This window comes from Peromyscus californicus, unplaced genomic scaffold (genome assembly GCF_007827085.1).
Source record: "Peromyscus californicus insignis strain IS unplaced genomic scaffold, ASM782708v3 Scaffold_12__1_contigs__length_115047231, whole genome shotgun sequence".
Classification (NCBI taxonomy): Eukaryota; Metazoa; Chordata; class Mammalia; order Rodentia; family Cricetidae; genus Peromyscus; species Peromyscus californicus.
Genome location: NW_026294413.1, coordinates 48,632,112 through 48,776,290, shown reverse-complemented (window position 1 = coordinate 48,776,290; position 144,179 = coordinate 48,632,112). Strand labels below are relative to the sequence as shown.

Here is a 144,179-nt window from a genome sequence, read left to right as displayed (position 1 = left end):
TCCGGATTTTTCCTCTCACAATTTATTGAGGTCTCATCATCAATTTAGGTGTGGTACGGTAGCAATTTAAGATTGCCTGTGTTAGAACAGAGCAAAACAAAACCTAGACGATTCTCATAAGTAATAAGCAAGGCAACAGTTAGAAATCTGGTTTCTTAATCCTAATCTGTAGATTTTAAAATAAAAGTTTGGCTGGGCGGCAGTGGTGCATGCCTTTAATCCCAGCATTCAGGAGGCAGAGCCAGGTAGATCTCTCTGAGTCCGAGGCCAGCATGGTCTACAGAGCGAGATCCAGGACAGGCACCAAAACTACACAGAGAAACCCTGTCTTGAAAAACCAAAAACAACAACAACAAAACCCTAAAGTTTGGTGTGGAAAGTAGGCAGGATCGAGTTCAGTATCAGGAATGTCCCCAGCAGAATCACTGTGCTTTATCTGTCCTGCCAAATGAACCTTCTATGATAGGAACCAGAGGGCTGCAGTCTCCAAATATGACCCATTGTATGCATCTTTAAATAAGGATTCATTGAGTCATAAGTCCATTAATTTACATAGGAGTATCTCTGCTCCAACAGCAGAGTTCAGAAGTTGCAGCAGAACGTGCAGCCCCTAAGGTAGTTACTGTCTGGGCATCACTTGATCTTAGATAAAAGGCTGACAAAATGGCACTGGATGGCCTCTTATAGAAAGTGTACCAACTGTTGCTCTACAGAGGTACCTTTCTTAGATGAATTCATGTTAACTCCCCAGGGATGCCATGATAAAGTGTCACCCTAACTGGGTGCTTTAAAACAACAGAAATGCATTCCTTCATAATCACAGAAACCAGAAATCAAGCTGACATCAGAGCTGGCTGATCCCAAGAGCTTTGGAGCAGACTCTCCCATGCTCTCTCCTGGCTTCTGCAATAGCCAGCAAACCCTTGAATTCATTGGCTTGTAAAGCATCATCCTAATCTGTGTGTCCACTCACGTGTGTGTGTGTGTGTGTGTGTGTGTGTGTGTGTGTGTGTGTGTGGGTGTGGTGTGTGTAGGTGTGTGTGTGTGTGTGTGTGTGAGACTTCATGTGGCTACCTTCCCGTCTGTGTCTTCTCCCTTATGAGGACACAGGCCACATTAGACTCATTACAGCATAACCTTATCTTGTGACATCTACAGCAACTGTATTTCCAAATAAAGTCACAGCTGGAGATTATGGGATTCAGGACTTCCTCATATCTTTCTTGGAAAAGGGACATAAATGAGTCCCTTTCAAATCTAGAATTCACAATACTCCTGCTTTAGAATCCCAGCAGTGCCCTTTCTCTGTGGTCAGCTTTGGAAATGGGGACGTGCACTTCCCGTACAATGATGCTCCGTACAGTCCACTGCAGAGAAGTTAGAGCTAAGCTGTGGTTACATAGATTGTGGTGGGGTATATAATAGGAAGTGCAAGGTCAGGGAGGGGCCAGGAAAGAGCTCTAGCTCTTTAAAGCAAATGACGTCTAAGCTGAGCTCATCAGCAAGGACAGATGGAGGAAATTCTAGATAGAAGAACACCATGAAAACAGAAAGAAAACAAAACAAACCAAAACCAAAACCCCCCACAAAGGCTTGAAACCAGGCCTAGGCACTGTGGTTCAGTTTAAGGGACTTGCCAAGGTCACACAATTTTTAAGCTGCACAGGTAAGAGTCAGAGTCTGACTTCAGAGACCAGGTTCCTGTGCATTGCCCTTTAAACATAAGACCCAAAATTCTTTAAAACTTGCTCAGGCTGGGGACAGAGTCAGCAGTAGAACATGCCCAAATATGCAGGAAGTCCTGGGTTGATTGCTAGCATTGAAAAACAAAACAAAAACCAACTAACCTCTTTTCATAGAGAAGAGTTTAAAGAGTTGGGGAGTCGAGTGTGTCTGCCTTACAGGCAGATATGGACATGGTGGCCTGGGCTCTAATCTCCCTGCCAGGTAGGCAAAGACAGACAGATCCATGGAGCTCATTGGCTGGTCATTCTAGTCAACATAGTGAGTTCCAGAACAGTGAGAGACACTATACCGAAAACTAAAATAAATAATAAAATAATCTAAAATAATGTGGACAGAGTCTGCCAAACAACAGCTTAAGTTGTCCTCTGGTTTACACACAAACACACACACACACACACACACACACACACCATGAAATGAAAGAAAAAAAGTCCACAGAAGGCTAAGAATGGTTATGTTTTTGAGACAAGATTGTGTCAGTGGTTTTGGTTTGGGTTGGGATTTTTGTTGGTTTTTTTATACTCACAGGTTTTCATGCAATGTTCTCTGTGTGTTTTACATTGGAAACATTAATTTTACTTGTTTAATAATTAACGTGGAGAAAGTTATTGACAGGTGGACAGGGAGGAGGAATGGGCAGTGCTCTTAAGTTAATTTGGTCACTAAAATAAGAAGACGTTCTTTTGGAGAGCAGGAGGGAGAGGTGGGGGGCCCTGGGTGGGTGGGGAGACTCTGAGGAGCTACAGTAAGAGGGTATGGCAAGTGGGGGGGACAATGGAGCTGCCAGCTAAGAGTGTGGGCTCACTGGAAAAGAGACGCAGCTAGCAGAGGTTATGTAATCTATCAGAACTCCGGAGCTCTAGTGCAGCTGTGATGACTTCATTTGAAAAGCAGAGCACAAAACTCTGACAATTCTAATAGCCGCACACTATAAATAAAAACATCTGTATACAGAACAAGAAATTATACACCCGGGTATTATGCATGACAAGATATTATACATGTAGTTTTCTTCTTACATTTCTGCAGTTGAAATACAGTCCGCGGAGTGCTCGCTCCTAGCAATTCTTACTTCATTCTTGGACGTTTTCTGCCACGCTCTGTACCCCAAGAGAATATTCTTTGCATGGGTCTTAAAAGTGGCGGGAGGGGGCCTGGAAGAACAGCTCAGTTGGAAATGTGCCTGCCACCCAAACACGGGATCTGCGTGGGCATGCCCAGCACCCATGCTAAAATCCACCGATGCTAGGGTGGAGGCGGGTGACTCCCTGGCACTTGCTGACCAGCCAGCCCAGCCAAATCAGTGAGTTCACTGATGTTCAGTGAAAGACCCTGTCTCAAAAAATAAAGACACTCGGTGTTGACCTCTGACCTCTAGATACATGAACACATAGGCATATGCATGCGTACATTTAAAAGGTAAAAGTTGGGAAAGCCTTCAAGGGCATGTTTCACCGTCATCATGTGACTGGAGAGCAGGGCTGAGGCTTTTGTGGGAGCCGATTGAGCCAAGCTTTGTCTGCCCCTGTGGGCAGATGGGGCGACCGGTCTCTGCCCTGAATGCGGATCCTGTGCCTATGCTCCCACAGGGTCCTCCTCACCCACAGCTGCTCAGGAGCTGCATCTGTTCTCTCTTGCAGGTATGCCATCTCTATGGCCCGAAAAATCGGAGCAAGAGTATATGCCCTTCCGGAAGACCTGGTGGAAGTGAACCCCAAAATGGTCATGACAGTGTTTGCCTGCCTCATGGGGAAAGGAATGAAGAGGGTGTAAGGCCCAGAAGAGCAAGCCAGAAGGGTGACAGAGCCAGCCCTGAGGGTCAGCACAGGGTGCTCCCGGGATACAGAGGACCATTCAGGCCACTCCAAAGTCCTGAACCTTAGAGACATTATATGAGATTCCAGAAAGTGCATATGTGTTCGGCCAAGTAGCTTCTACTGTCCTTAGCAATAGGTGCTTCTCTCTTTTATTTTTTTTCTTCAGAAGATCCACTCTCCTACAGATTTTTTTATTGTTTGAAATTCTACCAGAAAAAGAAAAATTTAAAAAGAAGCTGTTTGCAGACGTCCTCCCTGCCCTCCCTGCTTCCACTGGTAGTCAAGGATAAAACTACAGTGTTCCTAACTCTTACTTGATCTTTCAAACCCGTTTTATCTAGCTGCTTTTTTCCCTGTTCAGAGTGAGGACCTGGAGGGGATCATCAAACCTGCCTTAATTAAAGCCCTTTTTCGGTCACAGCCTCCCCTTGCAGCCCCTCTCTCAGCCTGTGAGCTTGCTCCAGTCCCCCCAGAACCGCACCTGCTCTGTGGTCCCCTTTCTTGCCATCTTGGTCTCTAAAACCACTGGAGCACCTGACCAGCCAGTCAATCTCCGGCATCCCAAGAGTCCCTGGAAGCCCGCAAACCTGGGGGTTCAAGGAAAGTGTGATAAAGATGAAAACTACTAAGGGCAGGTATGGAGGGATCATGAAGCATCCACCCTTCTGGGTGCTGCATCTCCACACATTTATCCCTCCTTGTTAGATATCTGCTTGTTGTGGTGTTGGCAAAATGTCTGGGGACAATCGGAAGCAATCCTGCTCAGCTTCATTTGCTTTTAGACGTCAGCCTATTTGGTTGCTGCCAGGCCATATTACCAATTCTCACTTAGTTGGGACTACAAAAGCGTTTTGCTACCCTAAAGTTCCCGAGGGGGCCAATATGTGCCAATAATACATGTCCCTGCCTCACCCACATGCTTGCGCAGGCACATACACACACGTAGCTGGATGTCAAGAGTAGAATGCTTCCTAGGAACTGCCTGGATTCCAAAGCAAACAAACGACAGTATGGACTTGGATAGATCCACTAGATAAGCAATTTCCATGAAAACTTACCAAAAGCTAAAAAGCCACAGAGCATTATGAACCAAGGCTAAACTCCCTCTGTATTAGTGACAGACTTATTCCCAAGGTATCTTCTTAGGGATGGCAGGATGTAACGGGACTTCATCATCTTCCAAAGCAATGAAAATGCAGGACTGTGGCTTCAATCCTTGGCAGTGGGCTCAGGAAGCCAATAAACGACTCTTTCCAGCTCCCACCCCATATCCCTGCTGCATCTGAACGCAAGTGTTTGGCTGTGACCTTAGTCTGAACTTCATGTCGCCTCAGATGATGTTTCCCCATCTGCTTCCATGAAGGAAGGGTGTTATTGCCTTAATGGAAAAATGAAGATAAATCATGTTAACAATCGTTCCAAATAAAATGTTCCCAATTCTGGCTGTTTCTGGATATGTTAAAAGTTGCTTGTCCCTCACAAGCCCAGAGGGCTTGATGTCTGTGAGAAATGTTTAAGAGCTGAGGAAGGTATCCATACAAGAAATAGTCATTGTACTCAACTTACTGTCAAACACAGACAGAAAACTCTGGGTGTGTGCTAAGTGATATAAGGAGGAGACAAATTCCAACTGAAAACTGGGGTATACATTGCCATTAGTTACATGGAGGAAGTTGAAACAAGAATTATTCAAAACCCTTTGAACCTGATCATGAAGATCAGGCCTGGAGTTGGTGAAATGACTTCTGGGTTTGAGTCAGTAACATCTGGTGCCTCCTCTCCCTCTAGACTAGGTCTCACTTAGGCAGAGAGTGTGTGCTTACGGGGGAGTGTGAAGAGAGTCTACAGAAGCCAGCTCCTTCTAGGCTGGACTGCTGAGACAACAGAAATTTGCCATCTAAGTGGCATGGCTCTACCTTGAGCCAAAAAAAAAAAAAAAAAGCCACACTGCTATACCGTGGCTAGGAAACTGATCTTTTGCATCTGTGTGTACCTAGCCTTCCCAGTGGCTTATGTAAAAGTGGCTGTTTCCTAGACTGTATGTGTTTTCAGCTGTGTGAACACAGTATCTGTGTTCTACATACACAAAGAAGCTACTGATCCTATTGGTTGGGACCAGACTGCAGCTCTAGGTCTTCTACCTAAGCACACAGAGCAGGGACAGGATAGCAGGCAAGCTCTACCACGAAAGGAGAACCATCACAAGAGAGAGACAAGTACACAGTAGCCTAGGGGACATGAGAATTCTACATTTAGCTTTTTATGGTTACATTTCACTTGGGCAAACCACGTGTGGCATGAGGAATTTAAGTGCACCCAAGAATGTGCAGGAGACACCGGCCGCTCTCTTCCCTACCTGAACTCACCCGAAGATCTGTAGTAGACAGCGGCCACTCCCTCCCTACCCCACGCTAGAGCTGTGCTCTGAAGCTGTCTTGTATCAGTTCACTGGAGGCAACTGAATTTTGTCCACCTATTATTAAAACAGTGTAGGCTTGAAATTGGCACAGGGAGATATTTACAATACAGGAATTGTCAAGTTCTACCCTTAGAGTTTGTGATCCACAAAGAGCCATTGCATCCACCATCCACTGCCCCTGTCTGAAGCCCTCAATTTTCTGCTCAGTTATCAACTACTCTTACCACTTAAGTGTCACACATACATCCTAAAATGCTTTATTCTTTACCTCTCTCTTTTCCACTTAACACTATCTTGGAGATGGAGCCATATCTTTACATAGAGATCCAGCTCCATCTTTTCAATAGGTACCCTGCATTGTGTCAGTGTTGAAGCTGGATTTGACTTGTAGCTTATGGATGTTTACATTGTCTCAGTCTTTTTACCCTAGCAAATAAGACCAAAGTGAATAATAGTATACCCACTTCTTGAGCATAGACTCACTTCCAGCTGCCAGTCAGCGTGACATTTTAAGCCTGAGAGAAACTGTGTGATTTCTCATGTGTTATCAGAATGGCTCTGATCCTCAAAATGTAACTCATGTATTTGTCCAGAGTTTTTCTGTTGGGGTGTGTGTGTGTGTGTGTGTGTGTGTGTGTGTGTGTGTGTGTGTGTGTATGTGTGTGTGTGTGTGTGTGTGTGTGTGTAGCTGTGTAGTAGAGAAATGTAGCTGTATAGAGATGGGTAGCTGTGTAGAGATGTGTGGCTGTGTAGAAGAGAGTGGAGAGATGTAGCAGTGTAGAGAGATGTAGCTTTGTGGAGACGAGAGATTTTTCAGAGAAGATTTTTCAAGATGAAGTAAAAGAGAATGTTAGATTAGCCCTTGCTGCATTTGTGGATTTTTTTGCATACCCTGGGCTGCTGGAGGCTGGCCCTCCAGGCAGCAATAGTTGAGCCAATCCAAACTTCTCCATTTTACATCTAAAGAAAGATGTTAATACAGTAAAGAGATAATGCACACACATGAAAAGAAAGATGTTAATACAGTAAAGAGATAATGCACACACATGCATGTACACAAGGCTAAAATAAAGGGCAGACTTCAGTAAAGGTGTAGCAAAGCTATGAATGAAGTACTGTGGGAACTCAAAACTCGATTCTGAATGAAGAATCCACAAACCTTTATGTGGGAACTCAGGTCTGATGAATGAGAAGTAGGCAGGATCTGTGACTTACATGTGTTGGTGCTCCCTACAAAGCCATGCACATTCCCCAATTTTTAGTAAGAGCAAGGAAACTGTTTCAAATGTGATTTATACTAGTTACAAGTAATGTTTACTGACTGTGGGGAACACTGAACAGACAGATGTGATTACAAGGAAAGTTACGAAATGGACCTACCTGGAAAGGTCTCAGCATAGAGTGGACTGCTGTCTGCCTGGAAATTAGGACTCTGGAGCCTACATGACGCAAAGGTTGGATTAGGTGACTTGCAAAGTCCCAGCCAACCTATCGACTGTATCCACTTAGACATGCATATCACACACACACACACACACACACACACACACACACACACACACACGCTCATCAAGGCTGTCCCAGAGCTCACCATCAGCCTCTTACATAGACTGTGTGAACTCTTCGGTCACCTAGACCAGCCTATGCCACACCAATGCTTAGTGAATGATACACATACCCCTGTGCCTTCAGTGTCCCTGGGACAGTCCTTGGGGCCACCTCATTCCAGTCACTGTGTCTGCTGCCTCAAACTTTATCCTTCATCCACATCAGTGGAAGGCACACAGCCTTGGAGTAAAGGCCAGCAGCGTTCTCTTGTAAACCTGACACTGTTTTACCCAGTGAGGCTCTGCAGTTCCCAAATCCAGAAAGACAGCTGGATGATCAGAATGGGCAGTGCTGACTGGTCCTCTTGTGAAATCTTGAGAGTTTCCTGGTAAAATTCTGGTAATGGAAATCGCTGCCCTACCCTTCCTGGTAACAATGGCTCCCTTACTCAACATCCTTTCTCCCTATTTCTGAAAGACAGAGTTTGTGTTTTCTTATGCTTTAAGTCTACATAAATACATGTTTAGACTTTTTTCATTGATTTGTTTGGTGTGTGTGTGTGTGTGTGTGTGTGTGTGTGTGTGTGTGTGTGCGCGCGCGCGCATTCCGTGCCATGCTTGTGGAGATCAGAGGGCAACTTGAGGTGTTGGATTCTTTCCTTCCACTATGTGGACTGTGGCGACCGAATTCAGGTTGTCAAGCTTGGCAGCAAACATCCTTACCCCAGAGCCATCTTGCTGACCCTATGTCTATACATATTTAAAAACTTATGGCAATGGGAACCCCCAAACAACACAGCCTGTTGCCAGGACTAGAGGTTGCTTTCCACAAACTGATGACAAGGTCCTATTGCTGAAGACAGCATCCACACAATTCATTGAACATGAAGAGGTTGAACTGGTGCCTGCACAGAGCCTTCACCCCTATGTGCTAGCGTCTTTGGTGCAGAAAGGTACTCTGTATGCTGCCAAAGAAGAAGTGTAAACACCAACCCAGCTACAAACTCTCGGATCTACCATGGTGTCCTGCCTGCAAGATATGCTAGTGCAATGGTGACATGAAGCTTGTCACCGACCAATATATGACCTGACTAAAGGCCCACTCCACTCCAGGAGATGGAACCCATATCTGACAATGATTGAGTGACTAAAGAACCTGAAATTAGATAGCCCAGGGACCTAGGGTAAAACCAAGTGCTACGATTCTACTAAAAGAACATAGCAGTAAAACGGCTCCTAATGACCTTCTGCTACACTTGTAGATCAGTGCCTTGTGCAGCCGTCATCAGAGGGCCTTCTTCCTGCAGTAGATGGGGACAAATACAGAAGCCCCCAGACAGACAACATGCAGAGAGTGAGTGTGGGAAGTCTCCATCAAATGCCTCCCTTTGGGGATTAGGGAACCCTACAGAAGAGGGGGCTGAAAGAGTGTAAGAGGCAGAGGGGATGGAGGACACCAAGGAAACAAGGTCCGCTAAATCAACAGGATCAATGCACGTATGAGTTCACAGAGACTCAGGCAACGTGCAGGGGGCCTGCACAGGTCCTTTGGGTATATATTATGGTTTCCAGTTTAGTGTTTTTATGGGATTCTCTCATGTCTATATTTGTTTCTTGTGGCTTTTCTTGGGCTCTTTTCTTTCTGATTGTTTGTTTTGTCTTATTCTGGTGTATTAGTTTTTGTTTTATCTTATGATGTTGTATTTTATTTTGTTACTATCCCTTAGAGGCCTATGTGCTTTCCAATGAGAGACAGAAAGGGGTGTCTCCAGATGGGAGGGGGACGGGGAGGAGCTGAGAGGAGTAGAGGGGGGGGGAATCATAGTCAGGATAGATTATGTGAAAAAAATCCATTTTCAATAAAAGGGAAAAAAGAATTTAATGAAGCTTAGAAAAAGTCATGACAGCCACAAATCCTAGGCAATTTTGTTAATGCACACTCGCCGTCAACAATTCAGAGACAAGAAGGCAAGGTGATGGTAATTTTTACATTATCTGACATTTGAAAACTGAAGAATTCCATTTAAATAAGTAGCTTGGTTAATAGAGAACTATCACACATTATTTTGGAACAGGAGTCTCTAGAAAACTACAATGTGAGCAAATATTTCATTCTAAGGCTCTATGGAATCTGACATAAAATTGAATGACTCCATAGACAGCTACAACAAAGGCTCACTGTTATAAGTCTCAACTATTCAGTCCTTTCTGTTCCAATTGTGGTACCTGGACAAGGTTCACTTGGAACCTGTCTAGAATTTTGGGTCTTGGCCATCCACAGAATCTGCATTTTCAAAGATCCCCACTTGATTCATGCTTTGGTTTGAATGTTTCTCCAAAAGATTCACATGCTGCAAATGTAATCCTCAAGGTCATATGTCAAAGCTAACTGGAGGTGGGATCTTTGGGAAGTGTGGTGGTTTGAATAAAAATGGCCACCATGGGTTCATAGGGAGTGGCACTATTAGAAGGTGTAGCCTTGTTGGAGTAGGTGTGTTTTTGTCAGAGGAAGTGTGTCACTAGTGGGTGGGCTTTGAAGTCTCAAATGCTCAAGCCAGGTCTAGTGTGACATTCACTTCCTGATGCCTGCTGATCCAGATGTAGAATTCTCAGCTCCTTCTCCTGCACCATGCCTGCCAGCACACCACCATGCTTCCTGCTATGACCTCTGAACTGTAAGCAATCCCCAATTAAATGTTTTCCTTTATAAGAGTTGCCTTGGTCATGGTGTCTCTTATTATGTGGTGAGGGGACTTCTTTTTTGGGGGGGGGCGGGGATCCAGTCTATTTGGTGTTCTGTAAGCTTTTTGTATCTTCATAGGCATCTCCTCCTTTAGGTTGGGAAAGTTTTCCTCTATGATTTTGTTGAATATATTTTCTGTGCCTTTGAAATGGTATTCTTCTATCCCTGTTATTCTTAGGTTTGGTCTTTTCATGGTGTCCCAGATTTCCTGGACATTTTGTATTATGACTTTGTTGGCTTTAATGTTTTCTTTGACTTGTGAATCTATTTCCTCTATTGCATCTTCAATGCCAGAGATTCTCTCTTTCATCTCTTGCATTCTGTTGGTTATGCTTGCATCTGTAGTTCCTGTTCATTTACTCATTTTCATTTCCAGCCTTCCCTTAGTTTGTGTCTTCTTTATTGCCTCTATTTCAATTTTCAAGTTTTGAACTGTTTCCCTCACCTGTAGATCGGGGCTCACTGGCCGGCCAACCCAGCCTGCTTGGAAAAATCCCAAGCTCTAACAAGAGACCCCGTTTCCAATATAGGGGAAGGTGCCTGAGAGATGACACTGGAGGAGGTTGACTTCTGACCTCCATGTGCATTTACACACACACACACACACACACACACACACACACACACACACACACACACCAAACAAACAAACAAACAAAAAAAGACCAGTACGGCTGGGACTGGGAACTGCCTTATCTTGGGAAACAGGTAGATAAGGGAGAGAATCTCTTTGGAGAGATTCTCACACTTTAAAGTATGTAGGAACCACCGGGAGCTCGATGCCACAAACACCTCATATCCTACTTTTGAGACTCAGTTCCTTCACGGCTGATGAGGCCTGTAATTGACCCCCAAAAGATTCTACAGCTCGTGGTTCATGCACCACACTTGGAGAGGGCTTGGCTGACTCGGATCAACTGCCCAGCAGCCTGGCGGCTCATTGGAATCACCACAGGAACTTTAAAAAAGTTTGTGCCTATCATCATTGCCCCAACATTCAGATATAGTTGGTTTAAACATGAATATTGAAAAGATCCCTACGTGACTGAGTGTACAGGGACATTTGAGATCTGCTGTTTTATATCTGGAGTGTTGCTCCAAAGGGCGGGCCTGGCTGGAGCATCCCAGCAGGCGAGCAGAACATCAAAGTGAGTATGAATTCATGGAAATGTTCCAACATTAGCCTTGCTCTCTCCATGGCTTTAACCAGCCAGCCAATGAGCACTCTCCTGTGTGGGTGCCAGGCAACCCTCCTGGTGCTCCAGCTCTCAGTCTCCGTTTTTTGCTCACCACAACAAGGAATTGGAACCCAGGATTGAGCTGTCTGCTTTCAGCTTTTTAAATGTCGTTTAAAGTGTGTCTTCTTTCCTCCCCTTTAGAAGTAGAAGAGGCCAAATACCCCAAGACTTGGTGTAAATTATAACACAGATTCATTTTCTATGAATAAACATGAGAGAAAATGTGTGAAGCGTAAAAAGATCTATCAATTATGTTCTTCAAAGCCTCCCAAGATTATGCAGCTTTAATGTCTGAGTAATTTTGAAAGGAAACCTTGGAAATTGAGCTGCACCTGAACTCATATTTTTTTTTAAAAAAAAAAAACCATCAAATTAATTGGCTCTCGATACTTCCCTAACAAGGAGTCTGAAGTACATGTTTGAAATGAGCTGCCGAGGCCACCACCGTGGCCTTGGCCCTGGTTCTTCCTCTGCTTGAAGTCAGGAGGAACTCCAAGGCAGTAATCGGTGCAGAAGCATCTGCCTTAATAAAGACAGAGGTTTAGGAGGCTTCGAGACGTCCTTGTTAGGTGATTTTTGCCACCTAATGCTCCAAATTAGCTGGAGAACCAATCTATGGATGAGACTGATCCCACAGAGGGGCCATGATCCGATTCGCTGTATTGACCAGGCTATTTCTCTGCTGGTCATTTACCGCCTGAAATAGCACAGAAAGAGGGTCAGCTGTTCTGGGGTCATGATGGGCCAGGCAAGGTTCTGAGTGGAGCATACACTGGCCTATGCTCACGCTTTTTCACTTACCTCTTTAATATGAATGAGCTGTGCTGAGTGCCTGTTTTGTGGTCGCTTTCAAATGTCACCGTGTTTAGCCCTCACCACAGCTCTCTGATATAAGTAAGCTCTTACTAACCTTATGTTCTCAGAAGATGCACTTCTATGAGATCAAGAGATTGTGTGTGTGTGTGTGTGTGTGTGTGTGTGTGTGTGTATGTGTGTATGTGTGTGTATGCATAATCTATATATCAAAGTACTGAGTTCCAGAAGTAATCATTCCTACTCATTAGTAATAAGACAAACATCTGATTAAAAATAAGATAGAGGGGCCAGCAGGATGCCTCAGCAGGCCAAGTAAAGTACTTACTGCCAAGCCTGATGACCTGAATCTGATCCCTGAGACCAACATGGTGGAAACAGAGAAACAACTCCTGCAAGTTGTCCTTGCACACTAACCTCACATTTGAACAGTGGCGTCTGTACTACCCATACAAGATCCCAAACAAAATCAGACACATGATTGGAACCAACACTTCTCCCTGCCTATGCCTACATAATGACTATATACACACTGAATATATAATACATATACCCACTAAATACATATATACACTAAGTATGTAATATATCAGATATATGCTATTATTTTTCATTCTCACCACATATATCATTCTCCATATACGTATATGTGTATACACACACATGATTGATAGGAACAGAAAAATGTTTCCCAACATTACATCATGGAAATAAAAATTAAAACCAAACTGAGAAACACCACACACTTACTAGAATAGCTTTCCGGTACCAAGACTGAATGCAGCAAATAATGAGAAGAATATGAAGTGGTTAGGACTTTAACAACTACACATGCTTGTTCCCTACCAATGGCACTCATGCAAAAAGCCTTGTAGACAAATATCCATAGCAGTTATATTCATAATACCTCCAAACTGAGAGCATCCCTGATGTCTTTTCATGGAAAAATTGAATAAAGAGTGTTACAGTTGTAACTGAATGCCGACCAGCAGTAAGAAAGAATCAGTTACTAGGGCACAGAATGATGTGGAAGATTCTTTTACATAAACTAACAAATGAAGCCTGAGACAAAAGACAGCTCACAGCATGACCACTTACGTTCCAGAGCAGGTGAAGCTACACTACAGAGGTAGAGTTATAGCAGCGGCTGCTGTAGTAGGGGAAACTGACTGGGGTAGACAGGGTGACACTGCTGTACCTTGATGGGGGTGTGTGTGGTACTCTAGTGCAGACATTTTGTAAGGCAAATCCAGCTTCAGAGATCTGTGTGTTTTTCTGTACGTGCCACAATCAAAAGAATCTCAGAGGGCTGCTCACTGATACCTGGAGTGGTTTACAAACAGCTGCTGGTTTGCAGGCAATAAAAGAGCAAATAAATCAGTAAAGGTGTCACTTTGCCCTCGCCTGGTGCCTGCATTTCAAATGCCATTAGCACTATTTTGACATATGAAATCCAAAATCTGCTATAAGCCAAGACTTGGAGCAGACGTTCAAGAGTTACTTGCAGAGGACGGGTGGATGGATGTCTGAGTTCCGGGCCAGCCTGGTCTTACAGAATGAGTTCTAGAGCAGCCAGGGGTACACAGAAAAACCCCGTGTGTGTGGCATGGGGAAGCAACTTGGGCTGGTAGTGAGGAGTACAGAACATCAAAAAGTGAGCATAGAGAGAGAGAAACAGAAACTTCCTACGCAAAAGTCACTCTGCTCAAAATGAGCCTGCAAATCAGGACTCTATCCCTGAAAACACAGACGCTAATGAGGCCAGCAGCAAAATCAGCAGTAGGCACAGATTCGCTCTGAATGTAATTGACCTGGCAGAGCAGTGTAACCCTGACTTTAAAGAAATATTCTGAGTACTCTCGTGATCTGAGAGAGACTGGCTGAGAGCACAGGGCGGCGAGGCACTTGTCAAACATAGGCAAGGCCCCGGAGTTTATTCCCAGCACAGCAGAAAGACGGGGGAGAGGAGAGAGGAAGGCAGGGGGGAGGGGAGGACAGGAGGGAGACCTTAAGCAATCTTACTGTAAAAGACTGAGCAATAAAGTAGTTTGACACAATATTTTAAAATACTGATATAAAAACAAAATTGGTAAGCATATAAACTCCCGATGAAAGGTTTATAATTGCTGAGATCATTTTCCAGTGACTATGAGGCCACTGTTGGAATAGGAATCTGAAGATAGTGCAGAGAATGCACCCAGTATGGAACATACAGGGACAAAGGTCATGATTTTCTCAAACGTGAGGGGACAGATATAGGACATGAAGGAGTAACTGACAGACTCCAGTAGAAGTCCCAGCATAGGACTAGCAAAGACGTAACGGCCAAAGAAGGAAGAGTGGTTTTTCTAAAATTGAAGAGACACCTAAATCCTCAAATCAAAAGATAATAACAAACAAAACCGCATCTAGACCAGAGGGACAGGTCTGAGAAGCACCAAGAAGAAAGGACAGACAGCCTGCCCGGGAGCAACAATGATCCTGTCAGCAGAGTTCCAACACGGCAAGAGATGCTACCGGACAGGAATCCTCTGTCACACACGCTACGGGCAGCTAGACTAGTGTTCGGGACTAAGGGAAGAAGGAAGTTAAGGTCAGCGTTCTGGGTGGTTTTATGTCAACTTGACACAAGCTAGAGTCATCTGAGAGAAGGGAACCAACCTCAACTGAGAAAATGCCTCTGTGAGATCAGGCCGCAGGCAAGCCTGTAGCATTTTCTTCATTAGTGATGATGGGGGAGGGCCAGGGTGTTGTGGGTGATGCTATCCCTGGGCTGGTGGTCCTGGGTTCTGTAAGAAAGTAGACTGAGCAAGCCATGAGGAGCAAGCCAGTAAGCAGCGCTCCTCCATGGCCTCTGCATCAGCTCCTGCCTCCAGGTTCCTGCTCAGTTTGAATTCCTGTCTTGGCTTCCCTCAGTGTACTGTGATTCAGTATATAGAAGCTGAATAAACCTTTTCCTCTGCAGGTAACTTTTGGTCATGATGCTTCATTACAGCAATAGGAACCCTAACTAATACAGTCAGACACAAAGAACATAGAAGATCATGCCACTCTGTAGAGTTTTGCTAAAGAAATGTCCAGATTACTTCAACAGAAAGAGATGTAATTCAAAATATATTGATTTTCATACTTTCTCTAGGAAACATAGAATACAAAATGCATAGTATAAAATTTGTTACCTCTTGACTACTTCTTGTGCTAACAAAAGGAAAAACTTATGCACACATGCATATGTGCACCAGAACACACACACACACACACACACACACACACACACACACACACACACACACACACACATCCACATATATAAGCATTAAAAACCAGCAAAATGTATTTTCAGACACTATGGCACCATGTACAAGCTCTGCATGGCTTGGGCTAGATGGGGTCCCAGTGCTGGGAGAGCAAAGTGGACACGAACTCCCATACCCAACCAAGAAGCCATCTCCAATTGATAACTGCTCAAAAGTGAAAAAATAGGCCGGGCAGTGGTGGCGCACGCCTTTAATCCCAGCACTCGGGAGGCAGAGGCAGGTGGATCTCTGTGAGTTCGAGGCCAGCCTGGTCTCCAAAGTGAATTCCAGGAAAGGCGCAAAGCTACACAGAGAAACCCTGTCTCTAAAAAAAAACAACAAAAAAAAAAGTGAAAAAATAGTTTTCTCCAATGCAGTCTCACTGAATAATCAAACCACACTTAAGGGTAGGCCCTCTATCCAGCAGTAGATGGCCAACTCAAAACAAACTCAATGGTATTTTTGTATTTTTGTTTGTTTATTTTTGAAGACAGGGTTTCTCTGTGTAGCCCTGGCTGTCCTGGAACTCACTCTGTAGACCAGGCTGTCCTCAAACTCACAGAGATCAGCCTGCCTTTGCCTCCTAAGTGCTGGGGTTAAAGGTGTGTGCCACCACCACCGCCTGGCTGTTTGGGCATTTTTACTGTTACTGGTTTTTTTGCTTGTAAATTATGGTTTCCAGTTCTGTGTTTTTATGGGTTTTGTATGTTTATGTGTTTCTTGTGCTTTTTCTTTGTTTTGCTTTATTTTATTCTGGTTTGTTTGGATGTTTTCATTTGCCTGTTTTCTAAAGAGTGAGAGAGAAAGAAGGCATGGAGTTGGAAAGGTGGGGAGATGGGGAAGATCTGGGAAGAGACAAGGGAGGGGAAACCATGATCAGAATATGTTGTATGACACAAGTTTATTTTCAGTGAAAGAGAGTTATGGGCTACTTTCCCTCCTGCCCACTGTGTCTACTATTTATGTCCTCTTATTTGCACTCATCATTTAAGTTTATGCTCCTTTATTTTGGTGATGTGAAAACATAGCATGACCCTATTCAAAAGGTTTATTCAAACAAATGTCTCTCCTTCGCCATTGCTACTCTGGTATCTTTCCATACGTGCCTGTGGAGAGCAAGCCCATCAATTTATGACCTGTCCTTCCTGTATTTCTTCCCCACAAATGGGCAAATATGCATGTGTTTTCTTATTTCTCTTTTGCTTTACAAAAAAGAAAAAAGCAAATAAAAAACCATTTTCAGTAGAGGTCACCTTAAACCACTGACTTTCAGTTTCGGGGGTTTTAAATCTCAGAAGTCTTCTGAAATATCACATCATTTCTTTTTTCACCCTCAAGTGTTTGTTGTGGACTCTTTTGCAAATTTTCCTGCTCTCACCTCAGGAACATTTAAAGGTATTTACCAGGTGGAACATGGGGAGGGCTGTCAGGACTCTGTCCACTTACAGAGGTCAGATGTGGCCCGACAACAGACAGAATGTCAGATGGTACCACCTGCAGAATGACAGGTGGTGGCCTTGCTGGAGATGGTGGCTACTGTGAGGACTTTCTCTGAACAAACTGTAATTCAGAGCTGCCTAAACTCTTTACTGCTTGTACCAGTACCCATCACAGCCCCAGCCCCGATGGGCAGGCCTGCCGTTCAGTATGGTTAAGGAAAGATATTTTTAATGGAGACTCTAGAAGCCCCTACGCAGACTCTGCTACTGAGTATTTTAAAGCCACAGCTTTGAAGACACCCCCCCCCACACACACACACACACTACAGCTTCACCTAAGTTGAAAACACTGAAAAGGACAAGGTCAGGGAGGGTAGCTCTGTGCTTCACTGAGGTCTCCCCTTGACACGGCCCATGATCCCATCAACCTTCACAGTTGTGAATCTTCAGACCACTCCCTGCCACAGAACTTTCCAGGCCTTCTTCTCTGGGGTAATTAATCATTTTCCTAGGTGTGTCTTCCCTGCTATCCACAGGCTACACACAGCTCTAAGAGGCCAAGGATAGCTATGAACATGGCCCAATACAAAATCACAAATTTACTTAGAACATTATGAAACTTTTTGAGTTTGTTTTGTAACTCAATTGCGTGAACTTTGTATATGATGTCACAGTGTCAGGGTTGAGATTGTCTAAATTAAACACAATGGTGTTCATTATATCTTATTTTGAGGATTTAGTTATCAAACAACCTAAGTATATGTGTATGTTTCTTTTAGACTGGAAATGAAGCTAAGTCAACCGGGCTACAGAAACCAGAGGGAACCCACTGTTATACTTTAACCAGTGTGTAAAGAAGACTCTTATGCAATCTGTTATCTGGGACTTTCTCCCTTAAGGAATTTTGCTGCTCACCAAGTCACTGCTGGGATGAAGCTTTATGGCCTCGTTGTCCTGGTAGCCATCCTCCTCTGTGAGCAGCATGGCCTCGCCTTTCAGAGGTAACACCAGGGTCCTAGATGGGGCTAGCTCCTGCTCGCTTGTTTACCTCTCACAGAGCAGAAGCAGGTTCCTAGGCTGGAGAGAAAAGGGTTACTGTGTGCAGGCCAGTTCTTTTGGAGACTTAACATGATTTTTGGATGATAGGTTATCACTAGATTTGTTTTCATTTTCTGCTCTCATTTTTACCAGTATGATAAGTCTGTTTAGTGACTATAAAGATTAAATAAATAAATGGGGGGGGGAAATCTTGATGAATTAGTGGTACCTTCACATATCACATGATTTATTATATTCTTCCTGTCTTAACACATAGATGCATCAACTAAATACATGTATTATTTATTTTCATCTTGTACATAGAGCAGAGGAAGGAAGAGAGAGTAAAAATACGAAATAGATCTGGATTGTGCAGTTATTGAGCATAGACTATGAAAGGAGGTTGAGTTATAATGGACATATAGAGGATCTTAGCTATTTCTTCATTTGCTTAGTAGAGTGATTTCCTGAGGATATTTGACTGTAAACTGCTTAGAACACAAATGAATGCATGTTAGAGCATACACAATACATGAGTAACGGTTGCAGCATGCATGTCCTGTTATAACTAACAAGTCAATTGTAAGCTTTAAAATTTATATGTAATTTTGGAATTGTCTTACTTTTTCTTTGTTTTGCTTCTATAGCCCTTTTCTAATTGTCTTTGAGATAGGTCCTTGTCTCCCCTTACTGAATCACAGTGAGAAAAATTGAACATAGTATAGGTAGGGAAAATTCTACCCATAAAACCCTTTTCTGTGTCATCAAACCCATAGAATAATCAATCATTCCGGTAATATTGTGTGTCTGAAGCTGTGTTTATAATAGCTGGTTGATTCTGTTCTCTTCAGTGTGATTGTCAAGTACCAAGCAGTAAATTCCATTGTGAAAAAGTGGTTGTTAATGAATTGATACAAAGATAAGAATTGCTAGAATCAAAAAAAAAAATAAAATAAAAAAAAAAGCCGGGCGGTGGTGGCGCACGCCTTTAATCCCAGCACTCGGGAGGCAGAGCCAGGCGGATCTCTGTGAGTTCGAGGCCAGCCTGGGCTACCAAGTGAGTTCCAGGAAAAGGCGCAAAGCTACACAGAGAAACCCTGTCTCAAAAAACCCCCCCAAAAAAATAAAATAAAAAAAGAATTGCTAGAACAGTTGGTGGCTCATATGTCTATATTTTACGTATTATCAAATAAGTATGATTTTAAGATCTTTGTTGGTTCTAATGTTCCATAACCTAGTGATCATCTTTTGTTAAAAGAAAGGTGGGTTGAAGTAGCAAATCTGATAACACCATCTCCAAGTTGCTTATTGATTATGAGGAGAGAGGGAGGAAATCCATTGTTACTTAGGAGTGTGTTTGACTCATATACCAGGCAGTTAACCAACTAAGACTACATGGAAAATGTTTAGCACTTGTACATACCCGAAGGACCCACATGTGAGAGAGAGGGAAAGGAACAGCCACATGGGAGACAGAAGCATGTCTGAGCTCTGGACTCTCACCCTTGCACTAAAAATAATATGAGCCCCCCCCCCCACACCTCCCCGAAATGTTTCTGAGCTTTGCTTTTTTCAGGAGTAATCTATTACTACATCTGAAAGAGAAATCCAATCTCACTCAGAGCGACAGCCTTTGATAAGTCCTTATTTCTGGGGTTTAGAGTTTAGACCTTTCTGGAAAGCAGTAACCAGCTGGCATTTCCCTGAAGTCGTGCTTTGTTACTGTTTTCCTGCTGTGACCATTTTCCTAATAACGGTTTGTGTTCGAGCAATCTCTTCGCGGCTAATTTGTAGGTGCATTTTAATAACTCTCATCAGTGAAATGCCCTGGAACGGCGACAACAAAACAGCTTTTTTCAAGTCATAAATACCATATGCCAAAGAGGAAGACAGCTGAAGTCCACATTTCCATATTCAGTTGATTTGAAGAGGCCAGATACTAGAAATGGTAAAAATAAAATACTAGCAAGACTCTTGTAAACAAAGTCATTAACTGTATTGTGCAATGATTATCTAAGTGAAGCAAGTCAGCCCAGGCCATTGGAGAAAGGAGAATGAGAAACATGGATGGAAAGGAAGAGAAGGGTTTAGAGAGGAAGGCACGGGCGGCATCATAGACCACAGCACGTGTGATTTTTGTTGACATCATGCTCTGGCTGGGTCCCCGTACCAGTTACTCTCTTTCAGTTATTAGTTCCACTGATACATTATTTTCCTCTCGAGGTAAAGGACACCAGTGGCCCCCAAACACTGCAAAGCATATAACAACATCACCTCCTGGGACTGTCTATCCATCTATTTATCTATTCATCTACCCATCTATCATCTCTCTACCATCTATCTCTACCAACTATCAATGTGTCTATCTATGTATCTCTAATCTCTATCATTTGTCTTTATCCGCTATCTATCCATCCATCTATTTATCTATCATCTCCCTATTAACTATCTCCATTGGCTATCAGTGTGTCTATCTACCTATCTACCTATGTACCTAGGTATCTATCATCTATCATTCACCCTCTGTGCTTATATTTTTCATTCCAATTTTAGTGTAAGTTTTTTTCCCTCAAATATTTCTTGTGCAAATGCTGTAATTATGACTATAGAGATTCAACAAAACACACCTTTATTTTTCATCTTATATTGCCCCTGGGCATTCTGCATAGTAGGATTATTTTTCCTCACTGATGCACAGAAGGTCAGAAAAGAAATCTCATGGTTTTTCAGCCCATTCTGAAGTAATTGACAGACCTTGGGTTATATTAAAATGCAAAGTGTCTCCATGCAGAAGTTAGAATATCATCTCCAGTGAAGGCGCTGTTCAAACTTTTCAGTCTTTCTTGTTAAAAGAAAAACTTAAGGTTTATTCAATGAGTCTGAAAATTGGAGTGAAGAGCACCTTGCAAATTCCCCAGCTCTGGAAACGTGTTCAGAGGATACCTTCCTGTTAGATACAGAAAATGGACATGCAGAGCGGAAGAGTGCGCTTTACTGACTGCCTGGGTGCTATTTCAGTTGGTCTAACCAGGAAGCAGCCTGTGACTGGCTCAGCCTCAACTGCTATTTGAAGCTGGCTCATCCTCAGCCACTGAAACCGCAGAACCAAAACCAAACAAGACAACTCCTAAGTCAGACTTTTTGTTTGTTGGCCTGTGTGCTCAACCAATCTGCATTCTGGTAGCTAGCTCTCTTGTAAGATTCTGTGGCACTTTTTTGTGATTTATCTCACATAGTAGAATTGTATCTGTTTCTGGCCCAATTTCCAGGAAGTAGACTCTGAGATGGAGATTGACATGCAGGCAGTTTCCTGGAAAGGGATGTCATCAAGATCTGTGGAGGAATTAGGGAAGAGAGTTTGGGGTGGGCATGGGGGTGTTGAACTGTGATGCTGTCACCACAGATGTGCTGCTAAGATCAGCCACCACCACTCCTCCCTGTCCCCTGCCACACTGGTGCATTTTAAAACTTTCCCGTAAGGGCTGCTGAGAAGGACCTTTCAGGTCCCTCCCCCAATACACACACTATGATAGCTTTTACCTTAGGAGCAAGGAACCATGTGGGGACTATGCCAACTCCCAGTATGGTCATTGTGATTGCACAATGGGGCCTGGGGAAATCCTCACTAGATCTGTGGATCTAGTGCACCCACTTTGATTTGGGGTTAGTCTAGGGCTCCAGATGCGCAGAGTGAAATATCAGCATAGACCCCACGGCCAATAGCTGCAGACTCTCAGAGTGTTTTAGGATCTCCTTTGTGCAGTGCCCAGAGTAGCTGGAGTTAACTGCCACAGAACTCTTGTTTAAAGGAGTCAAGATCCCTTTAGACCAGTGGTTCCCAACCTTCCTTCCTAATGCTGAGACCCTTTAATACAGTTCCTCATGTTGCGGTGACCCCAATCATAAAATCATTTCATTGTTATCTCACAACTGTAATTTTGCTACTGCTATGAATCGTAATGTAAATATCCGATATGTGACCCCAGGGGGTCGCAACCCACAGGTTGAGAACTGCCGCTTTAGACATTTCTGATAGTGCCGGAGCTCTTTGGGGAGTATCTGAAACCTCCTTCTGGCGAGAAAGTTTGGTGTAACTAGAGACTCCAGTCTGGAAACTAGACAATGGATTATGACTTTCGGTTGTGGTCGCTTGTCTTCAGTCCCTCTCGTTGCTCATCTGTGACTTACTTCGATTGTAAAGATTGAGAAATAGTTTTATTGGCTATTCACCTGTCCTGGCCCTGGGAATGTTGCATTCTCTTCACCCCAGAGCTCCCTGAAGGTCATGTCTTTCTGGCTTCTATTCCAACTTTGCTGCTCATGAGGGCAACTGTGCCCAGCTTGTTACCGATATGTGAGCCGAGCCATCGGGAATCAACAATGGAGGGTCTCCTCAGCTCTGTTGCTATCAGGAAAATCCACTCTGTGGCAGAAGGTCCTACACTGGCTCTCTGAATCTACTGCACTTCCTTGTCTGGCTTCCAGGACAGTCAGAAGGGTTAAAGTCATAGCATAGCCTGGCAGTGCAAATGCTGGGCATGACAGCAAAGGAAAGAACAGTTCCCTGAAGGAAATCCACGCTCAGGGATTTGACATTCTAGTTAGGTCCTTGGAGAGGGTGCTAGGATGGTTTTAAGTCCTTGGAGAAAACAATGGCTTGCACTAACTAAACTAAAAATAGCAGAATTAAACCTGGGTAGGAGGCAACTATTCATAGACTGAGACATGTTAAGATAAATATACTGTGCCAGGGTGGCACTCTGTTTATTATAGTAATAAGGGACAAAGAGAGAGGCCCCACAGCGCTGGAGTCCACGGTGCCTTCTTTAGTCAAGGAATACTTTAATGTTTTGGTTTTTGTTTGTTTGGTTTTTTTCTAATTTGATAAAATAATAAGATTTCTTTTTTTACTTTTTTTTATAAAGAAAGAAGTTAGAGAGAAAAACACCAAAATTATGCCGCTGGGATAAAAATCTCTTTAGCGTATCAGTAGCCATTCTTTCGTGAATTTCTTATTCATTTATGTCTCTCTGTATAATTCTACATCAGTTGAATAGCCTAATTGTTTTTAAACTTTTAGACCTTTCTTCCTCTTTCTTTCTTTCTTTCTTCCTTCCTTTCTTTCTTTCTTTCTTCCTTCCTTCCTTCCTTCCTTCCCTCTTTCTTTGTTGTTGTTTTTTTTGTTTTGTTTTTGAGACAAGGTCTCTCTATGTAGCCCTGGCTGGCCAGTAACTCACAGAGATCTGCCTCCCTCTACCTCTCAAGTGTTGAGATTAAAGGCTTGAGCCACCACCCCCAGCTAGACCTTTCTTTTTAAAACAATTGTAATTAACTGTGCACTTTAATCCCAGCTCTTGGGAGGCAGAGGCAGGCAGATCTTTGTGAGTTTGAGGCCATCCTGGTCTACAGAGTGAGATCCAGAATAGCCAGAGCTACGTAGTGAGACCCTATCTCAAAAAAACAAAAACAAAACCAAGCGAACACTTGTAGTATGTACAAGGCCCTAGATTTGATGCCTGTGATGTAAAGCAATCCTGTTTGCCCTCTCTTCTTCTCAGACAGCTTGCAAGCTGGGGTTTACAACATGTTCCTTGTCTATTCAGAATTTTCTCCTGCTTTTCACATATACTAGTTTTCTTTTCCTTTTCTAATTATTTTTTTCAAAAATAGGACCATATTTCAGTCTGTATCATGTTGTTTCATTCCCTTATAATATATCAGAAAATCATCCCCCAAGTTAACTGTTATAAATCAAACTAATTCTTTATAACTGGAAAACGCCCCAGGATCTCTGCAAACACGTTTCCAGTCATTGACACTTTGAATAATGATTCAATACATTGCCTAAACATACGCCCTCAAGCAGTGGTTGAATGGATTATGCTAAACCTCTACCAGGGATTGACATCAAATTTCTCAGGCTATTCTTTTATGAACCACTTTTTTCCTCTTCTTAGTGATGTCCAGAATTCAGAATCATTTTATCAGTTCTCCAAACAAAAGCCTTCTCTACTCTATTGTCAATCCTGTCTCTCTCCTTACTGCTAGTTACTGTGAAATGAAGTCCAAATTTATTAATATACTTTCAAAAATCTTCTCTATGGAAGGACTTCCTGAATTTTTCCATCCTTGATGCCTTTTACCTGAGAAATTTTCATGTGACCCTGAGTATAAAGGTCTATAAAAAGGTATACAAAGCCAGCATCTACCAAAAAATAAGACATCAAGAAATTTGTTTTAAAACAATTCTTCAATATATATAGAATATTATTATTTCATAAATATGAAAAAATTTGCAAACTAATGAGATGGGGGTGTTTGTTTACTTTTACACAAATGAGTAAATGCTGCCGGAACATTTGATACTACAGGATACAGAACATTTTCGACTTTATGTTAATCAGTATTTTAATTTTATGTAGTCAATGTTGAGAATGTTGCTTCACATAAATACTTCTTACAAAAATGGGAGAAGTATGTTAGAACCATTTTAGAAATTGTTGGTAATTCTGTCCTAACCCCAAGCCAGAATTCATGTAATGGCTTTTTGTGGAACTCAAGTCAGTGACTCAAAGAGCAAGTTTTAAAATCAAATATCCTAACACAATACAATCCATAGGTAGCACTGCTGTGTGGATGCTGAGGGGAAGGAATAAAAGACGTATTAAAACGCTTTGTTTTCAGTCACTAATCTGCCGTGTTTTTAAAGAGCAGAAAACCACGCCCACACCACAGTTCATGAAAACAGAATCTGGGATCTGAGTTGAAGTGTTTCAGGCCAACCCTGAAGTCATGTCACACCACACAGGAGAGTGCTGCCACCACCACGCTGGATTCATCTGGTGTTTGATTTTAAATTAATTTTTGGTCTTCATGCATTCAGAAACCTTTTACTGTTGCCAAGTTTTAGGAGCTCCACACTCAAGTTCCACGGCCTCAAATTAAACCCATGGTCTAAGAGGTAGAGATTCAGGAGAAGATTAACATAAGGTCCTAAACTTGTTTCTGTATAGTTACTATTCTCCTCTTTCCCTGACCACCCATGTACTAAACTTGGAAGAACGAGCAGGTTGCCCTTTTCCCAGCAGAGCCCTGTGACCTCCTGTGTTCAGCCTCAGACAGTCTATCTTAGCCTGTCATGCTGTCTGTCTTAGTTAGGGTTGTTATTGCTGTGATGAAACACCATGACCAAAAGTAACCTGCAGAGGGAAGGGGTTATTTGGCTTATATATCCTAAGTCACAGTCCAGTGAGGGAAGTCAAGGCAGGAACTCAAACTGGGGAAGAAACCTGATGCAGAGGCCATGGAGGGGAGCTGCTCACTGGCTTGCTTCCCCTGGCTGGCTCAGCCTGCTGTCTTACAGAATCCAGGACCACAAGCCTAGGGTGACCCCCACCGGCTAAGCCCTCCACCATCAATCACTAATTAAGAAAATGCCCTATAGGCTTGCCTACAGTCCCATCTTAGGAAGGCATTTTCTCAGTTGAGGTTCCCTCCTCTCAGATGACCATAGCTCATGTCAAGGTGACATAAAACTATCTGGCACATGGGGCTAGAGAGATGGCTCAGAGGTTAAGAACACTGGCTGTTCTTCCAGAGGTCCTGAGTTCAATTCCCAGCACCCACATGGTGGCTCACAACCATCTGTAATGAGATATGGCTCCCTCTTCTGGCCTGCAGGGACACATGCAGGCAGAACACTCTATACATAATAAATAAATAAATCTTGAAAAAAAAAAAACTATCTGGCACAGCTTCTATGGAGCCTTTGCTGGTAACCCCTCCCCTCCCCAAAGCTATTATCACCTCTTCTGTACTTACACAGTTCTTGAATAAAAATCTTTTATTCAGCGTATTTTAGAGAGCTGGAGAATGGTTCAGAGTTTAAGAACACCTGTTACTCTTGCAGAGGACTGGAGTTGGGTTCCAGAACTCATAGCAGGGGCTGCTCACAGCCACCTCCAACTCCAGCTAAAGGGGATCTGGGACCCTCTTCTGACCTCTGTGGGTCCATATTTATACACATAGTATAACGTTGACACACACACAGAGTGAGAGAGAGACAGAGAGACAGAGTCAGAGAAACAAAAAATAAATCCTAAAAAATAAGTACTGGCAGGAAATTTGCAAAGGAAACACAGTGTAGTTGTTGCTCACCCCCCTCCCCCGCCCCCGCAGTCCCTCCTAACGCCATCATCTTACATCATCTCCCCACATTTGTCAAAACTGAGAAGCCAGCACTGGTTGGCCATTGCTCACCGAACTCCAGGGTTTTAAGAAACAATGGCGCGTTTTTCCATCAGCATCTTCCTCGTGTTCCGGGCTCCAGTTCAGGTTACTGCATTGCCTTTGGTGGCATTGCTGATGCCCGCTGTCTGCAGTACCCTTGCTTCATCCATTTTGCCCGGGTTGTTTTTAGTTATTCCACACAGAGGGTGTATCTGATGCTTATTTTTCCATCTCAACTGGAAGCAAAGTCGAACTTTTTTCAAAATTATTTTGTTATTGTTATTGCTATTCTGTTAGTGTTTTGCTGTTACCTCAGACTGGTCTTGAACTCATGTAACCCAGGCTTGCTGAGAACTTGCAATCCTGCTGTCTCAACCTTCTGGATACCAGGTTGCTGGCATGTACCACCACATCCAGCGTAAAGAATAATTTTTAATAAAACGAGAATTTTTTTTATTTAAAAAGTATGTATTTTTATATTTCAATGAAAATATTTGCCCCAAATTAAAAAAGGAACACCTCTCCTCTTGAAAATGCCCCTGACATAGCTTGATTTTAATTTAAATATCACAGTTCTTGCAATGTTACCCAGAGGTATAACTATAAACCTGATAACCCTATTGTAAGTAACATATTCCATACATACCTACAATTCCCCAACCCCTGCTTCCTTTTTCTCTTTATATAATTATCTCCTGCAGCAAAATTGGATGGTGAGCTGTAGAAATGAATCTGCTAAGAAATCCTCCCTCTCTGAGTAAATGGTTTACAAACATAAAGTCATTTGACACTGAGTCACACTAATGTGTTCCCCAGACTGTGCAAGCATCACTGGGAATTCCAAGTGTAGCGCTGCAGAATGAGTGCAAAGCTTCTTTTACACAAAGCAAAAGTGAGGAAACAGAGCCCATCACGTCAGTACTGAAACCAACCCACTCACCAAATTAAGAAAGTAAGACAGAAAACCCATGTGCTCAACCCATGAAAACACGTCAAGCCCACAGCCATCCATGATAAACACTCAGCAAAGAGAAAAGGCACCTACAATAAGGATTCTAATGGTGAAACCTTAAAAATTATAAATCACCATTCATCTCCCCTTCTACTCAGTATTTTATAGAGTGCCAGCCAACAGGATAACGTAAGAGACCCTTCCTCCACCAAAGGCTCTAGGAGCATTCAAATGAAAGAAGTGTAGACGTGTGTGTACATTTGTAATGACTGTTTGCAAAGAGAAAGATCTTCAAATAACTACATTAAAATGATCAAATTACTAAGATATCTTAATTCCCTTTCTAGTCACTGTCTATAAAACACAATGACAAAAGCAATTTAGAGGAGAAAGAGTTTATTGTTGTTCACAATTCCAGGTTACAGTCCATCATTGTGGCGAAGTTGAGGCGATAGGAACATGGAACAGCCGGTCACACCTCCCATGAAAAGCAGAGAGAATGAAGACATGTGGCACCCAGCAGCTCGCTCCTCTCTCTCTGTACAGTCCAGGATTCAAGTCAGGGAATGTTGCTGCCCACGGTAGATTGGGTCTTCCAATGACAATTAATGTAATCAAAACAATCCCTCTACATGCCAGCTTGACTACACAATTCCACTTGAGCCTCTCTTCCCAGATGATTCCAGATTGTGTCTGGTTGACAATTTAAACACCACACAATGAGAGTAGTAAGAAAACTGATATCCCCAAATCAACTTTATTTGTAAATCTCCACAACAAAGGACTATGATATGGAATATTCAATTACCGTTTAGAAAAGAAAAGTAATGCTGTTAGAACAAGCATGATTTTAAAATATGCAATAGATTAATGGATAAAACTTTTTCAAAAGACATGAAAGAAGGCCAAACTGGGAAATCTGTGGGTCTTGATAAGAAGACTCAGAATCGTGAGTACATCCATCCTCCTCAAATTATGAACCTATACATTCAATAAACTCATGGGTGTTGAATTTTAAATTATATGCCAAAAAGCAGATCTCCCCAAGAGGCTTTTCTAGAGGCAAAGGAGTGAGGAGGCAGAGGAGCTCGTTTTGTAAGATGCTGAGGGTTAGTTGGAAGATTTGAGTAGCCTGCATTTGATCCCCAGGACCAGTGTGAAAAAGCCAGGCATGGTGCTCTGTGCTTTTAGCCTCACATTGGAGAGACAGACAGAGAACAAAACTCCAGTAAATCACAACAGCCCAGAAAGAGCCACACTATATTGGTGAGAAGCACCCCAGATTATGCTACAACAGCTAATAATAAGTCCTGAAATAGCCTTGCCCAATGCAATAAAGCCTCAATTAGTAGTCCATTTGTCTGTTATGACAACCACAAAATGCTTTCAACTACAGGCTTCTACAACAGAAACATCTCACTGTGCTAGAAACAGGAAGCCCAAGCCAAAGGACAAGCAGAGTTTTCCAAAAATCATGTCTTTCCACCACGTGCACAGGGCGGGAGGGGATGGGTGTGGTCACTCGCAGGCTTCTGAGACACTAACCCTATTCAAGAAGGCTCTGCTTTTTGACCTCTTCACTTCCCAAATCCTTCACTTCTTAATGCCAATACTTTAGGGATTAGGATTTCAACATACAGATTTGAGAAGGACACAATCCTCCACACCATGACATTTTTTTGTGTCACCTATCAATAGAAAACATAGGCTCTCCCTTGTACCTTCCATTCTGGGGGGAGGGGAGGTGTAAACTGTTTCCATTATACAACTCGATGTCTTGACATTCTTTGCTCCAGCCTCAGGAGAAGAGCCCATGCACATCCCATACATCCCAACTGGCTGAAACCCCAGGCCTCGGCATAGCCATGCAAAGTCCTGGGGATGCAACTTTTCTGCAGCCCAGGAAGAAGACATGGTTTGAGGCACGTTTTCTCTGTCAGCTGGTATGGAAACTTAACCCGTATCAATATTGACATAGATGTCTATCGAAGGTTTTGGAGATGCTTAAATGATGAAATGATGTTTGTTGTGGTGTTGAAAACCAGGTGCAAACACCGAAATGTTGCAAGGTAAAAATTTGTTTTATGCCCAGGCCACACTTGCAGTCTCCTCAAGAGTAAGAGAATGAAGCAGCCCTGACTAAAAAGTAGGGGAGCCTTTTCATAGTCAAGCTCAAGCCTGAAGAACATAGCAAGTGATTACAAAAGTGGAAATTTTTGCAGTTAGTAATTTTGTTAGTCAGTTTTTGAAACATCTTATGGTCAACCAATTCTTGGAACATGCCATGAAACAATGTATGTATGTATGTATTTATGATATGTAAATCACAAGGTTATAGAAGAAGAACAAGTCAAAAAACAAAAACCAAAAAACCAAAAAAACAAACCCAAATTGACCATTAGCTTGGGACATGATTAGAGAAAAACAGCATAGGGAAAAACATAGAATAAATCAGATTCTAACATTATGCTTAACTAGGAAAAGGGAAAAAATGGAGTCAGCTGGCCCCTAACAATGTTAAGAGGGAAAGGAAAGGAGAGAGAGGGAGAGAGGGAGAATTCCTTTGCTACACTTCCTACCAATAACTTCCAATGGCTTGAAAGATGAAATAGGAAAGACAATGGGGTGGGGGACTGAAGGTATGGTTTAAGGGAACTGGCTGCTCTTCAGAACCTGGATTTGATTCCCAGCACCCACATGGCAGCTCACAACTGTCTGTGACTCCAGTTCTCAGGATCTGACACTCTCTTCTGGCCTCCATGGTCACTGCACACAAATGTAGGCAAAACACCCATACACATAAAATAAAAATTAAAAAGAAAGACCAAAGACATAGATGACTATTATTGTGTCCCAAGGTTTGGAAAGAGCTCTTATGCACACAAAGCTTTAAGAAAATGATGGATAAAAATACATCTTCTAGAGAAGTCAGGGATGTGGCTCAGCAGCAGAGCACATGCCTAACATATGTAAGTCCCTGGGTTCAACCCCAACAGTAGAAAGAACAAAAGAAAATTAAGTGGGGGCACTAATTGAAAACTGGTAGAAGACATTTGCGTGTGAGAATCTGTTAAGGATTACTACCCAGAAAAGAAACAAATGATACTAGTTAATTTATTATAAAGATACAAAGGAATGAGTAGAAAAAAATGAGCAAATAACCTGGATAAAAATAACACATAAGTATAAAATTGGAATACTAAATAATTGGAACATAAAAAAAATATATGTAGCTGATAGGCCAGAAATTTAAAGTGAGTTAGTCAGAGAATTAAAGTTAAGATCTCTGTGCTAGGTTGACTGGAGAAGTGGAATGGCAGATGGCGTCAAGTGTTGGGAAGAGGAGACCAAAGGAACCCTTTCCCACGGCAAACACAGATGAATGAAAAAAGTGAGGACTACTTTGACATCGCCCTGTAAGATGAAAGTGAGGCGTATCTCATGAATCAGCGAGTCCACTTGTGAGGAAATTCTTGTAACACGTGCACTATGACAATAACCTTGAAAATACAACTGTAAAGTGAGAATAACATTCAGAGGAGGGCATATAATATGGCCTTTTAAAAATTTAAATTTGTGGTATGTGCAAGGCAGGCACCCTACCACTGAGCCGCACTCCTTACTTTTTCTAAAATAAAAATCAAATAAATCCAAACAGTTCCTCAAGAATCCACACAGACAGCAACCCACAGCTGTGTGTAAGAAGCACTGCCATAAAGAAAGACAAGAGATGAAAAGCCAAGGTGAAAAAATGGGATGTGGGAATGTGAGAGAGGAGGAAAAGCCCACAGGGACCTCCAAGGACGTCAGGAAAGTCTCCCTGTGTCTTTCTCTTCCTGTGTGTGGGGGTGGATGGAGTTGTGGTGGTGTTTGAGACGGGATCTCACTATGGAGCTCGGGCTGGCCTGGAACTTGCTCTGGATTACAGGGTGTATCATCACATACATGTGGATATCATGTGTCCCTCCGCGCCTGGATTTTCACTTAACATAATCTCTGTTATCAAACACAACAGAATCTCATTCTTTTTTAAAATAATTAATTTAATTTTATTTTATGTGAAATGGTGTGAGGGTGTCAGATCTCCTGGAACTGGAGTTACAGACAGTTGTGAGTTGCCATATGGGCGCTGGGAATTGAACCTGGGTCCTCTGGGAAAGCAGCCAGTGCTCTTAACCACTGAACCATCTCTCCAGCCCCAGAATCTCATTCTTTTAAAAACTGTTTGCCTTTAGATTTTTTATCTATGTGTATGAATATTTTGCCTGTGTGTGTGTATATATGTACCATGTGCACACCTGGTGCTTAAGGAGGTCAGAAGTGGGCATTTTATCTTCCAGAACTGGAGTTATGGATGGTTGTGAGATTTGTGGGTTCTGGGAACTGAACCTGAGTCCTCTGCAAGAGCAACAGGTGTTCTTAACCACTGAGCCATCTCTCCAGCCCTTGGATCTCCTTTTTAAAAGACTTATTTATGTTATTTTACGTGTATGAATGTTTTGCCTGCCCTGTAAGCATGTGAACTGTGTTCTTCTGAAGAGGTCAGAAGAAGATGTCAGTTCCCCTAGAACCAGAGTGACAGGTGGTTGTGGGCTGCCATGTGTGTGCTGAGAATCGAACCCGGTTCCTCAGCACAGCAACAAATGCTCTTAACCATGGAGCCATCTCTCCAGCCCCAAGGATCTCATTCTTTTTAATGACTGGGTATTATTCCATTGTGTGTGTCTGTGTATTTATCACATTTTCTTTATCGACTTACCCACGGATGGACACTCAGATGGTTGCCACAGCAGTGAGGAGCATTGCAACAAAAAACCGAGAACCCACGTGTCTCTCTGACATGCTAATTTTATTTCCTTATGCCCGGCAGGACTGTCAGATCATATTCCAGCTCTGTCTTTAATCTTTTGAACAAACTCTGTGCTGCTTTCCATGATGGCTCTACTGATTCACACTCCCAGTGACAGCAAACTAGAGTTCTGCGTTCTCCATGTGCAAAAATAAAAGCAGATTTATTTGTTGGCTTTTTGTCCCACACAAGTCCTTGTACACCTGCACACGCAGGAGGGAGAGGAGAGAGGCCAGTGCTCTGTGGACCTGAGAGCTGTGGTTTTGTGGTTGTTTAGCGGTACAGACTATAAGAGATGCTGTTGACCTTTGACCCCAAGTCTGCCTACATCCTAACACGCTTTACGTGTTGTTTCTGTCTTACAATAATGACCTAGAAGCTCCTTCAGTAAACGTGCACCGTTTTCACATTGTTATTTAACTCAAACCCTGTTTTCCTCCCCAGTGGCCAGGTGTTATCTGCTCTTCCTAGAACCTCTAGGCAAGTTCAAGTTCTTCAGAATCTTACTACAACCTATGAGGTAACGTCCCCTAACTTACATTTACATTAGCTTTTTTTTTTTCCCCTGTGTGCGTTGTAAACTGTGTTCCCCCTCCAGTCCATCTGTAGGTATCTAGCCGTAGCTACCACATGACCTTTTGTTTCCAGAACCAAACCTTTACCCCTGGTATCACCTCAAAGCTGTGAGCAGGTCAGCACAAACAGCTACAGTATCAGACGGTTGACAGTGTTTTGTTTGTAGAACAGTGGTTCTTAGCCAAGGAGTAGGCGTATAAGCCACAGGAAACTTTTCTTAAAATGCCCGTTCCTGGATTCCATTTCCCCGTTCCTGGATTCCATTTCCCCGGGAAGTCCTAGGTGTGGAAGACTGGCAGGCAGCAGAGAATGAATGAACCTGCGTTTGTTAGAGGTAGAGGTCAGATCAGTTTGGAGGTACAAGTGTGGAGATATAAGGGAGTGCTTGCTAAGGCTAAAGAGGCCGGAGGGAGCTGGAGGTGGTGGAGGTGCCTTCACTCAGGTGGGGATGGAGGGTGGGAGTGGGTGAGGTTGGGGATGACTCTGTGGGAAGAAGGGTCATGGTTCTCAGACTCAAAGCAGTTCCCAAGTCAGGCAGAAGTAGCTGCAAGTGCTTTGCTTTAGCAAAACCCTTGGTTGCAAGAATCCTCTGGGAAGACGGGCTCTGCATGAACACATTCACAGTGTGCTGGTGGCATGAGTAGCAGCCCTGGGCAGCATGGCCTTGGCCTGAGGTTGTCACGTGGGTGGCCATTAGGAGTCCCCTGCGCCTCTGACAGGAGCAGAACTGAGTGAGACATGTTCAAAACCCTTTTGCAAGATAAAAATGAAACATCTCCACCAGAGAAAGGTGAAAAAAATCACAAAATTTATTTCACTTTATTCTTCTCATTTATTCTTTAATTTCATTGTTCAGTTAGCTTACAAAAAAAGCTGAGTTTTGCTGTGACATTTTCAAACATACATCACAATACTGCATTCTCATTTAAACCTTAGAATCTCATTGCTTATTCTGATGCCGGGTATATGATTTTAGGCAAATTAGCTCTGATCCTTAATTGGCTCATCTTTACAAAGAAAATAATAACATCTGCCCGGTTGATATCAAAATGGTATTCTAATGAGCGAAGGAAATGAGTCTGAAAGCACTTTGGAGAAGTGCCATAAAATGAGAAAAATGTAAATATTCAGAGGCATTAGATGAAAGAAAGAGACACTAACGTGATACTAATATCAAACACATGGGATCTTTACTAAGCAAAATCAATATGTAATCAAACTTCTTTCCTAGAGAGAATTTCATTTTTCTTTTAAGCACCTGAAACACATATCCAGCTCCACAGTAGAGTCATAAGTCTATTCATCTTCTCATCAAATATTAAGCATCTGGGGTGTTCCAGGGCCTGTTTGGCAACCAGAATGCCAGTGAATGAAAAGAGCTCCCTGTCGGATGACTGTTTGTATTACTGTGTGTGGGGTGGAGACGGTGGCTGAGAGGTGTCCTTGTCACAGCCCTTTTAGAGACACAGCTTTTATGTAACTACAGATGCAAATGATATGAATAACTCAGCTTTTGATTTACTGATTTCCTCCTGGAAACTGTAGGTCGTTCTCTGGCAGCCAGTGACAGCTGAATTCATTGAAAAGAAAAAAGAAGTCCATTTTTTTGTGAACGCATCGGATGTCGACAGTGTTAAAGCCCATTTAAACGTGAGCAGAATCCCATTTAGGTAGGTAACCTTGGCTATGCCCATTCAACAATTATGACAAACACCTACTATGTGCTTGACCAAAAAATGGTATAATTGCTTCGTGGGAAAATGGAGTGAATTAAAAATGGTGGCATGGCAGTCTCTGAGAGGCTGGTGATAAGACCTAAGACCCAACTCAGTGACAATGGTTTAATCTCTTATCACTTCAATCCTTTATCTGAATTAATACTCAGTGGTCTTCAGAACCTCTCACTCCTCCTCTTTCTGTCATTACTCTATTCCTAGATCTAACAGGCACAACTGTCATTCACTGTGGGTACTCTTTGTCTCCTTGTTTCATTAAAAACCTAACACAAGAAACCTAGGGAAAGAAGGAAGGTGTATTAGTCAGGGTTCTCTAGAGCAACAGAACTGATAGCATGAATATACGTACATACATACATACATACATACATACATACATACATACATACGTATATACATAATAGTGGGCATCTTGCAAAGCATCTTATTGACTTTTATGTGCGTAGGTATTTTTCTTGAATGCGTATCTGTGCACCATGTGTGTCCCTGGTGCCCACTGAGCTAGAAGAGGGTATCAGAGACCCTAGAACTATTTGTCTCAGCTGGTCTTCAGTCTGCTTTGGAATCCTGAGAAAGCAGGCTCTAATACCAGTGAAGGAACCTCAGCATCAGGATAGATGAACTTGTCCGTGAGAGTGAGGGCAAGAAGGCAAAAAGCAAAAGCTGCCTTCTTCTGTGTCCTTTATGTAGGCTGCCACCACAAGGTGAGGCCCAGATTTAGGGTGGGTCTTCTGCCCTCAAATGATCCAGATTTAAGATGAGTCTTCCTACCCCAACTGATCCAGTTCACTAAAACTTCCTCACAGACATGCTTACTGCTTAGGTTTTTTGTTAATTCCAGATGCAGTCAAATGGACCAGCAAGGATAGCCATCCCAGGAGGGTTTGTGATCGCACATAGCCCATCGTGGCAGGGAAAGCGTGGTGGCAGGAGCCGGTCACACTCCATCCACAGTCAGGAAGCAGAGAACAATGAAAGCTGCTGTTGGCTCCCTCTCTCCTCTCCATCCAGCCCTGGCTCCCAGTCCATGGAACACTGCCACCTACATTTAAAATGGGTCTTCTCTGGCGCAACCCAATCTAGAAAATCCCTCACATGCCCAGAAACCCATCTCTTCAGTGACTCTAGAGCAGTGGTTCTCAACCTTCCTAGTGCTGCGACCCTTTAATACAGTTCCTCATGTTGTGGTGACCTCCCAACCATGAAATTATTTTTGCTGCTACTTCATAAGTGTAGTTTTGCTACTGTTAGGAATCATAATGTAAATGATATCTGATATGCAACCCCCAAAGGAGTTGCGACCCACAGGTTGAGAACTGTTGTTGCAGAGGCTGTCAAGTGGACAGTATGAACCATTACACCGTGGTAGGCTTCTGTCACTGATCCTTTCTTCTCAAAGCTAGTGAATGTTTCTGAAGATCCAGCCCTGAACTAGAAAGATGGTCTGACTTGGCAGCTTGGCCCTGCCACTTAGTCACCTCTGTGTCATTGTAGGAATTATAAATGCACGCTGGGGATAAAATGACACTGACCACAGATCGTAAGTGACTTGAAAAGACTTTTTCAAAACAGTGTATTGAGTGTTGTTTCTGTTCATAGTCCATTCCCTCTTTTAGTTTCTCTGGCTTACTTTCTCCTCTCCTGATCCACTACCTAGGAGCCAGGGTCCCCTGTTGTCCTTTTGTAGAGACCAGGGTCTTATGTGTCCTGATGGATATCCTCTGTATCATATGCTGGGAGAATTATTGATAATCTGTTAGAGGCATTTACTACCCCTTTCCAGGAACTGTGCAAGGTAGATGCTTTTCCCAGATGCAGGTGGAAAAGCGTTCAAAGGTTCATTTTATTTTTATTTTATTTTATGCGTATGTGTATTTTGCCTGCATGTATGTGTATGCTCCACCTGTGTGCAGTACCCACAGAGGCCAAAAGAGGGCACCAAAGCCCATGGACTGGAGTTAGAGATGGTTGTGAGGCACCATGTGCGTGCTGGGATCTGAAACACATTCTCTGCAGGAGCAGCCAGTGCTCCGCATTGTCTCTCCAGCCTTAGGGGAAAAAATTTTTTAGCTTACAAGGAAACTTCCCAAAGTCAGCCAGTTGAAACATGGAGGCAGAAGCCAAACTCAAAACATTCAGACATCAAAGTCTTGACTTTTAGCCATTGGCCTAAATAACAAATCTTTTATCAGTATAAGAGTTAATTCAAAATTGTTCATCCTAGCTGACAGATAATTCTGGTAAAGTACTTGGCTAGTTAGTAGAGCAAGCAAGCTAACAGTCTCAATTTTTATCTTTCCCTGTATTTTGATTTGCAAAATATTTGGTCATCTTTCATCCTGCACAACATCTGGGATACACCAGTGAAGCACAAGAAAGAAAGGCAGGCTGCTTCTCCTGTGTCCTACACTGAAAACTGAGATATTGACCTGACTGAAGCAGGTGTCCATCAACCTCTGTATTCTTGTCAGATTTCTGTTGCTGTGATAAACGCCAAGACCAAAAGCAACCTGGGGAGGAAATGGTTTATTTAATCTTACATAATTATATTCATCATTGAAGGATGTCAAGGCAAGAACTCAAGGCAGGAGTTTGAAACAGAAACCATGGGAGAGTGCTGCTTACTGGCTTACTCTCTGGCTTTTCAGCTACCTAACAGCCCTGAACCATCTGCCTAGGGATGGTGCCGCCCATAGTGGGCTGGGCCTTCCTACCTCAACCAGCAATGCAAAAAACAATGCCCCCACAGACTTGCCCACAAGTCAGTCTGGTGGAGGCAGTTCTTCAGTTGAGGCTCCCTCTGCCCAGGTGTCAAGTTGACAACCAAGATCAGCCATCATGGTTTTCCTGGAAAAACACACTGAAGAATCCCTGTCAAGACATAGAGATACTGTCGGGTGGGGGTGGCACACGCCTTTAAATCCCAGCACTTGGGAGGTAGAGCCAGGCAGATCTCCGTGAGTTCGAGGCCAGTCTGGGCTACAGAGTGAGTTCCAGGACAGGCACCAAAACCACACAGAGAAACTCTGTCTTGAGAAAAAAAAAGAAAAGAAAAAAGAAAGAAAGAAATAGAGATATTGGTAGAGGAGGGTAAGATCTGGATAGTCCTGAAGCTGTTCCTCTCACCCGTGTCCACAGGGATCGGCTAAAGAGGTTTGTGGGGTCCTCTCGTCTCCATTTACAGACGTGTCGTTTTACTTGCTAAATTAGACCTGCTGGCAACTCTCCCCCAAGCTCACATTCTGTGCCTGCTATGGGCCGTGTGGGGAGGCCAGCCCTGTGCTTGCAAACCACTCACCTTCTGCTTCGTCATCAGCGTCCTGATGGAAGATGTGGAGGCTCTAATTCAGCAGCAGACGTCCAATGACACCGTCAGCCCCCGGGCCTCCTCCTCATACTACGAACAGTATCACTCGTTAAATGAAGTAAGTCACCACGCCGTTCCCAAAAGGTCCTGTTTTCACTTAACCAGCGTTGCCATTTCAGCCACGGGGAATTATCCAAGAATCATAGCCAATCACACTTAGGTTGATTAAATGGTGGAAATTCATCCTTTTGCTGGTCTCTCCCCTGGGAAGGTCACCCCCATATCTGACCAATTGGCTCTACAACAGCATGTGTATCTAAGGCTGAGTATCTCACACTGCTGGGGCTAATCCTGAAGAAAATATTGATGCTAAGAACAGCGGAAAGTGAAGAATAGGACAGCTACATTGAAACTGCCACAAAATTACAATTAAGTTTATTCTTAGTGAATAATCACCAGATTATCTCACAGAATTAAAGTGATACATTCACTTATATTTAATACACTACAAAGGAATACATTTAATCCTTCTGGGTGGGAACCTTTAAAGCAGGATGTCTTTGACTGGGTGCCTAAAAAGACAACAGGGACCACATCTCCGACTCTGGTATTAAGAATCAATTTTATATTTCATCTCTGAAATCACCTGCTTCTTTCCAGTTGGTTAATCCAGAACCCCGTCTGCTTCCAGAGCCTGTGCGCCTGGCTGATTGATGCAGGTCTTACATGCTTACACCACCACATTATTTCTCTTTAGAGCATACACCTATCTCTTCTACTTAGGCCACTCCCCTCTAACCTCTGTCACCAGCAACGTGTGACAGACTTGATGCAGAGAGGCTGGGCAGGAGTTTAATGGGCAGAGGGGGACGCATTAACTTTTTAATTATTTTGTTCCAGAAAGTTCTATTGTCTTATCACATACCCACGAATGACTGGGAATGGCAAACAAACATACTCCATGACTGCACTCATTTGCTGGGGATTCCATAGCAGAATGACACAGACTGTACAGACATTTCTCTGTTTCATATTTCTGGAGGCAAGAAGCCCAAGATCTTGGCAGTCTTTGGTTTTTTCCCGAAGCCTCTTTCTTCGGTTTGGAGTCAGTTGTTTCCTCGTCCTCAAAAGGTGTTCTAGTTTTTTTTCTACTGCTGTGATGAACGCCATGACCAAAAGCAACTTGGAGAGGAAAGGGTTTATTTAGTTTACATGTTCTGGGTCTCAGTCCATCATGCAGGGAAGTCAGGGCAGGAGCTCAAGGCAGGAACCTGGAGGCAGGAACGGAAGCCATGGAGGAGTGCTGCTTTCTGGCTTGCTCCGTATGGCTTGCTTAGTCTGCTTTCTTATGCCACCCAGAACCACTTACCTGCCCAGGGGTGGCACTACCCCCAGTGGGCTGGACCCTCCTCTACCAGTTCATAATCAAGAAAACGCTCCCACATCCTTGCTTACAGCCAAGTTGATGGAGGCATTTCTCAATTAAGCTTCCTCTTCCCAGCTAACTCTAGCTTATGTCAAGTTGACAAAAGCCCATCCAGGACACGTGGCTTTTCTCTGTACATCCCCACATGTCTCCTTCCGTCCTGATCTCTCCTTCTTTGGAGGACACTGGTCAGACCGGATCAGTGCCTGCTTTGAACTTCAGTACAACCACATTCTATGGTACTGAGCATCAGGGCTTCAACATACTAGTTGGGGAAATATACTATATCATCACCATGATATTTCAGAAAGCATTTCAAATCTCTCCTCTCCCTACTCCAAATCCTTTCTAAGAGGCTCATGGGAGATGTGGTGATTTTACTCTTAGGAAATTCTTTTATTTCTTCCCTTCTCCTTCTACTTGTGGTAACCTGAACATGCCCTCCACTCAAGGTGGTCTACTAAGTTCATCAGTGACGCTGACTCCATACAACTCTATTGGAGGCAGTCTGCTGAACCATTAGTGCTATAGCGTTAATTAATCCATGTACTAGCTTCCTTCGACGCATTCACCCCTGGATAACTAATGTAGGAAATGGAATTCTAGTGAATTCCATTTGTTGGTTAAGTCTCTGACACTTTAGAAAATGATAGTGTTAGAACTTGGTGAACAGGCCCTTCAGGAGCACCTTTGTCCCCAGCATTGGTACAAGAACTCACACATGCTCTTGCTGTTTATGCCACCACAAGAGAACCTGAGGTAAGTGATGCTCCGGTTGCCATCAGCCAGGACTGCTGTGTGAAATCATCACGAGGAAAGCTCTCGGAGACAAAACCAAGGAGTTGAACATCATGAGTTCAGAAGGTCCAAGAGTACCTGGGAAGTTGGTCTGTATTAAGATATGACCAAGTTTGGTCCCAACTATCCCAAATCAGATGACAATTCAACACCTGCTTTAAAGGAGTTGCTAAACTCAGCCCCAGCAATTGCTTTTTCCTCCCATTGTAGTTTCCATAGAGCCTCAAATGCTGCTGGACTTCTGTGCTGGAGAGAGTCCGGAATGAAGCCACCTCTCTTGGTAGAGTTGTTTTCTTCAGCTTATCCTCATATTTGCCTTTCGTTATCACAACAATCTCACAGGTTTATGGTGGGAAACAATAATGCTGACATCTTTCCTGTGTAAAAATGGTGCCTATGTTGCCTTGGTCCTGAAAAGTGAATTTGTGCGTGTGTATGTGTGTGTGTGTGTGTGTGTGTGTGTGTGTGTGTGTGTGTGTGTGTGTGTGTGGTGTGTGTGTGTGTGTGTATGTGTGTGTGTGTGTGTGTGCACGCGCGCGCGCATGCCCATGTGCACATGCCCATGCGTGTACATGTGTTTGGAGGCCAGAGGTCGACATTTGTTATTGTCTTCAATTGCTTTCCACATTATTTTTTGAGACGTAGTCTCTGGATCCGTAGCTCGCTGACTCAGCTAGACTGGCTAGACAATGAGCTCCGAGACTCTGCCTGACTCTGTCCCTCCCAACATACTCCCCCTCTCCAGGAATAGGATTACATTCTATTGTATTGCCCAAACTTCTTACAGGTGCTGGGGATCTGAACTCGGGTCCTCAAGCTCACTCAGCAACCACCATAGCAACAGCAATCCCTAGCCCTGAAAAAAAAATTTTTTTTTAAGCCTCATAATGTTAACTCCAGGATGCCTGGTAGGAGGACCCCATACATAGAGATAGAGTCTCAATGTGATAAGCCTCTAAAAGGAACTCTTGAATGGGGCATGGTGGCTCAAAACCACAACCTCAGTACTCAGAAGGCTGAGGTGGGGAGATGATAAGTTCAAGGCCAACCTGGGTTACATAGGAGATCCTGTCTCAAAAGACAAAACAACAAAGAGCCCAAGGCCTAGCTCAATGGTAGAGTGCTTGTCTATCACGTACAAGGCCCTGCATTCAATCATCAGATCTAGAAAATGGATAAACAATAATGTCTGGGCTGGAGAGCTGGCTCAGCAGTTAAGACACTGGCTGCTCTTCCATGGGACCGGGCTTCAATTCCCAGCATCCACAGAGCGAGCGGCTCACAACTGCCTGTAACTCCACTTTCAGAGGATCCAGTGCCCTCTTCTGGCCTCCACTGGCACCCGAGTGGTGTACAGACAAACACCCATAGACACAACATAAAATTAAATAAAAGCCAATCATTTCCAAGGCCATGTTTTAAAGATTAACTCTTTGTTCTATGCTTAATAGAGCCACTTCACTTGCCCCCTAAAACTTAGATTCTTTTCAGCGGAGGAAATACTCCATCCCCAGTGTTTTCAGTTCTCCAGTTCTCCTATCTGCGAGAACGGAGAGGGATCTCCTGTCTGCAAAGAAGCTGACTACTTCCTGTGATCATCGATGTCCTGCGAACTTGTCCTGTGACTAACCTGTAGTTTCTGTCCTCATAGATCTATTCCTGGATAGATGTTGTAACCGAACGGTATCCTGACAGGCTCCAAAAAATCTACATTGGCTCATCATATGAAAAGTACCCACTTTATGTGTTAAAGGTATGTGGGGAGAGTCACTTAGAGGGATTATTAATTATGCAATGATGTTTGTTATAGCTTAGTTCTACTTTTCTTTGAGCTCTGGAAATATTTTTGTTTCAAGTGTATCTTAACTTTAATATCCAGCTACTTAGGAATAAATTACCTTTATTTTTTCTTGAGTAATGAGTTTATGAGTGGAAAACACCTCTAGAATCAGACTCCCCTGTGTTCATGCTATGTTAGACAGCTAGATAAACCACTTTCTGTGGGTTTCAGTGGCCACACGCATAAAATGATGGGAGTAATCTGGCTACTCCTCAAGTGCTTCTTCTATTTATATTACTACCTCCTCAAATCGGCTGGGAGAGATTGTGTATCTTGAGTTGTTCTTGGACAAACAGTAGCCTAGTTTTTGAAAAACCAAAATAGGAGCCGAACCACCAGCCAGGTAAACTCAGAGAGCCGGGCAATGCTGCAGGGACCGCCTTAGTCACCACAGATGTGGCTATGTACTTTCAGTTGCAGAGTCTTGTGAAAGAGAATTTGATTTTTAAAAATTAGTTACAAAAATAATTTCAGGATATGTAAATAAGGGAGAAGAGTTATAAAAATTAATGAATATTTACAGTAACCAAAGCAAGAAGAAAAGAGGATTAAATATTGTCATCTGTACCATTCTAGGAAGGCTTCTTTTCAACCTTGTGATTAACAATATCCAAAGAAAGGAGACAGTAATATGGCCTTGGCTGAGGTGTCTTCTTTGAATAACCTATGCTTAGAGAAGATCAGTGAATGTGAATTCTAGAAAAGCCATAGGCATCACGACCATGATAACACTTACTGGTTACACCTTTCCAATTCTGTAGTTCTGTTTTCTCCCACACTCTCTCCCTTAAAAAATGAAAGAAATGCTCTACAGAAATGTAACCAATAGAAAAACACATTTGCTTTTAGTGGTGCAGAATTGGTACATGATCACCTGCAGTAGGTGAGCATTTGCAGGTGCTCTAAGACAAGACTTTGAATCAGGATGTCTCAGGTTCAATCTGTCCTTCCTAGGAACTTCCAGGGCAGACTCAAGGCAGAGATGAGGCATATGGATTCCTTTAGCGAATCAGTCAGTTGATAGGTTAGTTCCACGGGAACTGTCATGCATGCCCACCTGTGACACTTTCTCGTTTTGTGTGCATCTTGCAACTGGATGTCTGGAAGCTGAATAAACACATGGGGAAAGTCATCATCCTGGTTGGTTGCATCAAGTTTTACTCTTACTTAACTGAGGAGGTGCACACAGTGTAAGTCTCTGCAGACCCACAATGTTGTCAGTGTCAAGGCAACAGGCAATTTATCCCTAAAGCTGAAGTATACAAATATGAATGAATGAAAGAGTGAGTGAATGAATGATGAAGTAAGGCAACTAACCTGGACAAGTAAGGACTTTCCTGACACTGACTAGATAGAATCACCCACATCTGTTTGATTAGATGATTTGACTATTAGTGGCCATTTTTCTTTTTCCTTTATTTAGATATTGCTATTAGGAAAGGCAACTTAGTTAGGGTTTCTATTGCTGTGATGAAACACCATGACCCAAAAGCAAGTTGGGAAGGAAAGGGTTTATTTGACTTATACTTCCATATTGCTGTTTGTCATTGAAGGAAGTCAGGGCAGGAACTCAAACAGGACAGAAACCTGGAGGCAGGAGCTGGTGTAGGGGCCATGGAGAAGTGCTGCTTACTGGCTTACTCAACCTGCTTTCTTATAGATCCCAGGACCACCAGCCCAGGGATGGTCCCACTCACAATGAGCTGGAACCTCCCCCATCAATCACTAATTAAGAAAATGCTTCACAGCTGGATCTTACAGAGGCAGTCTCTCAATCGAGGTTCCCTCTTCCAGATAACTTTAGTTTGTGTGCCAAGTTGACATAAGACTAGCCAGCACAGAAACCTTCTCAGGAGGATGTAAATGACAATATTCACTCGCTTTTCTTCTTGATTTGAATTTATAATCCTTCTCCCTTTTCTCCATATCCTGAATTTATTTTTGTAACTAATTTCAAAGAATCAAATCTATGGGGTCTGTAGAGTTGGCTCAGTGTTAAAGAGCACTGGCTGCCCTCTCAGAGGACCCAGATTTGATTCCCAGCACCCACAAAAAAATAAGGAAAATATTTTAAACCAAATAAATCATGATTGATTGTGGAAATGTTCTTGAGAATTCTTTTTCATTGATAATTTCACGTGTGCATATATTTGGTCAAAGCCACTCCTTACCCCCTCCCCTTCAATTCCTCTCTATTTCTCCTCAGTGTGTCTCTCAGTCTCTGTCTCTCTCCACACTTATGCACCCATATGTGCACGTATATAGGACCATCTCCTGGAGCATGGTAGACTTTCAGGGGCCTCAACCCTGGAGAAAACTTATTCTCCCTCCCTCAACAACCATCAGTTGCCTCCATCTATGCTAGGATTTTGGCTGGCTTGACCTCGAGAATCCATCTACAGATGTCAAAGGTTGTCACTGTGTAAAAACTGATTCTTCTTGCTCCACAGAGTTGACACCTTGTGCTAGCCCTCCACCCTGTACATCAGATCAAAGCCCCTGTCCCCAATCTAATGGGACCAGTTTACAAATCAACTGGTGATATTTCATCCTTTGGGGGTGAAGTGCAGAAATAGTAGTGTATAAAAAGTGTACTCCATGGAGAAATTTTGAGGGCTTTTATATTCCCAAAGTCTCTATCCTTCCTGCACACAACTGCCCACCAGCAAATAACACTTACCTACAGGGAGTAAAGACACACTTGTAATAATACTCTTTGCTTCTCTTTCTGTCTGCATGCCTATGTAGTGCAGGGGCAGGAGTTCTGGTTTCAATCTCTTCCCCAATTCACACATACCTCAGACCTAAGCAATCCTCCCATCATCTCACCAGCTTTTTAATTTGCTCTGAGAACTTTCAAAGTAACACAGAGAACAGTGTCTATGCAGTAAGTCCATTGAAAGGATGGAGTAAAGGAAAAGGCATGATAGGGATATACTGTTTGCGGTTGTATATTTATTTATTTGTTTATCTCTCTCTCTCTCTCTCTCTCTCTCTCTCTCTCTCTCTCTCTCTCTCTCTCTGTGTGTGTGTGTGTGTGTGTGTGTGTGTGTGTGTGTGTGTGTGTGTGTGTGTGCAGGTTTCAGGAGAGAAACAAACAGCTAAAAATGCCATATGGATCGACTGTGGAATCCATGCCAGAGAGTGGATCTCACCTGCTTTCTGCTTGTGGTTCATAGGCTACGTAAGTACTTCCCATGGGCCAGTGTTTCAATTGTGTTATGACTAAGCTGCATTTTCCCACATCATAACCTGGAATTCTTGGTTCAAGTTTTACAAGTGAAGCTTGGGAAACTGTCATGTTCACACGGAACGATAATTAAGAAACAATATTCTATTAAGTGATAAGCTTCCTAAAGTAGAAAAAATATTTGAAGAAATTATTTGTTTGGTCTTAATCATCATCATCATCACCATCATCATCATCATCATCATTTTGGTTCGTATTGTCTGGACATCTTTTGCCACATCCCACCCTTGGGAACTGAACATGAAGCACACACTTACAGATCAGATAATGCTTTTCCATGTGTCATAATAAAGAATTCTGTCCTTGAAGAAGGGATTGGCATTAAGAAAAAGCCATATACAGCTGGGCAGTGGTGGCACGCATCTTTAGTCCCAGCACTCAGGAGGCAGAGGCAGGTGGATCTCTGTGAGTTCGAGGCCAGCCTGGTCTACAGAGTGAGATCCAGTACAGGCATCAAAACTACACAGAGAAACCCTGTCTTGAAAAACCCAAAAAAAAAAAAAAGAAAAGAAAGAAAGAAAAAAAAAAAAGAAAAAGCCATATATAAGACAAAGGGTATGCCATAAAAGTGATAATTAGGAGGGCTATCAGCCTCCACAATGAATAAAAACAGTAAGATTATGCTTCAAATCCTACAAAATGGGCATATGTACCATCCATTCTGATTAATAGAAAGAGACATGTATGGAAAATTCAAAATGCATACCTTTTTGATAACACTGCTCACAAAGACTGTAACAAAAAAAGATCAGTCAGAACATTAGGACATCATTGGTTAGATCTCTCTTACCAAACAGAACACATCAAACATAAAGTTATTTCTGCCTGTACTGGGTCCTAACAAATGCAACACTCCTAACCACTGTCACCTCCTTCACACCTTCCCTTCTCCAATAAATCTGAGCTTGTTAGGAGTCTCAGGGGAGACTGTTCCCAGGAGATGTGAATAAAATGTCCACTCAACTCAGAAATCGAAGCAATCACAGACCTACTTAAGGACACCGCTCAAGAACCAGCGGGTTTAGTGGGGTTACTTCCAAGACTGTGGGTAAAGGGTTACTTCCGGGAGCAGAAAGGACATAAAGGCAGCTTTTATTACTGAAAGCCTGCCGCAGCACAACTGACAGCTCATGAAAGCCGGAACCCTAGAGCTCACTGCACAACTTCCAGGCAGCTCTACAGGTTGAAGAGCATCCCTTGTAGGTGACTTGGCTAGTCTGATCATCAGCCAGGTAGTTCATCTGATTTCTGTCTCCCCAGAGAGCCTTACTTTCTACTTGGCAAGTGAGGGACCTTGTGTGTCTGGTCAGTTTCAGGATTTTCCTGAAACTCCTGAGTTGTTTACAGCTTGAGTTGTCTTCTTCTTCTTCTTCTTCTTCTTCTTCTTCTTCTTCTTCTTCTTCTTCTTCTTCTTCTTCTTCCTCTTCTTCTTCTTCTTCTTCTTCTTCTTCTCCCTCTTCCTCCTCCCCCTCCTCCTCCTTTCCCTCCTCCTCTTTTTTCTTCTTTCTTTTTTGTTTTTTTTTTCCAAGATAGGGTTTCTCTGTGTAGCCCTGGCTGTCCTGGAACTTGCTTTGTAGCCTAGGCTGGCTTCTGCTTTCCCAAGAGCTGTGATTAAAGGTGTGCACCGCCTTTGACCGGCTGCCTGAGTCTTCTTAATAAGCCTTCTTTTAGAACTTCCTGGGTTTCAAAGAGCTTTTAAAAAAAACCATTGTCCAACAGTACTGCAGCATCCCTGAGCCTACTGAATAGTTTTCACCCACAGTTGAAATAATCTGGACCAAATGAGATTGGTTCCCACTCACCCATCCCTCACCAGTACAGTCATTTGGTTGCCTTGCACCTTACCCAAGCTGGATAGCTTTAATAAAGGGGTCATCAGCTAGTGGAGAACGAAAGTGAGAACATTTATTTTTCACCTATTTATATTATTTATTTCAGAGGAAGCTGAAAATGGCCAGAATGAAACACCAGTTCATATTGGCAGTGGTTCATTTTGGCAAAATTCCCCCAATACGTTTCCTTCTCAACACAACACCTTTTCTTCCAGCTACCCTTTACCCATTTGTTGACTCTTTATATGACTATTTTATTTATTCTATAAATATTCATAAGTCATCCCTGAGAACCTAGACTCTGGAGAGATAGGGAACAGACTATGGCTTGAGGATTTTACCATCAAATATTTTATCTTAGTGGTACTCAGTAGATACTTTTTTACTCAAGTCAATAATCTTGTCAGTAATTCCCACTGAGTGAGTGAGCATTCAAGCCTCATCTGCCTACAACTAACGCAGGCTACTGACTCTTAAAATATTTCAAACCACTGCTGGAGGAAAAGTCAATCCAAATACTTTCAAATAGTTTGAATGGGGTTGGGACTGTAACTCGGTGGTTAATTATTCCAATGGCCCTAGGTTCAAAATATGATTTGCATGGGTGGATTCTACCTTTAAAAGTTACCTGAGTCAAAGGTGAATTGAAACCTTAGCTCAATTTACTTTTACTCCCTCCTAGATCTCAATAAGTATTGGAAAACCCATATAGTCCACCCTCAATGATGGTATTAATTCACTTTGAGAAGCCCAGAGTTGGTCATGCCCCTCTCTCTGTTTCTCACTAATTCTTAGGGGCCAACCTAGATCCCTTCTATTTCTGCAAAAGCAGAAGCTGACACTGGTGTGTCCGTACCTACATCACCACAGCCGAGCCCCAGCTCATGGTCTGGTCATCATAGTAGCCCAGTAAATACCCACTGAGCACCACACCTCACTCATCACTTTCTCCAACAACTCACTCTTCGACCTGCAACTTTACCCTGGAAAACTCTCCCCTAATTGCCCACAAAATTGGCCCTTCCATCCTCATCATTTTCCTGCTTCTTCTCACCTGATCTGATCTGATCTGATGTATGCCTTGATAGGAACAGTGCCTCCTGGGAGCTCCATCCAGCACCTCACCATGTGCCAAAGAGGCCTGGAGGACTGCATTAATAGTTTGCATCCTGATACCACTCATCTCTTTCTGTGTCTTCCTCAGATTTCATAATATGGTTTCACTCTCCCATCTTTTCTGCTTCTTTTCATCCACTGGCCTCCAGATCAACCCTTGGGACCAACTTTGTGATTCTTTACTCCTCCAGCATCCCTTTCCACCATTCTGACTAAAGTTAAAGCTTGTGTGTGAGATCCATTGACCAGGTGAGAGTCTCAGTACCTTGACCTCTGCATCACTACGTCGAGCATTATTTCTGGCTCCGTGGATTTCTGCCTCCAGCAGACAGGCATCAGCTTGGCTTCGCCTTCCATCTTCCAGTCTTCTGTTCTCTTCTCCTTACAGCATCACTGTGATTTCACTTGTGCTACTTTTCTTGTTGGAAAATCCTACTTCCGGCAAATATTGAACTGTTTTCAAATATTGTGTGCCAGGTACAATTCCTTCAACTATCTACCTCATTAAAAAGCAATTCATTCACTAGATATAAGTACCACGCTCACTATGGCAATGATTTATTAGATGACACACTCATGGAGATGAGACCCTCTTCTCAAATCAACACCAGAGAATCATTTGAAATCTGAGTAATGTAAATAAATAAAATGTCAGACAGGTTAAACATAGAATTGCCATATGAGGCAGCCATTCCACTCCTAGGCATCTCCCCAAGACAGTGAAACACACACACACACACACACACACACACACACACACACACACACACACTTACAAATGTTTATAACAACTGCATTCGCAATAGCCAGAAGGTGAAAGCAGTACCAATGCCGGACCACTCAGGAGTGGAGAAAGGGAATATGGCGGCTCTCTACAGTGAAATCCAGCACTGGAAAGGAGCGGGATTCTAACTCACGCTATTGCAGAGATGAGCCATGAGAGCATTATACTGTCAAAGACGCCAAACACGAAAGCTGCACATCTCAATAACAGGCAGACTCACAAAGACAGGAAGCTTAGCGGCCGGAGAGATGGCTCTGCAGTTAAGAGCACTGGCTGCTCTTCCAGAAGCCTGGGGATCAATTCCCAGCGCCCATACGGCAGCTCACAACTGTCTGTGACTCTAGTTCCAAGGGGCCCAACCCCCTCTTCTGACCCCCAAGGGGGGTGGAATCGGAGTGACTGTCATGGAGGCTCTGAAATCAGAGAGTGGTGACATTTACACTGGCCCCTGAAAATACCAAGGACCACTGAGTTTCACCTTTAAAACATCAAATTTCTGGTATGTCAGTTAAGTCTCAGTAAATCTATTAAAGGCAATAATAATACCCCTTTCCGTGGAATGGCTGCTTCAGAGGCACACGTGTGGAGGCACAGGTGGAGCTTGGACCAGGAACCCAGGCCTGTTCCAACCCATCCTCACTCCATCTCTCTGGGCCTTCACTGTGGGATAAAGAAATCCAAGGGCTAACACTGAATATCTCTCAGGGTCCAGCTTTGCTGGAAGACTGTTATAGAATCAGTGGTAAAGGAGGGTGAAGCAATGAAGAAACTCACCATGCCACATTTATCAAAATAAGAAACACTTGGGGCTGGAGAGATGGCTCAGCAGTTAAGAGCACTGGCTGCTCTTACAGAGGACCCAGGTTCAATTCCCAGCATCCACATGGCAGATCACAACTGTCTGTAACTCCAGTTCCAGGGAATTTGACATTCATGTAGGCAAAACATGAATCAATGCTCATAAAGTAAAAATAAATAAATTACATTAAAAAAATACCATGAACATTAAAATGATGCATGCTTTATTACTTTGAAAGTAATAGGCTCTTCTGTTACTGTTTTAACAATGAATACTACATTCCTCCTGGAAAATGACATCAGCATAATTCACAAATTTGTAGCAGGAAATTTATTTAACTTGTCACTGAACTACTTCAAAGAATTTTTTTCCTCAAATGCAAATTCTCCTTCCTTTCATTAAGCTTTTATTTCTTAAGCTGAAGATTTAAGAAAACACTTGCTTCTTTCTTCTATCTTTTTCTGTTTTATTTTGGCAAGCAACTGTGGCATGACTCACCCAGTCATTATATAGGAATGTTGGTCTGGCATTTTAACTATTTAAGGGTAAAGATGTAGATGACGTTAAATAGTGTTTTCTATTCTTATTGTTTTTAGCTACTATTTTATTATTTCTCATTTTTACTACATAAACATCTTATTATTTGTATAGTATGGATACTGTAAACAAATTCGATAAGCAATGAATGGATTTAGGAAAGTATTTGCACAGAAGCTGAATTATCTATAAAATGAATAGGATTCTTACAAGCAATTGAAAAAGAGGATAAGTAATTCAATAGAAAAGTGGGTCAAGCACATAAATTGGCAAATCAGATGGGCCAAGAAATCTCTGAAAAGAGAATTAAACTTTCTAATATGGCAGTTAAAATTAAGGTCTAAAGTTTTCAGATTGGTACAACTTAAAAACGATGACATTGTTACAGGAAATGGTCATGCACACTGCGGGTGGGAATACATCATTTACTCACTGACTCTTTATAGAAATCAACCTGGCAGCAACAATTAATATCTAAGTGATGTACTTCTGAGCAGGCATAGGAAGTGTGTGAGAGGATGTTGATGCTATTGCACAGCACAATTGTACAAATATATTTTATTTTCTGAAGCTTTCATATATTAGTATTGTATTGGCATCATTTCCCAATTCCTTCTGTGTCTCTTCCTCTACCCTTTCTCAACTTCATAGCCCTTTATTCTTTAATCATTATTGTCACACATACACACACACACACACACACCTATAAATACAACCTACTGAGTTCATTTAGTGTTGCTCATATGTATACATGTTTAGGAATGACTACCTGGGATTGGATAATCTATCAGGGTCCTTGAAGACTGCCTTTTCCTCTCTCTGAAGCCATTAAATACTGGTCTCTCTGTCTCTGTCTCTGTCTCTGTCTCTGTCTCTCTCTCTCTCTCTCTCTCTCTCTCTCTCTGTGTGTGTGTGTGTGTGTGTGTGTGTGTGTGTGTGTGTGTGTGTGTGTGTGTGTGCAGGTGCCCATAGAGGCCAGAAGTGCCAGATGCTCTGGGGGCTGGAGTTGTAGTAGCTGTGGACCACCTGATGTGGGTGCTATACATCAGACACTGGTTTATGATCTGAAGTGTTGAGCCATCTCTCCCAGCCCTGAAGTATGATTTAAAAGAAACTTGTAAAAGTTAATAATGAGGAAAAACCTGTTTCTTATCAATACCTTTTGATTTGTATTTAAGACAACAAACAATTCTACCCAAACTAAATCTATCAATAATACCCAAACTAAAATGTATCAATGTTGTTGCACTATGGCAATGTCAAATCAAAGCTTTCTAGGTGAAGTGATTTAACCAGATAGAGAACTTTCTTTGAGGTTCTGCTGCCTGTGTTTTTGATCATTTGGGAGTGAACTCTGTGGATGTCCTTGGACCGCGCTGAAAGATGCACCTCTAAGCTGATGTGAGATAACAGGGGAGGACTGGGGGCCAGTTGATGAGTATCAGCAACCCAGAGCAAGTCCTCTGAAGACTGCCAGCAGTGTTACAGCCATGTGACAAAATGTGAGGGAAAGGAACTGGAGACAAATTTATGACCAGTTCGAAGGACTGTTAGATCATCGTCTAATTAAGTCTGTCTGGGTCTAAAACAGTGGTTCTCAGCCTTCCTAAAGCTGTGACCCTTTAATACAGTTCCTCATGTGGGGACCCCCCAACCACAAAATTACTTTCGTTGCTACTTCATAACTATAATTTTGCTACTGTCCTGAATCATAATGTAAATTGTGTATTCTGATGGTCTTAGGCAGCCCTTGTGAAAGTGTTGTTCAACTCGCTAAAGGGTCTCGACCCATAGGTTGAGAACCACTGGTCTGAAACAAGATTAGGAAGAGCTCTGGTTACTATGGATTATTGGAAAGGAGCGGAACTATATTGAGTTTTGTTTTTTAAAAAATCTTTGTTGTAAACTTTATGGGTTTAAAGGGTATCCTTTCTTGGTGTTTGAAGGAGAATTTAGAAATGGGTGGTTCAATTTTTCTGCCATCATTAAATAGGAAGGTCTCCGTTGACCCATGTGATGTCAGAGTACCCTAAGTTCAGTTACTTTTTTTTTTTTGGTTTTTCGAGACAGGGTTTCTCTGAGCAGCTTTGCGCCTTTTCCTGGAACTCACTTGGTAGCCCAGGCTGGCCTCGAACTCACAGAGATCCGCCTGCCTCTGCCTCCCGAGTGCTGGGATTAAAGGCGTGCGCCACCACCGCCCGGCTAAGTTCAGTTACTTTAAGGAACTGGTATTCACAACAAGATGTTCTGAGATTTCAGAAGGAATTGTGATAGACATGTAGATCTCTGTTACGGGAGGGAGACGGCAGATGAGGGCAGGCAGCAGAGTAGCTCTGTGAACAAGGATACTATGTCCAGGGGAATGTGTGAGTGAGGCAAGGAGAATCCACCTGCCATACACAGGCATAGGGAAGTAAGAAGAGTAGAATGAGAAGGTTTTCAAAGCTGCTGTGAGTCAACAGAAGCCCAGCTGTAGTTAAGTAGCTGTTATTAATTCTTAATGAAAAATCTCAAGTCCTTTGAAAACAATAAAGCAGTGAGGGGGGCCGTAAGACACAAAAATCCCCAAGTGTTACAGCAGTCAATTTGTATTACAATCAATTATTTGTGTTTGTTTACAGTTTCATTAGTATTTGAAAATAAATTTACCTAAGACCCAATTTAAAAAAAAAGGGGGGGGGGGAGAAACTGTTACTCTTCTTGCAAATTAAATCTACACATCAAAAGCTGTCAAACACCTTGTTCCTAAGAGAGGGAAACTCATTAAAACCAAGGCAAAGCTTAGAAGGACCCAAAATGAGACACTAAACTCCTTGATTTAACGCGCAGGTCACCCAGTTCTATGGGAAAGAAAAGCTGTATACCAATCTCCTGAGGCACGTGGATTTCTACGTCATGCCAGTGATGAACGTGGATGGTTATGACTACACATGGAAAACGGTGGGTGAAAGCCAAGAAAGCAGAATACACCCGTTTGGGGGCATACAGAGATGCAGGGTTCGCGGAATCCCGGACCTTGGTGACGAGGTTTTGCTATGAAAAAAGTATTCCATTATGGGAAAATTCAAACATCCATAAAAACAGATGTAATTGCATAACAACAATACACTAGACATCCGTCTCACCGCCTCAGTGATGACGACAAAATGCCCGAGCGTAAAAACTTAGAAGGAAGAAAAGGTTGGTTTTTGATCCAGAGTTTCAGGAACTTCAGTCAATGAGGCTTGTGACAAGAGGTCATGGCAGGGAACACATGATAAAGCAAAAGTGCTCATGTAATGATGGCTGGGAAGCCAAGAGTGAGACGGCGGGGGGGGGGGGGGGGGGGGGGGGGGGGGGGGGGCACGGACGGACACGGGACGTGAGCGGGGGGGGGGGGGGGGCGTGAGGGGGCGGAGCCAATGCCCCCTGCAAGGACACATCCTGCAGCGGGCTCAGTTTCTTCTGCTAGAACCCACTTCTTCCCAATAATGCTGTAGGCTGGCAGCCAAACCTGTAACACCTGGGCTTTCGGGGAATGTTACAGACCCAAGCCACCCCACAGCTCCAGGCCCACTGTGTTTCATTTATGTCTTGTCAATACTATCTTAAAGAAAATCCAAGACACTGTACCATCATTTTATTAATAAACACATCATCGTGCATCTCAGAAATAAGAAACTCTTAAAAAATAAAAGCTCATCATTGTAGCAGTGGCTCATGTTTGTAATCCCAGTAGCTAGGAAGCTGAGGCAGGAGATCGCTGGGAGTTTGAGGTCAGCTTCAACTAAATAATGTTCTGTATGCCAGCCTGTGCAGTGTAACCAACCAAATGGTCAACCCATCCCAACCCAAAAAGGCACAGTGTGGAGAGAACAGAGAGAACGCTAAAACGCATGGCCGGCTCATAGTTTCAATCTGAGATACACGCTATTATACTTTTCTTTGAAGGAGTTCAAAATGAGCTTGCACATGAAATTAATTTAAAGGAGGCGGGGCTAAGTAAGAAGGCAGTGAGATGCTTAGTGGAAACAAATGAGTTTTCATACTTGTATAGTCAAAATCCATGAGATATTATCATTTTTTTATTTGGCTCAAGCTAACAGTTCGAGTGTGACTGGGACCTGGATGGAGATGGGGCTGTGTGAGAGAACTGTGGCAGATGGTCCAGCTTGATAACCTGTCCCCATCTGGTTCCTTTAGAACCGAATGTGGAGAAAGAACCGTTCTGTCCACAAGAACAACCGATGTGTGGGCACAGACCTAAACAGGAACTTCGCTTCCAAACACTGGTGTGGTAAGCATTTGTTTCATGCATCTCTTCATGAAAATGGTGAGAGTTGCCCATGAATTCAAAGTAATTACAGGGAGGTATGTCGGAAACAGGAATAATCTAATAACGAACATCTGAAGTAAATATAGTGCTGTGACTGTGGACTGGAGCCAGCAAACTGCTTTAACCGCTCCCTGATGCTGTGGGCTCATCTTTAAATAAGGAAATTGAACAGGTTAATTCTTATTTATTCTTTGATAATCTTTCACATATAGACAATGTAGCTTGATTATATCCATTTTCAACTCCCCTTCTCACTTTCCCCAAACTGCCCTAAATATGTGCCTCTCCCATCTTAGTTATCCCTCCTCTTCCCCTTCCTCCTCTCCTCCTCCTCCTCCTCCTCCTCCTCCTCCTCCTAGTTCACTGAGTCCAGTGACCACATCCACAAAGAAAAACGGCAACCTTCTCCCAGCAACCATCAATTGCAAATGGCCCCTCAACTAGGAAATGGTCCTGGTGAGCTCCGGCCATATCCATGCTAGCATTTTGACAGGTCTGATCTTGTCCCAGTGAGTACAGGGAACCACAGCTGCTGTGAGTTCCTGGTGCAGCGTCATGTCATGCTCAGATGACAGTGCTCCCAAGCTCTCCTCAGACTCCTTTGGCTCTCCCATGCTTCATTCTTTTTCCTGCCTCTTTCTCAGTATTTCCTGTTCCTTGCAGGGACTGATAGAGATGATCCACTTAAGGCTGAGGACTCAACCAGGACCAGTTTTTAAAGATCTCTTCTAGTTTCTAAGTTAAAAAGCAAAACAAAACACTATCTCAGACTGAGAAGGGCATTATCAGAGATCTTGCTTTAACATGTCATGTTCATCCTCAGGACATCAAAGACTAGGGTAGGGGACACCCTCTCATTTTCAGTTGCACAGGTAAACTTTTTTTTTTTTGTAGAAACATTTTCTTTTGTGTCCGCTATTGTCTTTCTTAACAAGTTCGTCCTTTCATGAATAACATAAAATACTGAGAAGTAATAACAATATAAAAGGTGACGCAAAGACAGGCAAGTGGGAGTTTGTCATCCTTTGGCTTGAATGAGCTGATGTGCTCGGTGAACGTGGACTTGGGTCGTGGAAACAATCAGTTCTCAGGGAGGCAGATGTAAGCTCACCCTTTTTTCCCACTGCATCCAACTTTATAGTTTATCATGCTACAGTTAAGAAGCAGCTATGAGCCAAGAAGGAATGGTGTACATCTGTAACTCCAGCACTCCTGGGCTGAGGCAGGCAGATGGCAAGGTTTCAGGTCAGACTGGGCCACACAGCATGACCCTGTAAGAAACTACAAACAAGGCCCTTAATTATACAATGAGCTTCAATCATCTGCCAAATTGAGAATATATACACATGGCTTGGGTAAAATGCGGCTCTCTGAGGTTTCAGTCCTGTGAATTAGAGACATGAGGAGAAATACTGAAAGGCAGGTGTATTAGTCAGAGTTCTCTAGAGGAACATAACTGATAGAATGAAAAAAAGGATGTGTGTATAATATATATATGTGTGTGTATATATATGTATATTTATGTATATATGTATATGCATGTATATATACACTCTACTTCAAATAATTGTTAAGAACAATCCCTCACAGGTGTACCCAGCCCCTTGGGTTTTAGTTAACTCTAAATGTTGTCAAGCTGGCAACAAAGGAGAGCCATCATATCAGGCTACCATACACAGGGACACACATTATGAATTAATTAAATGGATTAATAAATGAATTAATGAGTTAATAAAGCTTAAATTAATTAATAAAGCTTACTCTGTTACCAAATATCATGGTCACATTTTAAGTCATAGCCCATGTATCTAACTGTAAATTAGATCTGGAGACTTATTTCCATGGTCTCACTCTGGTTGAGGGTTCTTTTTTTTTTTAATGAATTATGCTGATTTTTAAGCTGTTAACGTCAGAAAAATGCATCTGTAATGACTAAGGAAATTCAGTTTATTTTCCCTCATTTTATCAAAAGCTTGGAAACAAGTTAATAGCTGAGACCTTCCTGGTTGTGTTTTCAGGATCCAAGATGGCTCCCCCAGGCATTCAGAGAGACCCACCTAGGATGGCCTTAGCAAGCCTGATGTAAAACTTGATTTCAAAAGAAACACAGATGACATTTACTGGATATCAAAACTACGTTCTTTATAGAGCCTTCCCTTGTCCATTTTTCTGCATTTGCTGCACTGTAGATTTAAGGTGAATCACAAAGCACAGAACACACAACTTCTAATAACATCTCATTAACCATTTTACCACAGAGGAAGGTGCATCAAGTTTCTCCTGCTCTGAAACCTACTGTGGACTTTATCCTGAGTCGGAGCCAGAAGTGAAGGCAGTGGCTGACTTCCTGAGGAGAAACATCAACCACATTAAAGCTTACATCACCATGCACTCATACTCCCAACAGATACTGTTTCCCTATTCCTATAACAGAAGCAAAAGCAGGGACCATGAGGAACTGGTAAGCACTACTTGTGAATTTCATTATAAGCATTTTAGAAATAAAACAATATTCTGTCTAAGAATCAAAAAAGGTAGGAAAACGTTTTTCCTTTAGGGAACAATAGGTAGGTGTTTTCCTCTACCCTCTAACTCTGCCAGGAATCAGCTTGGGTCCCTAAGAGAATTCCAAGAATTGCTGTTAAACTGAGGACAGGAACTTCGTTCTCAGGGAATGGCTTCCCTGTTACTATGGAGAGGCCAGGAGGGCGCTGTTCTACTTGACTTACATGGTGGTCACCCACTTCCTAGGCCAGCTTGCCTCTGGCTAACTCCAAGCCCCTCACTCATTTGGGTGCCAGCAGTGAGAACTATTTCTGTACTGCCCTTTTCAATTCCCAAGGGTTGGTGCTATCCAGGAACCATCAGTGTCTACACCAAGACAGACCTGTTTGGAATGTAGCACACAATACAGGACAGTCAGCAAAGGCCCACACAGTCTGCTATCTTCTTACAACTTTTTGGTCCCAGACGCTCTGTTGGGATTGACAGTAAAAGATACAGGACCCTCCGTGGGTTATACCCAGACTTAGTCAAGCCCTTGTCCCAGGTGCTTCCCAGACAGTGGTGGTGCCCTGGCATGGGCAAAGCCTGATCTCTCTTTAGTGGATTGTGCTTATCGCTCTTTGTTCCCTGGCTCTCTTACCAGAGTAAAGTACACCCACATTGAGTAGGCTGTTTATATACCTGGGCAGGTATTACTTATGACAAATACTTTTTTTTTGCATGTTCTGAAAATAGCTTGTTTGAAACAAAAACATACTTAATATTTATGCTCTTTTTAATTCTCAAAGGAAACATTTTAAAGACATGTTTATCATTTTTTATTTTTATTAGTTTATTTAGTAGCACTGTGTATAGAGAAATAAAAGGACATTTGCCATGATTTAAGTGTAGAATTAGTCTGATTTTGCCTTATTTGGTGGTTGCTATCAGCACAACTACTTATTATGGGTACAATTCTGTATTCTGTCAACATTCAAAGAAGCATTAGGTAAGCCCTGCAATTAAGGATAATTCCATATGATTAGAGAGCTGGTCCAAAGTGGGTACCACAGACGGCTGTACTCATAGACGATGCATCCTCATTACCACATAAGCGCAACAATGGCAGAAGTCACCACGGCCTGGGATGCCAGGAAAGGAAGAGGGTAAAATGAGCCCCATTTGTGACAAATTATTGTTCACTAAGGGGCGAAGAAACAAGAATAATAAAGTTTATTGATGTCAAGGGGCAGATGCCATTGCAACCAGGCACTAAGAGATTTCTATGGGTCAGGGAGGACCTTCTGTGCAGAGGAGATGGTGTTTCCCACAGGAATGTACTCAGGGGACTGTGGGGGCCACAAGTAAGTAGCTGAAGTTAAGCTTGTGAAGGTGTTTGAACGCCAATCTGTATTTTATTATGAGGATAATGAAGTTCCATTGAAGAGGTTTTCCATCTGCATGGGTGTCTGTGAACTATGTGCACGCAGTGCTTGAGGAAGCAAGGGAAATGCACTGGAGCCTCTATCTAGGGCTGGAGTTAGAGAGCAGTGAGCTAGCTGCCTGTGGGTGCTGGCAACCAAACCTAGGTCCTCTGTAAGAGAAACCAGTGGCTCTAAACTGCTAATCCATTTCTCCAGCCCCCACAAGCTTATTTTTAATTTTTTTCTTACATTTATTGTGTGTGTGCATGTGTGTGTGTGTGTGTGTGTGTGTGTGTGTGTGTGTGTGTGTGTGTGTGTGTGTGTACACGCATGCGCACACGTGAAAGTATACATGTGGAGGTCAGAGGACAACTTTCAGGAGTTGGTTCTCTCCTTTCACTATGCGGGTCCCAGGGACTAAACTCAGGTCGTCAGACTTGGCAGCAAGCACCTTTATGTACCCATAGTCATCCCATTGGCGCCTAAAACCTTTTTTTTTTTCTTTCACAAAAAACTGGCACAACACAATAGCCATGGAGAGTCGTCTGGGTCCTCAAGCAACTGAAAGTACCGTGATGTTAGCTCCAATTTTAGAAAAGCTAAGTGTTAAGTGGGAACTTCAGACACCATTTCGAGGAGTTGGGATCACATGTAGTGGAACTTGCTTCATATCAGGGGCATGGCCCATCATTTGATGAGCCTTTGGGAGTTGTTAGACAAATACACAATAGAGTTTGTGAGAAGCAAATTATGCATACAGCAGATGCGTGTGTGCACTTTAGAGAAGTGGAATTCAGAGTCTGGTGATAATTTTGTCTAGAAATGGGATAGCTGCCAGTATTATAAATATCTAGTTCATTTTACATAATTAATTCCTGAAAAGCTATGTCAGGTTTTTAAAACGCAAATTAAAAAAACATTCAATGTATTGGCAGAGTTTTTTTTTCTTAAGCTACTTAGTTGTGATTGCCATAGGAGGAAAACATTTTTTAAGTTAATGTATTCTTTTTAATTTACATTTTGGATAAATCCAGGCTTTATATGTGTTATATATATATACATATATATGTGTGTGTATATATATAACACATATATACACACTTGGATTCAATTAATGTGATTATGATTGTTTAGAAAAGTCAATCTCTCCTGTTTCAAGGTTGCAAACTGACCAACATCTCTCTCCGACTGCTTCTAGTCTCTCGTAGCCAGTGAAGCAGCGCATGCGATTGAAATCATTAATAAAAACACCAAGTATACATATGGCAGTGGCTCCGAAAGTCTATGTAAGTATGCCTCCTCTTTCCCTCAGCCCATCTTTCCTTCCTTCTTCTCCCTTTCCTCCTGCTGGAGATGACACCCCAGGCCTTAGGTACACTGGACAACCACACTGGTGCTGAGGGCAGTCCTCATTGTTTCTTCCTGAGAGCTTAGACCATGGGGCCCAACAGAGGCACCCACTCAGTTTTCTTGTTTAGGTTTAGACAACAAAAGAAGCCAAAGTGGCATTTAAGACGGGAAGCTTATCACTATAGAGCGGGGGTTATATAACTAGTAATCACACTATGTAAAGAAGGAAAGGCCACAGCTATCATGTGATATATCAATCTAGAAGATTCCATTTACCTTGCATGTTGTTTAGTGACAGCCTGTTTCCTGACTCATAGTGAGAGCTTGAGCGTGGAAAACTCAACAAATGTTTCTGACCCATTTCTGCTGAAAGTATTCATTGAGGAAACTCCCGCATAGGCGGCAAACATTGATTCTGTTCTTCTAAAGCTAAAGGATAGATGGGTGTCATGTGACACAATTCCTGGGGAGATAGGAACAAGTGTCTACTCACTCTAGATAGGGAAACTGACAACAGACCAAAGTAGAGATGACATCTTTGTCCAGTCTGGTGAACCCAAGAGTTTGGGGCTTGCTTACAGAAATATGGCTAAGGGGTTCCTTACAGGAGTAGAAATGACTCAGTGGCCACAACATGACCAAAGCCCACCCCAGCATGGGCGATAGCTTAGGGAAGCTGGAACCCTAGGACGCACAGCTGGAATGTTGTATCTAGAGAAAACTGCTACACAAAAAACGGGATAAGAACAGAAAACAGACATGTAAATAAATGTCAGCAAAGTGTAACTCAACGGCCAAGCCTAGGTCACTACGTGTTTTCATAGCCTTTGAACTAAGAATGCTTTTCCTATTTTTCTAAATATTTGAAAAAAGCATGAAAATAATTAAATTTTGACACATCAAAATGATATGAAATTCATATTTGTTTCCATGAATAGTTTTATTGGAACACAGCCGTGCTCCTTAATTTGCATATTATCTATGGCAGCTTTCATGGCAGCCCAGATAATTGCAACAGAGACCAGATGGCTCACAAAACATAAACGATTTCCTATCCTGCCTTTTTCAGAAAAACAAAAAAAAAGCCTTGCCAACTTCTGATGCAAACAAATGGTAAAATAAAGTACAATTTCCCTCAGTGATTTCAAGAAAATAAAATGGATTTTTAGGTTTGAGAATTATTGTAGATGAGAGAAGCTACTTGGCTAATGTGGCCTGGCAAGGCAGTCCTTGGAGAACTAACTATTAAGTAGTTGCCAAATGACAGTGTAATATGTCGTATAAAAGCATGAAAAGGATTTTGAGACAATATAGTGAAAGCTCAGGTCTCACTTAATAAATATGATTGGCACAAGGCTATAACAACAGTTGCACCCAAATTCTTTTCAATACCCCTTTACGTATCAAAATGCTTTATTAGCAGAAGTCCAAGCTCTCCCTCTTCCTTCATCTTCAACCACCCCTGGGTTGTCTATCAGATTGGGCCACCTACTTCTGTCCTTTGGTGTCACTGCCCCATGGCTGCCTTTGTTGACATAGACCATCTTCACACACTCATTCACCTAGGATGTCTCTCTCTCTGTCTCTCTGTCTCTGTATGTCTGTCTGTCTCTCTCTGATGTGTGTGTGTGTGTGTGTGTGTGTGTGTGTGTGTGTGTGTGTGTGTGAGCATAGGATAAAAGTTGGAACTATAAATTAGGTGTTCGTTGATCATAATTATCAGAAATACTGGTGGATGACTGAATGCATCCACTATTCATGGATATCTTTAAAATATTAGAAATTGTGCATAAACCATCTATAATACCAGCACTCTAGCACTCAGGAGGTGAAGTAGAAGGACCAAGAGTTCAGGGACATCCTGGGTTATGTGGAGAATTTGAGGCCAGCCTGCACTATGTGAGACTATATCTCAAAAAGAGTAGAAGTAATGTTTCATTAAACAAACCTCACAAGCAATCCAAGCACAGACAGAAAGAGGCACACTATAAAATTGCTTAATTGGAAAACTTTAGAAAATCAATCGAAACTATTTGTAACATACTTTAAGTAAGGTGGTTGATGAGTCACTAAATATATACAAATGTACATTTCATATATGTTCCAGGCAGAGAATAAAAGTAAGGCATGGTGGTACACCCCTGCAATCTCAGCACTTGGTGGGGCTAAGTCAGGAAGATCACTAGCTTGAGCTAAACTTGAACTATAGAGTGAGTTGCAGGCCAGCCTGGGCTATATAGTCAGACCTGTCTCAAACACACACACACACACACACACACACACACACACACACACACACACACGAGAGAGAGAGAGAGAGAGAGAGAGAGAGAGAGAGAGAGAGAGAGAGAGAGAGAGAGAATAGGTCTGACTGCCTGCCGCAACATGTATGAATATATATGTGTGCAAGCATACATATACATGTGGGTTGTAAAATGTGTGCATGTGTATACATAAACACAATAAATCTGTGGTGCCTACAAAAGAAATCTAAAACTTCTACTGAAAGACAAATAACAGGAGAATTCTTCATGTTTTGAGCAATAAGAAAATACTATTAACATTTTCCTAAATTGATTTGTATAGTTGATGAAATTCCATGAACACTTAAATACTTTTGAAGGAAGCCTACATGCTTTGTGATGGGGAAAGAATATTGAAATTTTCCTAAATTGATTTGTATATTTGATGCAATTTTATGACCACTGACATGATTTGAAGTTCATTTGGAAGCATACATTTGGTAGAAGAATTCGTAAAATGCTGACAATAGGCTAATAAGGAACAATTTGCCCCACAGAGGTATTGAAGCATGTTATAAGCACAGGATAATAGGGTAGTGTAGAACTGAGCCTGGAGGAGACAGATCATTAGAAGGAAATAATGGGTATAGAAAGAACTCAAATAAGGAGTCCTGGTTTTTCATAAAGGAGACACTTTTAAGCCAGTTGAATTATTTATTTATCAGTCCTAGAAAAACTGACAAGTCACTAAGAATAAAAACTGAATTAAGCTGGGTGGTGGTGGTACACACCTTTAATCTCAACACTCAGGAAGCAGAGGCAAGTGGATGGATCTCTGTGAGTTTGAGGCCAGCTTGGCCTACAAAGTGAGTTTGATGACAGCCAGAGCTGTTATACAGAGAAACCCTGTATCGAAAACAAACAAACAATAACCAACCAACCAAACACAAACTAAATTAAATTATTAATACATCTTTCACGGAAATAAATGCCAAATTTATCAAATAATAAAGTACAAAAACCCCACCACAAGCTAAAAACTTGAGTGAGAAAAGCTTCACATGTTACACGGATCTAATAACACTAATGCTGTTCTTACAAACAATATATAGAATGAACCATGTAGAAAAGTAAGCAAGGACATTGAAAGAAAAATACAAAGATGAACAACAAATATTTAAAAGCATGCACTTCACTGATAAGGAAATCTAAACCAAAGACAATTGCATATTATTATTATTATTTTTGCTCAGAAAATTGCCAGGATCATGATTCCTGCCCATGGTGCAGGAGCTGGCAGTGAGTGTACTCACACCCTGCTAGGAGGAGTAGGTTCCATTCTTTTGGATAGTACTTAGTAGCAAGTGTGGTAACTATTAAAGATAAACAACCCTAGACAAGTAACTCTACCTCTAGAGAATATTTTGAACTAATAAACATCGATTTATAAACAAAGGTCTCACTCTAAAGAAACTAAGTAATTTATCAACAAAATTATTTAAATCAATCACATATAGTTTTACAATGCAGTCCTATAAAATCATTAAAAAATGATGTAGCTTCAAATTGTTATGATACTTTTGGAAATGTTACAATAATTATGTTTAGAAACGTTACAAAATAGCAGACAGGCACTGTGTGACTTTATGTAACAAAATTAAACCAGAAAAATTCATTTAGTGCACTGTAAAATGCACTAAAATGTTATTGGCACTTATCACACTCCTTGGTCAGATTGTTGTTGAGTTCTGGGCAACATCTGTTTTCTTTCTCAACATGTTTTCTTTTCAATGTCCACAATTTTTGGATAAGAAATTTAGGTAACTTAATTAGAAGAAAGCAAAGTTATTTTCATTTCTAAAAAAAAAAAATTGAGTTGAAATAAATATATTTCAAGATATTCTTTTTCGTCTTCTTTTAGACCTAGCTCCTGGAGGTTCTGATGATTGGATCTACGATTTGGGCATCAAATATTCATTTACGATTGAACTTCGAGATAAAGGCAGATATGGATTCTTGCTGCCTGAGAGATACATCAAACCCACCTGTGCAGAAGCTCTGGCAGCAGTCTCCAAAATAGCTTGGCATGTTATTAGGAACCTTTAATGCCTGTGCCTCTGCTCCGGTGTTTTTATTTTACTGATTTCAGCAACACCAAATTGTTGAACTGGCTTTTTTCTAAGTCTAATCAGTTTCCTTGGTTTTGTCAAAGAATAAAATACATAACACTTGGAGCTTAAGGGTGACAAAGGCTCGTGTGTATTTTAACCTTTTTATTGTAAGGGGCTAGGTATTGATCCCCACTCCCTCATCCCTTGATTTAGGATGACCAGTTATCTTAAGCAGTTTTAAGATTTATTATTTGTATGAGCGCGTGTGTGCCCCTGCGTGAGTTTAAGCACCTGGTTCTTGCTGGACCCCAAAGAAAGCGCTGGATTCACTGGAATTGAAGTTACTGAAGGTTATTCGTAGCCACGTGGGTGCTGGGAACCAAATCTGGTCTCTCCAAGAGCAGCAACCGCTCTTAACGGCTGGAGCTGTTTCTCCAGCCCCTCTTTAGCTACTTTAATACTAATTTTATGCAAATCATTCGACCCAAAAAGCAAAAGCAAAGGCACTTTGAAGCATCTTAAGGATTTCCACTCCAAAATTGCAGTCAGTCTCTGCTCGTGTTCCTGAAAGCACAATGCGTACACAGCCTTTAGTCCAGCCATAGGCCCAGGCGGGGGAAGGGCGGACGTCAAATTCTGCAGCCCAGAAGCATGCCAGGCTGTGGTCACTGCCAGTGACAAAGTGGCACTTTACGCACTGGAAAACCGTTAAATCGAGAACCTTTCCATTAATTGAAAAATCTCAGCTCTCCCTAGCCAGCTCCCAGTTTCCTTTCCCAGATCTCTGAACGCAGGAGGCGCTCACACGCCTCACCGCCCTCGTGACGTTGGGGGGGGGGCGTAGTCCGGGAGGGGCGGGGCTTACTCTCTGACGACTAATCTGGCGGCCGGAAGTCGCCGGGCCTGTAGAGGAGCGGGGCAAACCCCTGACTTCCGGCCGCGTTTAGCTGCTACCTGTCTAGCGGCCTGGCAGAGTTGCGGTCCTAGCGCGTTGCCCTGCTGCGGCCTCTGTGCGTCTCGTCTTGCGTCCCGAGCTCCCTGGAGCCTAGCGAGGATCCGGGCGGCTCCGCTGCTCCCTGTTGCCGGCGTCCGCCCGCCTGCGGAGGACCGGTTCCTGGGAGCCGCGCGTGCACGTCCTCCTCGTTGTCCTCCCGGGGCCGGGCGCGGGGACAGTCGGCTGCCCAGCTTCTTGGAGCGGAGGCGGCAGGGACGCCCGAGGACTGCGCTTACTGAGGGTGCTCGGAGAGGAGGTAAGCGTTCTGGGAGCTGATCGGGAGAGGCGTTGGGCCGGGCTCAGGTGGGAGGTTGGCGCTGTGTTCTCCATCCTCTCGCGGCTTACGCTCCTTTGCTATTCTGAACTCTGCTTGAGCATCCCACTCTGAACTCTGCAGTAGCTCCCAGTGCTTAGATGTGTCGTCTGTTGCTCTAGTAGTGGTCCTGGAGTCCGTGTCAGGGGGCAGGCGGACTTGGATACCCTGGCGCGGTGGTCTCATTTGTGTGTGATGAAAGGGTGCAGCGGTGCAGTCTTGGATTTAGAATTATCTCCACGTATTCTAAATCTGTTGGAGAGAGTCTCGCTTTTGATTGTTTCTGTCTGGTCTTGCATTTTTCCCGGCTGTAATAAATACTATTGGGAGTGTAGGAGTTTTACTTTATCTTTACACTCCCTAGTCACTTTTGACAGCTATATCAGAAGCAGGGGAGGGTGGAATGAAGGGAGAATGTATGTCTGGCAGTATCTTTCTCTAAGCAGATTAACATTTATGTGGCTGGAAAAGTATTCAGAGTTGAGAAGACTTGGATGATATTGGTAGGATCTTGTTTGTGAAGGGCAGTATCTTGTTAATTAGTTTTTATTACGAATTATGGACATGTGGAATCTTCTGGTTTGTGGGGTTTTGAGAAAGTAATTTGAGAAGTTTGGAACTTTTAAGTCTGGCATTTAAGATTTTAAAAGTCTGTGATACTGGGCGGTGGTGGCCCACGTCTTTAGTTCCAGCATTCGAGAGGCAGAGGCAGGCGGATCTCTGTAAGTTCCAGGCCAGCCTGGTCTACAACAGAGCGAGTTCAGGACAGCCAGAGCTACACAGAGAAACCCTGTCTTGAAACACAAAACAAAACAGTAATAACAACAATAAAACAAGCAAAAACTCCTTAGAAAAGTCTGTGATATAGTTGCTCAGTTAAATCCAAATGATGATGTGGTTCTGCCTGTGTGTTTAGTTTTGCTATGTAATTTTGACATTACTAGCTTTAGTATCTAAGCAACATGTTTTGCAACACAGTGTATAGATCTGCAAGCAACTTCCAGCCTTGTAATGGCTTGATTCTATCAGATGACATTTTCAACTGCAGGCTTAGCAGGTGGATGTAGGTATGTAGCGTAGCAGTTTGTGCAAAAACAGTTGTGCCCTGAAACTTGAGTTCAGTGTGAGCACCTGGTAGGATGCATTTGTTCAAAACACACAGTTGACATCCACCCATAGCTTGCGGCCTCAGATACCCGAATGTACAGACACTCAAATCCCTTCTAGAAAATGATATAATCTTTGAACTTGTCCACACCTTGTGTGTTTTCAGTCACCTCTATACTTCTAATACATAATATGATGTAAATACTATATACTGTTTAGGAATAATATAAATAAAGGTTTGTACATTTTCATGTAGGTTTTTTTAAAAGTATTTTCAATGCAGGGATACAGCCTTTTATTTGCTTTCTGTTTGCTGGTGATTCAGAGTGATCATAACTGCTTATTTTGAGATACATATTCACGGCCACACTACCCTGAATGCACCTGGTTTCAGAAGCTAAGCAGGATCGGGCCTTGTTAATACTTGGATTGGAGATGTCTGTAATATAAATTTAAAAATACTAAAGCACAGTGTAACATATATCAATTCATTTTATTCAGTTGTTAGTGTTACTTAATTATGAATTTTGAATTTAAACCTAGGTCACATCCTCGAGATATTTAACTTCCCAAAATTTGAATCCAAAATATACCTAGTCTCAAACATTTAGGATAAGGGTTCTCAGTTAGCATATGTTTTACTGACAGACTTTTAGCAGACCTTGGAAGTAATTATTTGAAAAGAGCCACCTCTGTGATGCTCCTTTCTCAGCCGTGTTTATGGTGTGGAACTCAGAGTACATTGTTCCCTGCAGAAGGGGAGCAGTTCTCATATTGGAGATACATTTTCTGTCTTAGTAGGTTCATCATTAGTGCCCCAGAATTTGCTTTTTTTAGTTGAAGGGGTTGATGAAAGCCCCAGATGTCTATTAAATTCCAAAGGAGAGCAGATAAGGAAAACATCTGCGTAGTCGTTTGGTGTAGTTGAGAAAGACATGACGAAACAGGTGACGACAGCTTAAACAAAACAGTTTGGATACCAAGTGAAGGGACATCTTCAGACAAGAGTCAGTTTACTAGCAGGTGATTGGTTTAAAGACATTGGCATCCACAATTCCGGTTCTTGTGTCTACTATTTTCTCCTCCACTTTGAAGCATTTATATCTATCCCATTAATGGTTTTTGTCCTCTAATCAAATCTACACTCCACTCTTTTGTGGTATTCATCTTTCTTTGAACCCATCATTTAGGATTGAAATTTTTGAGCTTTCACATCAGTTGATTACATGGTTTTGAGGTACATGATTTAATATATAAAAAATAAATGTTTTTCTGGTGTATTTATTTTCCAACAAATGAGCTTTTAAGTTATATTATTTTCTGTTCAAACAAAGTGTTTATTCATGCAGAGTCATAACTGTGTGGCTACTAATGTTGAGGATAGTGTTGTGTTGAAGACTGCTAGTAGGAGTTCTTAGGTGGATAATGTATTAATTACATTTATTGTGTACATATACATAATGTATTGTGTACATTAATTACACAATGTATTAATTGTGTTACTGTAATGAAATTCCCGATACTTATGAAGAAAGCTAATTTCGACTTCTGACTTTAGAGATTTATGCCCAGGATTGCATCCATTTCTTTGGGCCTCTTGGGTGGGTGGCACAAGCCAGGAAGTGAAGTTAGAAGGAGAGATGAACAGACAGGTTCTACAGTTCCCTTTGAAAGCATCCCTTTGCCTCATGATGCAAGGATTTTTCTATTATTCTTTACCTCTTAAAAGATCCACAGGACCTCATGTTACCACCACCCTGAGGACCAAGCCTTTACTGATAGTCTTTTGGGGGAGGGGGTGGAAACTCATCCAAACCTTAGCAAAGGATCAGAGGTGTTCATTCCAGAACCATTGTGGTAATAGATGCCTGTAATACCAGAACCCAAGAAGCTGAAGTAGGAAGAGTCATTCCAGATGGATAACTTTAATTCTTGTTTTTACCTTTTGTGTCTCATGGTTTCGTCCTCTCTATAATCTAGACCCATTACCAAAATACAGTGTAATTGTAGGACAGAATCTGGCACTATAGGATTCTGAGGCAAAAGGAGAATACATCTTTTACTTCATTGTATTTCCCCCTTCATTTGGAAGGCTAAGTAGTAGCTGGGAATAAAAATTCCTGGGAAATTCCCTTATAGGCAAATCTTTTTTTTTTTTTAAGATTTGTTTATTTTATTTTTTATGTATATAACTCTTTTGTCCAGATGTATCTATGTATGTGCATTGCCTATGTGCCTGGTGCCTTAGGAGATCAGAAGAGGGTGTTGGATCCCTTGGAACTGGAGTTAATGGATGGTTGTGAGCTACCACGTGTGTGCTGGGAATTGAACCATGGCCCTCTGCAAGAGCAACAAGTTCTTTTAACTGATGATCCCCTACAGGTGACTCTTGACCATTCTTCATGCTCTTTGTAAAAGCAATTGATTCTGTTTGTATGGGGAGCAGCTTTTTACTATAGGAGTACAAGGCTGGGATGTGGCTTATAAGTTGGGGTCTGTAATTCTTACTTCGTTTGGTGTAAAGTTCCAATGGGATCTAGGCATCTAGGATTGGAGAGGAGCTGTGAAGCCATGCATTCTAGCAGTAGGTCAGAGAAGAGAGTGGTGATGAGCTAAGTGGAGGTGACAGCATGTAGAGAAGTAGTAGAGCAAGGGAATACCATGATCCTTTAGAAGACCAAGAAAGGAGATCGCAGATGATCAGTACTTCAGATACAGTAATACATAGTGTCTTAGTCAGGGTTCTCTAGAGAAGTGAGCCTCAACCTTCCTAATGCTGTGACCCTTTAATACAGTCCTCATGTTGTGGTGACCCCCAACCATGAAATTATTTTGTTGCTACTTCTTAACTGTAATTTTGCTACTGTTATGAATCATAATGTAAATATTTGATATGTGACCTCTGTGGGAGTCTTGACCCACAACTTGTGAACCACTGCTCTAGACGAACAATGGATACATATGAATGAATATATATTATAGATATTTATGTATTATATATACATGTGATATATGTGTGTCATATATATGTATATATATGATTTATTAGAGTGGTTCACAGGCTGTGTCCACCTTGTCCAACAATGACTATCTCCAATAGAAAGATCAAGAATTCAGTGGTTTTTCAGACCACAAGGCTGGATGTCTCAGCTGGTCTTCTGTATACATCAGAATCCTGAAGTAGGTTCTGTTACCAGAGAAGTGAGAGCAAGCAGGCAAAGAGCAAACATTTTCTTCTTGTACTTTATATAGCTTCCACCAGAAGATGTGGTGGCTCTTTCCACCTCAAAACATCTGGATTTAGGATGGGTCTTCCAACTTCATATCATTCAATCATGAAAATTCCTTCCCAGATGGACACAGCCCCTTGGGTTTTAGTTGATTTCAGCTGTAGTCAAGTTGACAACAAGAACAGTATCACAAAGCTTCTTGCTTGGTGGAATCTGTTAGTTTCTGGTAGGAAGGGGTGGTAGAAGTAGTCCCATTGAGGGTAGGAATGCTGGAGGCAGAGCTAACGTATTTTCATTGATAGTGGTGGTGGAGGGAAAATGTAAAGTAGTATTGTAGGATGAGACCACCTACTTAGGAGGAAAAAGATTTGCATTCTTTAGGTTCTGAATAACAAGTTCATCAGGGAACTTAGAATCTGTTCAGTTTTATTAAATGGTTGAGGATCATGATGTGTACTCATATATTGATTGATAATAATATAATGGAACTTTAAGATGCATTTTTAACTTCAAACTTTTCTGCCTGCCCCCACCCTCACCCCCAGTTTTTCGAGGCAGGGTTTCTCTGTGTAGACCAGGCTGGCCTTGAATCCACCTACCTCTGCCTCCCAAGTTCCAGGGTTAAAGGTATGAGCCACCATGCCTGGCTAGCATACATTTACTTCTTATTACCTTCTACATTGATAGACATTGTATATTTCTAGGTGTTTTTTTTTTTTTTTTTTTTGAGCTAATCAGAGCTCTTATTTTCTAGGTCTTTTAATTCTGCACCACTTCTCTAAGTTTTCTGTTCTGTTTCTTTGTTCCTTTCCATAATCTACTGGATATCTGATATGGCTTTGCAGTATCTTCCCCTGAACATCTATGTTTGTGCTGAGAATGAGTTCAAGAAAATTAAAGATACACATTATGTTGATGCTAATATATATTTGGCTCATTTGTTTTCTTTTCTTGGAGAATGGCTGATATAACTGTTTTGCTCACCTATGTGGCATTCTACACTGTAAAGCATCTTATTACTTCAGAGTTATTTTCCAACTTGTGTTTAAAAAAAAGGTTACATTTTATGTTAAAGAGTTTATAATCTAAACTTCCCAATTAAATCCACTTTGATGTATCACTTTATGGTTTCCTCTTGATTTGTCATCTTTTCCCACTTGTCAAACTTTGGTCTCACTTTTTGAATCTTTATCAGAATGTGACTTGAGTGACCTAGTTAAATGGAATATTTTTATCATCACTATTGAGTTTTTGGCTTTGATTTTCTATTCCAGGATATTTTTTCTTTTTGTTGTTTTCCAAACAAGATTTTACTATTTATTACTAGCTGACCTTGAACTCACTATTTATTGTCCAGGCTGACGTTGAACTCACAGCAGTGCTCTTGCCTTAGTCTTCTGAGTGCTAGGATTGGAGGCATGCCCTCCCACACACTCAGCTAGTGCTGATGTGATTTCATGTCCAGTAATATATCTTTATTTTGAAACCATATTAAAGATCACCTGTGATTCTTATAAAGACTAGTTCTGTTGCTGGGGTTGTAGCTCAGTTAGTAGAGAATGTAGGGAAGCCCTGTGTTCAGATCCAGAATTGGAGATGGAGACAGGAGGAGAGAAGTTAAAGACTGTCCTCTGCTGGATGTTGAAGTTGAGGCCAAACTGGGCTACAGGAAATCTTGTCTCAAGTGTACACACACACACACACACACACACACACACACACACACACACACACACACGACTACTTGTGTATACCAAGTAGAAGTTACTTTTTTTTTAAGCTGCCATGGCTCTTTCTGATAATCTGACAATTAGATTTCTGCTCATGCTCAGGTGATGTAAAATGTGCAGTTCAGCTTGTCTTGCTTTTGCTCACGAGACAGTTTCTTCCTTCAGATCAGTATGAGTTATTACTTGGTCTGGACTTCGTTTCCTATTGTGTGCTGTCATCTGAATTTTTACTTTCCATTAAATAACTGGATTAGTTTTCTTATTAGAGTCTTAGTTTTTTAATGCTTTCTTTAGCTTTTTATATACTTTTGCAATTTTTCTTTCTTATTGTTAATAATGACCCATTCCTTACTTTCAGCACCTTTGACTTTCATGGCATTGTGTGTTGGATTATAGAAATACCTTGGAGAGTTTTGTTTTCGGTATTACTGAAAAATTAACATTCTTCATCAAATTGCCTTTCCATGACCTTTGCAGCAAAGAATACTTAAACAGCACCCGCTTTTCTCCCATATTGTTGTTTGTTTGTTTGACTTTTGATTTTCTTCCAGACATGGTCATTCTGTGAACTGGAGATCCTCCTGCCTCAGCTTCCTGAGGCCGGGGATTACTGACGTGTGGCACCACCCCCAGACATTCCCATACTCATCTGAAGCAGTACTTTTGTAGCCGCTGAAACAGTATAAAGAGTTGTTTCCACTTTCAATTAAGATTTCACCTGGGTTTATGTCCCATGTTCTTTGACTTACATATCTTTTAGTTAACCGGTTGTTAGGCTAGCAATCTTCCCCTAAAGGACAGACAGAGCTACCAGATTTTACACCGGCTTTTATAAGTAACTCACAAAGAAATAACTGTAGTTGAATGTCCAGTACAGAGGAGGTCCAGGTCCAGCCCACGGAGTCCAGAGTTGCTAGACTTAGAAGCGTGGTATAGCAGGCAACATGTCTACTAGCATCCTCTTCTGTTTCCCTCTGTCCATGCCCTGGGCTCAGGAAAACACTACTGGTTTTAGAGTGTTACCCGTAGCTTTGTCTGGTTGTAAGTTTTAGGCTCAGGTGTATAAAATTGAAAGATTTTACAGTTTTAACTCTCTCTCTTTTGGTTAAAGTAGTTCAAAATGTCAAAAATTAGGAGGAAGGTCACAGTGGAAAACACCAAGACCATATCTGAGAGTACATCCAGAAGACCTAGTGTGTTTGAGAGGCTTGGACCCAGTACTGGCAGCACAGCAGAGGTGAGTTGTCACTACTGTGGATATAGGGAGCTTATTAGAGGGGACTAGGAGTGTGACTCAGTGGCAGAGCCCTTACCTAGCCTGTATGAAGGGGCACCACCCTCAATCCTGTGCCCTGGGGGAGACATTTAAAATACTATTATTGAAGTACTAATTGCTATTATAAAGGAAAATGGGTTGTTTTGTCATGGGGTTGATTTAGCAAATTTTACTCTAGGAAAGAAATGAAAGAGGGGTTATGGTTTGTAAATTTCTCATTGTTTTATAAGGGTTTTATTTGTTCTATATATACAATGTATTTTAATCCTATCCATGCCCCATTCCAGTAACACCCCCACCCCACACACATACCCTCTTGTGGTTTATCTTTCCTTATGGTATTATTATTGGAGGAGCATGTGCTTAGCTGGCATTTGGGTCGCTCTGACTTGATTTTGCCCTAGTAGCATCTTTTCCTCAGACATTCATGTAGTAATATCTGCCTCCTAGACCCAGTGCCGGAACTGGCTGAAGACGGGCAGCTGCCTCTATGGAAACACATGTAGGTTCGTCCATGGCCCTTCACCTCGTGGGAAAGGTTACAGCAGCAATTACAGAAGGTAAACTGAGAACGGAAGCATTTGCTATAGTGTTAAAAACCAACTTTAGCAATTTAGTGTAAAAACCTGAAATTGAACCGTATATTTGGTCAGATTTCCTGTTTTGGGGTAGTCTTGACAGTCATAAATTAGCCAGATCTTTTGGTTGTTACTTTTGAGATTAATAAAATGTTAGCTTTAAAATGTACATGTTTGTATGTCTTGATAATAGATCCTTTTCCAATGTGTTTATTCAAATCAGTGCACACCTGTAAGGAGACTGAGTCTGGGGACAAACACCCCTAAAACGCCCCCTACCTCATACTGCCCCAAGTTTGTATTAAATCTCCGCTTAAGCAGAACTCAGAGGTGTGAGAATTTATTTTTAGTAAAGTTAGACTAGTCATTCTTAACAGAGTAAAATTTAAATAAGATTTAGTTGTAATTTTCCAAAGGCCTTTTAAATTTATATCTTTTTTCTTCTTTTGGTTTTTCGAGACAGGGTTCCTCTGTGTAGTGCCTGTCCTGGATGTCACTCTGTAGACCAGGCTGGCCTTGCACAGAGATCCGCCTGGCTCTGCCTCCCGAGTGCTGGGATTAAAGGCGTGCACCAACACTGCCCAGCTTAAATTTGTGTCTTCTACAAGCTTTGTTGTAAAATCTGCTTGCCAAACCTCTTAGGGCACTGTGTTAATATAAATGTCTTTAGGGCTGGAGCGGTATAGGTCAGTGGTTAAGAGCCTTGACTGCTCTTCTAGAAGACCTGAGTTTACTTTCCATCACCCACATGGTGGCAAACAGCCGTCTGTAGCTCCAGTCCCAGGGGATCCAATATCCTTTCCTAGACTCAGACACCAGGTACGCACATGGTGCACAGACATACATGCAGACATAACACCCATACACATAAAGCAAACAAATAATTTTAAGTGTGTTTATATATAGATAAACATTTTCTTTGCAGAACATCATTTTGCCTTTGATAGAAACTTGACTAAACTAAATTTGCATAACGAAGATCTTTTTAGTGTTCCTTTTGTCCCCTTATGATGATTTTGTAATATTTTTTAAATGTAACAGATGCAATGTTTCTTACAGAAATTATTTAATCGGTAACTAGATTTATATAGTCCTGAAATTGTGCGTGCTGATTGCTTTGCCTGCAGGATTAGTAGGAAAACTTAAAGTTAGTCATTGGAGATTTTTTTAAGAGAGACAGACAGAGAGAGAGAGAGACAGAGAGAGAGAGACAGAGAGAGAGAGACAGAGAGAGAGAGACAGAGAGAGAGAGACAGAGAGAGCGAGCGCACCACATTTGAATGTGAAGGTCAAAGGACAGCTTTTGGGAGTCTGTTCTCTCCTCCAGGCCTGATGACAATCACGTTTACCCATTGAGCCTTCTTGATGACTGTTGGCTTTCATTTTTAAGATGCAGGAAATATTTTCTTAGTTGATAGTATGTCCAACTACATACATACATAGAGGGAATTAATCCCTCTGGAATAACTTCGCTTCTTTATAACTTAACCTTTCTCTTATTGCCCTTCATCTACAATATGACTGCTATATTTGTGTGGTGAACAGAAAGTAACTCAAGCTGCTATTTGCATATTCATTTTCTTCAGTTCATTGTTTCTCGTATTATCAGTATTTACAACCCCATGGAAGTTAACATGCATTTTGATTGGCATTGGGAGAAAACTTGTGAATATTGTTCATATTTTTATATAGTACTACTTAAGCTGAAACATTTTTCAGAAGTTTAGCCACCAAAGACAGAAAATTGCATCAGTATTTATGAAGTTATTTATTTATATTATTCTTATAAAATGTCATATAAATACAGAATTTTGTTGTTTTATATCAAAGGTCACCGGAAAGACCTACAGGTGACCTCAGAGAAAGAATGAAGAACAAGCGTCAGGATGTGGACACTGAATCCCAGAAACGGAACACAGAGGAGTCATCCTCACCTGTTAGGGTAGGCTAATTTACGACTCACCTAAATTTCAGTAGTCATTTAGTCCATGATTTCCATTTTAAATAGGAAGTGGTGTGCTAAACACATGGTAAAGCCATGACTAGACATTACAATGTCCTGTGTGAACACATGTAAGTTTGTTTGGTTTGTTTTGTTACTTTTTTTCAAGACAGGGTTTCTCTGTGTAGCACTGGCTATCCTGGAACTTGCTCTGTAGACCAGGCTGGCCTCGGAATAAACATAATTTAAGGGGCAGGGAAAACAGTCCGTTCTTCTGTGTATTTAAAATGAAAGGGATCTACCAGCAGAGCTCAGGCTGCACTTAGAAGGTTTTGTACCTCCCAGAACTCAGGAGTGCCTAAATGCAGTGTACAGTTTCAGAGTTCAAGGAGCTGCTGTAGTTCTCAAGGACATTTACAGTTGTGTGGCTAGCCCTGTGGTCACTTTTCATCCCTCTGCAAAGAAACGCCACGTTTTCTAGCAATCACCCCTGTTGTCCCACTGACTGTGAGCCCTAGGCAGTCATGAAATCACTTCTTGTTTTATGAATTGTTCACTCTCTGTGCTTATATAATGTGTCATCTCTTGTGACTAATTTCCTTTACCCAGTTTTTAACATTTATGGAAAATTATAAGATGCATTACTCTTGTCTGTTTTTTCAAAGAATATTCCATTGTATTAGAATTCCTTATTTTGTTCATTCACTTCTCTTTGATGACTGTTTGGGCTCTTTTCACCACCCTCCCTATATTGTGAATGAGAACATTCATGTACAAGGTTTTGGTTAGCATATGAGTTCATTTGTCTTGGTTTAATCCTGGAGAGCAGAACTGGTGAATCCGCGGTCTCTTCGTTACTCTCCCGCTGCCGTGACAGAATATCTGAGGGAAACAACCTAAGGAAGGGATTCTTCTGGCTCAGTTTGAGGGCCAGTGTGCACATGGCATGGCTGTGTGGAAGCAGGAGCACAGGCCATTTGCATCCACAGCCAGCAAGTGGAGAGCAGTGAGTGCTGTGCTCAGCCCCCTTTCTTCAGTAGGATGGAGTTCCCCACTTCAACCAACCAGCTTAGGAACTCCCTCACAGAAAGCCCTGAGATCGCGTCACCGTGGGAGTCAGTATTAGCACGCAGTGTGAATGCTGCTTTCTCTTTGGAGGGTTTGCTAAAGCAGTGCTTCTCAGCCTTCCTAATGCTGCGGTCATTTAATACATGCTGTGGTGACCCCAACCACAAAATTATTTTTGTTGCTACTTCATAACTGTAGTGTTGCGAGTTGTAATGTAAATGTCTGGTCAGCACACACATTGAGAACCGCTACGCTAGACCGTCGTTTAGAGGTTGCATCGTTTTTACTTCTAGACAGTAGGATATGAAAGTTCCAGTTTCCTCATATTTTTTTCCAGCTCCTAATCTCCCTAATAACTAAGGATGCCAAGCATTGTGTGCATACTCACTGGCTGTTGGTGCATATTTGGAGATACTCTGCCCATTTTTAAAATTGAGCTATCTTTATTGAGTTGTAAGAGTTCTTTATATTTTAAGTACAGGTAAAATATATTCTTTGAAGGTTTCAAGTTTTCCATTTTTTTCTAGTTAGTAATAATGTGAAATAATTGTGTATTTATATATCATAAAATTTCTAAGCTGGGCAGTGGTGGCACACACCTTTAATTCCAGCACTTGGGAGGCAGAGCCAGGCGGATCTTTGTGAGTTCGAGGCCAGCCTGGTCTACAGAGCGAGATCCAGGACAGGTACCAAAACTACACAGAGAAACCTTGTCTCAAAAAACTTAAAAAAAAAAAAAAAAAAGAAAAAGAAAAAAATTCTAGGATGAATTGTTTTGCTTTACCAGTGTTTAATACAAATCTGGGTAATTTCCTTTTAAGTTAAAAATAGCAAAAAATAAAATCACTGTTCTAAAATTTGTTTTTATTCCTTTAACTATTTTTACTCTGAAATAAGTTAAAATTTAAGAAAATTTATCAGAATTAGTGTGGTGGTATTTTACTTGTACTAAAATATAATTTTAATTGTATGTTAATAAATAAAGTTGCCTGGGGCTCAAAGCTATTAAAGCTAAACAAGTGCGTGGCGGCGGTGGCGCACGCCTTTAAAAACCTGGAGGGCGGTACATACAGGCAGTAACAAGGCAGTCACGTGTTTGGGTTTACAACCAATGAGAAGGCAAAACAGCTAAACTATATAAAAAACATACACACAAAAAGTAAATCCCTTTCAAAAAGCTCTCTTGGCTAAAGCAAATCGCTAAAGCAGGAAGGGTGAGGCTCTTAGCTCTGACTTCTTGGCTTTCTTATCTAAATTGGCTCTGTATTTCTTATTTAATAACACAGTTGGTTACATCTACAAATTAGCATTCAGTTCCTGTTTGTTTTCATTTTTAAGGTGCCTAAAACAAATTTTCTACCATTCTGTGCATTGTTACTTTTTTTTTTTAAATTTTCTAAGTTGGGGCAGTGTCTTACTGTGTCACCTGGCCTGCAATAAATACACCAGGCTCCTGGGCTCACGTGATCTTCTTGCCTCAGCCTCTCCAGGAACTGGTACTACATAGGCTCTCAGCGTCAGGTCAGACACAGCTCTCATGTGGGGGGGGTGTGTGTGTGCGCGCGCGCGCGTGCATGTGCGTGTGTGCGTGTAAGTGTACATAGCTGTGCACTTGCCCATATGGGCATATGTGAAAGCCAGAGATTGAGACTGGATTCTTTCTTTGCCATTCTCCACTTTATTTAAAAAACAAACAAAAAAACCTTTTAAAAATCGTTTAAGACTTCCACACATGTATATAGTATGTTTAAAACCAGTCTCCACCAGTTCCTCTCCTGTGTCTACCCTACCTTCCACATAACCTTTTCTTCTCGACTTCACGTGTTCTTTTTCTAACCCCACCAAGCCCACTTAGTGCTGCATGGCATTTCAACGCCCTATTTTTGAGACAGGGTCTCTCACTGAACCCAGAGCTCACCATTTGAGCTTGACTGGCTGGCCACTGAGCCCCTGGGATCCACCTGTCTCTGGTCTCCAGTCCTGGGTTACAAATGTGCCACCATGCCCAGTATTTACATGGGTACTACAGATCAGAACTCATGTCTTTAGGCTTGCCCACCAAGCACTGTATGAGCCATCTCCCTAGCCCCTTGTCTTCAAGTTCTTGATCGTGTTCTTTAAAACTCAAAAGGTTTTGATTTTATGGAATTCAGCTTACCTGTTTATTTGTTTGTTTAATTTAATGTTGCTTACTCTTTGTCATTTGAGAAACTTTCATTATACAGGATCATAAAGATTTATGACTGTTTCATATATTTCACATAGAATATAAAATAATACCAAGAGTAAAATGTCCTAAAATATTAAAGAAGTGAGTTCTGAACCTTCTCCTGTGTGTGTGTGTGTGTGTGTGTGTGTGTGTGTGTGTGTGTCTGTGTGTGTGTGTGTGTGTGTCTGTGTGTGTGTGTGTGCACATCTGATTCCTTAAAACATAAGTCAGCTTTTCTGAGTTCACATGACATGTGTTGAGTAGATGAACTGTAATTAGTTAATATAAGGGACAGGCACAAGGATTTACAATGTGAATGCAGTACCTCTAGGTATTGTTAGCTAAACTCTGCTATCAGTTTCCTCATCTATAAATTAGGAACTGGCTTTGTTGGTATGTTATGATGATGGGTAGGATTGGCCATTTTATGCTGACTCTTAATAATATAATAATATAATGGTTAAAATGGCTTTTCTGTTCTCTAAATTGACTTTAGTCTCTTAGCAGAAATTGGATGTGAGCATTAATTTAGGTTGTTAATACACACACATAAATATATTATATATATATAAATATAAATATATATAGTTATAAAGGCTTATATGTTTAGATCACATTAGTAGACAGCAAAGTTGACTATTAAGAAATTTAAAGTCTAGGGTTAGAGAGATGGCTCAGCAGTTAAGAGCACTGGCTGCTCTTCCAGAGGACCTGAGTACAATTCCTAGTACCCACATGATGCTCACTACTGCCTGTAACTGCTGTCTCAAGGGATTAGATTCCTCTTGTAGCCTGTGAAAGCACCAGGCATGCAAGTGATGTACAGACATACATCCAGGCAAAACATTTACGCACATGAAGTGAGTAAACCTTAAGAGAAAAGCAAGTAAAGCTTGATTCTTGCTTTCATCTCTGATGTATTCAGCAGCATGTGATGCTGATCTTCATGTAGTGGCTTCCTGTCAGAGGTCAGATTGATTTTAAGGAAGGGCAGCATCATATAGAAAACAAAGGCAGAGCTGAGATAAGCGTGTGATTTTTCAGGGAGTTAACAGATTTACTCCTCCTTTGTCACTGATATTTACTCCAGTATGTCTAAATTATAAGGTTGCTGGATTACCCTTGATTTTGTGGAGAGGCAACTTCATAAATAAACCAATTGTAATTCCTTTTTTTTTTCTTCTTCTTCTTTTCTTTTGGTTTTTCGACACAGGGTTTCTCTGTGTAGTTTTGGTGCCTGTCCTGGATCTCACTCTGTAGACTAGGCTGGACTTGAACTCACAGAGATCCGCCTGGCTCTGCCTCCCGAGTGCTGGGATTAAAGGCGTGCGCCATCACCGCGCGGCCCAATTGTTATTCCATAGTGTGTGAGATGGAAGCAAAGTGCACAGTGGGCAAAGTAAACAACTCCCTGCAGACCCCGAGAACCACAGGGAAGGAGAGGTTTGTGGGTGAGCAGACGAAAGGGGTGGGGGGAGTGATGCAGTTAACTATGGAGATTTTCAAAGGACTACTACCATGCTTGAGGAGCTGAGATGCTGGTGCTTGTGTCCTGCTGTCGCATTGGAATGAAGTTGAGTGCTAAGTAGGTACTGGTCAGTTCCCTTAAACAGAAGTGGTTCTCATGTACAGCCTCAGTTGGGAAACCTTGGTGGCCTTGTCTCAATTGAAGTGTGCTGTAAGTATAAAATATGTACTGAGTTTCAGATACTTGGTATGAAAAGTAAATAAATCTCAGTTTCTACTGGATTTCATATTGAAATGACAGATTTTGATGCATTAAGTTAAATGAAATACATTAACATTTTAATTTTACCTGCTTTATTTTTCTTTCTGATGTGGCAGTGAAGAATGGAAAGGTTGCCAGTGCACTTATTAAAGAGGGTGCCCTGCTTGATCTGAACCAAATGTCATGCAATTGAGTCTACAGAACCTTACAAATACACTCATTGAATTGTGTTCTAGTCTCTGACAGAGGCTTGTTATTTTACAGAATTTGAACATAGCAAAGAAATTATCTCTGAGAGAAGAATTGACCCTGAATATAGTCAGTGAGAAAATTTGTTAATGATAAAGGCATAAGTGTGTCCTGGGAGCTGTCCCTTAAGAGAAGCTGTGCAGCAACATTTCAGAGAAGGTTAAATGATTTATCATAATGAGAAAGTATCTGTTAGAGTTTAGAGATCCTCTTTGGGTGTTCCCTTGTTTGTGTAGACCCTTTCCTCAGGATAGATGGACAAGAGCAGTGGTTTAGTTTTACTTCTACATGTTGGTTTTTTTTTTCCTTTAGTTTCTATTGTGATAAAATAGATACAAGGTTTGTCATTTGAGACTTGTTTCAGTTGTTGTGTTTTGTGGGGTTTCTTGGTTGCTTTTGAGACCGGCTCTGATACTGCCAATCAGAGTGGCCTCAAACTTAGACCCCTCCTGCTTTCACCTCAGCTCCTCAAATGCCACCATGCCCAGCTATGGTGTTAATTTAAATGTTGATTAATTCAACTGCTTTAACCTGTCATTTGTATGCCCATTTCTAGTTCCTGGAATGAACAGTTCAGAGATTTTTATTCTGAAGCTTAGAGTGATACTCCCTTTCCATTCTCCAAAATCGTCAGTTGCTTTCATTTTCTGCCCTCAGCCTGATTACTTATCTTGAGATAGAGACTCTGCTTTAGACTTGATTTTATTATGGGTCAATTTAATTGGACTATTACTTAAATTACTTTTTCAGATTTCACTGTGTAGGTAGAGCTCAAGATGATTGGCCAACATCTAGCCTATTCTAGGTGCGTTATTCTGACATCACATACATACTCCACTAGATCTTTTCCTACTCTTAGTTGCCAAGTTCTGTCCTATTATGAATCAAAACTGTTTCTAGTACAGAGTGCATTGTGTCTGGGAGAGCTTTCTTCAAGAGTGCACTAGTTTTGTCTAACAGTCCCCTCCTTAACTGTCTTACACACACACACACACACACACACACACACACACACACACACACACCCCGCCATGTACTTTGTCCCTCGTCTGTCCGAGTCTTAATATTTCTGACTAGCTGAGGTTGGGATGACCCTAGCTCGAGGAGGGGGTTGTTCCATAGCTGCTGCAGTAAGGAGGACTTCTTGCAGTGGAGAGCTTTAAGGTAGAAGGTTAACAGTTACTGACCGCATCCAGAAGAAGCCTCCACCTTGCTTTAAATCTGTAATATTAAGTACAGTGCCTGTTTCCACGTGCCACAAGTTATGGTAAAAACCAAATGGGGAAGTACAAGTAAGAAGTCTTTAGAAAGAGTGAAACAGCCGAGCAGTGGTGACGCACGCCTTTAATCCCAGCACTCGGGAGGCAGAGTCAGGCGGATCTCTGTGAGTTCGAGGCCAGCCTGGTCTACAGAGCGAGATCCAGGAAAGGCGCAAAGCTACACAGAAACCCTATCTCGAAAAACCAAAAAAAAAAAAAAGAGAGTGAAACAATGTACTTGCAAAACAGAAAGAGTGGAAAGGCACTAAGCTAACAGGAAGCTGATTGCTGTGGTAGTAAATTGATCAAATAAGTGTTTACTGAAAAGGATAAGACATAGAAGAGGAGGCTAGGAGCAAGAGTGTAAGCAGAGATATAAATATGTTTATTGGTGGAAATTTCATAGCAAACAGTACAGAGATAATTATGACATTGTTTTCGTCATACAGTTTCCTTTCATAAGAAACCCCACATGGTTACATAGTATCAAGCATTTGCTGTGCTAGTGAATCCTGTCCAGATTGAGAAAGTCAAGAATGGACATCTTGACTTCTTGATGTATGAACCTTAGCAAAAGGCTGAAAGAAAGTGGATTAAACTCATTGAAAGGCTTGTCTGTTCATGTGTCTCAAAGCTGATGCCAGTCATTTGGAAACCTCACTTCTTCATGTGGATCTGGTCATGTGGATAGCTTCGACTTCCTCTCACCTGAAGGCTGGATACCAAGGATTAATAACTTGTTTTACACACACACACACACACACACACACACACACACACACACACACACACACACACTTAGCCCTGCATAGCAAGGAAGAGCAAGTGTGCATGTGGCCTCGTTCCTGTAACTATAAAATGGTATCAGAAACCAAAATCTGGGTGGTGGTAGGATGTCTCAGCCAGCAGCCTACAGAAGTATGTTATGCTAACTAGTATTATATGTGTTTCTATTGACCACCTGTCTATATTGTTGAGCTAAGCCTGAGTTCTTGCTGATGTCTTCAACTTTAATCTACCACCATTATTGTTACTTCCCTAAATTGATATGTTCTACGTCCTCAGCTTGTGGGCCATCTTTATATTGGACACAAGTCTTTTTTAAAAGCTTACTTTGTTGAGAGATACAATGTGCAAATAAATTGCACCCATTCTAAATATATAGTCTGATTTTTGACACATGTACATATTATTCTTAGCAAGGTGTTACTTTACAGTCAAGATACAAAGTATTTCTGTCAGCTCAAAATTATGTCTCCATTCCCCATCCTTTATATGTTCAGAGCTGTCATTTGATTGGAATCCTGTAGTATATATCTCCCTGTCTGGATTCTTTCAGTGTAATTAATTAATAATTTCAAAATTCAACCACATTATTGTGTTCATACTTTGTTCCTCTTCTTGCTTAGCAGTCTGTGATACAGCAGAATTTGTTCATGTTACAGTTGATGGGCATGAGAGTTTCCAGTTTTCAGTTACTTACATAGAACTGAGGAGTGCGGTCTAAGTCTTTACATGGACGTGTTTTCGCCACTAAGTACCCAGTTGTAGCGTGGCTGGGCCATATGCATAGTGTGGCCTCATAGAAACTGCTGAACAGCCTTGCAGAGTAGTTGTTACATTTTCCATCTCCATGTAGTCAGTGAGTTTCTGCTGCTGTTCTTGCCACCATTGGCATCGTTGAGCCTTTTCATTTTAGCTCTGCGGGCAGGCATGTAGTACTTTTAGTTGTTGAGAGTTAATGGTGTTGTACGTCTTTGAATTTTGTTGGGGGGGGTTATTTCTCTCTCTCTCTCTCTCTCTCTCTCTCTCTCTCTCTCTCTCTCTCTCTCTCATACACACACACCCCTTTTATTGGCCCTTTGTTTTTGTGTTTTGTGATGTATTTTCTCCGCAGATTATGACACATTTGTAATTCTTAGGTTCTGGATACCTTCCTTGTGAACTATAGTATTGCAGATGTGTTTTCCCAGTGTGGCTAGGCTATCCTTATCAGTTATCTTGTGTTGTTTTGACACCTCCCTCCTCAGTAGTCTCTGTAGTTAAAGTCATGTGTCCAGCACATTGCATACATGTACTCAGAGGCCTACTACTGTTAGTCATGGCCTTTAAGGCCTTTCATTAAGCACGATCAGGAAGTAGGTGTGTATTTCTCTTAAAAACAGACAAGTAAGTCCTGATCATTCAGATTTAGGATTTCACGGCTTTTACAATTGTATTGCTTTCTTGTGCAGAAAATTCTAGTGCCTCTTTACATTATTTCAGATTTTATATTTAGACAATATTATTACTAGCAAGGTGTTACAGTTTGCATGTAAAATGCCCTGTACAGGCTCATGTGTTTGAAAACTTGGTCCTCAGCTGGGGACAGTTTTGGTGAATTGCAAGGTGTTTGGCCTTTTGACATTGTAATTCACTTTAACATTTACAAAGTTCATTCCAGAACCAGGCAATTGAATTACAAAAACGAACAACAAGCAAACAAAAAAAGCCTTTTACAATGTTTTAATGAAGTTTATGGTGGGGGAGGCTTGGGGATGGAAGTTGGGGGGCGGGGACATGCGGGAGGCTGGAGGCCTGTTCTTGTGTAGGCCAGGCTACCCTGAGCTCTTGCTCCGCCTGCCTCAGCCTATGCAGCTATGCAATTCCGAGCATGCCTCATTGCTCTTGGATATGTTTACTATGATTTTGCGTTGTACCTGTATTCGGCAGGTTGGGGATACGCCCCGGAAAAGGAGCTGGGCTGTAGAGCTTCATGGGAGGAAGTGGGTCACTGAGGGTGGGCCTAGTGGGTTCTAGCCCATCCCTGCTTCCGGTCTGGTCTGCTTCTGGTCTGGTCTGCTTCTGGTCTCCGGTCGGATGTTTGTTTCCTCCTTGCCATTGTGAGCTGTACCCTCGAACTGTGAGCCAGACTGAACTTCTTCAGGGTTCAGTTCTTTTTCTGTCTAGTCTTTGTCATAGAAATGGGAGAGGCACTAATGCATAGGTTATTGAGAAGTTAAATCTCTTTGTAGTTCTTAGAGTATGCCTTATTTGGGATACATCTGTTAAATTTGGTCGATAGAGTTTTTAGCTAGTTACTGTGTTTTAAACCACCAAATTAATACATGCATGAATTAATCCGTGTCATTCTGATTTAAGTATTGGGATTTCTTTTCAATTTTGTAAATATACAAAATGTGGTTTTAAGACAGTTTACTTTTAAAAAGTCTGGCTTCCATCTTTTGATTGCTCTGCCTTGTTCCATATAGACCACATGTATTTTTCCTTCTGCTTTTATCTGTATATACGTGCACTTGTATATTTATATATGTTAAATGCATATGTTGATAGAGACGGTGTATATGCACATAAATTTGTGTGTAATGTTTTTCTTTTTTTTTTAGTTTTTCGAGACAGGGTTTCTCTGTGTAGCTTTGCGCCTTTCCTGGAACTCACTCTGTAGACCAGGCTGACCTTGAATTCACAAAGATCTGCCTGGCTCTGCCTCCCGAGTGCTGGGATTAAAGGCGTGCACCACCACCGCCTGGCTGTGTGTAATGTTTTTCATACATAAAAGATGACCTTATATTTCACATGGCTTTTTAAACGTTTTTCTTACAGGTTCTTACATTCCATAGCAATATATTGAGAGATTTCTTAGGCTTTTTTTAGTTCCATGGTGTTTCGTTGTTTGACTAGACCATGCCTTCTGTGCATGGGGATTTAGGTTATTCAATGTTGTTCCTGCTGTAGAGCTGTGGCGAATGACTGTATACGTGTTATACATTTTTGTTTTTTTTTTTTTTTGTTTTTTTGTTTTTCGAGACAGGGTTTCTCTGTGTAGCTTTGCGCCTTTCCTGGGACTCACTTGGTAGCCCAGGCTGGCCTCGAACTCACAGAGATCCGCCTGGCTCTGCCTCCCGAGTGCTGGGATTAAAGGCGTGCGCCACCACCGCCCGGCGTGTTATACATTTTTAATGTGTCTTAGAACAAGATAAATCTGAAGACTAGGGCTGGTGTGCCAGAGGGTCAGATGGTATGTCGGGTTAGTTTTAATTTATATTTCTCTTGTGAAATTTAGGCACCCTTATGAACTCCTGTCTCTATCTCTTCCTCTTCCATTACCCTTACCCCTTGTCAGTCTCTTCTCTATTTCTCAGTCTCCGTATTTTAGGGGTCAAAGTTGAATATGATTTATCTGATAATGCTGGAGACCAGAAGTGTTTCCAGTTTTTGATTCCCCCACCCCCAGATTTTAGGCTATTTGCTTATACATAGTGAGCTGTCTTGAGGATGGCAACCCTATCTCAATATGAAATTGGTTTGTATTTCCTGTAATGTGTACAGGAAGCTTGAAGGTAATTTTGCTGGTTTTTGTGTGCCTTTGTTTTTAGTGAAACCTTTATGTGAGGACAGCTGTTGTGCTGGTGCTTACAGGCTCAGATCTGGGGCATTTCAGATTTTGGAGTTTTGAATTAGGGATGCTCAGCTTGCAATAGCATTTTGTTTACGATATCAAGTATAATAATTTTCATTTCTCTTTTCAAAACTTAATGGGAGCCGGACGGTGGTGGCGCACACCTTTAATCCCAGCACTCGGGAGGCAGAGCCAGGTGGATCTCTGTGAGTTCGAGTCCAGCCTGGGCTACCAAGTGAGTTCCAGGAAAGGTGCAAAGCTACACAGAGAAACCCTTTCTCAAAAAACCAAAAACCAAAAACAAAACTTAATTTTTTTTTTAAGAGCAATTTATATATTAGCCATTTGCCCAATGGAGGTGTGTTGATTGTCTCCCAGTTTTGGCAATTATAAGTAGTCCTCTGCAGACATTTTTTACTGATTTTTATGTGGGCACAAGGCTTTGGCTAAATACCTGGGAGTGTTGCTGCTGGATTGTGTGGAAAAAGAAGTAAAAGAAAAGAAAGAAAGGAAGGGAGGGAGGGAGGTGATGGTAGTGGAAGAACTAGTTTAGCCTGGCCTGACAACACAGGGTTTGTTTGTTTGTTTGTTTGTTTGTTTGTTTTGGTTTTTTCGAGACAGGGTTTCTCTGTAGTTTTGCGCCTTTCCTGGAACTCACTTTGTAGACCAGGCTGGCCTCGAACTCACAGAGATCCACCTGGCTCTGCCTCCCGAGTGCTGGGATTAAAGGCGTGCGCCACCACCGCCCGGCGACAACACAGGTTTTTAACACCAACTTCTTGGAGAGCCTAAGGCAGGAGGATGGCAAGTTTAGGTCCTGCCTAGGTAACTTAGTGAGGTCCTGTTAAGTAAACAAAGGAAAAGAATGGGAGTGGGTATCTCTGTGGCATAGCACTTGCCTAGCCTAGCCTGTGTGCTACCATAGATTCAGTCCTCAATGAAACATACAGAGAGAGAGAGACAGACAGACGGAGAGAGCACGCGCAAGGATCTGAGGGGAGAAAATAGACACCCCCCCCCCCCCAATAAAACCCGTCTCTGCCCAACAGCCCTCAGGATTCATTCCACTGACAGTGAATGTGTGCCTAGTATGAGCTTTTTTTATTCCCTGCAATTTTCACAGTGACTTGCCATGTTGAACATCTTCTCATATACTTGTCTGTCATCTGGATGTCTTCATTTTGGTGATACACTTTTCTTTTAATCAGGTTTTTGTGTTGTTGAGTTTTAAGTGTCCTTTCTGTGTTTTAGATAACATAGTTTGTATGTTTGCAGATGTCCTTTGCAAACTTTTTCCTCATTTTTCTGAATTGTTTTCTCCTTCTCTTGACAGTATCTTTCCTAGTGTGAAACTTTTCTGTTTTAATGAAGGCCACTTAACATTATTTCTTTGATGGACTGTATCCTTGATCATTAAAATCCCTTACTTGAGATTATTTAGATATTTTCCTTCAGATTTGCTCTTTATATTTATGTCTGTGATCCATTTTGAGTTAATTTTTGTGAGAACGGTAAGGTCTGTGTCCAGCAGCACTGGATACCTAGTTGTTGTGCACGTCCTTTGAAAGACTGTCCTTTTTTCATTGAATTGTCTTTGCTTCCCATCCAGATCACTTGTTTATCTGTGAGGGTCTATTTCTCAGTTTTCTGATGTGTTCCTCTGTTAATTTGTCTGATCTCACAGTGTCTTGATTACTGTCACTTTATATTGAGTATTGAAATCTGGTGGGTTTCAGCTCTTCAGACTTGATCTTCTCTTTCCATACTTTGATTTACTTCTTGTAAACTTCAGCATCAGGCTGTCTAACCAATGGCGACCTGCTGGGTTTTTGTTTTGTTGATGGTGACTATTCAATCTTAGGTCAGTTCTATTGAAATATTGTCGTGTGTCATAATCGGCATCAGTTGTTACCTTGACATACCTGGAAAGAGGGAAGCACGTCAACTGAGGAATTGCCCCCTTGAGTTAACTTCTGGGTATGTCGTGTGGCATTTTCTTAGTTGCTGATGGATGTAGGAGGGCCCAGCCCGCTGTCTCTAGGCAGGTGGGCCTGGGCTGTATGGGAAAGGTTGCCAAGCAGGCCCGGGGAAGCATGCCTCCGTGCTCTCTGCTGTAGTTCGTCTTGAGCTTTTGCCTTGGCTTCTCTCTATGTAATAATCCCTTTCCTTCCTCAGTTTGATTTTGGTCAGTGTTTTATCATAGCAACAGAAAGCTAATTAGAACAGCATATTAGTATAGAGAAGAATGGTAGCTTAATGAAAGTATGAAAATCATGAAATATAAATCTGTGATAAACATGAGGTGCCTTTGGCTCTTGGTCTGATAGAAAAAGGTATTGAAGGGATTTAGTAATGATGTCCAAATATATAAAGAGTAAGCATGTAGAAGTACTAGATCTGTTTTGCATAACTTCAGAGATTAGAACTAGTCTTATAGAATTTTGAGAGATAAAGATTAAGAAAAATTTCTGATAACCAGAGCCCTCTAGAAATAGGAATAGCTGTCACTGGAAACCTTGGGAGCTAATTTTTTCCCTGTTAAATTTTCTAATAAAGAACTTGTATGATTATATAGTGTTATTAGACATTTTCTTCTGTAAGATTGGAATTGGATTAAATGTTCCTTTCAAAAACACAACATTTTATTTGGCTACTAACCCACTTATAATATTGGTTTTCAATTGTTAGCCCCAATAATTTTTATCTCAGATTCCTTGTAATGTCTCCTTACTATGTAAGGTAAGACTTATAATGAACATAATCTGCCTCACAAGTAAATGTTCAAGAAAAGTGAATATTACCTGAAAGTAATTTAAAACTCCACAAACATTGGATCTCTGAAATCGAAGAAAACTAAAACACTTTCCTAAGTTAGGCACAGACTTATTAGTTATCACAACTTGGTCTTAATTGAAATGATCTGGTTATAAATCTTACTCAGTTGATAAATTCTTAGGTATTACTAGAAAAATATTAGTGTGTTTTATTATAGACTGCATTGTTGTTCAGTATGCTTTGAAATTTTTACTAATGTTATTTGAGAATTTCATGTAATATATTTTGATCATGTTCATCCTCCTCCCTCACCTCCTCCCTCTAGCATGAATCTAATTGGTCTAAATAAAAACCTGGCACCAGCGATGGGATAAATGCTAGAAGATCAGAGAGACAAAGGAACAAGCCACAGCCACCTCTCACCTCACCAACTCCTCAGCCAGAAAGGAAGCTCCTGTCTCCTCTCCTCCCGCCTTATATTCCTTTCTCTGCCAGCCATATCACTTCCTGTCTCCACCTCCCTAGTGCTGGGATTAAAGGTGTGAGATCCCGAGTGCTGGGATCAAATGTGTGTGCCACCACTGCCTCTTTTAGACTGGATCAGTCTTGTGTAGCCCAGGGTGGCCTTGAACTCACAGAGTCTGCCTCTTGATTGCAGGGATTAAAGGTGTGTGTCAAAACTGCCTGGCCTCTATGGTTAGGTTAACTAGTGGCTTAGCTCCCCACTCTGATCTTCAGGCAAGCCTTATTTGTTAGATCACAAACAAAATATCATCATACCTCCCAGACCCACCCCACCCCACCGGACCTCCCAGACCCCCTCCCAAACCTCTCACCCCCTCCCGTCTTAAACCCATCCAGCTTGTGTTGGGTATGGGGCTTGCTCTGGAATGTTATTGATGCATCAGGGTCACACTATTAAAGAAAACGGGCTTGCTTTCTCCCAGGAGCAACCAAATGCCAATAGTTTCTTAGCTAGGAATAGACTTCATGCTCACCTTCCCTATTCCACTATGGGATTTAGTCTGGCTTGAGTTTGTGCAGGTCTTGTGCATGAGTTGAAATTGTTGTGAGTTCATATGTGCAACTGTCCTGTTGTGCCCAGAAAACACTGTTTCGTTGAAGCTATCCACCACCTCTGGCTCTTACAGTCTTTTACCCCTGCTGTTGAAAAGGTCCCTGACCCTTAAGGGGAGAGGTGTGATATATAATTGTCCCATTTAGGGCAGAGCGAGCACTTTGATGTTTCTTGTTTTCTACACTTGGATCAGCTATGTACTGCAAGAAGATGCTTCTCTGTGAGGGTTTAGAAATGTACAGATCTATGGGTATAGCAATAAGTCATTAGAAGTCATTTTAATGCTATATCCATTTAGCAGAATAATAGAATCTCCCCTTGGGCCTGTGACCTATCTAGCTGCAGGTTCTTGGCCTCATTGATAGTGCTAGGTATGAGTTCCATCTCGTGGCGTGGGCCATCAGTCCAATCAGAAAAGTGCTTGGTTACTCCCATAGCATTTTTGTCAGTATTGTGCTAGTAGGTGTATCTTGCTGGACGGGCCATTATCATAGCCTACAGGATTCACAGCTGGATAAGACTGATGATTATTTTTCTCCTCTTGTAATATGCATAACATCTTCCAGCACTGTGAAAGCTAGCCATTAGGGATGAAGCTTTCAGTTTAGTACCAGCTAGATTTCTTCATGTTCTGTGACTTGGGTGTGTGGTGTCTTTAGCAGAAGAATCTTATCAGGTTCTGATCAGGATAACCTATATCAATAGCTTTTACATTTTTAAAAATTTTGAATAATCTGGTCTGAAGTGTTTGGCCCAAAATATTGTGGTTGTTTAACAGCATTCCAATATGAATACTAACTTTAGAGTATACAATAAAGTATAAGAAGGTTATACTTCTAACAAGTATGTTTGAGATTCAAAGCAGATATCAAGCCATTCTGTTAAGGAAATTAAGGAAGCTGAAAGAAGACCATGCCACATATGTGATAAAGGAGTGGTGTGCCTAACAAGTTATAAGCTAATAAGAAGAGAAATGGAGGAATAGGATATTCTTATTGTCTTAGTTAGGGTTAGTGCTGTGATGAAGCACTGTGACCAAAAGCAATTTGGGGAGGAAAGGGTTTATTTGGCTTATATATCCCAAGTCATGGGTTCTTCCATTAAGAAAAGTCAAGGCAGGAACCCGAGCCTGGCAGGTACTTGGAGGCAGGGGATGATGCAAAGGCCATGGAGAACTCTGCTTTCTGGCTTCCTTCTCACGGCTTGCTCAGCCTGCTTTCTTGCAGAACCCAGGACAACCAGCCCAGGGGTAGCCCCACACACAAGAGGCTGGGCCCTCCCGCATAATCATTAGTTAACACCCTACAGGCCTATCTACAGCTGGATCTTAAGGGTCATACTCTAATTGAGGTTCCCTCCTCTCAGATGACTCTTGCTTGTGTCAAGTTGACATAAAGCCAGCCAGCACACTTGTAAATAAGCTAAAGCCTCAGTGTTATCAAGATAATTTCCTGTATTATGATGTTTTAAGTAGAATGGTTACTATATATTAGGAAAAGACATAATCTTCTAACTTGAAATTCTACCACATGTTGAAGCCTGAGTACAGACTGTATGACATGTAATGGAAGTTCTGTGTGATCTCTGGGCAGAGTCGGAGTTGCACTGAAAAACATGGGCAACTCAAGATTAGACAGTTCTAAACCTATAAATATGAACTGCTGTATAACTGGTGAAATCTATTGATTATTGTATTTCCAGTTCATAATGTGATCTAAATAACATGACATACAGGATTACAGATTATCCTTGTGTGTTTTGCTACTCTGTAATCCTTGTTATTTACATTAGTAGCTGGGTTTTGTGTGGCACCTTAGAAAGTTGGTTGTTGTATTCAGTACTTTGGAGGTAATTTCTTGTTAAAAAGTACTTTCAGTATGGGTGTATGCTGTGTATTCTGGGGGTTTAAATCACAGACCATTTAGAAGTTGCCTTGGACATAGGTCCGTTCTTCCTGGTGTTCCAGAGCCTGCACTTTATGCTACAGAACTGTCTTCCTTTTGCCATCTTACGAACACCATTTCTTTATTTCTCGGTCTTTGGTAAATTTCCCCTGATAGAAGTCTGAGCTACTTCTTACATTTATCATATTGCATATTCTTATATAGTCCTCTGTCAGCCTGTGTTGTCTGGCAAGCAAACATATAATGTGATTTTGGAATTAATGTTTGTAAGTTATACCTAAATGTATAAAATGTAGAGGGATTCTTTTTTTTTTTTTTTTTTTTTTTTTTTTTTTTTTTTTGGTTTTTCGAGACAGGGTTTCTCTGTGTAGCTTTGCGCCTTTCCTGGAACTCACTTGGTAGTCCAGGCTGGCCTCGAACTCACAGAGATCTGCCTGGCTCTGCCTCCCGAGTGCTGGGATTAAAGAGGGATTCTTTAAAAAGAAAACTTTAAAGAAAAATAATTTGTGTTTCAGGCAACTAAGTTTTATGACTAGAAGTACTCGGAAGTTAAGGAATTAATCTAACTGACAGTCGTAGTGTTTAGATGATTACATAAAAGTGATAAGTCACTGTGAGGGGCTTTGGTCATTTTCTCACTCCGTAATAAAATGTGGTTTGGAATCTTATAAAACAAGGTATTCAGTTGAATTATTGAATTACTTTATAAATTGAAATACTGTTTTCCAGTTTGGAGTGTAGGTTACTATTAAGCTGAATATACAAACCCTAGTATTTTATAGTATTTTAGCTATAGTATTAAGAGTTAGTACGTTAGTTGTGTTTAAATATCATTTGCTTTAACCCCAAATAGGGTTTGTAAAAAGTCTTTTTCAAAGCTTTATAAAATTATTACAATGAATTTGAGCTCATCCTTTGGTATATAGGGAAGTAGCTGTGATTTAGGGCATCCATTTTAGATGGTTGAGTCTGCTCACTGGTTTAATCTTTGAAAGTTGGATTTTATATGTGGTCACTTTGCATCTTTCCATTGTACTTTTGCCATTTTAAACTGGTTTTTACCCAGTGGATTTTCACATAGTAGCTTAGTATGGAGTAGAACATCAAAGTATTGGGTTTCCTTGCATTTTTAAAATGTGTGAGCTCCTTCTTACATTTATCATATTGCTGTTCTTTAGTAAAATCAATTCTCTTCATGGGGCTTCATGTAAATGACATTTACAGATCATCCCCCAGAAGCAAAGCTGAGTGAAATGGAAATGCTGTGCACTCAATAATGGCCTCATAATGTCTTAAACAGATGGTAACTTGAATTTTGTGTATATATGTCCTTTTTAGAAAGAATCTTCAAGAGGGAGACATAGAGACAAGGAAGACATAAAAATTGTTAAGGAGAGAACTCCAGAAAGCGAAGAAGAAAATGTAGAATGGGAGACTAACAGAGATGGTGAGTTTGAAAATCTTTGCTTTGCTTGTAGAATCTTGATCATTCACTGGCCTAGTGCGGGTTTTGAGAGAGCTTTCAACTGTCACCTTCACATTGCTTCAGAATTATCATATTGATTAGAACTGAGTTCTCAGGCAGAAACAGGTATATAGTAGCAGTTCAGGGCGAAAGGAGGTTTATATTACCTATTTCAACTTGCTCATTCTTTATCCCCCACTTCCAGAACTTTATTATATCCTTTGGGATTTCTTCCATTTATAAACTTTCAAGTTCCGCAATACTAAGTTTTAAAAATTTAAATCTAATCTAAATTTTTACAGAAAATAATTTAAATGAGATGGTTAAAGTTATATTCAAGAAATTGTTGGCTTTAAGTTTTCAGAAGAAACTGAAGTTACATAATAATTGAATCTTGATATTTATTTATGAAAATGTAAAAAACTATTTTTGACTCATTGTCTTGCCAGTTAAGCACCAAAAAAATCTCTGTTCTCTACCTCTTTGATGTTCTGGTGAGTGAGCACTCTAACCAAGGAATCAGTATTTTTGAATGAATTTTAATATGACATATCTTTACTGAAGAGTTTTAGCTTTAAGAACTTCAGTACCTTTTCAGTGTGTGCTGAAAACAGACAGTGCGAGGCACTACAATATGTGGACACAGACTGTTGTCTGTGACTGCAGATAAGTTTGCAACAGAGCATAGCCCTGCCTGTCTGGTTACATACTGTTTATGAGTTACAATGACTGAGTGCAGTCTTGTGACAAGGACCTAGAGCTCACAAGACTAAAGTACTTGTGACTGTATTTTAGAGTGTTATCCGAGGATGCAGCAAGACTAAGATGGAAAAGTACTTATTGAGGAAATTACCAATGCTGTCTATGAAAATGTTGTTTCTAAGAACATGTAGGGATTTTGTTTATGATTTTCATTGAGATTTTATAATATCTCTTCTATAAAAATAACAGTAAAAGTACAATATTCTGTTGCAGTTGACAAATTATTTAATATATTGAAGGATTTATTGCTCTTTCATTCTGTGTAAGAGGCCTTTCTGTTACTATATAAAATCAATATATTACATTGAATTTGAAACCGGATTTCCTTCTTTCTCATCAATTTAGTGCAGTTATTATATGTTCTTTTTCTATACCTTTGGTTTTCTTATGTGTAGATTCCTTGTACATACAAGTGTGGGAGGGTGTTGAATGAGAATGACCCATAGGTTCATCTATTTGAATGCTTGGTCCCCAGTTGGTGGAACTATTTGGGAAAGTATGGCCTGTTGGAGGAGGAGTGTCACTGGGAGTGGGCCTTGAGATTTCAAAAGCCCAAGGCCATTCTCAATTAGCTTTCTCTGCCTCCAGCTTGTGGATCAGAATGTGAGCTCTCAGCTGCTGTTCCAGCACCATGCCTACCTGCTGCCATGTTCCCTCTCCCATGATGGTTGTGGGTTTTTTTTCCTTCTTGTTTCCTAATTCTTCCCTTATTTGTTCATCATGTAGAACAACATAAAAAAAATAATAATAAACATATCATTATAGGAGAGGAAAATACATGAAAGTACTTTGATAATCTTGGAGGCAGATTCATTATCCTAAAATAAACTATAAAACCCCAAAGCCACAGAAGATTTGAATATATGAAAATTAAAAGTGGGTTTATAACTAAATGAAGGAATTAAAAGTAGATATTACACCAGAAGAAATATTTGACATATGTAAGCATTAATAAAAGATACCATATAAACATATAATGAACTGTCACAGATATTAAAGAAGACAGTCCAGCTTTAAAAACTGATGGAATTTTAAATAGATAATGCTTAAGAACTAGAAATGGCTAATAAGTGTTCAGATTTACTGCAGGGAAAGGTTCATAAAAGCAAAGATAGAATTGTCTACTCATTAGTTTCACAAAAATGAAAATACTAATGTTTTTAAGTAGTAGTTTCCATTGGTAAAGTTGTTTGTGAGTCCAGTTTGGCCATGGTAAAAACAGGAATTATATGTTGATTCTAGCAAACCTAGTTTGAGAAATTTCATAGAGAAATATTTGCACTCCTGAGTCAAGGCAGTTACCATTTCAGCCTTGTGTATAGCAACAAGACATGGCATCCCTCAGGAGGAGACTGGCCCCGAAGCTGTGGTGTACTTAGCTTATGAAATGCTTTGCAGATACTAAAGTGAAGATAGTTGAGCTGTGTGTGTGTGTGTGACATGGAGAGACCTTGTGTATATATATGGCAGTGTTTGTAGTTCTGTTGGGGGTTTTGTTCTTTCCCTGGTTTTGATACAGGATCTCCTTGTGTGGTTCAGCCTGGCCTCAAACTCATAACCCTGCTGCCTCAGCCTTCCCAGTGCTGGATTGACAGATGTGAGCCAGTGTCCCTGGCAGTTCTGTTGTTGTAGTGGGAATTTTGTGCATGCAACACTAAGCTGTCGGCGATGTTGACACTATGAGGTGGCCACTGAGGGCTCTAAAGGGGATTTCTATTTCTCTTTGTCCTCGGATTTGTTTAAGACTTTAAGTGAGAGTGTGTCATAAAAACAAAGGGAAATCTCAAATATTTAGTCTTTAGTCCTTTTTATAGTTTTTAAGACCTATTTTGAGATAATAAATAGAAACAGTCTTGATATATTAAAGAGTATGAATATTCTTAAGACTTGTACCCATACTAGTAAATCATTTTATAGGCTAGATGTACTACCATCTGTCACTAGACCCTTCCTTGCGCCTTACCAAACTGTAATTAAAAATGCTCCACAACACACGTAGAAGGCTTATTTATATGTCTTTTTGTTTGTGTGAATTGCTTTGTCTATGTCCTTAGAATCTTCTTTTCTATTAATAAGAATCTATTGGCCGGGAGGTGGTGGCACACGCCTTTAATCCCAGCACTTGGGAGGCAGAAGCAGACAGATCTCTGTGAGTTTGAGGCCAGCCCCACCTACAGAGTGAGTGCCAGTACTGTTATATAAAGAAACCTTGTCTCAGAGAAAAAAAAAAAAAGAAGAAAGAAAAAAGAAAGGAAATCTATTTAAATAATGTCAACCTTTCTTTTTACGTTGGCATCTTTTTTATTACATAGTTTAACTTTTTTTCTGTGTTAAATATACTGTTATCATATGTAATATTTTTCCAGTGACTTAGTATCATACTCCATACATAGGATGTGTAATCAGTCACTCAGATAATGAACATACAGTTATCAGCCCCACACCAGGCTAGGATGGACAGTTGGTGTTGTAATGCATTTGAACTATGTGCAGCAATGATACCTATTTTCCTGTGTTTAAAGTAATCAAGTGGGACTATGTTTAGTGATTTTTTTTAATTCCATTTTATTTATTTACCTCTGTGTGACAAATAGTCTAAAATGCTAAGGGTGTACAGGAAGCACACTGGCTTGTGGTCAAGGCAAGTGTGGTCAAGGATTAGGGTGGAAGTCAGTGGATTCCATCCTCCAGGTTTCTTGGGTAAAGGATTGAGTGCCGTAACACTGAGAACAACTATATACTGCAATAGAGATCTTTATAATAGACCCCTTCTCGCCTTTCCTTCTCTCTTGAAAAACAACAAACAAGCAGAAGTTTTCATCAGAAAAGACTGGACATGAAAGATGACATCAGATCCATTGAATGAATGGTTGCTTCTAATATAAAGAGATAATTTAAGTCAATTGAAATGAAAATGCTAGACCTCCTTAAAAATTAGCACACAGGGACCAGGCCAGGCATGACAGCAAACGCCTTGCTGATCTGAGTTCAAGGCCAGCCTGGTATACAAAGCAAGTTCCAAGACAGACAGGGCCCTTACACAGAGAAACCCTGTTTCAAAAAACAAACAAACAAACAAAATTAGCACACATTAGTGTTAAAGTTAGTTAACTTTCCTTTTAGATACAAATCAGTTGTCTCACAATAAAAAAGATAGAATTGGAGAACTAATGTTCGAAACACCTGGCTTAACCTTACCTTAGTAAAGGGTCTAAAGCAAGGACAGAGCTCTTCTTACCCTGTATGAAGGATTGAAGGCCTCAGTGTCCCCAGTGGGTGGCTGAGTACTTTAATTGTGACTTTGGGCTTGCTGTCATCCATGGTCTTCAGTGCTAGGGCTCAGAGTCATGGCCATAAGCAGTGCAAATACTCCACCACTGCTACATTCTAGCTTGAATTTTAGCTGTTCAAAATCTCTTGTGACAAAAACCCAAGCATCTGATAACTGTAGGTCACTTTTAGAAATATAGAAACCTTAATATTGGATTTTCAGAAGGAATTAAGTTTTTCATAGAAATACTATTCTAATGAAAGAATGTACTGTTAAAAGTTGTGTAAAAATTAGCTGAAAAGCCTTAATTCTCTGTCCATAATTATAATAGTGTCTAACAAATAATGGAATTTGTATTTTTAAGATTCTGACAATGGAGATATTAATTATGATTATGTTCATGAGTTGTCATTGGAAATGAAGCGTCAGAAAATACAGAGAGAATTAATGAAGTTGGAACAAGAAAACATGGATAAGAGGGAAGAAATTATCATTCAAAAGGAGGTATGTGTATTGAAGTGAATGTGTTGTTAACATAGATGTGCATATTGATCACAGAAATCAGCTCCATGCTGTAGCTTACCTCGTACTAACACAGTGATAAACTGTTCAGCTCCCCACATAGCAGTTACACCATAAAAGAGTAATCATTCAATCTTTACATGACTTGTTAAGTTCAAAATGCTTTTGCTGTTGAACCAAACTGACACTCCATTGCCTGTACCTGTCAGCCTGATACAAAATGAGTTCTACACATCAGGCCCATGCTGTTTCTAGATTGCCCTGTCCACTTTTCTAAGGTATGGAAATTCATTTGGAAATAATTTCTGATTTTCCTGAGGAAATTTTGAAAAATTTTAACTTTAAACTAGTTTTTAATTTTTTTACTCAGGTTTTTTGATTTTTTTGTTCCCCCGACTATTTTAAGATATTTGATATTTATTTATTTGTCTGTCTATCTATCTATTTATTTATTTATTTATTTTTGGTTCCGTGAGTTTCTGAATTAACTTAAATTATTTTGACAGGTTTCCCCAGAAGTGGTTAGATCAAAATTGTCCCCATCACCTTCTCTGAGAAAGTCTAGTAAATCACCAAAGCGGAAGTCAAGCCCCAAGGCATCTTCAACTAGCAAGAAAGAGCGGAAGGCTGCAGTGGTGGCTTCTCCACTGTTGGACCACCAGAGGTCAGTAGGGTGATTTCAGTGCCAGAGAGCAGGATATTTCAGCAGGGTTGCTAGCAGAACTACTTAACTATAGAAGGGGATTCTGAAACACAATGAAACAAATATCTATATCACATTCACACACTAGAGCTTTCTAACTCTGGGATTTTGTGTATGTAGTGTGTATGCCTCTTTTTTTTATACTTTAGCCAATATGTATCGTTTTGCAAAGTAAGTAATGTTTTTATATATTGAATTGGAACACAAATGTTTACTACAACTTTCTTTGTTCAGGTTGCCTTTTTTCTTAACATTTTCTAGCTTTTAATATTTATACTTCATATTTATCTTTCTGTTGTCCAACGTTTTTTATTTCATTTTTAAAGCATTATCAATTATGAACAGGGAGTGTTCTACTTATTTTTTTGTTTACATGTCAAGAGATTAGTTGTTTTAAAGTATGCACTCAGCAATATGTACATTTGATTGTGTATTTACTATAGCAGTCAGCTAAAGAAATAAAAATAGGTGTAATGAAATATAATTACATTAAGGACTAAGAACAAGACAGGAGACATTTAAATATCCCTCTACTATATAACTTTGAATTAAGGTACATACACTAATTTCTTTTTTTTTTTTTAACTAAAAACATGCTCTAATACTATTTGGCAAATCCTGTTTAGCTGAACCCACAATAAAGCTCACGTTATCTCCTGCTTTTAGATCATAACTCAGACTTCAGTTACTTTATTTGCCTACATAATGTGATGCCCACCTCTGAACAAAGCATACAGATTTTCACTTGAATACCTCAGACAATCTGCTTTGTAGATGCTGTAAGAGAAATCTTAAAAGAACAATTCCAGTTAAATTTTATGCTGTTGAAAAGCTGATTTTCTCTTCTCCAAATGAAACTCAAATTCCTTAAGAATGACATTTATGCTTTGACCTTTTCTGTCTTGTCGATGTTTTTATTTAATTTAATTCTGTCCTGTCTGCCTAGTTCTCAATACTCAGTCCTGCAGGCTTTAGCTTAAATTCTAAATTTTCTGTTAGGTTTCCCCTTTTTTTTCTTACTCTACATAATTTTTCCCCTATCAGAATTTGTGTAGATTCTTTTTCGTCTTAATTGCTGTTTGCATTATATTTCAGCTATGGCATGTGTGTTTTACAGCCCTTATTAGATTTAAGCTTCTTGAAAATTGGGCCTTGATGGTTCATTGTTCTGTCTTCCCACAGCTCCTCCTTTGCCTGGAGCTTTTGCTTTGTAGCAGACGCTCTTGGGACCCTCTTTGTTCCTAGGATTGAGTGATACTGTGAAGGGTATGAAAGAGGCCGACCTTTAGAATGGTGTGAGCTATCCTGACTTGCTCTTCTTCCTCTTGACTGTTAGTTATACAACTTACACTCAGGTCATCCATTTGTCCAACAAATTGTATCACCCAAGCAGCCTTTCCTTTTCTTACCTGTTTATGCATTCTTTGAAGTTTATTCTTCTCATAGAAATTTTTAATAACTATTTAGATATAAAGGGTTAATTTTATCCAGTTTTTCATATAATCTTTTACTATTTGTTATTAGTGCCCTTTGATTTATTGATTTGAATTTCATCATATTGATTTAAGTACTATATTTCCTATATTCCAATATGTTAGTGCCCTTAAGATGTACCTTTAAAATATAGAGCAGAAGGTTCTGTAAAACAGTACATTTTAAAAGTACAAGGAAAACACTAAATTAAGTATAGATTTTTTTTTTTTTTTTAATTGAGACAGTCTTATGTAGCTCAGGCTCATCTCTGAAGCTTCCTTGAACTGGTGTCAGGTCTTACCCCTACCCCCCAAGTGCTGGGATCAAGTGGATGTGTACCAACAACACCCTACACAAGTACAGTGTTTATTTTTAGTATTTCTTACTATTGTGTATGGGAGAGTAGGCATGCTCATACCACAGCACGCCAAGCACAAGGTGGTCAGAGGACAGCTTTTGACCTCTGGTAGTCATTTGTCTCCTTCCATCACGTGGGTCCCTGAGATCAAACTCAGTTCATCGGGCTTCTGCAGCAGGTACTTTGCCCTTCTGATTACCTTGTCAGCCTTTGTGCCCTTGAATCTGTCAGATGGTCAGGGTGTGTGTGTGTGTGTGTGTGTGTGTGTGTGTGTGTGTGTGTGTGTGTGTGAGAATTAATGGGGGGCCTTGGATGTGCTACATAATCATTGTATCACTGAGCTACGTCTGTGACATGCAGGTAACCTACTTTTAATTTCATTGCCTGGTCATACTATAAACTGTTGGAGGACATATTAAACTCAGGGATTGGACTTCCTGTTAAGATTGAATAAGCTATTTCAAGCAATGCTAGTGAATCAACTGAATGACAGAAGGACTCATTGGTCCTTTTAGGTTAGAATAATGGACAGATATAATTACTGGTAAATGAAGTCATGCTTTACTCTGAAAACTGACTTCTTTCTCTGATACTCACTCTAGTCTAGTATGATAATATCTGGAGATGTGCATTACAGTGTGATTTAGAATCAAATGCATTCTCTGTTTGACCATTTGCTTTTTTAACCTAGGCCAAGTTTTCTGTATAGATACTTTCATAAAGAGAAGTAGGAAATGTGTTTAAAGTTGTTCAAAATAGTTACAGAGTAATGTAAAAATGATAAAAGTGGACAGTGGGCTCTCTGCCACGGGTAGGAAGTAATTGATTTAGTGTTGTTAAAAGAATAACCAGTAGACTTTAAAATGGTGCAAGATCTTGCTGAGCTCAGTCTCTTCATTTGGAAAATAATTCAGTAAAGTAGAATTTTGTTTTCCAACCCTGTGTTTTTAAAGGTGATATGAAGAAATTCCAAATTTATTACTTTTTAAGTTTGAGAATTCCAACTTCTCATATGTCCTCTCACCCTCTTTCAAAATCATGGCCTCTTCTGTAGTTATTTTATACATACATACACCCCTCACACATACACACATTGATGTTGCCCTTATTTTATTAAGGGCATATAATAATTATTATTATTTTATTATTATTCTTTAAGACGTCTCTGGTAATATTAATAGCTAAATCCTAAGATGTTGTTAGTGATTTAACACAGCAGCAGTTTCTCAGGCATATGGAATCAAAATGGATGTTTCTGTGCTGGAGAAATGGCTCAGCCACTGGAGTGCCGGCCTGCAACATTGAAGACTTGAGTTTGACCTCCAGAACCCACGTAAACAGACAGGCATAGTGGTGTGCACTTGTAGTCTCTGACTGTGGAGACAGAAATCGGAAGGATCCCTGGAGCTAGCTGGACAACCAGTGAGCTACAGGCAAATGAGGGACCCGTCGCATGAGGTGGGCAGCCTTCACAGGGGTAACACATGAGGTTGAGAGCTCTAGCCTCTACACATGGGGGCACTATGCACCCACTGACCACGTTGATGTATAAGAGAAATAACTGGATATTGTACTTATTTAGCTCTGTGGTATACAGTAGCCTGGTATATGGAAATCCTTGAAGAGAACGGTACTGTAGAGAGTGTGGTTCAGTGCTGGGCCAGGAGGAAGAATGGTGAACATCTAGCTTGTCTCTATTATGTGGAGTAATGTGGAAATAAATTTTTGTGAAGAACTCCTCCATATATTAACCTTTTAAATCTTAGCATGAATGACAAGTATTGTCTAGTTTCTCCTTAAAGTGGGAAAAAGTTAGAAATTGAGACATTTATTACCATATTGTACATAAAGAGTTTCTATAATCTCATAAATAATGTATTGAGGTTTGTGGCTATTATGGTTATTGGTAGAAGATAAGGATGCAAAGATTCCGTCATCAGATTTTAAGAATCTCTTTCTTATGTAAGTGGCTATTCCTGTCTACATTAATAACAGAGGGATATGGACAAAGAGAGCTCAATTTTCTGAAAGCTAACCATGAGTCAAATGCTTTTATGCTTTTAATCTTTTAAAAATCTTACCAGCAATTCTGAGAACTGTACTATCCATTATAATAATATAGTCAATGAATCTTGGGACTGCAGGGAACTCAAGGTCACATGAAATAAGCTCCAGTGAAACCTCACTAGAAGTATGAAGACAAGGGGCTCCTTAAAGTCCTAAGACAATGGACACTAAGAGCAGATGGCGTATTCAAAAGTGTCCACACAGAAAACAGGAATAAATTTAGATACATTCATAAGAATATTGCAATGCTGGGTGGTTTTTTGTTTGTTTGTTTTTGGTTTTTTTTGTTTTGTTTTGTTTTGAAACTGTAAAAAAAGATTTATGTAAAGATACTTTGGGGAGAAAAGACTTTCATGTACACTGCGATTATTAGTAGAATGATTGTGACTTAAAAATATGCAACTTGAAGACAAATGTGAGACTCTGGTAGAAGCCACTGGAGATTGCTTGCTATAGTCACATCTGTTGCTTTTCTGCAACATAAGGGTTGTGGCCAAGAAACCATTGCCAAGTGAAGTGTTTATCCTTCATGTTTTCTTCTAGGAATTTTAAATTTTGAGTTGTATGTTTCAATCTTTGACACAATTTGAATTAATTTCTATATATGATATAAGATAAAAGTTCAGCCTCATTTTTTGTACATGTATATCTGGTTTTAAATGACTAGATTTAAAAAGGAAGAGACACAGAAGTATTGAAGTGTATTAAAGGTTTTTATAATAGTTACATTGGTGTAGTAGCTTTCTTTTTGTGTTAGCTTTCTTATAGGGAGAGTGTTTTGAGACAGTGTCTTGATTTGTGGTCATGGCTGACTTAGTGGTATTCTATGAAGCACAGAGTGACCTTGAATTCATAGCAGTCTTTCCTCAGTCACCTAAGTGCTGGGATTACAGGCATGCGTCACCATGGCCACACAGGTGCTGGGATTACAGGCATGCATACCTTTTTCATCTACCTTTCTATATGAGCTTTTAAAAAAAATGCAACTTTAGCAGTGGTTTTTATAATGTTAGGTCTTTTCCTGAAACCCTTCCACTGTCCCTAACTTCTCTTAGAAACTACCATTTGGAATGATATAACTAACAAGCATTGTTTTAAAAAATAACAGTAAATAAATTCTTTGCTCCTTCTCACTTTTTCCCCTGGATATCGGTTATCACTATACAGCATAGTAAAGGGGCAAGTAATTGAAAAGAATGTTGCTGCTCTTTAAAACGCACTTTAGAATCATCCAGGTGGGGTTCCAGAAATGGAGACCTCTAACTGTAGCTTTGTGTACCTTCAGGACTTCAAAAAGCAACCAAAGTAAAAAGAAAGGGCCACGGACTCCTAGTCCACCTCCTCCTATACTGGAAGATATCATTCTGGGGAAAAAATACAAAGAAAAATATAAAGTGAAAGACAGGATAGAAGAAAAACCAAGAGATGGAAAGGACAGAGGTCGAGATTTTGAAAGGCAAAGAGAAAAAAGAGACAAGCCAAGGTAAGTAGAATTGTTTAGTCAGTGTTTATGTGAAACCAAGATTCCTCACTGCAGAAGCTGTGGGGCATAGGTGGATAGCTTTTTAAAATTATTGTTTTCAACTGTGTATTGTTTAATAGTTTCCACAATGAGTCATGAGTTATATATTATTTAACATCAAATGATCTTAGTGTCTTTACTAAGTGAAAGTTGAAAATGATAACAATATTAGATGCATAAAAGTTGCATGTATGGACAGCAGTATCAGGTAGATCTCCGGAATGTCATTCTGTACATCTGGGACTGCATTCATCACACAGTACTCTCTCACACACCATTCTGGTTTCTCTGAATTTAATGGCTTTAGATTCCTCATATGTAGAATCATTCAATATTTGACTGGAATATTTCATTTAGTATAATGTCTGGAAAGCTCATCCACATTGTAGCGTGTGGCAGAGTTTTCTTCTTGGTAAGGCTGAGTATATTTCATATGACACAAATCATACTTTGTTTCTTTCCCATTTTGATGATGTTTATTTATTTTTCTAACCCAATTGCTCGGGCTAAGATTTTGCAAACTACATTGAATAGAAAGAGCACCCTTCCTGTAGTGCTTGTCTTATAGGAAAACCTTCCATCTTTTTCTGTTAAGTGATATGTTAACTCTGGACTTTTCATAAATGGCTTATTGATTATCATCATCATTATTTCAAACAGGGTCTCATTATGTAGCTCTAGCTTCTTTGGAACTTGCTATGTAGACTAGGGTGGCGTGGAACTCACAGAGGCCTTAAACTGTACCTCTTGAGTGCTGGGATTAAAGGCATGTGCTACCATGCTCAGCTCTACTGAGTACTATTAAATGTTGTTGTCTTTTGTCAGATGTTTTTTGTGAGTTAGTATGCCTGACTGATTGTTTCCTCCTTTTAGTTAATGTGGTATATTTGTGAAATACAATTTTGATGAGAGCCAGATTCATTCTTGATCAGTTTTCAGATTAATTGAGATTAATTCTTCTGTAAATTTAATGCTTCCTTTGAAAAAGCATAATCTCTTTCCTTCTTCCTCTTTCTTTCTCCCTCAAACAGTTGGAATTTGTAAAGATTTTAAGGAAGTAGGGAGATAGCTTGGTGGTCTGTAAGCAGGAGAACCTGAGTTCAGTTCTCAAATGCCAACAAGAATCCGAACATGTCTGTAACCCCACCACTGTAGGGTGAGACAGATGGGTCCTGAGGGCTCGCTGGTCATCCAGCCTAGCTGACGCACTGACGTCTAGTTCAGTCAGAGACCCTGTCTCAAGGCAGAGATTGTTAGAGGAAGTTACTCGACATCCTGCTCTGGCCTTCTTAGGCATCCCTCCCTTCCAAAGAAGGATTTTAATACAAAAACTATAGGGGAGAAAGGCACAAAGAAAGGATACAGTACTCATTTTCCATGACAGGTGTGGGCTTCTCAAGAGAGTAGCCGGTCTTTTGAGTTTTAATGTGATCAAAATTTTGAAGTTACGTAATCAGGGCAGACATTTTATGTGACTGCTTTGATACAAAATCCTAAACAAGTTACTAGGTCTCTGACGTTTTCTCAGCTACAAAATATCTATAATACTCTTCATTGAGTTCAAGTCAGGACTGAATGAAGGAATACTTCTTAAAACTAAGCTAAAATGTTCAAAAAATATGAACACTCCATTTTTCTACCAGAATGGCAGAAACTTGGGATTTACTCTTGGGATTATGCTCTAAAGTTGGCTAGATTCTTATTTCCTGTTTTCAGTGGAAATGCTTATGTATTTCTACTGTATTTTAGAGCAGGCCAGCTCCATTGCTTAGCACATACCTTTTACATAAACGTGAGAATCAGGGTCCAGTCAGGCTCTCAACCATAGCTGCCACTCCCTGTCTTGATCTGCACTCTTTTTGTTTTCATAATTCTTGGTCATTAGCGCTTTTTTTTTTTTTTTTTTAAGAGCAAGAGAAAGAGGATTGATCTCTGTATTATGTAGCTCTGACTGTCCTGGAACTTACTCTGTATCCCAGGCTGGTCTTGAACTCACAGAGATCCACTTGTCTCTGCCTCCTGAGTGCTGAGATTAAAAGTGTGGGCTAACATGCCTGGCTGGCCATTGACTTTTAAAGTAGTAGAGGAGAAGAAAATGTAAGGATCTTTAAATCCTTTTTCTGAAACTTAAGAGTATATGAGAAGGAAATATGGTTAAGATGATAAAGCCATTATTTGGTGATAGATTAGTATTCTGGCTTTAATGTGTTGTTTTGATTATTTTAAGCTTAAACTGTAGTTTTCCTTTTAGGCACCAAGATCTACTAGAAATGGACTACATGATACTTTTAAAAGATATTGTAGATTAACTGGGACTTTCGTATGTATGTTCTTTGAGCCGATCATCAAAGAATATTGTAGATACTCTTGAATCAGTTTTTTAAATGTAATTTAGACAGTTTATTGCCGGATAGGCATGTCTCAAATGATAGCACTTCTACTGGTCTTTCAATTCCATCAATCTTCTGATTGCAGACTTGGCTGTGTTGCCGTGGCCCCACCAGCCACTGTTTTCATGCAGGAACCACAGTGCCAAATGCCAGCTACTTGTCTCTTCATCTTGGTCTTGCCACAGAAGGAGCACGTGTACTTGGCATGCTAGCTGATTTCAGTTTTCTTCACCATTTTCTGGAGGGAGGCACCATAGTGGGTCCTATATTTCCTAATGATCCCTACCTTCTTGGTGCACTTAGCCATATCACGAGAACCTAAGCCCAAGAGGACCTGGAGAAGACCTCTTGAGTCAGTTTTCAGTGTATCCCAGAAACAGATTAAGAACTGAATTCAGTCGCAGTCATTCTTCATTTCTTTTATTTTTAAATACTTTCTATTTGGGGGAATCATAATATAATTACATCATTTCTCCCTATCCCTTTCTCTAAACCCTCCCATGTACTTTTCCTTACTCTTTTTCAAATTCATGGCCTTCTTTCCTTTGGTGTACATGTGTGTTCTTAACTACATAAATACAACCTTCTCAGTCTGTATAATGTTACTTGTATGTGTATTTTCAGGGCTGACCTTTTGGTATTGGATGACCAGTTGATGTGCTCTTAGGGAAGACTGTTTCTCCTGCTTCGAGTATTTGTTCGTTGTTTGTAGTTCTTTGTCTAGGTTTGAGGCCTCGTGAGCTCACCTCTGTCCATGTCAGCATGTGTCTTGGTGTCAACTTGTTCGATTATGTTTAGACAGTCCTGTTGGTGAGACTTAGTGGGTGTAGCTTCTGCCATTTCTAGGAGATGGAGTCTCACAGAGACTCTGATCCTCTGGCTCTTACACTCTTCCTACTCCTGCAGTGATCCCTGAGCTTTATGTGCAGGGCTTGTGTTGTAGATGTATCTTGGGCCTGGGCTCCACAACTGTGCATTTTGACTGGCTGTGCTCTTCTGTAATGGTCTTGTGTCCTGTTACACTTGTGGGTTTAAAGACTATACATACTTAGAACTCTGTTAGGGATTAGTCTGGTTTAAAGTGACTGTTCCATTTCATCTCGGAGATTTCTCCTAGAGCTTTTGTTTGCACTTACTCATAAATCACTTACATCTTTAAAAGGTAATGCCCTTGTAATTTTAGAGCATTGTGAATTGAAATGTACCCTGCGTTCTTATCTATACTTCCAGCTTTAACTTTATATCCCATCTTATTTTTAAGGACTTTCCTTGGCTGGAATTGAAACTCTTAAACAGGTTTCTTGTTGTTCCTCCTAGGTCTTCTTCCCCAGGACAGCACCATTCTCCTCTGTCTTCTAGACATCATTCATCCTCTTCCCAGTCAGGATCGTCTATTCAGAGACATTCTCCTTCTCCTCGTCGGAAAAGAACGCCTTCCCCATCCTACCAGCGGACTTTAACTCCTTCTTTACGACGTTCTGCCTCTCCTTATCCAACACATTGTCTGTCTTCTCCTCAGAGAAAGCAAAGTCCTCCAAGGCATCGCTCTCCATTGCGAGAGAAAGGGAGGCATGATCATGAACGGACTTCACAGTCACATGATCGGCGTCACGAAAGGAGGGAAGGTATACTCTGTATTTGAGCTTTTTGTTTTTCAGAGTTCTTGTACTTTATTTTAAAATTGCACGTCCATATTCATCATTACATAAGAAACAGAAGAGGATTGTGTTGTATTGAGTCTTCTGTGACATGCAGACTGGGTCAATAGCCAATGCTTAAACTCGGAGAATTGTAAAGTATTAAGTATGCACACGTAGGCACTTAGAGGTATGTAAATTGGTGCCTCCTGCGCCGTTTTAATGAGTACTTTTGGACATCTGAGTGTTGATGTTTCTCTACTTCCTAATTTTTTTTTTTTTAGAACAAGGAGACAAGTGAACTGGGGACTTGGTTAGTGGCAGAGCACTTGCCTAGTATTTTTGAGACCATAAGGTTGAATCCCCGGCACCACAGAACGTAGACAGGCAACTCCAAGGAAGATGGAAGGAAGGAAAGCCGCAGATAATTGATCGAGTTTAGAAGCGCAGGAAGGTGTGATAAAGGAGGTCAGGGGAAGCTCCCAGAAGGTCGGTGCAGTTAACGGCTGGAATTTCTAGATGGAATCAGAATGAAGTAAGAAGGCTTGGGAGTGCAGCCCAGTGGTGGAGCTCTTCCCATGTCTGAGTCCTAGACTTGACTCCCCAGCACCCCATAAAAAAATTTTCCTTTCTGGATCCCTGGAAGTTAAGTTGAGGCAGATGTGCTCTACCAGTTGAGACTGGATGCTGTATAGAGTAATAGCTCTCATCTCTTTCTATATTGTGCTGTGTGTGCATGTGTGTGGGTTAGGTGTACATGTATCATGGGGAGGCCGGAGTGTGCGTCTGTTGGTGTCCTCCCCTATTATTCTCCACCTAATTTTTGAGACCCTCTCTGGATGAACCTCAGCTCACTGAGTAAGCCAGACAGCCCCAGGGGTCCTCTTGTCTTTACCTCCCCATCACCAAGATTAATTTTGTCACTTAATTTTACAGGCTTAATTTTGTCACTTACCCTTATTCTCTATTTCTCTGTTTAAAAACATGAATCTCTTTTTGTAATAAAATCTTAAAAGCTGTGTGTGAAATGTATCATCTAGTTCCCTGAAACTGTAAACAGAATTAGAGTTGTTTCCTAAATGTTACAGAAACTCGAGGCAAAAGGGATAGAGAAAAGGACACCAGAGAAGACCGAGAGTCAGAACACGACCACAGGGATGACAGAGAACCTCGAGACAGCCGGGACCGGAGAGATACTAGAGACCGCAGGGAACTGAGAGACTCCAGGGATATCCGGGACTCCAGAGAGATGAGGGACTATGGCAGAGACACCAAGGAGAGCCGTGACCCCAGAGATTCCCGATCAGCTCGGGATGTGCATGACTACAGAGACCGTGAAGCTCGGGATGTTCGAGATGTTCGAGATGTTCGGGATGTTCGGGATGTTCGAGATGTTCGGGATGTTCGGGATGTTCGAGATGTTCGGGATGTTCGAGATGTTCGGGAAGTTCGGGATGCTCGGGATGCCCGGGATGCTCGAGATGCCCGGGATGCTCGAGATGGTCGGGATGGTCATCGGAAGGAGGATGCATACCAGGAAGAAGCCCGCAGTTATAGCAGAAACCACCTGAGAGAGGAGAGTTCTCGGGTTGAGCTAAGGAATGACTCTAGAAATGAGTCTCGGAGTGAAATTAGAAATGACCGGATGGGCAGAAGTAGGGGAAGAGGGCCAGAATTGCCTGAAAAGGGTAAGGTTTTTGGCATGTTAATGAACTGTATCTTGAATATTCACATAGAAAGCATTAAATATCTAAGGTTTTTTTTTTTCTAAATGCATTATTACCTACATTTATTGTTAGTATTTTGTGAGAGTAATTTGCAATCAGTTGAATTTCATATTGGAATTGCTAACTTGAGTAGAAAAACCTAATTACTAACTTAAGTAGAGTTGGGTGTGTCATGCCCACTGTACTGACTAATGTAGAATACTGTGAAAATAGCTACAACAGAATCACAAGAAGGTAATTTCTAATAAACTGGTGTGAGGGGATCGAATGATTATTCAAGGAGAGTTAAAATGATGTATTTTCAAAATTGTCAAAATAATTGATTTATGTATTCATTATTTATACTGTTTCAAACCATCGTGTCTCATTTTCGTAATCCAAATATCTGTGAAATATTTTTGACTGCAAACCACTGAGATTTAGTTAGTTTGGCCTCCCTCCTCATCCACTCCTCTAACCTCTTTCCAAGCACTGCAGACTCCCATCTCTTGGGCCTCCCGCTGGCTTGCCGCTCTATCCCTGTTGGGTAATTCACATTTAAGTGTGAAGGTCTTTTGGCTTCTTTGTAGTGGTCTTGGCTATTGTTTTAGGAAATTTTCTGTTTCTTTGTTGGTTTGTTTGTTTTGGTCTTGATATATAACCTAGGTTTGCCGTGAACTTGAGGTCTTCCTTGCCCCTCTTTCTCCAGTATTGGAAGTATAGACATGCCCAGCCTCTAGGCTTTTCTTCATCCTTTACTTTTTCATGTAAATATTAGAAAAAAAATTGCAATTTCATGAAAAGCTGTTGAATTTTTATTTAAAACATTTAGCATATCAATTTATACCTTTCCCATTAAGATTTTATGCATATTTAAATTTTAAAAATCACAGCTGGGGTGTGGTAGTACATGCCTTTAATCCTAGCACTTGGGAGGCAGAGGCAGATAGGTCTCTGTAAGTTTGAGGTCAGCCTGGTCTACAGAGTGAGTTCCAGGTTTTTCCTGTGTAGCCAGGGCTACACAGAAAAACCCTGCTTCAAAAAACATAAAGAAAGAAAAGAGAGAGAGAGAGAGAGAGAGAGAGAGAGAGAGAGAGAGAGAGAGAGAGGAGAGAGAGAGAGAGAGAGAGAGAGAGAGAGACAGAAAGAAAGAAAATAATAAAAATCTAATGTGAAGGAATTAAGGATTCAAAGGATATTAAAAAGAAATGAAAGGGAAGCTTCTGTGTACTGGCTTTGCCAATGTTAACATCTTAACACAGCATCAAAAGAAGAAATTAACACAGCCACAAAGCCTGTGTGCATATGTGAGTGTGTACATACTGTCAAATGAGTAGTCATACTGCCTTCTAATCAGGTTAATCATTATACCATTGAAAGATTCCCTTGTGTTGCTCCTTTGTAACCACACCCATTCCTTTCCCATCCTAGACTCCTGTAACCTCTAACGGGTCTCTTGTTTCATGAATGTTTTTAAATGAAATCTTGCTGTATGCGTTTTGACACTGGTTTTTTTCACTTAGCACAATAATCCTGGGGTACATCCAGTTTGTTGCCAGTCTTGTCTTTCTTCTGGCCAAGTGTTATTGTATGGTAGATTTACATCATTTGTTTAACCTTCACTGCTGAGAGAAGTTCGGGTACCTTCCAGTTTGGTGACTATTAGGGTTAGATTACTATGAACAATGAACATTTTTTTTTTCCACATCTTTCTTTGTTGGATTTTTGTTTTGTTTTGGGACTTGGATCTCACTGTAGCCTGGCTTTGATCTTCTGTTCCTCCTGCCTCTTCATCACAGGGGCTGGGGTTATAGGCTTCTTCAACCATGCCTACTTTCCATGTCTTTTAAGAAAGCTCAGATACCATCTCATGTTGTCAAATTACCTTGGTTCTATATTGGAATATTTTCACAATAAACATACAATTAAAGCAATAATATATATCCCCATTTTTTCCAGTTTTTCATGCTGTATCTCTATTAAATATGAAGTAGGTTTTTTTGTTTTTGTTTTTGTTTTTTACTGTTTTGGAAGTTAGTTTAAGTCAGTCTTCTAGCTGTATGTTCCCGTCCGATGACTTCCTTATAGATAGGCTAAACTATGGCTTACCTTACTGTGATGTAGTCAGTCCTTGGACAGCTTGGGTTCTCTGGCCCACATAGTGTCTTTGTTGTTGTTTTGTTTTGTTTCCTCGACAGTGTATATAACATTTTAGAATTTAAAAAAATTTAAAACTTTATACTATTTTGAGGAAAGATTGTGACTGATTATCTTGTTGCATAAAATGTGTCTGTTAAATATTTTTGAACATCCTTTGTGTAGGAAGTCGAGGCACAAGAAGTTCCCAAATGGATAGCCACAGTAGTAGCAGCAACTACCATGACAGCTGGGAAACTCGAAGTAGCTATCCTGAAAGAGACAGATACCCTGAAAGGGACACTCGAGATCAAGCAAGGGATTCTTCCTTTGAGAGAAGGCATGGAGAAAGAGACCGTCGTGACAACCGAGAACGAGGTTTGTCCCATAGCCATGTATCCTTTAGTGCTCTTTAAATGAGTATCCAGCTACTTTTAACATGAAATGGAGTTTGGGATCTATACTTGGTTACATATTTGAAGCTATTCATATTTTGTGTGGTGCAGGAGTGATTATGTAAATAGCTACCAGCACCTAATCAACAGATCTGAAGAACTTGGGTTGCCCTATTGCTTGTGAATTATTGTCTGCCATTACCAGTTAAACCCCTGTAGCCAAAGGTCCTGGCTACTCAATAATTAGCTGTTGTCAGTCCTTTTTCAGAGTGTCAGAGATCAGCTAAGGGGGGGGGTGGAAGGAAGGGGGGGGGAGAGAGAGAATTGAGGTGGGGGGGGGGGTCATATGGCTGAGGATTATTCAGAAAGACATGTTTGTATTCTGTCCTGAGAATCTGTACTCGATGCAGCTAATTTCTTTTCTACATCTGAAATAGAAGTTTCCTGATGATCTGTTAGATGATCTTTACATCAGTTTGAAGCAGGATTATTAGAAAGTACATAAGGATTAGATGCAGAACAGAGTCTCTGTGATACCATCTACTTACCTTGGAGTGTTTATTAAACATCAAGGAAAGATATTTAAGTAGAGGTGTAGAGGCAAGAGAAGCACCCAGCTTTGCAAAATGATAAACAGATTCTACTGAGAATAAAGAATAGGTACAAATCCCTGAGATGGGAAATAACTACTCTACCATGTCCGAGTATAAAAGAAAACTGGTATGGCTCTAGTATGCTGAGCAGGGGGAAGATGGAGGGAGGCTGAGGGTGGATGTATGCTCAGACATAACTTGTTCTCACTTTCACAGTCTGAGTAGGGCATACACAGACAGCTGAGATGCGGTGATTGCCAGGACTATGTAAAGTTCTGTCAGGCAAAGTAACAATCCTGTGGAATGTCAAGAAAGCCCCCTTAAGCAAAGAGGTATTGTCTGCATTAGCCTAGAGATTGTGTGAGCTTGCTGGAAGCAATGGGAAAGTGTGGACTTGGTATTGGTGGCATAAATAGACATACAGGCCTGAAGAGACTCATCTGCTCCCAAGTAGCAAGCATTAAGTTATAGGGCTGCAGTGTGGGCTCCTGTGATTGGTAGCAGAGCAGCTGGAGGAAAAGACTAAATAGGGGCTATAAGCCATAAACAGCCTCTAAACCAGACTGGATGGTCAGATTTCATTGCTTTTTCCTGGCTACAAGTAACTTCTTTTTAAGCACGTGGGTCTGAGTTTTCAAGAGAAACGTATGCATCTGGTCAGGAACTGAAGGCAGATACTGACCACTTAGACCGTTGATATCGTCATCTGAGAAGAGCTGAACGAGTTCTGCACTAGGTAGCAACTGTAGAGCTGGGGGCTGGAAAAGAAAGAAATGTTGGGATGAAATCAGTGTGCTTGTGTGGAATGGGAGTGGGAAACATGAAGGGAGAGAACAGAAGGATGGCAGTTTGGCACGGCGCTGTGGCACTTGGTAGAACATTTGTATTTTTCTTTAAGATAGGAAGTTTCAGCTGGGATCCTAAAGGTTTCATGTGTCAGACACTCCGGCTTTTGGTGCTGCTGCATCCACGGTCACGTCACGGATAGGAACTACTGGGAAACCGCCGCACTGGGTGTTTCGTTGTTGTTGTTCTTCCGGTTATCTCTTAACACTGATTTTGTTTATGATCACAAACCGGAAACTGCCCCTAAACATGGGTCTGTTGGAAAAAAAGCTGTGATACAGTAGATTCATTTTTTTTTTCTTTTTCCGAGACAGGGTTTCTCTGTAGTTTTGCGCCTTTCCTGGAACTCACTTTGTAGACCAGGCTGGCCTCGAACTCACAGAGATCCTCCTGTCTCTGCCTCCTGAGTGCTGGGACTAAAGGCGTGCGCCACCACCGCCCGGCATAGATCCATTTTTTAAAGTTGTAATAGATTTCAGCAAAAGCAAAAAGGAGTGAGAAAAGCAGACTTTTGGTTCTGCTATTTCTGAGTAACTCTGGCAAAATTACCAGAATCACTTCCATGCCAGAGTTGCTAAGATTTTACAGAAAGAACAGTAAAGACTCAGTAAGATTTCATTGTGTTTGAGCTTTAAAAGTCTATGAACTTTTGAAATGGACCTAGAAACTCTTTTTTGTTGTTGTTGGTTTTTCGAGACAGGGTTTCTCTGTGTAGCTTTGCGCCTTTCCTGGAACTCACTCTATAGCCCAGGCTGGCCTCGAACTCACAGAGATCCGCCTGCCTCTGCCTCCCGAGTGCTGGGATTAAAGGCGTGAGCCACCACCGCCCGGCAGGACCCAGAAACTCTTACGGAATAAATGTAGACAAATCTTATTTTTTGACTTTTTTTTTTTCCCCCAAACAGGGATAAGACAAATTCAAGTTTCTATAATACTCTATATATTCTAAAACTAACTACTTAATAGACATTCTAGTTGCCAGCCTGTTGAACATACTGTAGCATGGTTTATTGATTAAGCAGCCAGTAGACACTATTATATAGCATGAAAGTAATCTCCTAGATTGCCGTGTCATAGACACAGAGCATGAACATAGTCTCCTAGATGACAGTGTCCTAGATTATGTCACAGTGTTTGCTGTTAAAAGGGTCTGTCTCTTTAGAGAAGAGCCTGTGTGTGCCGTGCCCTAGGGCACAGTTTTGATCCCAGACTAGTTTCCTGTTCAGCCAGGCATTTGAGCAGCATGTATTCAGTTTCTCTGTTTATAGGGTTTGTGTGAAGACTGGGGGAAGAGAAATATGTAAGAGGCAATGAGACAATCATTTTAAATACATCAATAAATGGAATTTTGTAATTTGATTACTTTAAGGTTTAGAGGCACCAGTACCCCTAATATAGCTTATTAGAAATTAATATTGCAGCCGCAAGTTTTAAACATTGGTTTGTTCTTTATTTTCTCACTTGATAGCTGTACTTTGGTGTGAGTATATTTGGGGCCAAAATTAGGTGTGACTTACAAGGGAAATTCTTTTCCTCCAGCTCCTATGTTCTACACCTCCTGCTGCCCCTATCCTTTGCCACCAGTGTTCTCAGGTCCTGCTGAGGGGACAGAGAAGATAAGAGGTGAAGGGTGGAGATGGCAGGAAGTCGGGTTGAAGGAGTGGGCTGCAGACAGGGTAGGAGCATGCAGAGGGAACGCAGAGATGGAGCAGTACAGGGTGGGGTTGGTGGGAAGCAGAAAGCAGGGTTGCTAGAGGGCAAGTGAACATCATGTTGAAGAAAGTAGTGTTTAAAGGTTGCAATGATTAAGTGAAAAGTTAGTTCAGAACCTGATCTATAATTTGTTGTTCCTGTGACCTGACAGAAAATTTAAGACTTACCTGTAAGTTATCTGACAAATCAATCACTGACCAACTTGATTTTTATTGTAGATCAAAGACCAAGCTCACCTATTCGACATCAGGGAAGGAGTGAGGAGCTTGAGCGTGAGGAAAGAAGAGAGGAGCGGAGAGTAGACAGAGTGGATGAGAGAAGAGATGAACGGGTCAGAGACAGAGACAGGGACCGAGAGCGAGAAAGGGAGCGGGAGAGAGAGCGCGAACGAGATCGGGAGCGAGAAAAAGAAAGAGAAAGAGAACTAGAAAGAGAGCGAGCCAGAGAGCGGGAGAGAGAGAGAGAGAAAGAGAGGGAGAGAGAGAGGGAGAGGGAACGAGAACGAGAGAGAGATCAGAGAGATCGTGACCATGATCGGGAGCGAGAAAGAGAGAGGGAACGGGAGAGGGAAAAAGAACGGGAGCGGGAGAGAGAAGAGAGAGAGAGGGAACGAGAACGGGAGCGCGAGAGAGAAAGAGAGCGGGAGCGAGAAAGGGCAAGAGAAAGAGAGAAAGAACGAGAGCGGCAAAGAGAATGGGAAGACAAAGACAAGGGCCGCGATGACCGCAGGGAGAAGCGCGAGGACATCCGAGAGGACCGGAACCTCAGGGACAGCCATGAGGACAGGAAGTCCAAGTAAGGAGGGCGGGACTTCAGTGTTCTGCTCAGCTCCACTTCCTGTACCTCAAAGTCACTGCGTGTGTGTATGTATGCATGCGTGTATATATGCGTCATATATTTATTTGGTGTTTAAAATGTTTGTAGTTGTCTAGAAAAATAGTTCTGAGTGCTGTTGATGGGCCCCAGGGTTATAGTTTTTCATATTTGTCTATTTTTGTTCTCCCTCTCCACGTTAAGAAGAATAAATGCAGTCTTCAGACACTGTAGGCATCTTTCATATGGTTTCATGCTTTGACTAATATTATTTGATGTATCTACTGTCTTACAATAGCAACTTTTTCTGATTTTTTTTTTTTTCATATCTAACCAACTCAAAAGTTGAACCTAGAAAGTTAGGAATGATGTTACATGTAACCAAAAATAGTTAAGTGAGACTAATAATTTCATCTTTTCATTGCTTTCTCATCTCAATGCTCTGAACTTACCTAGAACTTTAAAAACAAAAACATTGTTTTATGTAGGTTTGCTGAATTACCATAGTATTTGTTTTATTATTCTAATTTCAGATTTTCTTAGAAGTAATTTAAATGGTTTCTCTTGGGTTGTAAATTCTGCCCCTTGCTGTGTTAGCAGTTTATCACAGAAGTGAGCAGTTAAGAGATTCTGTAGATGAGCCGTTTGACCTGGGCTCAGCAGCCTGTCTTCTGCGGGTGACCCTCAGCACTGCTTGCTGTGGGTCTGCAGTTGACCCAAAGTGCATTCATCACAGGTCCAGCAATCCCAGCATCTTATTTCTCCTCCACATGACCCTTTAGCCTACAGTAGTCCAGACTGTGACCCCAAAGCCCCCATCCTCTCTGTGTTCATACAGTGTGGCTTGTAGTCCTTATTCTTGTGTATACCAAGTCTGAGCCTACCCAGATTTAAACAGTATAGAAACAGGCCAACCCTTGGAGACAAAGCTTTACACAATGAATCCATGGGTTGGGTCCTGTGTGTTGTCATACTATTCCTGGGGCTGCCCTACATGTTCACTCATCTGTGTAAGGAGCTGTTCTTCTTCCTCAGCCTTTGACCCTGGTATCTAGAAACAGTGTTAACTCTTAAAAATTTAGAATTTAGTGGGAAAAAAGTCAGTTTATGAGCATGTGAGAAAACACCAGTAATTTAACCAAGGTGTTTAAGCTCCTACTCAAAGTTTAGTTACAAAAACAAATACAGTAAGTATATGAATTATCTTTTGATTTGTCATTAAGCAAGTAATTCATTTGTCTGTAGACAAGGGGTTTATATAGTGTACCCACATGTGCACATGGTACTGGACTTTTGTAACTAATTTAACTCGCTTTATTCTCAGGAGAAGGGCTTTTGCTTTTTCTCCAAATTTCAGATGAGAGAACTAAGATTTGGGGACCTCAAAGAACTTACTTAGGTTGCATGGAGGTAATGTGGCTCTCAGTCTGTCATAGCTTTTGAACTTCCAAAATATTTCTAGATTTTTCTTACCCCTCTTCTCTGCATGAGGCATATAAAATTGACGAGTTGTATTATAGAATACATTATTGTATTGATTTTTCTGCTGTATATTATCAGCTTGTAGTATGTAGATCTGGCAGGTATCCCTCTAGTGTTTCATGTGTATGATCAGAGAAATGTCCCTGTGGATTTTAACTCGGTTTTACGTTTTAGCAAACGAAGTAGAAGAAATTTGAATAAATCCCCACATGCCCTTTGTGCATACAGCTCTGACTGCATTGCTTTCCTGCAATGACACTTCTGCTCACAGTGACAAGAGCTGGTAACGAGCAGAGTACAGAAGTCTTTTTCCATGTGGAACTTTTAACTCGTGTTTGTCCAAATTTAGGAAACGCTATAGAAATGAAGGGAGTCCCAGCCCCCGACAGTCTCCCAAGCGCCGGAGGGAGCATTCTCCCGACAGTGACACCTACCACAGCGGGGATGACAAAAGTGAGTAGTCCGTTTTCTGTCTGCGCATGCGCATTGTAGCCATGAGCCATCCTCTTCCATCGCAGCTGATGAACCCAGCTTTTGAAAAATGCCCCTTTTCTCTGCTACTAAGTGTTTTCTTGTGTGAGTAAGGTGTGTTAGGAATCCTGTTTTACACAAGGCCACTATCTTTTCCTAATTTGGGTTGTTAGAGATGTATTTTTATCTTTATTGCCATTTTGAAGGTTTTGAAATGAAAAGTGAGTTTGTAGTTAAATGTGATGTTCTGTTTACTGACCTAATGGGGATGTGACTGCTTTTATTTTTGTGTAGATGAAAAGCATAGACTCTTAAGCCAGGTTGTACGGCCACAAGACTCTCGTTCCCTCAGCCCATCTCACCTCACAGAAGACAGGCAGGGTAGATGGAAAGAGGAGGATCGGAAAGCAGAAAGAAAAGAGAGCTCAAGGCGCTATGAAGAGCAGGAACTCAAAGAGAAGATTTCTTCTAGCGATAGGCAAAGGGAGCAGGCAGACAGCATGGACAGCTCCAGAGCACGTGCACAAGACCTGACTAGCCACCGCCAGCCTGAAGACCGCGACCGTGACCGCGACCGCGACCGCGATGGACCTGATCGAGCCCACGATGAAAAGAAAAAAGCAAAAGCTCCAAAGAAACCTATTAAGAAGAAAAAGGAAGATGATGTTGGACTAGAGAGGGGCAACCTTGAGACATCTGAAGATGCTCAAGTGTTTTCCCCAAAAAAAGGACAGAAGAAGAAAAACATTGAGAAGAAGCGTAAAAGATCCAAAGGGGACTCTGATGTCTCTGATGAAGAGATGGCGCCGCAGAGCAAGAAGAGAGGCCCACGCACGCCCCCTCTGGCCATCAAGGAGGAACTGATTGACATTTGCACCGACAAGGACGGCATGCTCGAGGAGGACCCGCTGAAGAAAGAAGAGACAGCCTTTAGTGACTGGTCGGATGAGGACGTGCCTGACCGCACAGAGGGCATGGAAGCTGAGCACACCGCGGCAGCGGCCACTCCTGGCAGCACCCCGTCCCCGCCGTCTTCTCTTCTCCCTCCTCCGCCCCCTGTGGCTGCGGCCGGTACTGCAGCCACTGCTCTTGCCTCCTCTGCTACGGCTGCCACCGCCTCTGCCCTCACTTCCAGCTCCGCTGTCACAGCCAGTGCCAGTGAAGACTCACACAGAAAATGCCACAGGACACGTGGAGTGGAGAAAGTAGAGGCATGTCATGTGACTCTAGAAGATACACCACATCGCAGGCTGGTGGATCAGAAGAGGAGCAGCAGCCTCGGAAGCAATCGGAGTCACCGTAGCCACACCTCTGGTCGCCTGCGCTCCCCATCTAATGATTCTGCCCATCGTAGTGGGGATGACCAGAGTAGTCGAAAGAGAGTGCTGCATAGTGGCTCCAGAGACAGAGAAAAAACAAAAAGCCTGGAAATCACGGGAGAAAGAAAATCGAGGATTGATCAGTTAAAGCGTGGAGAACCCAGTCGAAGTACTTCTTCAGGTAATGAAGTTGAGTTGTGATCCAGTTATTGTTTTTTTGCTAGTGTGTTGGATCCAAATTATAACTCCAAAGCAGTGCCAAATTGGGTATTGTACATACTGCCTGAAATTGCGTGCAAGTTCAAAGCAGAACAGAGGCTTTACCATTTCATGAAAATCTGGTCTGCTGCCACTTTAGTACCGCTTCTGTGAAGAAGCATGTGCAGGACCTTCGTGATGTGTTTCCTGTTGGAGCTTCTGTATGTTAACTCTTTCCCCCTCCTGCAGCCAGAGCTACCTGTAGTCCATAGAAACTAAGATAGCGAGGAGATGGAAGACCAGAGAGTCGGCTGTGTTAGTGCCTGGACTCTGCGTTCGGGTTTTGATGCTTTGGTTTGTAGCGAAATAGACAAGGGCGCTTGTGAAACTTAGTTTAGCACTTCAGTTGAGAGTTTGGATGTATGGGATTACAGACTCTAGAGACACGGAGTATGTCAACAGAACATTAAAAACTGTAGAAAGTAGAGAAGTTATAAGTTTGTTTCTTGCGCTGACTTTCATGTGCATACTCACTAGATCGCCAGGATTCCAGAAGCCACAGCTCAAGAAGAAGCTCCCCTGAGTCTGATCGGCAGGTCCACTCACGGTCTGGGTCATTTGACAGTCGAGACAGACTTCAAGAGCGAGATAGGTATGAGCACGAACGGGAGCAGCGGGAGAGGGACCGCAGAGACCCAAGGCAGAGGGAATGGGACCGCGAAGCTGACAAAGAGTGGCCACGAACTCGAGACCGACTGCGGGAACGGGAGAGAGAGCGAGACAAAAGGAGAGACTTGGACAGAGAGAGAGAGAGACTGACTGCTGACCCCGTGGACAAGGACAGAGACCGAGATAGAACTTTCGAGGCCTCTCAGTCAGAATCTGTGAAACGCAGTGACGCCAAATTGGAGAGTGAGCATGAGAGAGACCTGGACGGCAGCTCCCGGGACTCCGTAGCTGTGGATAAAGAGAGACTGGACAGAGACCTGGGGTCTCTGCAGGGATTTGAAGATGTGAGTAAAGCTGAGAGAGCCGAGAGTCTGGAAGGTGAGAGCACCACTGTTTCCTCTTGTATTGCCTCATTCCCTTCCGTGAAAGTTCCCTGCAAGACTGTTTTCTTTTGAAGTCATCCATGAATAAATAGACGAAGTGACTCCATTCTGTTACAGGGGAGTAGATGAGTGAGGAAGGTCTGTGGGAGTCAAAGTGTATTCATGTCAGTCCTGTTTGTTGTAAAAGATCTTAAGGAAGTAAAGTCCTGATTGAAGTGAAAGCTAGGGAGCAGCAGAGCATTCAAAGACAGAGCAGTTGCTTCTAATTGCCACCTAAAAACCGAAAGGATAGCTCACTTAGGTGCATTACCTGTAGCTTTTAATAACCATCACATCTTTTTCTTTTGTGTAAAAAAAAAAAAACCCGAGCCAAGCATGATAGCTTACTCCTGTAGTCCTGTCTCCCGGAAGGCTGAGGCAGGAAAATCAGATTCAAGGTCAGCCTGGCTGGCCAGCATAGCTAGACTTGTCTCACCCTGTGACAAAAACTAAAGTGAGGAATTAACTAGCCATCAGGGGTCCCTGTTTGCTAGGGCAGTTGACAGTGAACATGTTGTACCACCAGCCCCTAAAACTCTTGGATGGCAGAGTGACTGTAGAAGCCTGATGGCGCTCCCTGTCTTCCAGCAAGAACGCAGGGCCAGAGCAGCCATTTGGCCCAGTCAGAGCCAGTCTTAAGGCCAGGGGACCTCTGTCCCCACTGCCTGTCCTCTCCACCTGTCACTCCACTGTGCCAGAAAAATTGACTCACTTTAGGGAGTAGGGATAGTGACTTCAGTAAGAGGAAAGTTATAATCAGTTCAGTTTGTTACGGTTCAGTGAAATCCAGTTGAGTTATGCAGAAAGTCTAAACCTCCTTTCAAACCATAGCCCATGATTTCATGTTATTTATACTCAAAATCGAGGTGGAATGTAGTAGGAAGAAAGCTAAGGTAGAAATGTCTTTAAGTCAAATGGTGTGTGTGTGTTTAAAACAGGTGTTATTGAGCTGTCTAATCAGATAGCCAAGAGATGTAAACAGTCACGTTTTTAAACCTGTGGATTTTACTATAGGCTAAATGCTGTCATGCAGCAATTTGGAAACAATAAAAGATGGTTGTGTGTGTACTCACCCCCAGGCCAGAGACAAACCGGTAGGTACACAGGTCTTCCAGTCTCTCACCTTTCTTCACCCTTCCTTTCCCTTTCGTCATCTCTGCTTACTCAGACCAAACCCTTCATGTATTACTTGTGCCTGGAGCTTTCTCCAAGTGCGGCTGCTCTTTGAGCTTCCTTCCACTGTGTTGTGTGTCTGTGTGAACATCCCTGCTCTGTAGAGATTGACTTTCCCGGGTCTTCCTCCCGATTCTTATAAATCACTGTCATCCTTTGTCACCAGAACTATGTCAGGACATTCTGTGTTGCCAGTACTCTGCCTGTGTGCATTCTCCACGTAGTAGTCCTGGGTGAATTACATATAGCCCAAGGGAACAGGGAGAGGCTTCTCGGAGAATTCTTTGGAAGTTCTGCCTCCCTGGGACTCTCCAGTTTCACAGTCACAGTTTACATCATTGTTCTGACATAACCTTCCTTTTCAAATCCCCGGGTTATTAGTTTCTGTTTTATTTGGGGTTTTTTGTTTGTTTGTTGTGCTATGTAATAGCATTGGCCTGTATGGTAAAACCCCAGTCTTTAGAAAGGTGGGTTGTTAAGTCTAACTCCTAGGATGTCTACTTCCTCATGTAACAAGAACGTTTATCTGAGCTTTCATCACGTTACATTTTCATCTCAGTTTGAGTCTAAGTAGTATCTGGTCACAAGTTATAGTTCTAATGGGAGTACAACCTTGGGATACAACTGAATGCAGTTGAACTAATCATTATAATAGGTCCTTTAGGACTGGAGTCACTGTCTTCATCCTGAATGTATCATTTCTTTATTATGACCGCAGGTAATATGGTATAAATATTTAGAAGTGAGTCATTTGCTCTACCATGTAAATATTTTACTCATGGTAGAAAAAAGTGAGTTAGATAAATTTGAAAACCTAAACTCTATTATGTACATTTATTTTTAGAAATATATTTGTATGATAATATTAGAGATGACTTGGTGGGGATATTGGGAAGGTGAATTTTGTAGTAAAGAATAATCAGTAAACTGTTGTTGTGGGAGGAGACTCTTCTGTGGAAGATTTATGCGGGGGGTCACAGTGATGCAGCTTTCCTAAGTTGTTACCATGCTGGCATGGGCTTTTCCATGAGGCCCATGTCTGAGACTCAGCAGGGCTTCTGTGGATGGATTACTCAGCTGAGAGCAGCACCGAGTCCAGCATCTGCTGCTGTACCAGCATCTGAGTGATGCTCTAGATGGCAGCACTGGCTGGGGTGCCTGTGGCCTGTGCCACAAGACACATGCTGCGGATCACCATCAGTGGATGCTTCGGTGGAGGTCAGAACACTGAGTCTTCAGAAAGCCACTACCATGTGCCAGGGGCCCAGAGCCCAGCTGGTACGATTTAAGAGAGAAAACAGTTGTTGGCGTGTGCCCAGAATTAGAGTAACCAAAGGGATTAATCTAATCAAGATTTTCAAACTGAAAAAAAAAATCTAAAATCAGCTCTGGTGACCAACCAAGTTACATAGCATAAAAATGTAACTGGCCAAGAAGGTGTAAAACCCTGGTCTACACTTCTCTTGTTAGTAACATCGTCATTGCTCAGCACAGCCAAAGAAGAAGGTATTCTCATTATATGCAAGCCCACTACGGTGGCATATGGTGATTTCATAAACCAGCAGTATGATGTTATTACTGAGAATAATAGAGTACATAAAGGGATTTTCTTCTGAAAAGTAGAAAAACTATTGGAATGATTAGAAATATTTCATAGCCTCATACTTTTTTATGCTTCAGATGCATACCCATGAGCCTGTTGTTACAGTTTGAAAATAAGGGTTATAGATCCATAAAATATGTAGCTTAGAAATAATTAAGCATATTTATAGTTTGGGGAGTAGGTTTACAACTAGCTCAGCAGGAAATAAAAGCTTAGTCTAGGAATAGTTGAAGGAAAAAGTCAATAAAATAGTAAAATGGAATTTATACTACTGATGCCAACAAAAGCACCTACTTTCTAGTATATTATTACAGCATTCTTCCAAAAATTTCATTCAGTAAGGAAATGTAAACATTGAGACAGAAAGCAGAATTGAGAGGTAGGGAAATCAACAACACCTTCACATTCGTGCTTCTTCTCTGTTGGAAAGTTAGTATTATGAGCGAAATGTCATAGACTAAGATTTGAAATAGCTTTGCAAATGTTTTCAATTAGTTTATTTGGGTAAAAAATTACTGTAGCTTTTTGAAGTTAGACTTTTCTGAATGTTCAAGTGTTATTGTTGAAAATTAAACACACAAAAAGAAGACATGAAATAAGAGGGGAGCTTGTTGAAGAAAGACTCCAACAGAAAGGGAATCGGGGTGGGAAGCAGGGGTGAAAATGGCAAAAAGTCAGTTTGTATATGTATGAAACTGTCAGTTCATATGGGGTTCATACTCAACATTACATCTGATATTTTAATTGTGACCTTACAGTGTGTTTGAATATTGCTACTGTGTTTTTAATATTAAAAAATAACTAGTTAAATTTTTATTTTTCAAGTTAAAATTTTCAAGTGTTAGGCAAAGAAATGTAGTTTTCTGGTTTAAAAAAAAATTTTTTTTCACATCCTTTTATTATGTCCAGTAGTTTCTGCCTTTTAGTTTTGCTATTGCTCCCTCTCATTATTATTATTTTTTTAACATGAACTTAATCTGTCTGTTTAGCAGGAGATGATGAGTCCAAGTTAGATGATGCACATTCATTAGGATCTGGAGCCGGGGAAGGATATGAACCCATCAGTGATGATGAACTAGATGAAATTCTGGCCGGGGATGCAGAAAAGAGAGAGGACCAGCAGGAAGAGGAGAAGATGCCAGGTAATGCATTGCAGAGCTCACAGAAGAACTGTGTGAGTGAATGTGTCCTTTGTTCTCTTCCATGCTGTAAGAAGTGGTAAGGGGCTCTTAGACGAAGCTTCCTTTAGGTCTTAATTAAGGGAAGCCCATTAGAAAGATTATAATACATGCATCTATATTCTTTCATCAACACTGCCTGTGAAAGAGTGTCCTAGGGAAAAGCAGAATTGTAAGATTTCTTTTCCAGAATTTAAGATTTGTATTAATTCGCCCAGAGCCTCACCAAAACCCAGCTGCTTGCCAGTGTCTGGCATGGCAGGTATATGGTACAGGACTTCACAATTTTGGTGGCCTGTGCCAACTTTTTAAACAACTTTCAAAAATAGAATTAGTTTAAGTTTCTTTGAAGACAGTTGACAAACTTCCCTTTCTGCAGTATGTCCATTCCATGACTATTGTCCTTCCTGTGGTCTCTGCATTGCCTGGCCCACTTGAGTGAATACTGTGAAGCAGTGGATACCCCTGAGACGCTCTGGGAGCCATCGGTCCCAGTCAGGGTCTCAGTGTGCAACTTTTTAATTTATTTGATTCATTTTTTTTATTATTATTATTATTATTTTAGTTTTTGAGACAGGATCTCATGTAGCCCAAGCTGACTTCAAACCCCCTATGTAGCTGAGGATGATCTTCACCTTCTGATTCTCCTGCCTGTACCTCCCCAAACCCTGAGGTTATAGGCATTTGCTGCCACACTTATTTTGTTTGTTTTATTTTGTTGTTGTTTTTTTTTACCATAGGGAGTTATTTTGATTGGTCTGGATATATAAAATAGGCTTACTTCGTTTGTCCTTGTATTTCCTAACATAGATGCAGTTTGTCACATCATTTTCAATAGATAATTTCTGTGTGTTAGCATGCACTGTATTACTCTTTTATATTCAGTCATTGATATACTTGCTGGAGACGGGCCATATGCCATAGGACATGTGTGGTGCTCAGAGGGACAGCTCTAGAGAGTCAGTTCTCCTGCCACCGTGTGGGTTCCAGGAATCACACTGAGGTGGAGGACTCAGCTTCAGGCACACTTACTGCTGAGCCATCTCTTGGTGTAAAATAAATTCCTGTTCTGTATTCCTTAACTCTTTTACAGATCCATTAGACGTGATAGATGTGGATTGGTCTGGACTTATGCCAAAGCATCCAAAGGAACCAAGAGAGCCTGGGGCTGCGCTCTTAAAGTTCACACCTGGAGCTGTTCTGCTGCGAGTTGGCATTTCTAAAAAGTTGGCGGGTTCTGAGCTGTTTACTAAAGTTAAAGAGACATGTCAGCGACTTCTCGAGAAACCCAAAGGTAACTTCATTCCGCTTTAACTGGGTAACATGTAACATGCTTAACTATCTGTGTGCTCTTGGGAAGCACTCCATTTGGTTGTCTTGTTGTAGCTGGAGTTTTCCTGCCTGGCCCACAGTCAGGACAAATCTCTCTCACCCGCCAGTCCCACAGCCGCCCAGACCTGACCAAGTAAACACAGAGACTTATATTGGTTTCAAACTGTATGGCCGTGGCAGACTTCTTGCTAACTGTTCTTACAGCTTAAATTAATCCATTTCCAGCCGGGCGGTGGTGGCGCACGCCTTTAATCCCAGCACTCGGGAGGCAGAGCCAGGCGGATCTCTGTGAGTTCGAGGCCAGCCTGGTCTCCAAAGCGAGTTCCAGGAAAGGCGCAAAGCTACACAGAGAAACCCTGTCTCGAAAAACCAAAAAAAAAAAAAAAAAAAAAAAAATTAATCCATTTCCATTAATCTATACCTTGCCACGTGGCTTGTGGCTTACCGGCATCTTCACATGCTGTTTGTCATCCTGGCGGCTGGCAGTGTCTCTCTGACTCAGCCTTCCACTTCCCAGCTTTATTCTCCTCCTTGTCCCGCCTACACTTCCTGCCTAGCCAATGGCCAATCAGTGTTTTATTTATTGACTAATTAGCAACACATTTGCCATACAGAACATCCCACAGCATCTTGTAGAACTTGAGCTCTAGGAATTGTTTTAGGAGTTACATTATTTCTTAAGTTCAAGAAAGTCTTGTAGAACTTGAGCTCTAAGAACTGTCTTAGGGTTTATATTATTTCTTAAGTTCAAGAAAGGCTTAATTCTGCAGAAAAAAAAGTTGGAAAAGTAAGAAAATGAACTTTCTGTATCAAAAATATTTTTGAGGGCTGACGGTTTAGCATAAGCACAGGACACTGGACTTAATTCCAGCACTGTAGAAAAGAGAAAACGCTTTTTACAGACAGTTCGTGTGTCAGAATGCACGGAGGCTTGCTCAGGGCGAAATAAAACAGCTCCATGAAATGAGTAGTTTTTTCTAAGCAGAATGTGGGTGACTTGACAACCCTTAATCTGGTAGTAAGCAGAGGGATGTACCCAAATGTGAATGTCCAGGTTGAGCCTTAGCAGAATGGGTTGTGCAGTGGGGAGGGTCTCTAATCTGTATTCCAGAGAATACCACTTCTCTCCTAATCTCCGTCTGTTTGTGACAGCTGTAGTTGGAATAGTGGTGAACACCACCACTGTCCCTCGTCGGCAGTGAGCAGCAGACTAGTTACTGCAGGCAAGACAGGAGGACAGTGCCTGGCAGCAGCTGGGCTCTGACTGTTCGTATTTAGTCAGAGGATAGTTTATCTGAGTTAACTTTATGGCTTCTGGTGTTTCGGGCTTGTTCTGTAGCTTAGTAATAATTTTGTCAATGAGAGGCTAAGCAGATGCTTAAACAAGGGAAGGGAGGTAAAAAGAGAAAGCAACATTGTTTGACAGTTTTATGTTATGTCCCTAAAAGTTGAAAAAAAAAAGAAATTGGGAAAACCTTTTGTTTTTTTTTATTATTTTTTTCGAGACAGGGTTTCTCTGTGTAGCTTTGGATCTTGCTCTGTCTCTGCCTTCTGGGTGCTGGGATTAAAGGTGTACACCACCACCACCCAGCTGGAAAAAAAATGGTTTTTTTGGTTTGTTTGTTTGTTTTTTTGGTTTTTGGAGACAGGGTCTCTCTGTAGCTTTGGAGCCTGTCCTGGACTAGCTCTGTAGACCAGACTGGCCTCGAACTCACAGAGATCCACCTGCCTCTGCCTCCCGAGTACTGGGATTAAAGACATGCGCCACCACCGCCTGACCGAAAAAAAATGTTTTTAAAGTGTCATGAGTCCATGTCCTTTTTGCTTGTTCCTATAATCAGTAAAGTTCTCAATTTTAATACTACTAATAAATTGTCACTGTGAACATTTTGTAATCTGAAAAGTGACCTAAGGGTTCCTGCCGTACTCTTTTTTACTTTGGTTAGGTCTGTGGCCCTCAGAAAACAGCTCCTATTAACCTCAGTTGTTTGTTTATCATGGCTTAACAAAAATTTCCCTTCTCTCTCTCTCTCTCGCTTTCTCTCGCTCTCTCACTCCCTCTCCCTCCCCCACTTCCTCCCCCCTTCCTCCCTTCCTCTTGTCAAGTGTTTTCTCTTTCTCTTGCATGATATGATTTAAAGCTAACTTACTGTATCTTAACACATTGTCCCAGGTGTTTATGTGACTTAGACCTTTGGCTAACGCCTAACTATGCTCTTAACTGAGGTTGTAGAGGTCACCTTCTCTGCCGTGACTACTTTTGTATCTTGCTGTAGAAGAGTCCTGAAATGTAGAACTGTAAATGATAGTTAATGCTAGGCCAGACACTGAATTTGATTTAAATGTTCTCACTTGACCTTTCTTTCAAGTCAATAATGAGTGGCCTCATTCTCCCTCTGAAGTCTGCTTTTGATACATCTTAAATTTAAAATAGCATCACACTATTGTTTTCAGTAAGACTAGCAATGTAACTACATGTTGAAGGTCCTTCACGAGGGACCATTGCTGCTGGCCTTGACAAGTCATTCACTAAGTGAACTTCAGTAAGTCAGAGGTTCTAGGAGTATTCGGTTAAGTCAGTGCCAACACTTCCCTCTGTCAGGGAGACTTAACGGATGCTTGTTTTTGATTGAAAGATGCAGAGAGCCTTTTCGAACATGAACTAGGGGCTCTCAACATGGCTGCTTTACTGCGAAAAGAAGAGCGAGCGAATCTTCTTAGTGACCTGGGACCATGTTGTAAAGCATTGTGTTTCAGACGGGATTCAGCAATCCGGAAGCAGCTTGTGAAGAACGAAAAGGTACCACGTGGTGGGTGGTAGGAATTGTATATTTTTCATCTTAACTGTTTTTGTGAATTTGCTCTCCTGTCTGCCAGACACGTCAAGGAAGAATTCACATTTCATCCTCAGTAGTATTGATGAGTGCTTGTTGTAAATGATAATTGTTATTCCAAACTTCATGCATAAAAAGTTTATTCATTTTGTGAAATGTTTTGCATTTGATAAAAGCTTCTTGGGATAAGCAGGCATATCAGAGTGCATACAGCATTTACTAGAGAATAATAAAAGTGACTTGAAAGTCAGAAAGGAGAGTTACTTTAGATTTGAGAAGGAGATGATGAGAAATTGAAAAAGTCTTAGGCTTTTTAAAGTTGGGAAACTGGGACTGTAGGTGAGTGTGGTGGACGTGGGCAGTATGACAGAAAAAAATTGGTCCTGTAAAGTTAGAAAAGCATTACTTACTAAGATTTTACAGGACTGGATAGGAAAACATTTAATTTTCTTCCTTTAATATTGCTATCAATATGAAAAAGAGGCAGATTTGGGGGATTAAATTTATAAATTGAAAGTATATGAACTCTTCTCTGAAGATTAAAATGAACACAGATATGAGGAGTGGGAGACATTTTAGAAAGTCAAGTGTGTGGGGCTGGAGAGCTGGCTCAGCAGGTAAGAGCACTTGCTGCTTTCCCAGAGGACCAGAGTTCAGTTCCTGAAACCCATGCTGAGTGGCTCAGAGCCACCTGTATAACTCCAGCTCTGGGGATCTAGCACCCTCCTCTGCTTCTGTGGGTGTTCTCAATGCGTGTGTGTGTGTGTGTGCGTGTGTGTGTGTGTGTGTGTGTGTGTGTGTGTGTGTGTGTGTGTGTGTGTCTCTGTGTGTGTGTGTGTGTGTGTCTGTGTCTCTGTGTGTGTGTGTGTGTGTGTGTGTGTCTGTGTGTGTGTCTGTGTCTCTGTGTGTGTGTCTGTGTTCCTCTGTTTCCTCCGCCCCTCTGTCTCTCTCTCTCCCCCTCTTCTACCCTCTGTCTGTCTACCTCTCTCTGTCTCTTCCTCCCCACTCTCTCTGTCTGTCTGTCTCTCTATCAAATATGTCTGTCTGTCTTCCACACAAACGGACTGGCTCAAAATGACTTTTGACAAAGTTAATCATTCTCCTTTGTGATTTCTGTTTTGTATGTACTTAATATCTCCTCATTCTTCTGCCTAGGTGGCCATCTCTCCTGGCAGCCTTTCTCAACTCAGCATTTCTCTTGAGAGTATTACCACCCCCCATCCCTAAACATGTATGTAGCGAGTCCTCTCTGTAGTTGGGCACTAACAGCGGTCACCATCATCCTTATTTATCAGTTGTAAATGATCACTTGTGTCGTGTTAGGGCTAGTTCCAGTAAGGAGTGCCAGTATCCTCAGGATAGTGCCTGCTTTGTGTACAAGGTATCTCATGGTACTTGTTGGCTCCTTCCCTAATATATCATTGTGTACCTCAAAAACTATAGCAACCCCTGAAAAATCTCATGGAGAATTGTTTAGAACCTTATACACTGTAATAGAGAGTACACATAATTAACAAACCATGTGATACATTGTCTTAATAAATGTTTTAATTAACCCATCTGCAGAAAGAATTATGAGCGTTCAGATGTCTCAGTATTGAAGACATCAGCACTAGCTGGGCCTGGGAGCTCAGGCTTGTGGACACTGCTCAGGAGGATCTTGAGTTGGAGACCAGCCTAAATAGCAATACAAGCTGAAAGAAAGGGACAGAGCTAAAAAACAGTTTCAAACATGAAATAGCCTTATGAAGAACACTGAGATTAACTTTTTTGTTACTGTAAAAATAGAAGTACAGAACTGGATCCTCGGGAAGAACTAGATTCCACTCCAGTGACAAAAAATGGAAAAACTGTTAATCACATATTTGACATTGTCTCTTTATAGGAGAATTACTTTGAAGTATAAAGCACCTTAGGAAAAATGGGGGGGGGGAGCCACTTAGCTATTGTAAATTACTTTAAATATCATTTTATCTAATAAAAGGAAGGAAATACTAGCAGATTAACAAAATTGGAGATAGAAGGACATTAGAGAAACAAACGGTGAAACTAAAAGCTGTTTTGTTTTAAAGAAATGAATCGTCTCCTAGCTAAACTGATAGAGAAGAAAACACCAACAAGCAGGAATGAGACTTGAGATGGTGCTGCAGACAGCACAGGTGACAGGACAGTGGTGGAGGCCGGGGGGTGGCTCCCATGAGAGAGGGCTTTCATGCAGGACCAGGGCTCTGAGGTCAACCCCAGCACTGAGCACCAGAACAAAAGAAGAAAAGAAAAAACATCCATATAAAGTTCAGTTTAGTAGCAATGAGTTGACTGAGTACTCAGACTACCAAGTCATGTAAGAGGTAATAGAAACCGTAAGTAGCTTTATATCGAGTTTAGTCTAGAGCAGTGGCTCTCAACCCTCCTAATGCTGCGGCCCTCATGTTGTGGTGACCCCCAACCATAAAATTATTTTCACTGCTACTTCATTACTGTAATTTACCACTGTTAAGAATCGCAGTATAAATATTTTTGGAGATAGAAGTCTGTCTAAGGGGTCAAGACCCACAGGTTGAGAACCTCTGGTTTAGATACTTTTAAAAATGAAATTTCTATTCCTGGACAGTCACACTTGCAAATCTGCTAAATAGCTTCAAAAAAATTAAACAACAAAATGAACACTAATTCTACACAGTGTTTCCAGAAAGCTAAAGAAGCAGTAGCTTATGTCTCGGCTTATGTCTCAGCTCCAGCATAGCACACACACCATGAAAACTGCTGCTCATCCTCTCTCATGAAGATGGTCCTAAAGACACTCAAAAATGTTGAGAAATCAAATCCAGGAATATATGAAGTGAATCCTGGGCCACAATCAAATATGGGTTACCTTGAGAGTGAAAGACTGGCCAGTGTTTTAAAATCATTCATTGTGATCTGCATATCAGACTGAAAAAAAAATACATGATCATGTCAAGATCATGTCAAGTGATGATTAAGATTTACTGTTCTCCCCAAGGCTGGTCTGCAGATTTAACAGAATTGTAATAAAAATTCAACCAAGATCTCTTTGTAGAGATGAACAAGCTGATTCTGGAGTTTTAAGGAGTCTGGTCATATCACTTTTACACAAAACAAAACCACTAAAAATAAATGGGAGATATTACCTACTCATTTCAAGACTTACTGTGAAAAATGCATCTAATATAGTATGGTTTTGGTAAAAGAATATAATCTCAGTTAGATGGAAGCGAGCAGATTCCACAAGTAGACAGGCACAAGTGCGACCAGTTAAAGGGGCAGGGAGAGTATAAAATAGTTTTGATTTTTAAAATTATTTTTATTATGAAATAATCACCCCTCTTCATAAATTAAGAGACTGATAAGAAAAGGAAAAGACAAATAGTGGGAAACAGCCCTTAAAGAATACACTTCTTAAATATCCCAAATAATGAAGATATTCTGAAGAATTAACAATAAGAAAACAACTCAGTTTTTCAAAATGGTGAAATGTTTAAACAGACGTTAGGCCAGTGTGGATAGCATTAAGCACATGAACAGATATGTCGACACTAGCCATTAGGGAGTGCAATTTAAGACTGCAGCAGAGTCCTATTAATTACCTATATCAGTTGCCAAAAAGATCTAACCTGTTAAGACTTGACCACACTCCTTCTAAACTGAGACCTCCAGTGTTCTTCATCGGCCAGCAGGTGAGCTGTAACACACCAGACAGTAGATAGTCACTATCAAGGGAGCATAACCAGTTGTGAGCGAGCACCTGGGGCAGCATGCATGAATCCAAAGACATTATGCTGAAGAGAGGAACTAACATCAGTAGGTTAAGCCTGGCCTGTATTTCTGTGACATCCTGGGGAAGGTAAAACAATGGGAGACATCAGTGATTGTCAGCATTAGGAGTGAGAACATGGTGTGATTAATGAATGCTTCATTAAGTAAAGCCGCCCTTGTCTACCCTGATTGTTGCCGTGTTTGCATGAGTCTGCATTAAACCTCATAGAAACACACATAGAAGTTACTTTTACTCTGCCATATCTTAGAAAATAAAATACTTTTTGAAAGAATGCCAATGTGGTTCAGAAACCATTCGTAGTCATTTGTATTTGGGATCCTAGAAAATAAGAGTAGTAGTGTAGTGCTCTTGCCCTTTTCATTACATGTAGCTAGGGGCACAGAACCAAATGTTTGACACTGATTGTCCCATCCAGTGTGGCTTTAGGCTACAGGAGCAGAGACCCACATTCTGTCTGTATGAGGAGTAGCTCCTCAGCATAGTGGTGACAAGCCGGCCTCTAGAAAATGTGTTCAGTTCTACGGCCCAAGTGCTGTGAGACCAGTAAGGAGTGAAGAATGTTTGGCGTGTGGAGAGGGAAGTTGGGATTCTTCTTTCAGAATGTTCACTTTGCCGGGCAAAAGCAAGATTGAATACAAGTGCTCAGCAGGGACCCCTCGGGAGGAGCAGAGCCTCGGCACACACCGCCTCTGCTTCGCTCCTGTGCTTGTTTTCTCGAAACGGTGGAGGAAATGCAGTAATTACTTGTTGAGGACTGTTGAGGAGCCCCACTTAGTAAGAGCTAGACAGGGTGCCCTCTGAAGCTTGCTTGCTTGCTTGGTCTTGAGCAGAGTCCTAATTTTGCTTTAACATCAGCAGAGTTCGGAGTCAGTGCTCAGCTAACATTGGGGTTGGGGTAGAGCTGCCTGCCTGTCTTTCCCACTACGGCCCAGCAGTGTACAGCGTGTGACTTTTGTTTTCCCAAACAGGGAACTGTGAAGCAGGCGTACACCAACACTCCGATGGTAGACAACGAGCTGCTTCGGCTGAGTCTTCGGTTATTTAAGAGGAAGACCACTTGTCAAGCCCCTGGACAAGAGAAGACTGAGGACAGTAAATTAGCACCCTCCAGTATCCAGCAGGAGCTGTGCGTGTCCTAGGCAAAAGCCTGGGCGGCCCTTTGGTTCAGTCTTAGCAGTGCAGAATCTTTCTTGAAGTGCTTTGTTTGAAAACATTGCTAATTACAGAGACAGAAGACTTATCAGCCACACCAGAGTAAAGAACTTCGACCTTTAAAGACATGAGTTTTGGTTCCTTTAAGATTTTACATTAATTTTTATACAGTATTCTCAGCCAAAATAATGTGAAAGCATCTAGATTTAGTAGTTTCGTCTGTGTCTTCATTAAAATTGAAGATTTTAGGAAAGCAGATCAGCCCTGCTCTTCTAGCCTGTGAATGCTTCCTGTGAAATAAAAGGTTTGTATTCTGGATCATCGTTCAGAAACTGACCTTAGTCCAAAAGGCCGTGTTGATGGGGCCGCTGCACACGCTCCTGTGCCATGTACAGGGCACCACGGAGCCGCCGCGGGTTTAGGAGTGCGCCTGGAGGCGGTCTCCACCACAGGGGAGCCCGAGGGAGGCTTTTTGTTTTTTCTTTGGAAAATTCTAAAAAAAAAAAAAAATGACTGGGATTTTCTACATGTGTGCATTGCTACATTGTCTATTGGAAGTCTTTGGACTCTTGAGTGGGGTTGAATTGTTCATTATCAGAGACTGTGCTATTTTATTTTTAATAAACGTATGTTCCCTTTCCTTGTTGTAGATTTCCCTTGCTCTTTATTAATCGGACTCCAGACCCCTAGAAACATGTATCATCAGCAGTATAGTTCCACACTTCATGTTTTTCCTCCTCTTGTACTGAGCACTGGACAGCTGCATATGTGTGTGAGGATATTGGAGCGTGTGCTTCACATCCAGCTCTGTAATTCTGGAAGCAGACTTGTCATCTGAGGGTGAAAATGTGACCACTACATCTCAGTGCTGAGCTGCTTCCATCCCCCCTTACTTTGTAAAATTTACTTTTTAAAGGTTAAGATACTTTGTTCTCTGTACATCTTTAGCTTGTGAAGTAGACTCTTCGGAGGACTTGGACTGGACTGCAAGTTCAAGAATTTTGGTGGACAATGATACTGAGGTGATAATAAAAGAAACCTTAGAATTTGCTCATGGCTCTTCTTGGGGTTTTGTTAAAACCACGAGCCTGTGTTGACCGTCTTTGGTTTCATAGTCCCTTCTCTGAAGATTGCACAACACTCGGACGACGTGTCTGTTGATCTTGTTCTAGGAATAACGTGCTTCTCAGTGAGATCACTGTACACTAAGAGATAAAGGAGGAGCTCTTCACTAAGGCTGAAGCCCAAGCAAGAGTCATCCTCGAACAGAAGATTCTTAAATCCTAAATCATCCTTACATCTCCTTCAGGTCCTGGACCCAGGTTACACTTGGAACGAATTAAACAGGGACAGGAGACTGCAAGTCTGTCTACTTGGGCAGATGGGAGGTTTACACAGCAAAGATATTGCCAGAATTAATAAGTACACCAGTGTTGTTCTTTTGAATAATGGTCATCTTGTCCATCTGGCAGAATTATGATTTTCTCAAGAAGAGAACTTGGTGCATTGTGGCAAGCCAGGACTTACCATTCACTGTGACTCCAGGCTGCCTCCTTGGACTACTTGTTAAAAGCATGCTCTTTGGGGAAGGGCTTGATGGCTGATCCATCCTAGCACCCTAAATTTTCCTTGTCTTTAACAGGCTGGCTAGCATACTGCTTATCTTTGGGGTATTTTGGAGGCAGCGCCCCCTTAGTTAAATTCTGCTTTGTGTGACTTAATGTCTCCTGAGCAGATGTATTGGTTAATCCTTCATAACATCAATTCTATTTCTTTCAGTTTCTTCTACATCAATCTCAAGAAACATTTGTTATGTAGGATATCTACCTAGCACAGGAAATAATCTTATTTTCAAGTAGCTTTGAAACTGTTTCTAAGAAAAATCCACCAGAAGAGCAAGGAGAAAGTAAGCAAATTTCCTGATGTCATTTTCTCTTTCTGAATTCTCTAAATAAAAACAACAGAAAGTTATGATTGCAGTGGATGACATTGTTCTCCAGCATCAAGATTTCAAGTTTAAAAAGAGACATCTCACGTCCTAGAACTAATAGCTACCAGGATTGTAGAGCATAACAAAAACTATGGCTTCTTAATTTGTCCACTAATGCTGGGAATATCCTAAATTGCTTATTTATGTTAGGTGTGGTGGTGCATGCCTTTAAACCCATTACTTGGGAGGCAAAGGTGGGTGGGTGGGTTTCTGTAAGGTTAAGGCCAGCCTGGTCTACATAGCAAGTTTCAGTACAGCCAGGGCTACAAAGACCCACCCCCTCTCTCTCCTCCTTCTCCCCTCTCCCTCTCTTACACACATGCGCACGCACATGCGCGCGTGTGCACACACACACACACACATATGGAAACTTTCTGACTGAATATGCCTGTCTTTGGCTGTAGGGAAAGCTTTAGAACAATCCACTTTGCATGAGATAACTGTTTCTATAGCTGTGGAGAACACTATTCAGTCTTGTTTCCAAACTCAGTATTACGCAGATGAAATGCTACCCGAGTCTTGTTGGGTGTTATAAAAGCTCAGGACCTAAAGTCCTGGAAACACCTTCCAGTAAGTATGGGCTGTTGTACGGAAAGCTCTCACAAGCCCGTTCCTTTGCTGTAATGGCACCTCCCAAGCCTAGCTGCTGGTTAGAAAGGACGAGTGTATCTGGAGTGCAAGATAAGTGAGAGCCGCGTGGTCAAATAATCAAATCAGCTGGTCTGTGGGGCGCCTGCCACACCGTGACACTAGCTGGCAGCTTTTTATTTGACAATTTTGCAAGTTTGCCTAAGTAGTAACAGTGAAAGGTTGGCCACTGAGCACAGAAGATCCTCATCCTGGCCACTGAACACAGAAGATCTCCATCCTGGCCACTGAACACAGAAGATCCTCATCCTGGCCACTGTACACAGAAGATCCTCATCCTGTCCACTGTACACAGAAGATCCCCATCCTGGCCACTGAACACAGAAGATCCCCATCCTGGCCACTGAACACAGAAGATCCTCATCCTGTCCACTGTACACAGAAAATCCCCATCCTGGTCACTGAACACAGAAGATCCCCATCCTGGCCACTGAACACAGAAGATCTCCATCCTGGCCACTGAACACAGAAGATCTCCATCCTGGCCACTGAACACAGAAGATCCTCATTCTGGCCACTGTACACAGAAGATCCCCATCCTGTCCACTGTACACAGAAGATCCCCATCCTGGTCACTGAATCACAGCCACATTGGGAATTCTGTGGAACGTTGAGTCTGTAGAACATCCCTTTGTTCCTTGCTGTCCAGTTGAGTGAAGCAGCTGGGATACATTGACCATTGATGATGCTTTAGAACCTCAGGAGGGAGCTGCCAGCAGAACCAGTGCTGCGTTTTTTAAAGGTAGATGGGGTTGGAGAGATGGCTCACCCATTCATAAACAGTGCTTGCTGTTCCTTCCAGCACCCACATATGGGACTCACAACTACCTGGAACTCCAACTTGAGGGTTTTTCCAAAACCTTTTCCCTGTGTGTACTAGTTCCTCCGCTACATCAAATGTCAGTTCTGCAGAATGCCTTTGCTCACCCTATTCTCTCTCCACTCTTTTTTCTACTACAGCCCATCTTTAACAGTACATTATCTGCTGGAACGTGTTTCTATATTTAGACAATAATTCTTATTTTCCAAACTCTTGTTAAAGTATCAACTTCGGTTGGTTTTGTTTGTTTGTGTTTAGAAACAGGGTCTCCTGTGCTATGGGATGGTCTGTATGTCAAATGTGTTGCTGATTGGTCAATGAATAAATCACTGATTGGTCAGTGGCCAGGCAGGAAGTATAGGCGGGACTAACAGAGAGGACAGCTGAGAGAACAGGAAGCTGGGTGAAGGAGACACTGCCAGCTTCCATCAGAACAAGGAAGATGTAAAGTACCGGTAAGCCACAAGCCACGTGGCAAGGTATAGATTAATAGAAATGGATTAATTTAAGCTATAAGAACAGTTAGCAAGAAGCCTGCCACGGCCATACAGTTTGTAACCAATATAAGTCTCTGTGTTTACTTGATCGGGTTTGAGCGGCTTGGGACTGGCGGGTGAGAGAGATTTGCCCTGACTGTGGGCCAGGCAGGAAAACTCTAGCTACACTCCTGTTTCCCAGGCTGACCTCAAACAAGATACCTAGTTGAGGATGGCCCTGCACTCTTGTCTCTGTCTCCTGAGTGTTGACATTGAAGGTATGTGCCACCATATTTGGTTTTGGGTGGTGCTGGGGGAATTGAACCCAGGGCTTCCTGTGTGCTAAACAAGCATTCTACAAAATGAGCAGCATACCCAACTTCAAAATTTCAACCTTCAAAGCATTGATTTGATCGATCAACAAGTCATTAATTGAGCAGCTCCAGTGGGAAATGGCTGAGACCTCCACGAGAGGTGGCTAAGGGCAAGTTTCTCAAGGCAAGCTCAAAAGCACAGCAAAGAAAGGATTTGCTGGTTGGAAGCTGGAAACAGTGCCTTGTTTGGACCACCCCATGGCAGTTCAGCGGCCCAGGTGGCCACTTGTGAATGAGTGAGCGGAAGTCTTGTTTCCTTTTAAATTCTGAGTTCCATTTTGGTTTATGTCGATAAGAACTATTATGTGGAGAAAAAGAAAAATATGATGAGTAGGCTCCTGGAAAGGAGCAGACACATAATTACCCTTCTGAATTAGCCTCATTAAGGAGAAGGGGCTCAAGCCTGTGATCAGCCTTGAGATAGAAAAGGAGTCATGCAACACCATACATTAGCATGACGGGACTTTAAGAACAGAGGATTTCCCTGCAGCCTGGAGGGTCGCTGCATGAAGAGATGGCTTAGTTTAAAGTAATGGAAGACCTGTCAGGGACAGGAGGATGGTTCTCAACCTGCCAGTCATGCTCCCCAAAAACTGTCAGAAAACATGGATATTTACATTATGATTCATAACAGAAGCAAAATTATAGTTATGAAGTCACAATGAAAATGATTTTATGGTTGAGGGTCACCATAACATGAGGAACTGTATTAAAGGGTTGAAGCATTAGGAAAGTTGAGAATCACTGCTCTAAAACAAAGGAAAATACCTGACTTTTATATCCTTCCAGTGGGTAATGGGCATTGTACACCCCGTGATTTGTCTGGGCTAGCTTATGTGACAGAGAATGGAGGAGCCAGATACTGCTGCTCCTGTGCAGTCCTTGTGAAGAAGTTCAACTGTCACAAGTCATTAAGAGCCATTTGAAGCAGTAATCAGCTTTGTCAAAATTGTTGTGGCAGTCAACCAGCTGTCTAGAACCTTCCCATCACAGACAGAGCTTAAATTTAAAGATGTAGCTTAAGATAACAAACCTGTTATCCACACTGGGCAGCTGGTAGAGAGATCATTGCCTAATTAATCTTCATATTGTGCTAATGACAATGCTAAATGGGTTCAACCTTGAATCTGATTGTTCACAGACAATGTGAATTCCCCTACAGGGCAAATGTAGCCAGGTTTCCTCTTAAACTTGCCCATCTGACCAAGGAGCCTTTTAGTCATTTTGAAGTGTAAAAGGTTAATGAATAATGGTGAACTAGTATGATGGCATTTCTAGCGGCCACACTGAGATGTTAATACAGAGCTCTTCTGAAGCTCTTTGGTTTGTCTGGAACAGAATCTTGTATTACAACTTTTAAGTAGATACTGACTTTTATTTCCCATCAGGACTCCTCAGGTGCAGCATAAATTAAAACATTCATCTCTAAGAAGCAGACAGTGGCAAGGGTGGGGAGAGGGGGCAAGGGGGCGTTCAGTTTATTCCAAATTGGCTCTCATGGTCTTTGTGGAGAGACGATAACCCAGACCTCAGTTGGTCAAGTACTTCATGGATACTGGTAACTAATGTCAGTGCAAAGCACTGTTGCCATAGCACTCTATGTCTGAAACAACATGAACATAATTGTCTTTCCACAATGTCAGAAGAGTCATGGCTTCTGGCTGCTGCACTGGCTTGTGTGATGCCCAGGCTCTACTGAGAAAATAAGATACTTGGAGGTTTTATAGGCACAGAGCCAAAGGAAATTACAAAACAAAGCACTAAATACATTGGTGGGTACATCAGATAGGCAGGGAACACTAACATGGGGTCTCAGATGATATTGTTAGCTTTAGGGTTGGTAGACGTCAGTGACTGCTTAGCTAATACCTTCCAAAGGTTTTACCTGATAGTTGAAAGTATTCCCAGGGAAGGCAGGATCGTTTTTTTGCCAGTTAGTTTCGAAGACAAAAGACTTTAAAAACGGACGCACTCAAAAGGAAACTCAAGGACAGTTGTGTTAGGGTTTGAGAGAAAAACAAGAGCACAAGCAAGGTGGAGATTCCAGCAGCTGCCAGGAGGGAGGTGGAGAAGAGGAGGAAAGTCCTGCTCTCTGAGTTTGCATTCAGAACAGCAGGCAGGCTTGGCAAGCCTATCAATAGCAGCCTTAGGTCAGGGGCCAGTCTTCAGGGATGGTGAAAATGCCCAGAGTGTCAGGCAAGCAGGTTTAGGACACTGGTCGGTATCCAAAAGGTTGACTTCAGGAAGGGGACAGGCTCAGCCGTGAGTGTCTATAAGCAGCCACATCAAGGGAGGGGCTTCCAGGGTACATAAGTACATATACCAGTAAGGGGATAATTATTCCTCCCACCAATTTAGCATGTTTTCAGTTGTATCATGTTTCTTGAAGTTTCCAAACCAGATAGCGATCCTAAAGGGTGGTTTCCTGCCTAAGTCATTGGCAGGTCCATTTTAATTAACTTTTTTTTTTTTTCGAGACTGGGTTTCTCTGTGTAGCTTTGCGCCTTTCCTGGGACTCACTTGGTAGCCCAGGCTGGCCTCGAACTCGCAGAGATCCGCCTGGCTCTGCCTCCCGAGTGCTGGGATTAAAGGCGTGCGCCACCACCGCCCGTCACTTAATTAACTTTTAAAGGGACAATATTGTTTGCAGTCTTACAGTCTTTTGAGCAATTTAGAATGTCATATCGCCACCCAGGGCAGGAGTATGACTCAGATCTCATTCTTCTACCAAAAACCATGTCATAGAAAAGACAAAAGAGAGCTGGGTGTTGGTGGCACATGCCTTTAATCCCAGCACTCGGGAGGCAGAGCCAGGCGGATTTCTGTGAGTTCGAGGCCAGCCTGGTCTACAAAGTGAGATCCAGGAAAGGCGCAAAGCTACACAGAGAAACCCTGTCTCAAAAAACCAAAAAAGAAAAAAAGAAAGAAAGAAAAAAGAAAAGACAAAGGAGAATCTAAGAGTAAAATTAATAAATCTGTGGAAAAAAAAAACAGACACTTTATCAAGGGGAAGTGGCCTTCCCTTAAATGGGCCTCACCAAAGCCCTGACTTTCTCCATTTTGTTTGGTACTTAATTCTTAGGGCAAGTCAATTATGTGGTATTCATATGGTATTTCAAGGAGGGCATTTGTGGGACTTTCTCTTCCTTAAAATTAATGTGTTACCAGAGACATGAGAGGTATGGTCCACACTCAGTGGCTTCTAAGCCTGCTCGCGTCTGACCAGCTACCTAATAAAAGACTGTTAGGTCAGATAGAGAGAGTGGGTGCCGAATGCTGCTAAGGGGCTAAAGAGTCTGCATATTCCTAGGCTCTCCAGTCCAGAAGTTTTCCCATCCGGGTCCTAACCACTTCCAACTCTGCTTGACTTCCTAGGTCAGATCAGATGCACTCAGTGTGGGATAGCCTTAGACCACAGTCAGCCTAGTAGAATCCTTAACTCAGGTATGGTTTCTTCCAGAAACTTCAGTTCACACTAATTATACTGTGTGTTCTGGGACTGTTCTGCTGTTTCCTTTCCCTTGTGAATTTAAAATGGAACAAATATGTACAGGTGTCTGTTGACCCATCTAGGCTATACATGTGGAGATTTCAATGTGTTGTTTGAAAATGAAGAGTGAATTTTCAACTCTTTGAGAAACGAGTTTTCGGTTCTTTGTTCCAGTCCATTGCTGTGGGGACAGCTAGGACAAAGACTTCCATTCTGGGGGAGACTGACCATTGCTGGCCTTTGACACCACTTCCCTTTCTTTCGGACTTACACTCCGACCCCATCTGTGTGGAGACTTCGTTCTTCCCCTTTGTCTTCCTCGTGGGGAGAGAAAAGGTTTGTTTATGATATGAAAGATTGGGTAGGAGGCATTCCCTGGATCCTGAATGTGTTCTGAACACATAAACCGAGAGTCACTTCAATTATGAAAACACTTTTTTCCCTGCTGTTAGTGCATAATGTTGAGTAAGCCTTTTTGGTCCTTTCACTGTGGGAGCAGCTTAAATACGGAGAATCTAAATAAACCTGCTAAGTGTAAGTCATAATTGATTTCACAGACTCTAACAACGGGTTCCTAAAATACCTCACAGTAGCTGGGAAGCATGATTGGTTAAAGTGGGACATCCCTAGTTAGGACTTAGTTGGTGGCTTCTGGCTGGTCAAGCTTGAGTTCTGTTCCATTATATGGAGTGAGTGCTCCTAAGCTTGTGTGGGAACCCAAGGGGTGGGGCAGCCTCAGCCCCGTAGATTCCCAATTAGTGATTTCCACAGTCCCCGCTGAGGCATCAAACTAAACATCCATTGAATAACATGACTAAACTTCAGACTTCCCTCACACTCTTGGATCTTAACTCTCACCCTTGAGCATGAGCAACCTAGAGCATCCCTTTCTGGAACAGTCTGTCCCCACCACTACCACCACCACCCCGCCCAGAACTGGCAGGCTGCAGGGTAAATCCTCTCATCGCCTGCCCCATCCCATTGCCTGCTGTCTCAGGCCCCACACCTGTCCTTTTCATCCTATAAAAGAAAACCTTTTGCAGGACCTTTGAGGCACATGCAGATCTATGGTCAGCCCCTTGTCCCTGCTGCAGTCTCTCTTCTTATTACAATCCTTTTTTGGGGTGAGGTCTCTCTTTATAACCCTGATTGTGAACTGTTTTCAACAGTTTATTGTAGAGGTAGTTGTCTGTGTTTCACCCCTGAAACACTGCCCCTGGTAGGCAGCAGTAACTGCTAGGTACCTCTCCCCACCTGGGGCGTGGCCGAGATGGAGACCCCTTAAGACCTGAGGCTTGTACATGTTCACACTCTCTTGGCTACTTCGTGATCCTGGATGCTGGATGCTGGTACTGTGGACCAAGTCAGAGTTCTCCAGAGAACCATGTTGGACGGGGCCTCACCTCTCCTGGATCCCGTAACCAACCCCTTTGCTTGCTATAAGTTTACCCAAAATAAACCTCTTTTGACTATCAGATAAACTACATGGATAAACCTCATTAATTGCCACTATAGTTTATGGTTTTAATTTTTCAAAGTTTTTAGCATTTTATTTATTGAGTGCCCACACATATGTTACGGTGAGTGTACCATGGCATGTGTGTGGGAGTCAGAGGACAGAGGAAGTTGCTGAAGTTGGCTGTCTCCTTCCACCATGTGGCTTCCAGGCACTGGACTCCAGTCATCAGGCTTAGCAGCAAATGCTTTTCCTGCTGAGAAATCTCCTGCTATTAGTTTAGGGTTTAAAATATCATCTCCATGTCCATGTTCTCCAGAAAGACCAGAGCAGTCCTTCCAGAGAGGAGGAAAATGGTGCTTGGTGGAGAAGCTATTGCTTCTCAGGCATAGGATTTCCCTGCCTCTTCTCATCCACTTGCCATGTGGAAAGATAAAAGCCACTTACTTCCCAGATCTGGTGCTACCGACTCCATGGCAGTAATTATCCTTTCTGCCTTTGACCAGCAGCCACCCAAACCCAACAGAGTCTGGAAGCAGCCTTGAAACCCTACAGTGACCAGTGGCCACCCAAACCCAGCAGAGTCTGGAAGCAGCCTTGAAACCCTACAGTGACCAGCAGCCACCTAAACCCAACAGAGTCTGGAAGCAGCCTTGAAACCCTACAGTGACCAGCGGCCACCCAAACCCAGCAGAGTCTGGAAGCAGCCTTGAAACCCTACAGTGACCAGCAGCCACCCAAACCCAACAGAGAGTCTGGAAGCAGCCTTGAAACCCTACAGAGCAGTAACATCAAAAACCGGAAGAAGCCAGATTTCCCAAGCCACTGCTCCAGAAGAAACACCCAAGCAGGATGCTTGACTTGGGTTTGTCTCAGCAGGCTCTTCCCTAACTAGAAGAAACAGTTTCTCCTGACCTAAGCTGGAGAAAGCCTTATGGAAGGGTATTGGAGGGCCAGAGGACCAGATCTGCAGCTATGCAAGAGTAGCAGGACCAGAATTGCCTTGAAGGAACACCCTCATGCATAGATT

At 41.6% G+C, this 144,179-nt stretch overlaps 3 protein-coding genes across 14 annotated transcripts in view; all 3 read left to right on the top strand.

Annotated features, from left to right (window-relative positions):
• Positions 1-5,005, top strand: part of Lcp1 (lymphocyte cytosolic protein 1) — a 93,684-nt gene extending 88,679 nt beyond the window's left edge. For all 6 annotated transcript variants that reach the window (XM_052732737.1, XM_052732741.1, XM_052732736.1 and 3 more), the window contains one exon: positions 3,387-5,005. In XM_052732737.1, the coding sequence (XP_052588697.1) occupies positions 3,387-3,519 (133 nt within the window). In that variant the 3' untranslated portion in view covers positions 3,520-5,005. The remainder of the gene's footprint in view (positions 1-3,386) is intronic.
• A 21,374-nt stretch (positions 5,006-26,379) lies between these two features.
• Positions 26,380-64,794, top strand: Cpb2 (carboxypeptidase B2). Its single transcript, XM_052734226.1, has 12 exons — positions 26,380-26,476; positions 29,256-29,346; positions 32,571-32,646; positions 34,248-34,372; positions 37,755-37,863; positions 41,621-41,722; positions 44,889-44,993; positions 52,957-53,067; positions 54,310-54,403; positions 56,701-56,903; positions 59,549-59,636; positions 63,865-64,794. Exons 1-12 carry the CDS (start codon positions 26,380-26,382, stop codon positions 64,047-64,049), a joined length of 1,386 nt encoding a protein of 461 aa, XP_052590186.1. The 3' UTR covers positions 64,050-64,794.
• A 166-nt stretch (positions 64,795-64,960) lies between these two features.
• Zc3h13 (zinc finger CCCH-type containing 13) lies at positions 64,961-134,945 on the top strand. Of its 7 annotated transcripts, none has more exons than XM_052732732.1 (20): positions 64,961-65,304; positions 72,540-72,665; positions 73,155-73,264; positions 75,113-75,224; positions 93,233-93,341; positions 97,757-97,896; positions 98,421-98,578; positions 103,801-103,998; positions 107,745-108,052; positions 109,153-109,752; positions 112,093-112,284; positions 115,672-116,248; positions 118,098-118,201; positions 118,514-119,719; positions 120,274-120,783; positions 124,593-124,745; positions 125,875-126,075; positions 128,750-128,913; positions 130,103-130,178; positions 133,712-133,825. In XM_052732732.1, exons 2-19 carry the CDS (start codon positions 72,549-72,551, stop codon positions 130,172-130,174), a joined length of 5,031 nt encoding a protein of 1,676 aa, XP_052588692.1. In that variant the 5' UTR covers positions 64,961-65,304; positions 72,540-72,548; the 3' UTR covers positions 130,175-130,178; positions 133,712-133,825. The 7 variants fall into 7 exon arrangements, with proteins under 7 accessions (XP_052588692.1, XP_052588694.1, XP_052588690.1 ...); XM_052732734.1 differs by having other exon boundaries at positions 128,750-128,923; XM_052732730.1 differs by lacking the exon at positions 130,103-130,178 and having other exon boundaries at positions 124,596-124,745; positions 133,712-134,945.
• The last annotated feature ends 9,234 nt before the right edge of the window (positions 134,946-144,179 follow it).

What these genes read in the sequence shown, in the direction of transcription:
- Cpb2 (XM_052734226.1), top strand. Translation starts at nt 26,380, where the DNA reads ATGGCGCGTTTTTCCATCAGCATCTTCCTCGTGTTCCGGGCTCCAGTT. An exon ending in GTGAGCAGAATCCCATTTAG is followed by an intron (nt 34,373 to 37,754) that starts GTAGGTAACCTT and finishes CTTCGTCATCAG; the next exon opens with CGTCCTGATGGAAGATGTGG. An exon ending in ACCCACTTTATGTGTTAAAG is followed by an intron (nt 41,723 to 44,888) that starts GTATGTGGGGAG and finishes GTGTGTGTGCAG; the next exon opens with GTTTCAGGAGAGAAACAAAC.
- Zc3h13 (XM_052732729.1), top strand. Translation starts at nt 72,549, where the DNA reads ATGTCAAAAATTAGGAGGAAGGTCACAGTGGAAAACACCAAGACCATA. An exon ending in GCCAGAATTGCCTGAAAAGG is followed by an intron (nt 109,753 to 112,092) that starts GTAAGGTTTTTG and finishes TCCTTTGTGTAG; the next exon opens with GAAGTCGAGGCACAAGAAGT. An exon ending in CAGTCGAAGTACTTCTTCAG is followed by an intron (nt 119,720 to 120,273) that starts GTAATGAAGTTG and finishes CATACTCACTAG; the next exon opens with ATCGCCAGGATTCCAGAAGC.